Source organism: Schistocerca piceifrons, chromosome 4 (genome assembly GCF_021461385.2).
Source record: "Schistocerca piceifrons isolate TAMUIC-IGC-003096 chromosome 4, iqSchPice1.1, whole genome shotgun sequence".
Lineage (NCBI taxonomy): Eukaryota > Metazoa > Arthropoda > Insecta > Orthoptera > Acrididae > Schistocerca > Schistocerca piceifrons.
The window spans coordinates 272,031,029-272,175,207 of record NC_060141.1 but is presented as its reverse complement, the minus strand read 5'-3'; the positions used below and the strand labels follow the sequence as shown (position 1 = coordinate 272,175,207).

At 40.2% G+C, this 144,179-nt stretch overlaps 1 protein-coding gene and 1 non-coding gene across 3 annotated transcripts; one reads left to right on the top strand and one right to left on the bottom strand.

The window, feature by feature from the left end:
• Window positions 1–40,341: 40,341 nt before the first annotated feature.
• On the top strand, window positions 40,342–40,416 carry Trnap-cgg. Its single transcript has one exon. It is a non-coding gene; the product is annotated as a tRNA-Pro (tRNA).
• Window positions 40,417–42,187: 1,771 nt separating this feature from the next.
• Window positions 42,188–122,805, bottom strand: LOC124794757 (trans-Golgi network integral membrane protein TGN38-like). Of its 2 annotated transcripts, none has more exons than XM_047258374.1 (4): window positions 122,219–122,805; window positions 100,680–101,825; window positions 95,290–95,423; window positions 42,188–42,971 (listed from the first exon to the last, which is right to left on the bottom strand). In XM_047258374.1, exons 1-4 carry the CDS (start codon window positions 122,661–122,663, stop codon window positions 42,831–42,833), a joined length of 1,866 nt encoding a protein of 621 aa, XP_047114330.1. In that variant the 5' UTR covers window positions 122,664–122,805; the 3' UTR covers window positions 42,188–42,830. The 2 variants fall into 2 exon arrangements, with proteins under 2 accessions (XP_047114330.1, XP_047114331.1); XM_047258375.1 differs by having other exon boundaries at window positions 100,767–101,825; window positions 122,219–122,804.
• Window positions 122,806–144,179: the final 21,374 nt, after the last annotated feature.

The following is a 144,179-nucleotide window of genomic DNA, read 5'->3' as shown; positions in this document are numbered from 1 at the left end:
TCAGTCGCCGGCGGCGCCTGTGACCAAGACCGCACTGCGGCCGGTCCTGCTGGAAGTTCTCGCTGTAGTTAGTCAGCCATGGTGCCGACCGGACTCGGACCGAACCCCAGAGCTGAAGTTGACTTCTGGCGGCGAACGGATGACTCCTGCGAGTTGAAACAGACTTCCAGCATCGTCACCTACGAAGATTGAACATTCGGACACGGACCACGTCCGTCCTCAGATCCGAACTGCTTCCTAATGGCTTCTGTCCGTTGCTGCCTGCGCTCCACTATTTATATCCGGCAGGAGGACGTTTTTTACACAAGGTGGTAGCTTTTTGTTATTACTCCCACAGTATATTGCAGCGTAACTTAGCGTGCTGGCCTCACTTCCCTTACTCAGCACTCTCCAGGCTTCACTCGGCGCTCGGTCTGCGTGCGTCCTTGCGTCAGCCAGTTGGTAGACTGCAACTGTCAGCAAGGCTATCTGTGCCGCGCATACTTGGCAATGCCGCGATCGCCGGCTGCCTCTGTTTTGCCATTCTCCAATGCGTGAAGCAACGCTTACTACATGTGGCCGCAACACATGGGTTGACGAAGTGACAAGATGGTCAAATGTAGAATGGCGCGCTTGTAATCCACATTGTGCAGTGGTTAGTAAATTGTGAGACTCGAGCCACCATACTATCCATACATGAGTCATAGGCACCGTCACTTTGCAAATACAGCTGCTGAGAGAAATGGGGCGATAGCTAGAAGGAAGGTGTTTGTCCTTACCAGGCTTGGGTATGGGTATGACTAATGTGCATGATATAGGTCAACCTCACTGAACGACAGTTAGTGAGGTTCGAGCGCGCACAGAGGCTTTCAGACAATCGTTCTTCCCACGAACCATACGCGACTGGAACAGAAAAGGGAGGTAATGACAGTGGCACGTAAAGTGCCCTCCGCCACACACCGTTGTGTGGCTTGCGGAGTATAAATGTAGATGTAGACAGTTGACCAAAGAGGAAGAGTCTATCCTTCAAAAAGGAGGGAATTTCACTATCATCCCAAGTACTATATCTATATAGGACATAATTGCTAATACCGAAGCGGCCATTTGGTCCCTTCCTTATGAAAAATCACAGGAAATACAAACTGAAACAGCCAAGATACTGCACCGAGAAAACCGGCCAGCTTGCAACCTGAAAAAAGAAGAGGTTCAAGCTGTCAATAGTCTTAACGCCGACAAGAATATATTGGCACTGCCTGGCGATAAGAGAAATGCGACCTTGGTAATGAAGATTATGAGCAGAAGATCCGGGAACTATTGGATCAGACAAGGAACTGAAAACTAAGCACGGAACCAACGCATCGTATCGGATGGAATAAAATCGGTTAATCAATGCTTCTTTATTGCCAGTAGACATACAGAGGAACCTGCACAACACAGAAGCCTTACCACCTCAGCTGTATGGACTATGGAAGATACATAAGAACAATGTTCCAAGAAGGCCTATTGTTATCGCTCCTGGCTCACTGGCGTATAAACTGACAAAACACATTGCCCCTCTGCTCCAGCCGCTCGTGGGGAGGCCTGATTCAGAAAATTTCACTGAGAAGCTGAAGAAACTAAGACTTGCACCGAACAACATCCTGATCAACTTTCATGTTGTTTCTTTGATTACGAAAGTGCCATTCAGTGACACTCTGGAACACATCAGTCCCATTTTTCCGCAAGACGGCACCAAGTTCTTTCTTGTATAACTCGCACGAGCTATTTCACATGGAATGGCAACTTCTACAAACAGTTGGAAGGCGTCGCCATGGGTAGTCCTCTTACTACAGTTGCGGCCAACTTTTCCATGGAACATTTGGAATCACAGTCACTCGAATTGGTACCTTGTAACGTAAGGTGTGGTACAGATATGTCGAAGATACCTTCGTTGTGTGGAGCCACAGTGAGGACTAGCTCGGTAACTGCCTAAGGCACACGAACAGCCTCCATGCAAACATATAATTTACCATGCAAGTAGAAAAGGACAAACAACTACCATTTCTAGATGTGCTGGTCACAGTACACAGCGTGTATCAAAAACCGACACACACAGATCGATACCTACACAAACTATCAAATCACCACCCGAGCCAGAAAAGAGGATGATCGATACGCTCGTAACGTGAGCGAGACGAATATGTGAGCTGCAGCACCTCAGACGTGAAATGCAACACTTCGCAATTGTTCTGAGGAGCAACGGATACTCCACAGGTTATGTTAGAAGCATAACAGAGGCAAACACTTGGCGAAGAGACAAATCAGAAAAAGAAATATCACGTACGACCTATCTGACATACATTCCCAGATGACGGACAGTATCGGCCGTATATTGCGCAAACACAGCGTAAAGACTATTTACTAACCGACAAATAAGATCGAAGGATGTTTCAGATTGGCAAAGGAGAAAGGAACCTACTTGCAATGTAGGGAATATACCGCATACCATGCACATGAGGAAAAGTTTATGTTGGAACTGGCTGACTGGCTCTGAGCACTATGGGACTCAATCGCTGTGGTCATCAGTCCCCTAGAACTTAGAACTACTTAAACCTAACTAACCTAAGGACGTCACACACATCCATGCCCGAGGCAGGATTCGAACCTGCGAGCGTAGCGGTCGCGCGGCTCCAGACTGTAGCGCCTAGAACCGCTCGGCCATATGTTGGAACTACTGGACATTCAACCAACACCATGATCACAGGACATAGCTGACATTGCAGATGGGGGCAGGTGGAGAAATCGGCCGTGGCAGAGCACACGCTGTGTGAGGCCGACCACATAGTAAAATTCGCTGACACAGAAGTTCTGACTGTAGAGAAGAGCTCACACACCCGCTTGTTTAGAGAAGTTATAGAAATACACAAACAAGAGAATGGCTTCAACAAGAAAGAAGAAAGCCTCAAGGTAAACGGATCCAGGATTCCTGGGCTGCAGCTAACGACCTTGCAGCTAGCAAGATGAGAGCCGCACCGGAAATGACCGTAGAGAAACCCTTGGATGTTGGCGCGCCAGGTACATATAATATGCGATCACGAGCTTGGCTCCAGTCCACCACCAGCAACGGAGGGTGAAGCTTTGACAGTGCCAACCACTCGTGCTGGCGAAACGTCAGAAAAATCATCACACAAACATGGGCTGAAGAACCTGAGACAGAGCCAACAGGCAGTTTGTCGATAATTAAAATGATGTGACAAAAAATAGAAATAAAAATTACAGGTCAACCAATTAACTGAATAAAAATAATGATCAAAGTCATTTCGATAAAGATTAAAAAATCAGAGAAGCTGACAATACTTGAACTCAAAACCTTTTGCTTTTGAGACTCTTACTGTGCCCATTACGCTACACATCCAGTCTACACGTTAGAAGTTTTTAATGGTAATGAACTTCAATCAAAATTACGAATTTCTTTTACGCCGATTACTTGCAAATAAGGGCCTACCCGGGTGGGTGGCTGCTGGGTGTGACATCTGAGATCTTAACTACCATCACTGTATAGATGATTTCAAAAAGGCGATCCCATCACTAGAAAATTCTCCTTGTGAAAATTTTCAATTGAAAATTGTTTCATCTGCTTATCACAAGTTATCTATGTACTCTGCAGCTTAGAAACGGTGGTGCAGTGTGTAGGTCTCGTCTGCATGAGAGCACTGACGCGAGTGGCTGATTACGGAAGTGTGTGCGGCTGATATAGAACTAAGACACTGCCTCTAGATTTCAACACCGCAAATTCCTGTTTACTCCATCTCGCTAGTGCAGTCTGTCTGTAGAGTTCGCACATTGTGACGGATTAGTTGATAAGTTCATTAACAGATAGCGCTGCAGTAATCTCCATTTACAACAGTAGAACAATGTACTTCGTTTTCACATAAAATACTCTTTTTTTAATCTTAATTTGAGTGTTCACATTTAACTTATATGCTGTTTATAACTCGTCTCATCTAGAAAACGCAATAATGTAAAGAAAATAATGTACTTGTGCCCAAAATAAATCGAAGAAAGTAGCACATTTTTAAATGTGGTTTGTACATTACTTAGTATGTACACTGATAAGCCAAAACATTACGACCACTGCCCACCAAGATGTTGGATGCTACCTGGTTGTGTTGCGGGCACATGGCATGGTATCAAAAGTATGGAAGCGGAGTGGGAGATCAGCTCAGCGAAGATATGGGCTGCAAATTCGGAAATCCATTGAAATATGCGACTTTAACAAAGGGCAGATTATTATTACACAGCGCCTGTGAATGAGTATATCCAAAACGGTGAAGCTGGTCGAATGTTCATATGCTACTGTTGTGAGCATCTATGGAAAGAGGCAGAAGGGCAGTGAAACTACAACTGGTGCTAAATGTTGGATGGCCACACATCTTCACAGAACGTGGGGTTCGGAGGCTTGTTTGCTCAGTAACGTAGGACAGATGGCAATCTATGGCATCTCTATTGAATGAACACAATGCTGACGCGGTAATCTATGGCATATCTATTGAAAGAACATAATGCTGGTGCATGCATAAGAGTTTCACAGTACACTATTCAGCACATAGTGTTCAACATGGAGCTTCACAGCAGACTACCACTATGTGCTCACATGTTGACCCAATGACATCATCAATTATGACTGCAGTGCAAACGGGACCATCAGGATTCTACCATCGATCAATGGAAAAGTGTCAACTCTTTGGGTGAATTACATTTTTGCTACAATAGGACAATAGGTAGCTGGTTGTCTCCACAGATGCTGTCATGAAGGTGAACAACAGGTCCAAAAGTGCAGTGCATCACGGACATAGGCTGGTAGGAGCAGTAATATGCTTCAGAAGACATTCTCCTGCACTTACGTTGGATATGTGGTAGTTATCGAAGACATGCTACAGCTGTGAGCCACCTGCATCCCTTCATGGTTGATGTCTTGTCCGATGGCAATATCATCTTCCAGCAGTATAACTGTCAATTTCTCGGAGTCAGAACCATGTTGCAGTGGTTTGATGAGCTTTCTAGTAAACTCACATTGATTTCTCAGCGACCAAATTCATCTGACGTAAATTCTACAGAACCCATCTACATCGCTACTGGCTGCTTTCATCGCGCACGCAAATTTGCATCCCATTATTTACGAAAATTACATGAAGCATCTGTAGACATCTAATGCCACATACCTCCTACCAACAAACCTTCAGATCCCTAATATGCACAGTCAGTGATGTAGTTTGTTCCAAAGATGGACAAACAAGCTATTAAGCAGATAGTCATAATGTTTTGGCTCATCAGTGCAAGCACACTGCAAGCGGCTGCATTTGCTCCTGGTGTGCCTCAGGCCAGGTATGGACTGGCCACACAAGCCACTGAATTTCATCGACCACCATTCATCAAGTCGCTACTGCCTGAGCTCTGCCTCCTGAATTAAAGATAACACGTGACAGAGGCAAGTAGGGGAGCTATCATCAAAATGCTGGATTGTCATCACATCCTGGCAGTGGACGTGGACTTCGAGTTGGACTTCAAGAAAACCCCAGAGGGATAAGAGGTGATGAGAAATAGAGGGAGAGGGAGAGAAAGCTGAAAATCCCTGTGCGGCTTCCTTTATGGGTCTGAAGGTTTTGCTGAAATTTATTAATGTATATTTTTTCTATATAAATGGAGCCAGTGCTCAAGAAGTTTAATAATGCAAGCAATTCTAATTTGTTTAAAAAAATTAGTGAGCTACAAGCAAATGTTCCATTCAACATTAACCAACTGTGAATACTTGAATATTAGATATGAAGAAAAAAATTGTATGGGGCTTAATAACTATTAGATATGAAGAAAAAAATTATATGGACATTAACAACGAGTTAAAGGTTATTTTTCCTGATGGATATTTGAAGTTAGTAACTGATTGGCATTTTCAGTTTTTTGAAGATGGAAAGGTTAAATTGAGATACAATGACATGAAGAAATTTAATAATAATTATTATTATTATAATGGATTTTATGATCTGGAATCCATGCTATGAATTCCATTAAAATTTTTACCTTACTTACTTTATTTCAAGAGAAAAATATTTTATATTTCATCCATTATGGAAATGCATGGGGGATGAACATTACCCTTGAAATTATTAAAAATATAAAGAAATCAGAAAAATTTTAAATATAAAATAAAAAATAATATGATAAAGCATTCCTTCAGATGGCATTCCTTTACTTTTCCCCATTTACCTCCATTTCCCTCAATTTCATTCTGCTTCCCTGAAAATCTTTAAAAATCATGAAAAAAATAGCTTACAGAAGGTTAAATATGTAAGCTCTGGGTAATTTTTCCAGAAAAATCGCGGAAAAAAATCATGAAATTTTGAGGAAATCCAAGAAATTTTATGATTTTCTGGTGATCTGGGAAAAGTGGGCCAGAACCTACATATTTTTCTACAGAAACACTAAATAGGGTGCAACAACACCTATCAGGTGTTTGGCAAAGCAGTTATGATACTGAAACAAATTGATTAAGCCAATACAGCAAAACTGTGGACTCCCAAGGAGCGATACCAATTTGGCCATTATAAATGACAGTGTACAGCAAAGCCACTCCTCAACAACATAAATACTCCACCGCACTAGCCTAGAGGCAAACAGTCAGTAGGATCAATGGTAACATCTTGTGTGAGGATGTTCCAGTACTGTGCGTTCTCTTGCTGCCTGATAAATGACCACTAATCTGTAATCATAAATGACTACAAACCAGCATCCAATATTGAAGCCACCACTGATGGGTTGTCGATGAGTCTGCCAACACCATTCCAGTTCTGGGCACAACTGTTCTAAAACTTCTACATCGTTCAGGTCAGATGGCCTACAGAATAAGTGGACCAGGACCAACTTCCAGCATGACATCACATCATCCCATACCAAGGTCCATCTGATGGTATAACATGGGCAGAGGCCTGAGAATTACTCTCAGAATGGTATGTGAGCTAGACACACATGTGCCAGAGTCACTTCATCTGCAGCACGTCAGCCCTTGGGAAGTGCCAATGGGTGGACAACCTGCCACACCCCAAGTCACTGCCATGCACTCTGGGCTGATGAAGCGAGTTTTGGCAGCCGCAAGTCTGCTTCTGCAGTCAGGAGATCCCACTCCAGGTTATGAAGCCCCAGCCACCACAGAAGACACAGCTACAAGAGGTATTCTGAAGAATGAAAAAAGTAACATTTAATCTTGTTTTGTTTCATCTGATAATGTTACACAGGTTCCTCGGTCTTAATCCTAAAGAAACAGTAGGAGTTACCAGCTCAGAAGTCGGTGAGCCCTACAAATAGGATTCAGAGGTGCTCGAACTCAGCACAGATTTCTACTAGAAAGCAAGCAATATTGTTCAAGCCTAAGGAAGTTGTTCCAAGCCCACATGCCAACATCTGCAACTACAAGCCCACACGCCAACATCTGCAACTATCACATAGGATGAGTTGGAAAGAAACAAAGTACTTGCTCTCAGGAAAATTGCATTTTATTGTGATGTGCTCAATAGGACTTAAAGACTGGAAAGTTACTTTTAGTAAGCCTAGTGAGTCAGTTGTTTTATCTCAGTTTAAGGGTAATAGTTGGCAAGAGTACCTTGGTATGACATTCAAAATTTGTAGTTTAATTTGCCATAGTGCACCTTGTGATACATTTATAACTGTGACATTTGCTACATGTAGAAGGCATGGGCATACAGCAGATGATTACTCATATTGTCACTGAACAATTGTGATACATAAGAATTACATGTAACAACCTTGGTCACAACTGTAGTTATTGAGTTAGTGTTTGGAAGTGATACTAGTTTGTTCATGAAAAGAGTTTAAGTAAATTGTACAATCATGGTGCAGACATGAGCAGCTAGTACTAGTAATATGATAACCGCCTTTACAGATCAAGTTTCTCAATTGGTAGAGGACAGTGAACAGCAGAAAGTTCACAATAAAGTTACATCAGCAGTTATGTGCTTTATTGGCAGGAGAGCAGTTACAATAGGGTGTGGCTGAAATTAGAAGTGTAGTAAAAGTTCCTTCCTCATCTGTAGATCCTGCAGTCATGAATCTTATAATCCCCTTCTCTGGAAAAACATCAGAGAATGTTGCTGTATTTACACACAGTTTACTAACCACTGCTGAGTTAAGTAACTGGTCAAATGAAACATGCTCGCAGGTGGCCAAGTTATGTATTAAGGGGGGTAGGATGTCAAACGGGCCGACTTGGCGCAGGCGAAGCACCACAGAACATTTTATTTTCTACTGTCTATACTTTTACAAATAAATTCATAAAACTTTGTCAGCATGACCAGGAAGGATTCCAGATTCACACTCATAGCAGTGGAAGTGCAAAAACATAACAAAATAATTTTTGATTAATGGAAAATCTCATATAAGATGTGAAACAAATACTAACAAAGAGATAGAGGGGCTGGCCAGTACTTACCTCAGCTCAGTACAGCCGATAGATACACATAAAACAGAACTGAAAATTTTAGCTTTCGGAACTTTGTTCCTTCATCAGGGAGGAGAGAGGGGAAAAAAGGGAAGAAGGGAAAGTGGATTCAGTTACTCACAACCCAGGTTATGAAGCAACAGGGAAAGGTAAACAGGGAGGGTAGCAAGGATGGAGGCATGCCATCCTTGCTACCCTCCCTGTTTACCTTTCCCTGTTGCTTCATAACCTGGGTTGTGAGTAACTGAATCCACTTTCCCTTCTTCCCTTTTTTCCCCTCTCTCCTCCCTGATGAAGGAACAAAGTTCCGAAAGCTAAAATTTTCAGTTCTGTTTTATGTGTATCTATCGGCTGTACTGAGCTGAGGTAAGTACTGGCCAGCCCCTCTATCTCTTTGTTAGTATTTGTTTCACAAAATAATTTTTGTTTAGATATGAAATTTCATCATTTTTTCACTTACTGTTGGCTGCATTTGTTGCTGTAGGTACACTTTTCTTCACAAGTAAGAGAGATTCTTTGATGAATTTTGCACAGCATACAAACCATACTTACAGCTGTACGAAACTCTAGAATTTTCCAAATCTATTAAAAACTCTGGTAAAAATTGAGATAATTAACTACAAAATTTGATTTTTTTTTCTGAACATAAAGTTTAAAATGTAACTGCTCATTCATTTTTTCATAAATTAAATAGATTCTGTAGTTTCAGACACCTGTAAGTATGGTTTGTATGCTGTGCAAAATTCATTGAACAGTCTCTCTTACTTATGAAGAATAGTGTACCTATAGCAACAAATGCAGCCAATAGTAAGTGAAAAAATGATGAAATTTCACATGTAAAAAAATGATTTTGTTATGTTTTTGAACTTCTGCTGTTACGAGTGTGAATCCTGAATCCTTCCTGGTCATGCTGACAAAGTTTTATGAATTTACTTGTAAAAGTATAGACAGTGGAAATTAAAATGTCCTGTGGTGCCTCTCCTGCTCCAAGTCGGCCCGATTGACGTCCTACCCCCCTAATGGGTGGCGTTAAAATCTACACTCCTGGAAATGGAAAAAAGAACACATTGACACCGGTGTGTCAGACCCACCATACTTGCTCCGGACACTGCGAAAGGGCTGTACAAGCAATGATCACACGCACGGCACAGCGGACACACCAGGAACCGCGGTGTTGGCCGTCGAATGGCGCTAGCTGCGCAGCATTTGTGCACCGCCGCCGTCAGTGTCAGCCAGTTTGCCGTGGCATACGGAGCTCCATCGCAGTCTTTAACACTGGTAGCATGCCGCGACAGCGTGGACGTGAACCGTATGTGCAGTTGACGGACTTTGAGCGAGGGCGTATAGTGGGCATGCGGGAGGCCGGGTGGACGTACCGCTGAATTGATCAACACGTGGGGCGTGAGGTCTCCACAGTACATCGATGTTGTCGCCAGTGGTCGGCGGAAGGTGCACGTGCCCGTCGACCTGGGACCGGACCGCAGCGACGCACGGATGCACGCCAAGACCGTAGGATCCTACGCAGTGCCGTAGGGGACCGCACCGCCACTTCCCAGCAAATTAGGGACACTATTGCTCCTGGGGTATCGGCGAGGACCATTCGCAACCGTCTCTATGAAGCTGGGCTACGGTCCCGCACACCGTTAGGCCATCTTCCGCTCACGCCCCAACATCGTGCAGCCCGCCTCCAGTGGTGTTGCGACAGGCGTGAATGGAGGGACGAATGGAGACGTGTCGTCTTCAGCGATGAGAGTCGCTTCTGCCTTGGTGCCAATGATGGTCGTATGCGTGTTTGGCACCGTGCAGGTGAGCGCCACAATCAGGACTGCATACGACCGAGGCACACAGGGCCAACACCTGGCATCATGGTGTGGGGAGCGATCTCCTACACTGGCCGTACACCACTGGTGATCGTCGAGGGGACACTGAATAGTGCACGGTACATCCAAACCATCATCGAACCCATCGTTCTACCATTCCTAGACCGGCAAGGGAACTTGCTGTTCCAACAGGACAATGCACGTCCGCATGTATCCCGTGCCACCCAACATGCTCTAGAAGGTGTAAGTCAACTACCCTGCCCAGCAAGATCTCCGGATCTGTCCCCCATTGAGCATGTTTGGGACTGGATGAAGCATCGTCTCACGCGGTCTGCACGTCCAGCACGAACGCTGGTCCAACTGAGGCGCCAGGTGGAAATGGCATGGCAAGCCGTTCCACAGGACTACATCCAGCATCTCTACGATCGTCTCCATGGGAGAATAGCAGCCTGCATTGCTGCGAAAGGTGGATATACACTGTACTAGTGCCGACATTGTGCATGCTCTGTTGCCTGTGTCTATGTGCCTGTGGTTCTGTCAGTGTGATCATGTGATGTATCTGACCCCAGGAATGTGTCAATAAAGTTTCCCCTTCCTGGGACAATGAATTCACGGTGTTCTTATTTCAATTTCCAAGAGTGTATATACGTATTATGAAGTTCTTAATGAGGCATTGTAGAATTAGCAGAGGGTTTACAGCCAAGGTATAGAAAACAGAACAATGTGTGGCTCTTTAGGGCAAAAATCAATAGTTTGATGCAGAAAACGAATGAAACAGCTGAGTCATTTTCCTATAGGGTAAGAAAAGTGAATGCACAGACTGACAAGCTGACACCAAACCAGATGCAGATAGGATCATACTTAAAGGAGCAGGAAATGGGACATTGGATGTTATACTGAAAAGGATTCCCCCAGATTTTTCACAGTGTGTGCAAATGGAAAACTCTAAGGATTTAGCTGCAGCATTTAGATTTGCAATACACTTGCAGGAAATAAATAGTGCAACAAACATGCACAATGAATGAAATATTTTTATGTCTGGCATCAAAGATTACTTTTATGGTCAGTAGGGCCATTTGGAGGCACAATGTCACTAACACAATTCTACAATTTCTAGTTCTTTGGGCAATAGGCCAGGATTGTGAATTCAAAAAGTAGGGCAAATACAATGGGAAGAGAAAACTATTAAATGGCCACAGGAATGTTCCTTCCAAAGGAAACCATTTCCAATAAATCTCAGAACAGTAAAAACATATGCCAAGTTGGATTTTTGTTTCATAGCTTGGGTGAATAAAAAAAAATATAAATTTCTATTTGATACTGGGGCACATTATCAGTTGTGAGTCTGGACCTAGTGGACAAGAGAAGACTGAAGACTGAGATACAGATTCAGTAGGGACAACAAAGGTCAAGTTTAAGATAGGAAACATGCGAATAAATGGAAGTGTTGTCAATTGTGGGACAGGAATTTTCTGCAATATTTGGATTAGACTTTCTGGTTAGGCTCTGTGCTAAAATCAGCCTATGGCAACAAACACTAAACTCAATGGGAATTTTCTTCCAATGAGTACAGCAGTTGCAAATGTTTCTATGCCATGTGGTACACCCATTGCTAAGACAGTGCCAACTAGTGTGCACAAGTGCATTAAAAATTGTTTCACACAATAGAGTACTGGCAGGTACAGAAAAGCTAATTTGGGTTACAGTAGATTTCAACATACCACAGCAGACTTTATGTTTAACAGAACCACTGCCGAGTAATGACATTTTTGATAATAGCATTGTTTTATATGAAGTAGTACAGCACATGCTAGGAATATAGATAACCAGTTTATGGTGGCAGTAAGCCTAGAAAATTTTGAAATGGACAAAGTGAGTCTTCTGAAAGGGTTAGTGATAGCTACACTAGAAACACATGATGAAGAAGACATTGACAGTTTAATGACAGAGCATAATGCCAAACAAACTTTCAGCACTCCTATGTTGCATTGTAAAGTTAGTCATTCAAAGGGTAACAACTGGTCAATCATGGAATCACTGCTAATGCAGTACAAAGATTTATTTAATTCAGAAGGTAAACTGCCAACCACACTCATAACACAATATTAGATTTCAATGAGCAATCACACACCAGTGTACCATTAAGCAACATAGGTCACTGAACCACCGCCAACCACTCATAGGCTGGTTTGTGGATCAGCACCTTGAAGAAGGCATTATGGTCAACAACAGTGGAATTTGGTCAGCAAGTGTAGTAATTGTACCAAAAAAGTCACATAATGGAATGAGAAAACATCAATTCAGTTGTGATTGGAGATATTTAAATAAACATAAAGTAACCAATGCATATACATTTCATAATATAACTGAAACTTTAGGTAACCTAGAGCAGAGCAAATTCTTTTTCACAAGATATTTAAAGTGTGATTATCATAAATCTGAAGTATGCCTGGAAGATAAGTGTAAGACAGCATTTACAGCACTGTCTGATCACTAACAATATCACAGTATGCCTTTTGGTTTAAAGACTGCACCTCCAACATTCCAGAGCTTGTTAGATGGAGTCCTTTGGGGTCTGAAACTGAAAAATAACATGGTCTATTTGGATGACATCATAGTTTTTGCTAAAGATTTAGATGGATGTGTAAAGCATATACGTGAAGTATTTGATTGGTTAAGTACAGCTCGTATTGAGCTGAGCACTGACAAAATCATTTTGCAATATTATTAGCCAAGATGAAGTGAGGGCAAATTCTTGTCTCACTTCAGCCATACATGATTTTTCAGTTCCACAAACAGTAACACAGTTACAATCATTTATTTAGCCAGCAAATTACTACCAAAAATTCATCATATAGTTTGTACAAATTGCACAACCACTGACTAGATTTCTAAAAGAAAAAAAAGGGGGGGGGGTTACATTTGACTAGACATCAGACTATCAAATAGCATTTCAAAATTTAAAGGAAATATTAATATCAGATCCTGAATTCGTTTTACTTGATTTTATCGAAGAATTTATAGTGCCATCTGACACAAGCCATGCTGCTTTAGATGCCATTTTTAGTCATAATGTAGCTGGAAAGGAGTATCCAGTGGCATATGCATCTCATCAGCTAAATAAGGCTGAGCACTACTATTTGACAACAAACAAACAGATGATAGCTTTAATACACAGTATTTCACATTTCCAGTGTTACCAAGTCCAGTTAAATTAGGATTTTTTGAGGGAAATACTAGTGATAAGCTGAATTTTAGCATATGTCTTCCTTGCACCTTCGTAAACAACATACTAAAAGTCCCCGTCAATCAGCATGGAGTTTTGCCTGCCATATTGGCAAAGTGGGAAAAAATAATCTTTTCACATTTTTATAGAAAATGGCTCTATTTATGAGCAAAATAGATCATTAAAAATTAAATAACCTAAAATTATCTACAAATAAGGTACTGTGTACTGTTTTCATAGGATTAATGGTTCAGCTTCAAAACTACATTTGTTAATCTGTGCTGACCGTATAATGGCAGGAATTTCATTCCTGATTACGAGTGTCAGTGTAAGTGCTGTAAAAAGAGCATGAAATGACACATAATAAAGGTTTAATAGCAGTTAGTGATCAAGTGTTAACTGTTCATATATTTTGTAGCATTACATCATAGTGCTATGACTCATAAAATTGGCTGGGAATTTCCTATGACTCATAATCATAACTTTCTTGATCATCAGGATCCTGGTCTGTTTGTATAGTGTATTAACATATTTCCTCCACCCCATTCCTCAGAGGAAATTTGCAACAACCTGATGGTGCACTATTTAAGAGTGTTGTATAGCAGTCTACTCTGTTGAGGGATGAGATGAAAGATTCATTTTATTCCCAGTCACTAAGATTTTGAAGCAGTGGTAAAGCAACCTATTCAGATAAGTTTCATTGACAGATTCCCCATACAGAGCCATAAACCATTGAAAGATGGACTCAAAAATGGCGTGATGTGATGCACTGGTATCCTTAACCAATGACACTGCAGTTACCAAGTATTTGCTACCTTTAATTTCTCCAAAGTTGTTCCCCCCATTTTGTGAATGTTGATGATGTGGTGTCCCATCCACCGAAGGCCTGGAGCAACAACCTATGTTCCTGGAAGTTCTCATTTCCTTGCGATTCTGTAATGAGTATAATGTTTGTGCCTTGTTTATCTTTTCTAGTTTAAAAAAGTTAATGTCTTTCTGAGGAGTTGGCGCAACAATAAAAACTAATAAATCTACATCCTCTCCTACCAGAACAACATCAACTTGATCAACTGGGTTATAGTTTGTGATATCAACTTCTGTCTAAACTATTAACGTACTGGCATTGTTGTCTTCTAGTCTCACCTTGCCGTTCATGTTTTTCAGATGGCAGGGTTATGACCTACGTTTTGTTTGTATCATTTCCTAAGAACTTATTCTGACTGATCAGAATTGACATAGTTTCAGTGACAACCAGTTCAAATGAGCACTTCATAGGAGCTCTCCTTTACTGTTCTGCTATCGTTGTACTACTAGTACTCTCAGAATAACCACCAAAGACAACATCTAACGTTTTGATGACTTAAAGAGTGAGTGTGGGTCTGGGTTATACTGATTTATTTCCCCAAACCACATTCCACTTCTTTACGAGATGACTTACTTGGGGTTAGCAGCCACTCTTCTTTACTGGATAGCCAGCTGTTCTAAACTCTCTTGGCTTCTTCACCATTGAATAACGCTAGGTACAGGAACTTTAAAGCCTCTTTCTACTACTGAAATAAGTAGCCATACAAACTTTATGTTTCGTCAATCAACGATGTATTTGACTTTCCAGCACAATAAAAATTCTCACTTTAAACATAATATGTGACTTCAGTAAGTAAGTCTCTCAAACTGTCGTATGTTAGAAACAAATTGACTGACATTCAAAAGAAAGTCTGCTTAGACACCATGACTTTCAGAAAAGGAGATTGAAAAAACGTCTTTCCTCTAACAAGGATGAGTCAAGAGTCTATATGAGTACTTTTTCAACTGTTCTTGTTTCACATAACAATAGTCAGTGACACAATAAGCACAAAGCTGAATATAGATTCCATGGTACTTCCATACACACTCACTAACACATCTATGGATTGCCCAAAAGGTACTTGTTGGTGCCGTTCGATCGCCGTGTCTACTTTCTTCCCGTGACTGATTTTAAATCTGCACACACGATCATGTGACGTGCAGTAGGTAGGATTTTACCATCCCACACTCATATCTAGACTATTGTGTGTTCGAGATGCTAGAAGGCTGAGTGGTTCTATAATTTACACAGAAATTCTCGAATTACTACATATCCCCCCCCCCCTTTCAGACTTAACACACGATATTTTATACACAATCATTATTCACATAATATCACTCATAATAATATTTCATATCTTAAAAGTATACATTTCTTATGTATGTTTATATACATATCTTTCCTTTGAGTAACAATTCTCTGTCCTTTCTTGCACAATCTTTCATTTATTTTTTCTCTATTCTCTTCTTATTTCACTTTGTTATTAAGACATCAGCATTTATTCGTTGTTTTAGTCAGCTATACTAATATTTAGTAATCGTGAGGATTCTTTTTCTTTTCTTTAATTTTTTTTTTTCAATCATAAACTTCAAGTGTTTAGGACACATAAGTAATATTTTTTATCTATTCTCATCTTTTGTACTATCTTTTTTCTAGTGTGTACTATTTTCATTATTTGTAGGTGAAGGAACTCTGGACGAAGTGAAAGTGTTCTTTTGACACTCATTTACTTCCACAAAACATAATAATGCTAGTCGTTCATAGAATTTACACTTTCCAGAATAATTCCTATAAAATTTGTGATTTTTGTCACGATACTGTCCCCTTCTCCTAGGATCAGCACCTATTCCTTGCTTGTAGGTTGACCTTATGAGAGCACTTCCTCTTTCCATTCTGGCAGGTATGCCCCTTACAAAAGACCTCTATTTTTTAGGCCACAGATCGTCCCATCTCCATGTAGGTACATCTGTCCTTTATACTTAGTGAATGCCAGGTACACCCCCCTTATCCTTTCTGAGTAGGCCTCACTGTTCATTACCCTAATATGCATTTCTATGTATATTATGAGTAATTAAGTATCTTCTGGTAAAGCTATAAATCTATTTTAAACTTCTAATTCATTCTTTAATATATCATTCACCCCCTAGAGTCCTCCTCTACTTATCAACTTCTATACTTTCAATAGATATTACGTCTATATATACTACTTATGTCCCACTATCCTTCAATTCGCAGAGTTTTTATTGCACTGACGTTGCTTAATGATCAACCTGACTAATTCTACTCCTACTTTCGCTGTCTTTCTTTGCTCATGCCTCTCTCTTATTTATCCATTACTTATTACTACTTTATAGTTATTCATTATGTATGTTCGATGAAGAACCATCATAACTCCCTATATATGTGGGCATAATTCCCAGTGTACACACCTTTTCCCCTACAACACCAGGAGGTTCTCATATCATGACAGGGTTTGTCTTATGTAATTTAATGTTTGCGTAGAAGTGTATATTTGTGTATATGTGGATCTGTGTTCGTGTAGCCTGATTCTTCGACCTTCTTATCTAAAGATAAGGTGTAGGTTATAAGTAACCACAGAAATAAGGAAGAACTTCAGCGATAGAAGTTTATGAATATGGAAAGAGGGAAAACATAGACAGGTCCTCAAGATGGGAAGTAAGAAAGGTAAAAATAGATGTGGTTGCTAGGATCGAAGAAGAGAAAGAAGATAGCCCCAAAGACAGGAAACCCTTCCAACCCCCGTTCCCCAGGATCCCTACCTCTCAGGCACTTGAGTGAGATGCCGGTGGAGGATTGGTGTTATATCATCTCCTACAGAATGGACTTGTCCCACCTTTACGCTTTGAGGTCTACGAAGGAAATCCAAGGAACCATATGGAATGGAAAATGAAGAAGAATCAGGCACAATTGTTTGTGAGGATTGTTTGAAAGGTGTGATGTTTGTTTTGTGTTAGTCTTCATTTATCTGTTCCTGTAAATCAAGCTTTTAGCTACAATACCCACCCCTTTCAAAGTTTATAGAAACCCCCCATCTAAATCACATCTCATAAAAGGTATAAAATACTCTACACAAAATAGAAAAGCTATACATTTTGGTATAACAATTGTTCAGTTAGTCACAACATATTATATTTTCCATGAACATAATAGTCTATTCAGTTTATTTCGTCTAGACATCACTTACTTTTGTGATTCTCTTAAGTTGTTCTCTATTTCATGGTCATATTCAGGATTTTTTTTAAGCACTGTAAATGTAAATGTCGTATGACTAGGGCCTCCTGTCAGGTAGACTGTTCGCCGGGTGCAAGTTTTTCAATTTGATGCCACTTCAGTGACTTGCGCGTCGATGGGGATGAAATTATGATGATTAGGACAACACAACACCCAGTTCCTGAGCGGAGAAAATCTCTGTCCCAGTTGGGAATTGAACCCGGGCCCTTAGAATTGACATTCTGTCGTGCTGACCACTCAGCTACCGGGGATGGACATTTTAAGCAATAAGATTATAGGATAATTTTAGATTTTAAAGGAATTTGGTGCAGGAAAACTATTTTGAAAGAAACACTGAAAACAACTCGGTATCCGACGGTCGTCACTCTGCCCATTAACGTCCCTGGGGAATATACAATTTTACATCTTTTACATTGTATTTCCCCTTTTCTAATCCAGTTGTGGGATCTACTAAAAATAACATCTTAGGATGGACCACCGTTTGTACCTGGTATGGTCCCTCATATTTTTGAAAAAACGTACGAGTCTCTTTCTTCAGAGTTGAGCTGGGAAGAGGTTGTTTTATAAGAACCAGGTCATCGACTTCGTACTGAGATTCCACAGTCTTCTCATTATGCTTACTTACTCTTTGTTGTGCCTTTTCAATCAAATTTTTAGAAATTATTTCCTGATTTACTTCGTAATTGACACTAGGTTGTTCAGGCCAATAAAATACTTAATTATACGTCCTCGTACAAAAGGTTTGCCTATAACATCTAAAGGTGTCAACCCAGTCGATAAATGGGATAATTCATTTAGGATAAGTTCGAAGTCCTTAATTTTCGTTGCCCACGAAGTATGTTTTTCATGGCAGTACATATGACATAATTTCCCAATTTCCTTCATTACCCATTCACACAGATTTGATGATGGGTTATAATTGGATATTAACACTTGTCAAATACTTTCCCACAATAGGAATTCTCTAAATTCGTTGCTCACAAATTGTGGTCTGTTATCTGCAAGAAACCGTTTTGTTTTACCTACTTCTAGAAAGTATTGTTGTAAACTATGCATAAGTGTCTTCATATTTGCTCTCTTAATAGGATATAGTTTAATATCTTGTGACCAGCACTCTATGATAACCAAGATATATGATACTCCTCCCTTTCCTTGTGGAATTGTTCCAAAGAAATCTGCTGCTGTAAGGTCATGTAATGACTTAGGGATAATAGGATAAATTCTGTATTTCATGTGAGTAATATTATCTTTTACTTACTGGCAAGTTTTACAGGTTCTAATCAAAGATGCTTTTTTATGTCATAGTTTATTGAAATAATAAAATTTTTTCACATGAGATATGCATTTTTTTGATTCTGAAGTGTCCGTACTCTCTGTGAACGTACCACACAAGTTCGTCTTCCATTAGTTTCGGAATACATACATGCCAATGCTGTGATCTTACAGTGTCTCTCCAAAACAAGTTATGATCTACAGTTTTCCATTTTCCCAGTTGATTAGGAGGTAACAAGTTATGAATACACATAGAAAATATTTCTGTGAAATAAGGATCATGATGGTATATTCTGTCATTCTTTGAACCATCTCTTTTACCTTGATGTTCGGATATTCTGCTGAAATAAAATGGCAAAAATAACGCTGGGCCCTTCCGCAAATTTCAAGTCTTCCATTCCTATAGGTAGCTTCGATAATGCATCAGGTACTATATTTTCGGAACCTTTTAGGTATCATATCTTGATATCGTACTCCTGTAGGAAAAGCATCCAGCACATCAATCTACTGTGTAGTAATCGACTACTCATCAGAAAGGATAAAGCTTGATGGTCCGTATAAATATGGATTTCTGATCCCCATACTAGTGTTTGAAACTTTTGAATACTCTGCATAATCGCCAATAGTTCTTTTTTGGTAGCTGTGTAATTTTGTTCGTGCTTATTTAGGCTAAGGCTAGCAAAAGCTATGGTTCTGTATTTTATATTACTCGGATCCCACGCTCCTTGGAAAAGTTCAGCAGCAATACTGTAATCATATGCATCTGTCAAGATTTTAAACAGTTCGCCCATAACTGGATGATGTAATATGGGTCCCTCAACAAGTGCTCTTTTAACATTTTCAAATGCATCATTTGCACCTTGAGCCAAAGTCCACGGAACTCCCTTTTTTAATAAACATAAAATTCTCGGGTCGTTTAAATCCTGCTCTCGTACATACCGTTGATAGTATCCGGCCATACCTATGAATCCTTTTAATAGTCTTACATTTCTGGGGTGCAGACATTCTTTAATAGCTTTTATGTGATCAGGGTCTGGTCTAATTCCCTCTACCCCTACAATATGCCCTAAGAACTTAAGTTCTTGGCGCTCAAAAAATGATTTTGATAGCTTCACTGTAATACCTATCTCTTTAAATTTTTTCAGAGTCTTGCGCAAAGTTAGACAATGTTCCTCCCAAGTAGCTGATATTATTAGAATATATTATCAAATCCTTCAATAAGTCTCTCCCTAGTGCTTCATCTAACGCATGTGTAAATACAGATACAGACACGCTAAGTCCAAATGGCAATACATTGAAATGACATGATTTTCTGTCAAACAAAAAAGCTGTATACTTTTTGGATACTGGGTGTAATTTTATCTGCCAATATCCCACAGTCAAATCCATCATGCTAAAGAATCTTGCCTTTTCAAATATGGATAACAATTCATCGATATGAATCGGCCAGTCCCTTTCCGTCTCTATATGTCGATCTACATCTACATCTACATCCATACTCAGCAAGCCAACTGATGGTGTGTTGCGGAGGGTACCCTGAGTACCTCGATCAAAGAGCATCTAAGACTCATCACACCCCACCTGCAGCTTTCTTCACCACTACTAGAGGATTATTCATTACACTGGAACTTCGTTCTATAATATTATTAACAATCATTTTGTTAATCTCATCCCGAACTGCTTCCTTCAAACTCACTGGTATTGGATACAGTCTGCAAAAGAATGGAGTTTCATCTTTGATTCTGAACTTACAAATATAGTCGCTGTTATTACATGGACAATCGGAAAATACCACTTCATACTCCATTAAAATGTTATATAAATCTCGCCTTTGTTGATCGGTTAATATTAGGGATTCATTAACTTTGTCTTGCATATCAGTTTGATGTGTTTCTTGATCAACGTTATCGATTTTTGGTGATAATTGTGCTGTAGCTGTTAATCACAGACACCAGCGCTCTATTGTTTGTTGGGTAGCATTCATCTCATGCTAGGTGAGGAGAATTCTACGTCAGAGTGACGTAACACTACGTCATCATGACGTAAATAAACCTAAATCAACTTCATGTGTACGTATATCGATCTTTGGAGTTGTACCACAAAGGTTGCACCAATAACTTGAAAGCTAAATGTAAATACATACGTAGAAACGAAGTTTCAGCAGTTGTGTGGTATGTTCAGCACACTTGAATTAGTTAGTAAGCTGGAATCCTAACAATTTTGGATCTTATTGTGTGTTTCTTGAACATAATGAATGTCTGAACGAAAGAACCATAACGAAAGTAAAAAAAGAAACGCTTGCAGTCATTTTTTTTAATCCGATTAATCATCCATAAATCATGTGGACAGAAACATGAAATAATTAATTATTAAGCTGTAATCCAAAGAATTTGAGATGTTATTAGGTATTTCATGAACACAACGAAAGTCAAAAAAGGCTTGTAATCATTTTTAAAAAATCCCATGAATCATGCATGATTCTGTTGACAGAAATGTGAAATAATTAATTATTAAGATTTCTAATCCCAAGAATGTGGGATGTTATTGTGTGTTTCATGAACATAATGAATGCTGGTATGTGAACGAAGGAACCATAACCACAACGACAGTAAAAAAAGCGAGTAGTAATTTTTTTAATGAATGGTTCCTTCATTCACGCATTCACTACAACAAGAAACACACAGTAACATCCAAAATTGTTGAGATTACAGCTTAATAAGTAATTCAACTGGGGTGAGCATACCAAACAACTGCTGTCACTTCGTTTGTACATGTCTATTTATACATCTACATCTACATCTACATCTACACTGATACTCCGCAAGCCACCCAACGGTGTGTGGCGGAGGGCACTTTACGTGCCACTGTCATTACCTCCCTTTCCTGTTCCAGTCGCGTATGGTTCGCGGGAAGAACGACTGTCTGAAAGCCTCCGTGCGCGCTCTAATCTCTCTAATTTTACATTCGTGATCTCCTCGGGAGGTATAAGTAGGGGGAAGCAATATATTCGATACCTCATCCAGAAACGCACCCTCTCGAAACCTGGCGAGCAAGCTACACCGCGATGCAGAGAGCCTCTCTTGCAGAGTCTGCCACTTGAGTTTATTAAACATCTCCGTAACGCTATCACGGTTACCAAATAACCCTGTGACGAAGCGTGCCGCTCTTCTTTGGATCTTCTCTATCTCCTCCGTCAGACCGATCTGGTACGGATCCCACACTGATGAGCAATACTCAAGTATAGGTCGAACGAGCGTTTTGTAAGCCACCTCCTTTGTTGATGGACTACATTTTCTAAGCACTCTCCCAATGAATCTCAACCTGGTACCCGCCTTACCAACAATTAATTTTATATGATCATTCCACTTCAAATCGTTCCGCACGCATACTTCCAGATATTTTACAGAAGGAACTGCTACCAGTGTTTGTTCCGCTATCATATAATCATACAATAAAGGATCCTTCTTTCTATGTATTCGCAATACATTACATTTGTCTATGTTAAGGGTCAGTTGCCACTCCCTGCACCAAGTGCCTATCCGCTGCAGATCTTCCTGCATTTCGCTACAATTTTCTAATGCTGCAACTTCTCTGTATACTACAGCATCATCCGCGAAAAGCCGCATGGAAATTTATATTTAGATTTCACGTTATCAGTGCAACCTCTATGGTACAACTGCAAACATTGATACACGTACTCAATATCAGAGAAGGAAAGCTGCTACTCACAATATAGTGGAGTTGCTGAGTCGCGATAGGCACAACAAAAAGATTCACACAATTATAGCTTTCGGCCATTAAGGCCTTCGTCAGCAGTAGATACACATACACACACACACACACTCACACAAATGCAACTTGCACAAACATCTGCAGTCTCAGAGAGCAGAAACCACACTGTGAGCAGCAGCACCAGTGCATGATGGGGGTGGTGACTGGGTGGGGGTAAGGAGGAGGCTGGCGGGGGGAGGGGGGGGATAGTATGGTGGGAGTGATGAACAGTGAAGCAGTGAAGTGTTGCAGTTTAGATCGAGGGCAGGAGAGAAGGTGCGGAGGGGGAGGTAGCGGAAAGGTGAGTAATAAAAAGAAATTAAAAGACTGGGTGTGGCAGTGAAATGACAGCTGTGTAGTGCTGGAATGCTAACAGGGAGGGGGGCTGGATGGGTGAGGACAGTGACTAACGAAGGTTGAGGCCAGGAGGGTTACGGGAACATAGGATGTATTGCAGGGAAAGTTCCCACCTGCGCAATTCAGAAAAGCTGGTGTTGGTGGCAAGGATCCACATGGCACAGGCTGTGAAGCAGTCACTGAGATGAGGGATATCATGTTTGGCAGCGTGTTCAGCAACAGAGTGGTGCACTTGTTTTTTGGCCACAGTTTGACGGTGGCCATTCATGCGGACAGACAACTTGTTGGTTGTCATGCCTATATAGTATGCAGCACAGTGGTTGCAGCTTAGCTTGTAAATCACATGACTGGTTTCACAGGTAACTCTGCCTTTGATGGGATAGGTGATGTTAGTGACCAGACTGGAGTAGGTAGTGGTAGGAGGATGTATGTGACAGGTCTTGCATCTAGGTCTATTACTCCTTCCACTCGGCTCCAAACCAGAGGATCGTGATCAGTTCTGGGAACGACTACAAATAGTTAGCTCAGATTCCTCCCTGCGAGCGAGGCTTTCCGCCTTCACCAACTCCACTAACCACCTGTATGAACTGAGGATGACCTCTGAACCCAGGCAGCAGGAGTCATTGGTGCTGACATGAGCAACAATTTGCAGTCGGGTACACCCAGTGCTCTCTATCACCGCCGGCAGGGCCTCCTCCACATCTCAGATGAGACCACCCGGCAAGCAGACAGAGTGAACACTGGCCTTCTTCCCCGACCTTTCCACTATTTCCCTAAGGGGCTCCATCACCCGTCTAACATTGGAGCTCCCAATCACTAATAAACCCCTCCCGCCATGTTCATGCTGGGACCTTGCTGAAGGAGTGGCCACATGTCCACTGACAGGCAGAGCAGGCGATGCCACACGGCCAGCCTCCACACTGACCCTCCACCTCTTGCCCTGCGAACGCCGCTGAACCCGCCACTCCCCATGGGGAGAGGGTGGCCCAACCACACCCGGTACCCACAAAGATGTCTCGACAGCAGGGACCGGGGGCGAAGCATGTAACACCTGGGGTGTACCATGCGACACACCAGACTCCCCACTGCCGTTACACTCCGAGGCAGCAGCCTGAAGATGGCTGACCGCGGCCATCAACATGTTCAGCTGTTCGCGAACAGTGGCCAGCTCCTCCTGCATCCATACACAGCAGTCACACATCCTATCCATCCTAAGAAATCAATTTACTGTAGAGAAATCAACTTTTAACTAGACTGCTAATTCACTAAAGGCAGCTGATAGCTGACTAAACTATGGCTACTAGACACTTATTGTTGAAAACAATGAAAATAAGCGCTACCTGTCTCTGGACTGTATTCAAAACAAACACTAGCACTACTGGCACTACAGCTGACTAAAGGGACTCTCTCTGACTGTATTCAAAACAAACACAAAATCTATGGAACACTATTACTAGCACTCAAAAATTAAAGCTTCCTTAAAGCAAAAACACACGGAAGAAGAAGTAACGTAGCTAGCTGCACAGCAGATGTGAAGCAGATGGCAGTTACAACGACACTGATTTATGATAATAATTGCCTAATCCAATAAACGACTGTAAGTGTTTAGTAGTTTGTGGTGTCAGAAAATCATGTACAGTGGAAGTAAGTTGAGGATCTGTCCTCACTCTGTCTTGATGATAATATGCACAAAATAACTTACTTGTGTGTGATCAAATCGTGCATTTCTCCATACTAAGTTTACACTGGGCTGCCCTTCATCTACATGTTTAACTTGATATTCTGTAGTTCTCAAATGTACAATTGTATCACCAAGACATACCATACAGATTCTTGTTTTTAATCCACGGAGTACCCAATCTAATAGGTGCTGAAATGCAGTCAAATCATTTTTCAATCCAAATGGCAATCTTCAATATTAGTAATGACCTGAAAGAACTGTGAACACTGTTTTGGGTCTACTGTTGGGAAACACTTCCAGCTCTTGATAACTACTTCTAAGATCAATTGTTGAAAAATAAAGAATTTACATGTTTTTAAGTTATCTAATTATTTGCCATGACCAGGATCAGATACGTTTCTGTTGTGGCTCATGTGTTCAAGTAATGGTAGTCACAACAAAATCGATATTTTCAAGTACCATCGACTGACTTTTTAGGTACAATAACATTGCTGACTACAGACTATACTTGATAAACCCTCATCTACTATCAGCTGTAAGTGTTTTGCTATTCTGTATGATTTCCTACAGGCTGTTGTGATAGGAGTTGTTGGTAGCAGACTACCTGAACTGAATAAATCTGAATATCCTAAAAACAAAATTTCCATTGCTTCCCATTCACTGCCTTTCAAGTGACGAATCTTCGCACATTGCACAGATGCATGGATAGTTAGTTTCATGCTTCAGTCACCTAGCGATCCATCGATATCCTCAACCTTGAGTATCTCTAAACTAGCTATAATTAATCCTTTCAGGAGATTCACTTCATGTCTTTCAAAGCTATCACAGCTTACCAGAATCATCAGTCCCCATTAACATTGGTTATGCACAAAACACCCGTCTGCATATAAAACCATGGATTTCATATAATGCTTCATTGTTGTGTAATGGCTGAGCCACACATAATCTCTCCTGTGGCACATCAAAACTTTTTTTAAAAGAGCCATGGAGTATGATCTGCATAAGAAACTGACAGGCCATATACACCAATAAATGAACTAAAAAGCATTTCAGCATTGGTGACAATCTTCCTCGTCAGGTTTTATTACAAATGAGGACAATGATGTGTTTGAAGACTTAAGGTCTGTTAGGTCTACAGTCAGGTGACAAAGGACACTGGCTATCTCCTAATATTGTTTCGGACTTTCTTTTGCCCAGAGTAGTGCCTCAACTCAATGTGCAGAAACACTGAGCTATGCTGCCTCTATAGCCACCCATAATTGTGAAACTGTTGCCGATGCAGGATTTTGTGCACAAACTGACCTCTTGATTAAGTCCCACAGATGTGCAATTGGATTCATGTTATGTGGTCTGGGTGGCCAAACCATTTGCTTAAATTGTCCAGAATGCTCTTCAAACCAATAGAGAACAGTTGTGTCCTGGTGACATGGCTCATTGTCATTCATAAAAATTCCATCATTGTTTGGGAACATGACATCCACGAATGGCTGGAAATGGTCTCCAAGTAGCCGAACAGCCAGAGGACCCTGTCAATTCCATGTTAACACATCCCACACCATTGTAGAGTCACCACCAGCTTGGATAGTGCCTTGTTGACAACATGCGTCTATGGCATCCTGGGGTTTGTGCCACACTTGAACCCTATCATCAGCTCATACAAACTAAATCTAGACTCATCTGACCAGGCCATGGTTTGCCTGAGAGGCAGTGGATGAGAAAGGGTTGTGAATATTTTTGTATGAAACACCGAGGGCAGGCCTCTCATTTCCTTTTGCAAGTGAATATTGCTTCAATTTTCTATTTTTATGTTCATTAATAATTTTTGAGATAAATGTGTATTGATTCTGCAGTATTTTAAAATTGAAGAAATTTTTCTAAAGCACCCTTGAGGTTTACTAAATTAATTTTTAGCTTCTCCACTTAACGTGATTATTTCATCTGCAACTGCTTTTATTCCTGGAATTTTTTAAAATAAGGATTGGGAGGTGTCTTAAATATAGATTTTATATTAGGCTTCTAATTTCTAAAAATTTTTGAGGGGAGGGGGCAGGGGGTGCACTAAGCCAGACCAGGCCTCTTCGTCCTCCATATCTGTCCTGTGATTATTGACAGCCTCTTCTCAAGGTTGCATAAAGTAACAAAATTGTATCAAAGAGATAGTGTGAAAACATACCATGTCTGTACGTATGACGCTTCTGATATGGATCTGAATAACTAGCAATGTGAAACCAACTATTCCCTTATATTGTCAGCTATTTCAAAACCTATATGAACAAGAGAGAGAGAGAAAACAAACACATTATATATTGCAAATTACTACAATTACAAAAATAGCAATAATATACTAAAAACATACCATGCTTAATGAGATTTCAGTCAATTATAAAACGTATATACAGCATTATTATACTAGGTAACTTATCAATGCTAAGCGCTGTGTGTGTGTGTGTGTGTGTGTGTGTGTGTGTGTGGCCGAGCGGTTCTAGGCGCTACAGTCTGGAACCATGTGACCGCTATGGTCGCAGGTTCGAATCCTGTCTCGGGCGTGGATGTGTGTGATGTCCTTAGGTTAGTTAGGTTTAAGTAGTTCTAAGTTCTAGGGGACTTATGACCTCAGAAGTTAAGTCCCATAGTGCTCAGAGCCATTTGAACCATTTGTGTGTGTGTGTCCAGTAGATCTGATTTTCCTGTCACCTATTTGTAACTGTAGCAAGACTAAATGCTGTATATACTTGTGAAAGCGAAGCCAACAGTTGCTGGTAGGTGATGTGCAAGCATACACAGTTGCCTCACATGGTAAACAGTGTGAATCATCTGAAACTTAACGCCAACAATTCTGCAGAAATGGAAAGTGTTACTAATGTGCAATTTTCGCAGAATGGATTGGTAGTCAGGGGCTCATATTGTTAGCCTATAAACAGACTGTCTTAATACTTAGAAAGTGCACTTTTTGTGCAAACATACACTTTTTTAAACGGAACAATGCTTATTGACATTAGCAGACTACCGTTTTTACTCGAATCGAAGCCGCACTCGAATCTAAGCCGCACCTGAAAAATGATACTCGAAATAAATGAAAAAAAAAATTCCCAAATCTAAGCCGCACCTAAAATTTGAGACTCGAAATTCAAGGGGAGATAAAAGTTGTAGACCACACCTCCAAATCGAAATAATGTTGGTCCATCATAACAAGTGACACAAAATAGGTCGAACGGATGAAGATACAGCTACAGTAGTTTGGTTCGAGTCATAAGCTTAACTGTTAAGTTTTACCAAGTTGCCATTGCTATCTATATGTCAGGCGCTCCGTCCGTATTTATATGGGTACCCTTCCTTTTTCACGTCCTTCGTCTAGTTTGAATCAATTGCTTATTTTGCTTTGATCTGATAAGTGATGTTCTCTTTGTTATAGCTGTTTGCATCATCCACTATTGTACTGTGTCATGCATTGTTTGTTGCATTCCGATGATGAGTCTTTACGACCTGTCGCCGCTCGCGGCATGGCTTGCTTTAGTGTGCGGTACCACCGCTTACAATTCAAAAAAAAAAAGGAGAATAATTGTCTCATAAGCGAAACAATGACAAGAGACGGTTATTTGTAGTTACTTACACTGCTGCTTTCTTTGATACTGATCAACAGGAACCAAATAATAAACTAAGTATGATAGAAGATGTTCTGAACGAGAGTTTAGCGAAAATTTTTCTCCGTTTGAAAATCTTTGCAGACGCCTCTTTAGTACATTAAATTCTGCACAGAAATTATTCATCTTAGATTTAAAAATCTAGTCAGTTGCCATGCTTCGTTTCTGACTGTATCACTATTCATCATAAGAATAATACGAATATAAACAGGACATGATATGTATATTCTTCCGCGTTTGCTGTTGTCTCACTCTAGTTTCGTAGTTTATTAGGGAGACAGGATTTAAATGAGATAGCAGCAAACACGAAATAATACAAGGCATAACATTTACATTATTCTACCTTTTCTTTTAATTTATTCACTGACGCAGAGGTTTTGGCGCCAGTATTTATCTTTGTGCCTGCAAAATATGCCTGTGTAGCGCTACATATATTCGACGGCAGAGGTTAGTTGTGGCGGCACCTACCTACATTTTACAGAACTTCCACTTTCTTTGCACTCGATTCTAAGCCGCAGGCAGTTTTTTGGATTACAAAAACCGGGAAAAAAGTGCGGCTTAGATTTGATTTGATTTATTATTGGTCCTGTAGATCATACAATTTGTACAGCAAAGCACATCATGATATAGGACAAGTCAATTTGAAAAATTATGTTAAGATGGTATATGACGAGAGATGACTGTAGTGGCACATAACTCACATAGCAGAATACATATAGGATATATAGACAAAATATAAAAAAAGGTGGTGTGTGATGAGAGATGACAGTGATGCATACTGCACATAGCAGAATACATATAAGACATACAGACAGAATATGAGTAACAAACAATAATTAAATTATCTTACTAAGTAGAAATATCTACAAGTGAATATACAGCTTATTACAAGTAATTAAAATATTGTGGTACATAGTTCACATTGCAGAATACATATATGAGATACAGACAGAATATAGATAAGATACAATAACTAAATTATCTTACTAAGAAGAAACAACTACAACTGAATAAACAGCTTATTGCAAGTAATTAAAATTTTGTTTCAAGAAATTCATGTACGGAATAGAAACAGTGATTTAGTGGCAATTTCTTTAATTTAATTCTCATTGTTTTTGGGTTTTTGCTTGTTTTTATGTCTGTTGAGAGGTGGTTGTATATTTTAATGCCCATACATTTAACCCCTTTCCCATATAATTTTGTGTTGTGGGTTATAATTTATAACTGTGTTTTGTTTCTGGTGTCGTGTGTGGCGGTCTGCATTTCTGTTGAGGGCGTCCAAGTGCTGTACTGCAAAACAAGCTAGTTCCAATATATAGAGGCATGGCAGTGACAGGATTTTTAGCTGTTGAAATAGTGGTTTACAGTGTTCTGTTCTTTTCTTACATTTCATTATTCTTACTACTTGTTTTTGTAACTTGAAAATTGTAAGAGAATCAGAGCTCTTTCCCCAGAACATTGGGCCATAGCTCAAGACAGACTCAAACAGGGCATGGTACACCAGCTTCAAGGTATCTACTCAGGCAGTGTCTTTTAATGATCGTAATAGATAGCAGGTTTTACTAAGCTTTTGTGACAATGCCTCAATATGTGGTTTCCAATTTAGTGTGTTGCTGATGGTAAGTCCAAGAAATTTGGTGTCCTGCCTATTCGTAATGTCATCTTTGCCAATAGCTATAACTGCATTGAAGGGGGGTAGATTTTGTCTAGTATGGAAGTTCATACTTACAGTTTTTTTGAGTATTTATGAGTAATCTATTTGCTTCAAACCACGACTAAATGACAAGTAGTTTCGTTAACTGCATCTTGCAATGTGTCACCTCTACTGGTTATCAGGATATTTGTGTCATCCGCATTCAGAAAGGCGCTGGCATTTGGTATGTGTTCTGGGACATCATTTATGAACAATATGAAAAGAACAGCGCCAAGGACAGATCCCTGAGGGACGCCATTTGTTGTATGTAGTATATCTGACCTGCAGTGCCTGAATGTCTCTGATTTTCGTATTTCTACATATTGCTTTCTTTGACTAAAGTAGCTATGGAACCAATTGTGGGCTACACCTCTAATCCCATACTTATGGAGTTTCATAAGCAGCAGTTTGTGGTCAACCATGTCATAGGCCTTGGACTGATCAAGAAATATACCAACAGCAGGTTGTTTACGGTCAACGAAACTTGAGCACTTTCTAGAAATGCATTTTCTGAAATCTGTATTGGGAAGATGCGATTATGTTGTTAGAATTTAAACATATTTCTAATCTAATTAACATACATTATTCAAATATTTTTGAGAAGGCAGATAGTATAGCAATTGGCCTATAGTTTGTCATGTCCGTTTTCTCTCCCTTCTTGTAGAGAGGTAAAATTTTAGCAAGTTTTAGCTGGTTTGGAAATGTTCCCTCTAGAAATGAGGTATTTATGATATTTGACAGGGGTCCACTGATGTAATTTGAACACTTATGAAGTAAGAAGCAGGGTATCAGATCATGCTGAATAAATCTTTTTGACTCTTTTTTTGTTTTAAATAATATCTTCAATTTCATACGGTGTTGTAGGAGATAGGAAAAAGGAGTTCAGAGGAGTATTATTTTTGAGACAAGAGTGTGCAGTGCTTGGAGAGTTAGTCTGGAGATTTGTGGGAGGAGAGTGAACAGTATTTGAAGAGTTGGTTAGTAGATTTGTGGAAATTTCTGAAAAATAGCTGTTGAATCTATTGACAATTTTATGTGCATTTTCAGTCTTTTGTCCTTCTATATTTAGTGTGATTTTATCCTCTATCCTTAACTTTCTACCAGTCTGTTCATTTAGTATACCCCAGATGGTCTTACATTTGTTGGAAGAGCACCTAATTGTTTTATCATTATGAGCTTTTTCAGCCCATTTGATAATTCTCCTGTATGTGTTTTTGTAATTTTTATAGTATACCTTGAACACTTTGGATTTGCCACTGTCCAGTTTGCCAAGTCTGTGCAGCAGCCTCATCTTTTCTGATGAAGTTTTAATACCTTTTGTGACCCAAGCACTCTGTTTTTTGTAAGTGATAGTCTTTGTTTTCTCTGGGAAATGGCAATTAAAGTAATATTCAAATATCTGCAGAAAATTCTCATATTTTTCATTTGTTGTTGAGGAAGGAAATACACCTTGCCAGTCCTCTTTCTCTAAGTACAAAGTTGTTTATTTTGCTATTACTATAACTTCTACATTTAATAACTGTTTCTCCTGTTGGGAGTACATTGAGTGGTGGATTAAAATATATTGTTAGTGCACTGTGATCTGAAAAACCAACATCTATAATTTTTACAGTGCAATCAGTGTTAGTAGCAACCTGATCAAAGACAGCTGTTTAATCTCGTAGGACATATAACTTTCATATTTAAGTTGAATGACATCATTAAATTTACTAATTGGGACTTTCGAGCAGATTCTTCAAGGAAATCAATATTGAGATCACCACATATTATTATATTTTTTGAGTTGCTGTGACAAGCTATTTCTAGCAATAGTGCGAAGTTTCTGAGAAAGACTGAAATGTTACCACTAGCTGACCTATATACACACATTATATACATATTTAGGTCGGCAAGTACTACCCCAGCTATTTCAATGTCTTTGCCTAAGGAATACACTTCACAGGGATGGAAAGGTTCACAGCTAATGATATTTGTTATGTATATATAAGTTCCACCACCTTCGTAATTTTTCCTAGAGTAGTGGTGAACTAATCTGAAGTTTTGAATATACTGATAAGGTAATTCTGATTCTTTTAGCCAGTGTTCACTAATACACAGTATGTGCATGTCTGACAAAACATTAGTATCACTTATAAGAATTTCAAGTTCACTTACTTTATTTCTCAGTCCTTGTACATTGTGACAGTATATGTTAAGGTTGTCACATTATTCTATGTGAGGAAGATTTATGTCTGCTGTGTCCTCTTGCGAAAGATGTGACTTGACCATAAAAAATCTTCGTTATTAGCTGACACTTTTTGTTTTTCTTGAAGATCTTCTCAGAGATCTTGAGATCTTGCTGCTTGAAGCTGTACTCCCAGAAGAAACACGACTCTCCAATGACGAATATGATGCAGTGGGAGTATGTTGTGATCTCGTAGACTTTCCTTGTTGAGCTGTTGTTTGAATAGTGGTATCCAAATTTTGATTGTGTAATAATTCACCGCTAGTTTCTTGTGATTTTGTAGGTGAAGTTTTCCTATCTCTTTCTTCATTAATTGCAAGGGAATTTTTTGATGCAGCTGTTTCTTTTTGTTCCAACAGTACACTTTCATTAGGCATGGGTGCTTTTAGTGCGATTGGTGGTGTGGTGTTTCCATATATTTTGGACGTCTCTGTTAACGATGCGTTAGCAAGTACATGTTTTCCTCGGCGGTTTCTGTGCATTCCATGGCAAGTAAAGAAGCTTCTTTCTTCGGAGCTAATGTCTAAGAACTTGACATGTTTGAATGCTTTACAGATTTTCCGAAACTTTCTGTTTGTGAAATGTAAATACGGTAAATTAGAGTGTCAGTGGTGTCTGTTGCAGGATTCTAGTGCGTCATTTATTTATGAGGTATTGTATTTTGAAAAGTTTCTACATTGACCCTTGTCTGTGCCACTCAGCCTGTGTAGTTGCTAGGTACGATGATGTTATGTTTGCTTACAGTGTGCTCATGTATTTCTTGAGTGCATTGCGACTTGCTAGTCAGTCAGTGTACAACAGTCCAAACAGTAGGTCATAAGTGGATGATGGGATTACCAATGCAGAAAGAGCTGACATGCTCATAGTGTATGGAGAATGCAAGAAGCATGCAATTTGTTCTTGTATGGTGTAAGTGGCACACATCCCAACAGACATCAATCATCTTGACAGTTATTTACCAACCTCTTCAATCAATTATTTTCAAGTGGTAGTGTAACACCTAGACACTGCAACAGAAGGAAACAAGTGACTGATGTTGCGGTTGAAAAGTACTACAGCATGTCTTCATGAATTGTTTCTAAATTGTTGGATTAGATGCAGAGGGCCTGATCCTTGGCCAACCCATTCCTCGGATTTGATGCCTGTAGACTTTTTTCCGTGAGGAAAGATCCTAAGGTCATACCAACTACACTTGCTAATATACAGTTATGTATTACTGCAACCTGCTCAGATATCTCCACTGGAATGCTAACACATGTGCAGCTGTCACTGGATAACAGATTGGAAGTACGTATTACGTTGCCGGTGGTCAATTTGAAGACAATGTGCGATGGTGAATTGTCTCGTTACTGGCGTAACTAGTGTATGCTCCTGTGTTGCCGTTTAGTGTGTGCTTTTTTTTTTCTTTTGATCAGTCTTCTGGCTGGTTTGATGTGCCCTGCCACGAATTTCTCTCCTGTGCCAACCTCATCGTCTCAAAGTAACACTTGCAACCCATGTCTTCAATTATTTGCTGGATGTCGTCCAATCTGTCTTCCTCTACAGTTTTTGCCCTCTAAAAGCTCCCTCTAGTACCATGGAAGTCATCCCCTGATGTCTTGACAGATGTCCTGTCCTGTCATTGTGTCCCTTCTCCTTGTCAGTGCTTTCCACATATTCCTTCCCTCTTGGATTCTGCACAGGACCTCCTCATTCCTTACCTTACCAGTCCACGTAATTTTCACCATTCGTCTGTAGCACCAAATCTCTAATGCTTCGATTCTCTTCTGTTCTGCTTTTCCCTCAGTCCATATTTCACTACCACACAATACTGTGCTCCGATCGTACATTCTTCCTAAAATTAAGGCCTTTGTTTGATACTAGTAGACTTCTCTTGACCAGGAATGCCTTTTTTGCCACTGCTAGTCTGGTTTTGATGTCTTCCTCGCTTTGTCCATCATTGGTTATTTTGCTGCCTAGGTAGTATAATTCCCGAACTTTATCTACTTAGTGACCATCAATCCTGACGATAAGTTTCTCACTGCTCTCATTTGTGCTACTTTTCATTACTTTCATCTATCTTCGATTTACTCTCCGTTGATATTCTGTACTCCCATTCAGCATATAATGTAATTCTTCTTCACTTTCACCCAGGATAGCAATGTCATCAATTAATTGTCTCATTGATGTCCTTTCACCTTGAATTTTAATCCCACTCCTGAACCTCTCTTATTTACATCATTGCCTCATCGATGTACAGATTGAACAGTAGGGGTGAAAGACTACATCCCTGTCTTATATTCTTTTTAATCCGAACACTTCATTCTTGGCTGTACCCTCTTATTATTATTATTCCCTCTTGGCTCTTGTACATATTGTATATTACCTATCTCTCCCTGCAGGTTACCCCTTCTTTTCTTAGAATTTTGATTACATTGTTGAACTCTTTTTCCAGGTCAACAGATTCTATGAACAAGTCTCAATTTTTCTTTAGTCTTGCTTCCATTATTAACTGCAATGTCAGCATTGCCACTCTAGTGTCTTTACCATTCCTAAAGCCAAACTGATCATCGTCAAACACATCCTCAATGTTCTTTTCCATTCTCCTGTATATTATTCTTGTCAGCAACTTGGATGCATGAACTGTTAAGATGATTATGTGATAATTCTCACACTTTTCAGCTTTAGTAGTCTTTGGAACTGTGTGCATGATACTTTTCCAAAAGTCAGATGGTATATTGCCAGACTCCTACATTCTACACACCAATGTGAATAGTCGTTTTTGTTGCCACTTCCCCCCATTCTTTTAGGAATTCTGATGGAATGTTAGCTATCCCCTTTGCCTTATTTGATCTTAAGTCCTCCAAAGCTCTTTAAAATTCTGATTCTAATATTGGATATTCTCTCTTCTAAATCGAGTCCTGTTTCTTCTTCTATTACATCAGTCAAATCGTCCACCTCATAGAGGCCTTAAATGTACTCTTTCCACCTATCTACTCTCTCCTCTACATTTAACAGAGGAATTCCCATTGCACTCTTCACATTACCATCCTTGCTTTTAATTTCACTGAAGATTGTTTCGATTTTCCTATGCTCTTAGTCAGTCCTTCCGACAATCATTTCTTTTTTGATTTCTTCACATTTTTCTTGCGCCTACTTCATATTAATTTCCCTGTAATTCCTATTTATTTCATTCCGCAGTGGCTTGTATTTCTGCATTCCTGAACTTTCTATAACATTCGTGTTCTTCCTTCTTTCATCAGTCAATGAAAGTATTTCTTCTGTTACACATGGTTCCTTCGCACTTACCTTCTTTGTACCTATGTTTTTCTTTCCCTTTTTAAAGATGTCAATTCCTCTTCAACTGTTTTGCCTCCTGAGCTATTCCTTATTGCCGTATCTTTAGCCTTCGGAACTTCAAATGTGTCTTGTCATTCCTTAGTACTTCCATACCCCATTTGTTTGTGTACTGATTCTTCCTGACTTGTCTCTTGAACTTCAGCCTGCTATTCATCACTACTACATTATGATCCACATCTGTATCTCTCCTGGGTGCACCTTACATATCAGTAGCTGATTTCGGAATCTCCATCTGACAATGATGTAATACAACTGAAATCTTCCCATGTGACCCAGCCTTTTCACGTACACCTCCTCCTTTCGTAATTCTCGAACAGAGTATTTGCTATTACTAGCTGAAATTTATGACAGAGCTCTGCTAGTCTTTCTCCTCTCTCATTCCTTGTCCCAATCTGGTATTCTCCTGTAACCATTTCTTCTACTCCTTCCCCTGCAACTGCATGACTACTAAATTTTCATCTCCCTTTACGTACTTTATTACCCTTTCAGTATCCTCACATACTTTCTCTATCTCTTGATCTTCAGCTTTTGACTTCGGTATACCTGAACTATTGTCGTCTATTCTGGTAAGTACAACCTTGTCACTGAACTGTTCACAGTAACACACTCTCTGCCCTACCTTCCTATTCATAATGAATCCTACTCCCGTTACACCATTTGCTGCTGTTGTTGATATTACCCTATACTCCTCTGACCAGAAATCCTTGTCTTCTTTCCATTTCACTTCACTGACCCCTACTATATCTATATTGAGCCTTTGCATTTCCCTTCTCAGATTTTCTAGCTTCCCTACCACATTCAAGCTTCTGACGTTCCACGCCCTGACTCGTACAACGTTATCCTTTTGTTGGTTATTCAATCTTTTTCTCATGGTCACCTCCCCCTTGGCAGTCCCATCCCAGAGATCTGAATGGGGGACTATTCTGGAATCTTTTGCCAAAGGAGATCACCAAGACACTTTTTCAATTACAGGCCACATGTCCTGTGGGTACACATTACGTGTCTTTAATGCAGTGGTCCCCATTGCCTTCTGCATCCTCATACTGTTAATCTTGCTGATTTTTCCGCCTTTCGGGGCAGTTTCCCATTCAAAGGACAAGAGAGTGCCCTGAACCTCTGTCCGCTCCTCTGGCCTCTTTGACAAGGCCGTTGGCAGACAGAGAGTGGCTCCTTATGCCGAAAGTCTTCGGCCGCCAATGTTGATTGTTAATCAAAATTTAAGCGGGGGTGACTTTTGAACCCAGGACCAAGGATGTTTTGATTACTAGAAGTGTCAATGTGGGAACTTTTAAAAATACTATTACCTTTAAACGATTTGCACTACAATCCTGCAACAAATGCCACTGGCATTCTAGTTTGTTAATGTCAAGAGCCATTGATCCATTTATAAAAGTTTGCGATTGCACAAAAAATACGTTTTCGAAGTATTATTACAACTTGTTGATTGGCTAACAATACAAGCCACTGACCATCAATCTACTCTGTGAAAACCACACAACAATAGCACTTTCCATTTCCACAATATTTGCTCTGTAAATAGGAATAATAATAGTAAATCAAACAATGGGAAATCCAGGATGGAATGTAACAATCCAGAGAAGGGAAGTTGCTATTCACCATATAGAGGAGATGCTGAGTCGCGATAGGCACAATAAAAAGATTCACAGAATCATAGCTTTCGGCCATTAAGGCCTTTGTCAGCAGCGCACACACACACACACACACACACACACACACACACACACACACACACACACGTACATACATCTGCAGTCTCAGAGAGCTGAAACTACACTACTACTGCTGACAAAGGCCTTAATGGCTGAAAGCTATGCTTGTGTGAATCTTTTTATCGTGCCTATCGCGACTCAGCATCTCCGCTATATTGTTACAATAATAACAGTAATACAGATTAAAATATATATAATAAAATGCAGACACAAAGAAAATATAGGAAAAGTATACACACAAAGGTTGACATTACAAAACAATGCCATAAAGATCAGGAGAGTACAGTTTAATAGAGCAGCTACAAAAAAGAGCACACTTTGTTGTGATATAACCTTTTTTAGAAAATCACAATAGAAGGCCATTTATTATACATACCAGTATTTAACATTAAATAAATATGTCTCTCACATACATTTACTGACAGTAATTGAAGTGCTTCATCAGAAATACAATTCCCATCAACCCTTAGAATAGAAAATTCGTCAGAGGCTGAAATGTTTGTTCTGTTAGAGACACTGAAAATTGCACTACAGTTCTAGCTGGCTACGAGAGCCTTATTTGTTATTTTGTTGAAGTGCACTGAAGGTAATGTGCCTCATTGTGCTGATTTACCCAAGAAAACTTGATTTCATTCCAGGTCCAAACAGCCTCACAGGAGGATGTTCCACGTAAGGGGTTATACTGAGTCTGATCATTCAATGAAGAATCTGGAGCTCTCTTTCTACAACTGTACATCTCCTACTTTTCCACTAAATATAATTTCATTCCTTTACATGCACTGTGTAGCACAAGCATTCCCTGTATAATACCTCGCACTGTGTGTTCCTCCTTAATAACATGTGCACCGAAGGCCATCTTATTTTGGGTGTATGTGTCTTCTTTCATGCAGACATTGAACGAAGTACAAATTTTGTCAATATAATAGTAGTGAGAGCCATTAGAATTTATCCTATGTACTACTGAATTACTAAAATTGTCCTGTTTTGTGACTACTGCTGTCTTTACATATCTATTTTTTTCCCAAGTGAACGAAGTAAGAACTTTTGTATTTTTGTATTCTAACATGATAGAATCCAAGGTTTTCATGTGTTTTGAAAAAATTCTGAGAAATTGGTGAAATAATGTTGTGAATACCAATTTTTGGAGCTGTACCATGATAAATTCCAACAACTGTGATCAAGCAAATTTTTGCGATTCTTTCTTGCATGGCCTACGTGCCAAGCCAGCCTGTCCTACAGGACAAAAGCAGTTCTTTCTAGTAAAAGCTGCTGACAGAGTACATTTTCATCTGTCTGCTGAATGCACTAACATTTCATGTCACCAGGTAGTGAAGAGGGTGGTGAGAGACAAGTGTTATGTGGCTGCTACAAGATGCGTCATGGGGAGCACAGGACAGTGAAGTTGTTCTCTTCGTTTCTAACTTTCAGACTGAGCAGACAACTTCATGCCATCTGCATCTGTGTCTGTTCTCTCCGACTGCCCACTGGCCAATTCAAATATGAACCACCTTTCTCTCACCTTCCTAGTCTTGTTATTTTCTTTACTCTCACACTGGCAGACACCCTCACATTCTGGCCTGAATGAGCTCTCATGCACCCTGTACAGGTGGAATATAGTCAGAAGTTAATTTTATTTCTTCTTCGTATATCCATAATTAAAACGGACAACTTTGAATGTCAGCTAGTATAATATATGTTAAAAAATGACTTAATTCCTCCAGTTGTATTACGGTGCTGGTTTTATTGGCAACTAGTTTCGATGTTGTTACATCATCATCTTCAGGCCCATACTTGTTGACAGTAACCATATGTGTCCAACACATACTACTACTACTGGCGAAGAGTTCTCGGGCCATCCGGCTGGAAGCCTGAGAACTCTTCGCCAGCTGTATACGCCGGGAAAGCATACATTCACACATACTACTACTGTTAGACAGTAGTACTAATACTACTACTGTTAGACATATACGGTTACTATCAACAAGTATGGGCCTGAAGATGATGACGTAACAACATTGAAACTAGTTGCCAATAAAACCAACACCTTAATACAGCTGGGGAATTACGTCATTTTTTAACATAATTTTATTTCTCTCTTTCAGTTCAAACCCTCTCTACCAACCTTAACACAGGCAACATCCACAGAGGTGTGATCTGAACACAACTTTACATATGCCCTAGCCGCACAGATGAAGAGACTGAAACAATGTACAATGAAATAAATAAATTATTCAGATCATTGGAGACAAACATGTAAATGGAGCCTGGAAGACGAAAAGCTACATAATATAATTTTGCACAGAGCACAATTTAGCCATTCCTTATACAAGGTGGGGCAATAAAAGTGGCCCAGAGAACAGAGTTCCAGGGTACAAAGAAACAAAGTAGAAAAAGGAAATACAGTACTAACCTGACAATACCAGATGTTGAAAGTGACCACCATTCATCTCGTCACACTTTTGGCTCCTAGTCAGCATGTTGCTGAAGGCAGATTGAACTTGGACAGCTGGAATTGCTGCAATGTCATCTGAAATCATCAGTCTTGAAGACTGTGAGGTTTGTTGCTATACACCTTCGACTCCAGGGCTCCCACACAAAGTAATCGTACACTGATGGATCAAGTGATATGGGTGGCCAGTTAGGGCCATGACCAGGCTGACCTCTGCTAACAGCTCTGTCAGTTTGGAGATCATGTAAATGTGCTATAAGTTTCGGCTGGCTGTATGGGTAGTTGCTCCATCCTGTTGGAAGCAACTGTGTGTCTTTTCCTCCTCAGTTAATGCTGCCACTCATCCAGGCCACTTTTATTTGCCGCCGACGGAGAAATGAATGCAATACAGTGGAAAGCAAAAGGGGGGGGGGGGGAGTATATGAAAAGCTGGTAGGTATGATACTAGAATGAGATTTTCACTCTGCAGCGGAGTGTGCGCTGATATGAAACTTCCTGGCAGATTAAAACTGAGATTGGAAGGTAGGAGACGAGGTACTGGCAGAAGTAAAGCTGTGAGTACCGGGCGTGAGTCGTGCTTCGGTAGCTCAGTTGGTAGAGCACTTGCCCGCGGAAGGCAAAGGTCCCGAGTTCGAGTCTCGGCCGGGCACACAGTTTTAATCTGCCAGGAAGTTTCAGGTATGATACTGTATAAATAATTTTACACCACCCTGAAAGAAACCCGACACCTGTAATATGATACTGTACAAATAATTTGACAGCACACTGAAAGAAACACAACATCTGTAATAGACACCCCTTCAGAATTATTGAGATACTTGGGAGAACGTAACATGACAAAACTATTCCACCTAGTATGCAAGATGTGAGATGCAAGAAATATCCTTAGACTTCATGAAGCATGTGCTGACATGTGTGAATAATACTGTACTACCAGTTTAATAAGTCATAGATGCATGATACTGATTGTTTACTGAATAATTTTTAAACAAACAGATAAATACATGGAGTCACTACTAAAAATAAGAATAAACTATGTGAAGATTGAGTTACTCTGTTTCATTATTCTGGAACATATGTTCTAAACAGCATGCCAGGCACTGTTCAGTTACTGATTAAGTTCAGTTCATAAGGAGCCTGAAACATTAATTGGTTGCCAACTCCTCCTACTCCAATGACTGTTTTTATATAAAACCAACTGCACAGCTCAACACAGTAATGTGACTGCCATAAATACATATTGTGAACTGTTTACCACTGCACAATGTGTGGTTGCAATAGCCTAAGAATGAGCTTACACACATCCATGTGTAAACATTTAAGTACATATGAGAAATATAAAGGACCATTTCATCTGGGATCCGTGGAAGAAACATTAAGACATCCCCCCCTCTCTCTTTCCCATAAATATGTATTACATATCCTTGCTTCATCACAGGTTCTACACTGTTGAGGAGCTATGAATCTATGAAATGAAGAGTATATTTATATTTCAACTGCTCTTTTGACTATTGGAAAAGAGAGGCAATAGGCCAAATGATCTTATTCTTGTTGATGTAATGGGCCACAATTTTGCTTTAACAGGCAGATTACAACCTTGTGGCAAATACTTTTTTTCAATGAAGAAAAACTGATTTCATCTGTTATTAGCACATTCAACAAACCAACTGATGTTTTACTAGGCTATGACAATTAGGAACAGTGTATTTCCTTTAATACCATAGAGAAAATTATGAAATTTCATTTTCAGTTTAGCCACTCATGCTGTAGGGCCCAATGAGAGATGTTCAGCTTTTCACCTGTTGAAGTTAAGTATTCACAAATGTCACATTCAGAATGGAAAGATACAACTGATGATTAAACAGTACAAGACTTCAACGAGAAGTGCATTGCCTATTTCATCGGTGAACAAAAGACTGTATAAAATAATTTTGATTTATTTGTGATAGAGCAAATTCAAAAACTTCTAACTGGTCCTAATAACAGTTGCAGTAAAGCCTTTTGGAATGCAAAAATACTGATGATGGATATGGAGGGAGATGAAGAGTACTGGAAATGGAGTATGTCAACAAGGAAGACAGAAGAATGAAGAAAGAAAGTAACAGAGCTTGTTATTACTTTACGAACAAAATAAATGCACAGAAAAGAACCAGATTCCATATTTCTTTTTCTTGTTGTGTATATTTTGATTTTTTAATCTGTACTAATGAAAACTACTGCAGATCACCGTAATGCATGTAATCAGCCACAGTGGACAGTTTTCCAGTTTTTGTATTTCTTCAACTGACACACAAAGCAAGAAGTTACAATGAACATGTTTATGACTGGTGCAAAATATAGTTATTTGTCTGTTCAGGAAGTTTAAATAGGAATACCCCACATTTTTAAACAAAAAACTATGTTTCACAATGATCCACTCTATAGTTTTTACAGATCTATGTTCAGTATTTACTATACAAAACCAACTTGAGTCTTTGTTGCAATTGTCATTACACTGACTCTACTTAAAAAACCAAGTTTCATGCTATTAAAGTAGACTGTGGCAATAAGAGTAAAAATAACAAATTTAGTGAAAATACTTGAGATATATCTTTACTTAGTGTCAAATGCTCTTCTTGTCTCTACAGAAAATACACTGACACACACACACACACACACACACACACACACACACACACACTCTGATGATACAATATAATAAACATTCAGTTATTCAAATTTATTTGTTTAGCCTTGAGAGGGTGACATACACAATTTGCAACAAAATTCCATGTTTCAGTAGCTGTCAAAATATCTCTTGCCGCACTCCACCACCTTTATTACTTGGCCAGTTAAAAAACTTTCATGTAGAAAACAGTTGACACACACACACACACACACACACACACACACACACACACACACTGCTCAAGTCCAACAATGCCTTTAAGGATCACTTGAATATTTCCTTTTAGGATTCTAGAAGTTCCTCTTATTCATAAGATCACAGAAATGCACTGTCATCTTCGGTTGCTTGCCTGTTCTTTCACAGCAACATAATTACAAATAAAATGGGCAGGAACATTCAATATATAACTTGTGTGACTGAGGCACTCTTTGACGATGAGATAGCTTCTTCCAAGTTGCTGTCCAGTTTTCGATATCCTGACGTATTAGGTCGTCTCCTGCCACGCCTGGAGCGTCCTTCCAGTGCAAGAGCCAATATCTGCAACAATGGGCACATTGCACACAGCCTTCCTTTGTACCATTATACAACATATAAAAATATCTACCTTTTAAAATACTGTTTACCATACTGTGTGAAAATGCTTCAGAAAAAGTGGTAGCACTCATTTTAGGGCACTGACAGAGTTTTACTATGGCACTAAGCTACTTGCTTGATGGAGCCCATTTATGAAAGGTAAAGACATTGTAGAGACAGTTCTGGCGTTACACTTGATAATGGAAGCAAGGCTTAGGACAAATGAAGACATAATCACATTATCTGTCGATCTAGAAAAAGGATTTGACAGTGTAAAATGGTGCAGAATGTTCAAAATTACAAGAAAATATGTATAACTTATGTGGAATGACAAGATGTACAAGCACCAAGAGGGAACAATAAAAATGGAAGACCAAGGATAAAGTACTTGGATAAAAAAATGGTATAAGGAAGGGGTTTAATCTTCCACCTTACGTTCTATCTATACACTGAAGAAGCAATGACAGAAATAAATGAGAGGTTCAAGAGTGGGATTACACTTCAAGGTGAAAGACTACCAATGATAAGATTTGCTGATGACATTGTTATCCTCAGTGGAAGTGAAGCAGAATCACACGATCTGCTGAATTGAATGAACAGTCTGAGTACAGAATATGGGTTGAGATTAAACTGGAAAAGGATGAAAGTAATGAGAAGCAGCAGAAATGAGATTAGGGGTTACTCTAACATCAATCTAATCACAAAGTAGAAAAAGTTGAGATATTCTGGACCTTTGGAATCAAAATAACATACAATCAAGAAAGAAAAGCCAACTAGTACAGGCAAAGAGGGCATCCCTTGCCAAAAGAAGTTTACTAGTGTCGAACACTGGTCTCAACATGACAAGGAAATTTCTGAGACTGTACATCTGGAACACAGCTCTGTATGGTAGTGGATCATGGATTGTGTAGTGAAAGACTGGAACAGAAAAACTGGAACAGAAAGGAAACAAAGCACTTCAGATGTTGCACTACAGAAGATGTTGAAAATGGGTGTACTGAGAAGCAAGCATTCCAGGTTAAAGTGAACCTAATGTGCGATTTTTGAAAACTGACTTTCGTAATAACAAATGCTACTTATAAATAACTTAAATACTGAAAACAATCAATTTTTGACAAAATAATTTAACTGGATAGATAAAAAATCTACTCACCAAGTGGCAGCAGAGCACACACATAAAATATAGTTGTAATTAGGCAAGCTTTCGGGGTTCCTTCTTCAGGCAGAAGGGTTGAAGCAGAGCACACACATAAAATATAGTTGTAACTAGGCAAGCTTTCGGGGTTCCTTCTTCAGGCAGAAGGGTTGAAGGGGAAGGAAGAAGGGTGAAGGAAAAGGACTGGAGAGGTCAAGGAAAAGGGGTAGAATTTGGAAGAGTCACCCAGAACCTCAGCTCAGGGGAGACTTACTGGATGGGATGAGAAGGAAAGACTTATTATTTGGGATTGCATCAGATGAGATTTGAAAACCTGAGAGTTTAAAGGTGGAAGACAGGGTAATATGCACGGCATAGATTGCTGTTTTAACAACATGCAGGAGTTAATCAGAGTTGTCTTACCTGTCTATTCTCCACCGACCTGCTCCCACTTCTGTTACATACAATTAGCTTTACACTCTTATTAACTCATGCTTTATGTTCAAGCAGTAATCTTTGCCTTGCATATTACCCTGCCTTCCACCCTTAAGCTCTCAGGTTTTCAAATCTCACCCAATGTAGTCCCCAACAATCAGTCTTTTTTTCTCATTACATGTGATAAGTCTCCCCTGACCAGCAGTTTTGGGCAACTCTCTCAAAATCTAGCCCTTTTCCTAGACCTCTCCAGTCTTTTTCCCTTCACCACTCTTCCATCCCCTTCAACCCTTCTGCCTGAAGAAGGAGCCACTGGCTCCGAAAGCTTCCCTAATTACACCCATCTTTTACGTATGTGCTCTACTGCCTTTTGGTGAATACATGTTTTTATCTATCCAATTAAATTATAGCTTAAACACTGGATTTCTTCCAAATAAGATTTGTTTTTCAAAATATGTAGTATTTTTATTTCTAGAAAATTTCTTTTTGGTCAGGCTTCAACAAAATACATAACAGTAAATTTGCCATAGTAATGTTGTCTGGCCCATACTCAAATTAACTGTAACAATACTTATTTTACTGCAACAGGAAATTGGATAAGATTATTGAGAACATTATTACATTTACTGTGAATGTAAGGAAATGAATGATTTTATGATAATTTTAATCTTTTATAAGTATGATGTGAAAATAACATCTGTTTTAAAAAATGAGAAAAGTTTCTGTAAATTCCTAACTTAAAATGGCAGGATATTGTATTTTTATGAAAGTTAGACTAAATGTGTGGTATTTAAGAACCTACACCACAATTCTAATAAATATTTAATAATTATCTGATAATTTGCTGTAATGGGTGTTGCATATTTTTTGTACTGGGTACTAAATGATTTTGTACTGAGAATTACATAGCACCTATATGGGCTTCCGGGTTTCCAGATGAAATATTACATAACCTAAAAAAAAATTACACTGAATTACATGAAAATAATAATTTAAATAGTTTAAATTTTAATTCGAATTTTAATAATTGAAGGAGTCTCCAATAGTAACTGTTAAGTCTTGCCAGGAAAAGTTGAAATCTGACTCAGTGAAGTGGACGCAACATTTAGAAAAACAAAAAGAATGTAACAAAGCTAGGAGACTGAAAGTGAAGGAAAAAGTGGATAAAAACAAATATCTTGAAGAAGAGAATACAAGTAAGATTTGAGAAAGAGTAAGATTGCATAGGGAGAAAAAGAAAGGTGTAGTTGCAACTACAGATGCTTCTGACTCACCTACTGAGACTTAGCAATGTGCTCAGTCTTTTGGAAGAGCAGTAAATAAAGCAAAAACGTATTTGCCAATCAGTCCCCATAAGAAGATAACTGCTCTTAAACAACTGGCAGGTGACATTATTGGACCTGCGATCCCTTCAGCCCCTAAGAAAATCAGGTGATCATCAACTCTAACAAATGAAGTCAAATTAGAGATTCAAGAGTTGTTCTGCAGTGACAAAATTAATTGGCTGGCACCTGGCTGACAGGATGTCAAGTCTGACAAAAATCTTTTATCTGGGGAAGATCCCACATACTGAAGAGATATATGGTCATGTATATGAGGGGAAGCATATGAAGAATTTAAAGCTTCTCATCCAGAAGTAATCACTGGCATGTCAGCATCCTTTTCTTTAGGTCCTCAACATGTTATTTCAGTGATAAAACTCCTCATAGTGTTTATGTTTGCATACACCACAGCACTTTCATAGAGGCTCTTTCAAAACACATATTAGGCTTCCCAAAGACCCTTAAACAACTAATATTAGCTTTAACATCCAATTTAGATGATGACAAATGTATGATAGGGGTCTGGAATGTTCCAATATTAACCTCCACATTCAAAAATTAATTAAGTCCACTGCCATAAAATATATATATATATATATATATATATATATATATATATATATCAGCTGGCAACAATGGGATGTTGACGTTGGTGAGTGCCATAAAGCGAATAACACTGATGGAACATATGAATTAGTGAGATATTAACTTGTGGAAAAAAAAACACACATTTTGAAACTGAGTATGTGAAGAAAGCCCAAGCTGCATATTTTGATAGACAGAGGGAAGACTTACTTGAAAAAATAAAAAAGAGCAGTATTTCAGGTTGACTTTACAGAAAATTATTCAATGATATCACAACACAAAATTTGGTCTGCTCATTGGAATAATAATCAAATTTCCATTTTCACTTCAGTGGAATATTTCTAGCTTACATTAAGAATCATGTGAAGGACATCGAAAGTTTACATAATGACAAAGAGAAAGTTCTTCAAAAAGAGTTGGCATTTACGGAAAGATGGGATCATGTGTATCCCATACCACAAATACAGGGGTAACATGACTTCAGGCTGTATAACCAGAATCATTGTTGATATCTAAAGCATTTCAGTCAGAAGTAAAGACAGTTGGTATTTGTTCCGTAAAGACAGTTAGTATTTGTTCTCTGGAAGTTGAGCAACGAAGTGCTAGTACAAGGCTTTACTACAAGCAGGTCTACTACATTGTGAAGAAGAGTTGAGCAAAGTATAGGAGGAGGATGTGAATGCAGGACTGTTTTAGTTCAAGTTGCTGCTGAAAGTAGCAAACAGAAAATATTTACAGAATCTAAAACAATTTGTTGGTGTATGCCAAAGTGCTGTGGATAAAGAAAGTGATGCGAAAAAATGTTTGTGCAATCTTGTGAAAGTAGTAAAATTATTTAAATGAAAAGAAAGTGATGTTTCTCATGTAAAATTAACAAATATAATGGCTAAATTACTTATGACACATATTACAATGGAAGGAGGGAGAGTTTTTATGAAGGTGGCAAAAATATTGATGTTACAGAAAAATATGTTTAATATAAATGTATTGCACTCAGACCCTTGAAAAAGGTAACTTTGATTCTTCTAGACCATTGAATTAATAATGTTAATATTAAAAAATTGACAGAGTTTAGAATGTAAATAAGTCTACAATTCATAATAATGTAGTAGTATGCGATACTCATTATAACCTGCGTAACACCTGATACATCATACATATATATATATATATATATATATATATATATATATATATATATATATATATATATATATATATATATATATATATATATATATATATATATATATATATATATATATATATTTGATGATTATTGAAATTACTTACTCTGCAATAGTGGGAAAAAATCTTTTTGTTCTTTACTTGTACCTCAGAATTTTGTCAAGATTGAAGTTCAAATCTCTCAGAATTTTTAGTCTTTACCCAGTTTTAGAAATCCATTTGAAGTAACACCCGTTACACTACTCTCTCACAAATCCTAAACTTATGCACTTTCCTCAACAAAAATCAATCTACTTGCTCATGCAATTCCTATCAATCATCTTATTTTAAATGTGAAAATTTTCATCTTTTATTGCTTGCAAATGTAACACCTGTTACAATGGAATGCCCGTAAAATAAGGAATGTGGAGGTTCTTTACAGAAATACTGAGTGGAGGAACTTATGGAGAACACTGCCAATAAGATGGAGCATGAGGATAGGGTATAAGTGAAGACATCAGAGAACAACTTCCACAATACTATGGGGAGCTGTAGAGTGGAAAAATTGTAGTGGAAGACCGGATTTGAATGATTTGAATATGTCCAATGACTAATTGAGGACACAATGTGCAAGTACAACTCTTGAGATGAAGAATTTGATACAGGAGAAGAATTAGTTGTGGACTGCATCCAACCAGTCAGAATACTGAGTTTTATATGTATGAAAAATGTGTTTCAAATATCTAAGACAAATATATATAGTTGGCTCATATAGCCAGTACACTGAAACAGATAAGCTACTACACACTGGCTCACCCATATTGCATCTGCTTTCAATCCCACACATAACCGTTTTCACTTGAAACCAAGCATTGGTTTGCAGAGCTCACTTCACGAATAAGGAGACAATTTATATAATAATGTTACTGTATCGCCTCTGAAGTAATTTTGGACATCAGTGAATTATCTTGTCACATCCTTTAGAGGTTGCATAGCCTTTATGTATCAAGGCAATAAGATCTAGCTTGTGACACTTTAAAAACCACAGATTATGTGTAACACAGGCCTTTACCTTATGTAGACATAAGACTACATTACAATACTTTGGAAACAATGCCTATCTGAAGTTAACTTAACAATGGAAGTGTTCTTCACATATCATCCAGCCACACTGTACATGTACTACTTTTGTTCCATTAATTCTGCAGACATACTGCTCCTATAACCACTACAGACTGTACCCAGCTTCTAATACTACACAACAATTCATCACATTCTAGACTGAAAATTAATAAAAATAGTAGGAAAAGTCTCAGCAGTATAAAGTTTGTATGTTATTTTGTTTTTGAGGTCTTCTCAAATGGATGGGTCAGGGCATGTAAGATACAAGATGGTACCCACTGAGGAGAAAGTGTTAGTGCAGTTATGATATGTTAACTTTTTGTGCATCTTTACCCGAAAATTAAGACGGCATGGATATCACAAACCAACACCAGTCGCTAAGATAAAAAAATAATATGGGCAGTTTCTGGACAACAGTCTGTTTATAAATGCATGGAGGACAGTGTATTTACAATGAACAGGTAGCTGACGACTAAAAAATTCTGAATCCACATTCTATCCGCATGCCCTACAGGAAATTCCACTGCCTACAACTACCATGAATGTTCATCTCAAAGACCTGTCGGAGATGTATGCACGCAACATGAAAATCCTCCAGAAACTGCTGCCAATAGATCAGTCACAGGGATGTAATTCTAAGTATCAAATCTCAAAGCACATTGTTTCGGAAAAAAGAGCAACACTGTTCTTAACATTAAATAACATTTGATGGACAAAACTTTTAAACTAGCAGCTCATAACATTCATTTGATATTCAGGAACACCTGTGAGATCAACCCCACAATAATGTCTGCTGTAGACTGATGTGCAAATGATCAATGAGTCATTTTTCATCTTGAAGCAGACTATCAGAACTTTAGTTTGCCTGGACAGGCTGAATTAATTTTCATTTTCACAGCTTACATGCCCAAAGCAAACAATATACTTTCAGTTAGTTGCTGCCCCTCTCTCATCACGAGAAATGTAGGGTACTCTTGATGAAACTTTCATGGGACAGTAGATCGATACTGGTGAAACAATACCATGGTGCACATGTTCTGGAGATTGCACACTTAGGTTCCTTGTGGCAATATGTCAGTGCACACTTCACAGCAGAGTAACTTTTATACGCAATTTAATGAGCTCAAAAATTTAAAAGTGCTATGTTTGTTGTTGATGTTACATAAGCAGTTTGCACGTCCATTACTTTATTAGTTTGGAATCTGAGGCATAAGAAGCGAGAGATCCTGTATCATACCACAATACAGCACTTTTACTGGAACTAAAAGTCTGCATGTTACCCTAAACCAAATTCAAATCTTTAACAATTGCCACATTTTCAAGAATGTCACCATTTTGAGGCAACTAAGGCATTTTAGTGTAACAATCTAAGCCTAAGAACTCTTCTTATGCAAAAACAAGATGTATCTAAAGCAGGGCTTAACAACTAGCTGGTTTTGAGCGCGAGTACTCGCGTCTGCTCAGGCACGTGCTCGCGAGCAGGTGCAAGGTCGGGAAGTAGGGTGGGAGGGAAGGGAGGGGAAATGCGCGCACACGTTTGAATAGGGCCGCAGCGTGCCTATTGAATTCGCTCCAACCGTGTAACGTTTTAAGTACTACGATCAGCTGTAACAGTCACTATGCTGTTTAAGAATCATGTCAAGTCACCGTTGTGTAACCCTAACCATGCTTTCGCACTTCAACCCCCATTGGGAGGAACCGTATCTGTTTACAGAAAAAGATGGTGTTGCAAAATGTTTAGTATGTCACAAAACGCTGAATTCTTTTAGGAAATTTAATTTGCAGCAACATTGTATGTCGTACCACGCGAAAGACTACGGAAGTGGAAAATGTGATGGACCAGATCGTGCACAGGAAGCTATTAAACTTAAAAGGAAGCTATCCGAAGAAGATCTGGACGACGAAGAAAAATCAACTGAGGCAGCTCTCAGTTACAAAATTGCTTTGCTTTTAGCAAAATCCCTGCGCCCCTTCACTGATGGCGATTTAATAAAAGAATGTTTGGTAGTTGCAGCGGAACATTTGTGCCCATTTTAATTTGAACAGTTTCAGATTGTGACATTATCTAACATGACCATTATGCGTCGCATACAGGACATGGCAGACGATGTCCAGAGCCAAGTTGGAAATATCTGTAAAGATTTTATGGCGTATTCTCTAGCTCTGGACGAAGGTGTTGATATCACTAGAACAGTGCAGCTTGCCATATTTATTAGAGGTGTTAATAGAGATCTTCAGGTGAGGGAGGAGCTCCTCGATGTAGTAGCCATGAAGAACACTACAACCGGAGGTGATATTTTAAGTAGGGTGTTGAAAGTGTTGAAAATATAGGATTGTCGTGAAATTCTTTAGTTTCAGTGTCTACAGACGGTGCACCAGCGATGACAGGGAAAAAAAAATCAGGTTTCGTTGCGCTGTTGAAGGAGAAAATGCAAAAACTGACCGTGCCGAATGAAATAAGGGGAGTTCACTGTGTGATCCACCAGGAAAACTTATGTGCAAAGAGTATCACTCTAAAAAATGTGATGTGTGTTGTTGTTCGTACAACCAATTATATAAAGAAGTATGGGCTACAACAGGCAATTTAAAAGCTTTCTTCAGTATGTAGAAAGCCAGTATGGTAGCCTGCCTTATTACAGCGAGGTCCGCTGGCTTAGTAGTGGCGAATTATTAAATCGATTTTTTTGCCTACTACATGAGATAAATATGTTCATGGAAATAAATAACATGTGTGTTCCTGAATTGAAAGAGCCTTCATGGAAATGTGATCTCGCATTCTTAGCAGATTTAGCTAGCCATCTGAATGCTTTGAACATTTCACTACAAGGTAAAGATCTGCTAATTACTCATTTCATAGATCGAATACGAGCTTTTAAAATGAAATTGATACTTTGGGTGAGTCAGCTGTAAACAGGAAATCTAGCTCATTTTCCTAAATTATCATCCATGCAAGATGTTCCCAAAGACTGCGAACGTTATTCACATAGTTTAGTTGCCCTTAAGGAAGAATTTGATCAACGCTTTCAAGATCTGACAGCACTAGACGGTGATTTTGATCTGTTCTTCTCTCCATATTCAGCGAATATTGAAGAGATTCGTCCTGAGCTGCAACTAGAAATTATTGACCTGCAGTGTGACAGAATACAGAGACAAATTTCAGAACAAGAAAAACATTTTGGAATTCTACAGACACTTCCCTCAGGATAGATTTCCTCGTTTGCACAAACAGGCGGCTACTATAATATCAATGTTCGGTTCCACGTATGTTTGTGAACAACTGTTCTCTGCAATGAAATGTAACAAGACGCACCTGAGACACGCATTGTCTGATCGAAATTTAAACTGCACGCTGCGCCTACAATGCACAAGAACAATTACTCCGAACATAGACACAATTGTAAAGGGCAAAAAGTACAAGATAACCGAGAATCCCACACTTCAGTGATACCTTTTATTGTGTAAGAGTTCAAAAATTAATACGAATGTAGAGGCATACACTAAGCTAATAAAATTATGTGGCACGTATACATTCTCCTTTATTTGTTTCATTTGTCGCAGTAATAATTCGTGAGTGATATCCCTGCAGGTGGCCGCGGATTTACATCGACTGGCGGCAGCTGTTGTGTGCCCCACGTGACTCTCCCCACTCTCCGCTCTGGTCCGGTAGTGGGGGTAGCGTGCTCGCACTGCTCCGTGCTCGCGCCTTGCTGCTCACAGCTTGCTCCGCGAGCACGTATGTTGTGAAGCCCTGACCTGAAGGAACCACCTCCAAGTTTCATAATGGTTAACACACACTATATTATCATTGTTACCTGAGACACAACTGTGATGACAAACTACTTGAGCTGTCTCGTCAGGATACTTTTACACGATGGTACGTGTACCCTACTGAGAGTATTCTTTCACAAAATTCCACATGTATGTACATGTATTTAACTGAACCAGATTTAACCATGGTACTGAAACACACTTGAGACCCAATGTTGAATGTATGCAAACATTGATTAATGCTAAAAAATACTGTGACCCTAGCATTGAATCTTAAGGTGGAGAATTTGCATATCGTCATTAAAAGATATGAAATGTGATAATAAAAACAAGCTTTGAATGAACTCCTTAGTTTATTACGACAGACAGCTTTAAAATGGAAATGGAAAGTTGAGAGTGCAGCCTGTGGATGGTCTGTGTGTTCAGCACCAAACCATGTGATGCAGATACATCTTAGTAAGTAACTGACTGCTCCTTTCTTCCTGCCAAGAAAACTTTACCCATTCTGCATCATATCTACTTGTGTTTGAAAGGCAAGCAACTCAACTGCAATACATGTGAGTTCCACACTATTGAGAGTCAATATGTTTGGTATGAAGGCAGATTTCTAACTGCGCACTTTCTCAACATAAACATTAGACAATATTATTGTTAATTTTTTGGCCCCTCACTTCCCTGCAATATATTGACACACTTTTTTTTTGTGCCAGAGAGATGGATCCCATAAGGGAGCCTCATTACCAGTAGATGCTGAAGGAGATATCTTCTCTGGCCAAATGCAGAAAGTGGTTCCCAAAAAGGTACTATGAAAACCACGGGAAAGGACGGTGGTGGGAGATCCGATTTGGGGAAGGTTTGTGTGTGTGTGTGTGTGTGTGTGTGTGTGTGTGTGTGTGTGTGTGTGTGTGTGGGGGGGGGGGGGGGGGGGCAACAATGGTCATGATGTTAACATAATTGATCAATTTCTTCCATATCTCAGTATACGACAGAGGTCAATAGATTTTAATTCCTGGATCTTCTGTTCTTTCTTCATAACTGAGCAAACTAGTGAATGTAAAGGGTAATGTTCTGCACAACTGACACACAAAGATGGATGATATTCACATGGACTGTCTTTGTGAAGTGATTACATACAGTTGCCATATTTTGGGTCCAATGTGCAGTGGGATAACATATGCCAAAAGTGTAAACATCTGGAGCACTTCACAGGCAGTGGGACATGTTTCACATCACAACTGTACACCATGACCTTAACCTTCTCCAAGTGGACATTCTCCTCAAACTCTAATATAAAGGCACATGTATCAGTGTGATTATGCTTGGTCCCTTTTAGTACACGTCTCATAAAATATACTCCTCACCGCTGGAAATTGGTCAGGGGTTCCTTATCTGTTTGGTGCATAAAATCTTTGTGGAAGATGATTCCTTGGACCATGTTCAAAGCCTTGTGTGGTGCAATGGTCAATGTATGCCATCATCTAGGTGATAAAATGCCTGAAGAGCTGTCCACTGGACAGTAGAGGAATTAATTGCATTTTCATCAGTGACTCAACTTTCTCAAATCTCTCTTCTTTTTTTTTTTTTTTTGGGGGGGGGGGGGGGGGGGGAGGTTTCATAGCAATAAAATTATGCCCATCAGTCTAAAGTACAGACCAGGTACTGGGTGAAGTATTTTGCTCCCAGACATCTGGTTTGACCCTCTTCCCACTGCATAACCGGGGAAGGAAATGCTCTAGGCCGTGATGGCACTGCAAAATGGCTTGATAGTAAGCGACTGCCTTTGACAGTGTATCGAAAAACAGTTTTGCCGCACTTTAGCAATGGTGCTTGTTTACTTTTAGCCAACAGCGAAGATGAACTTGCTGAGCTACTAACAAGAATAAAGGACATTAGTGTAGCATATGGATTAGACATCAACCTCAGCAAGTCTAAATTCGAGAAGAACAGATCCAGCTCACAGGTCGATTAAATGAACTGGAAGTGGTGCATTCCTTCTTCTACCTTGGGTCAACCATCTGCAACACGGGAAGTTGTGAAGATGAGATAAGAAGACTGATCACGCTAGGGCAAGTGGCTATGAAGCAGCTCACCAAGATCTGGCAGAGCAGAGCAATAACAAATAGCACAAAGATCTGGCTAGTTGAAACACTCGTGTTTTCTGTCTTCTTTTGTTGTTGCAAAACATGGACACTCAAGGCTAGAGATAAACAGCACATTGATGCATTTGAGCTTTGGTGCTGACGTAGGATGCTACGCATAAAATGGACCGAAAGAAGAACAAATGTGTCCATTATTGAACTCCTCTATAGCTCGAGACACGTTTCTTTTCAAGTCACTGAAAAAATGCTCCAGTTCTTTGGCCATATTATGAGAAGAGATGGAGCAAATCTAGAGAAAATAATCTTGCAAGGAAAGATTGAGGGCATGAGACCAAGAGGAAGAGGAGTGAGCAGCTGGATGGATCAAATCACGATGATCTCCTGTCTACCTCTTCAGCAGGCACTAAGAGAAGCTGGCAAGCGTCTGGGATGGAGACGCTTGGTTCATCGGGTCACGACACTCAGCAATGAGCACAACAACTTATTATTATTGTTTCCTTCACTTTCTCAGACGTTAAGTCCGGTTAAAAATGGAGTGACGCGGATCTTGATCAAGCGTCACTTCCTTTTAACTGTACGATATGTGTTATATTGCATTTAGGAACTTTCGGGTAATTGAACATGTATCAATAATTACGGATTTCTGTAGTTGTATATATATGTTTGGATGTAGCTGTATTGCATTGATGTACTGGTGGATATTGTGTGGTATGACTCCTGTAGTTGATAGTATAATTGGTATGATGTCAACTTTATCCTGATGCCACATGTCTTTGACTTCCTCAGCCAGTTGGATGTATTTTTCAATTTTTTCTCCTGTTTTCTTTTGTATATTTGTTGTATTGGGTATGGATATTTCGATTAGTTGTGTTAATTTCTTCTTTTTATTGGTGAGTATGATGTCAGGTTTGTTATGTGGTGTTGTTTTATCTGTTATAATGGTTCTGTTCCAGTATAATTTGTATTCATCATTCTCCAGTACATTTTGTGGTGCATACTTGTATGTGGGAACGTGTTGATTTATAAGTTCATGTTGTAAGGCAAGCTGTTGATGTATTATTTTTGCTACATTGTCATGTCTTCTGGGGTATTCTGTATTTTCTAGTATTGTACATCCGCTTGTGATGTGATCTACTGTTTCTATTTGTTGTTTACAAAGTCTGCATTTATCCGTTGTGGTATTGGGATCTTTAATAATATGCTTGCTGTAATACCTGGTGTTTATTGTTTGATCCTGTATTGCAATCATGAATCCTTCTGTCTCACTGTTTATATTGCCTTTTCTTAGCCATGTGTTGGATGCGTCTTGATCGATGTGTGGCTGTGTTAGATGATACGGGTGCTTGCCATGAAGTGTTTTCTTTTTCCAATTTACTTTCTTCGTATCTGTTGATGTTATGTGATCTAAAGGGTTGTAGAAGTGGTTATGAAATTGCAGTGGTGTAGCCGATGTATTTATATGAGTGATTGCCTTGTGTATTTTGCTAGTTTCTGCTCGTTCTAGAAAGAATTTTCTTAAATTGTCTACCTGTCCATAATGTAGGTTTTTTATGTTGATAAATCCCCTTCCTCCTTCCTTTCTGCTTAATGTGAATCTTTCTGTTGCTGAATGTATGTGATGTATTCTATATTTGTGGCATTGTGATCGTGTAAGTGTATTGAGTGCTTCTAGGTCTGTGTTACTCCATTTCACTACTCCAAATGAGTAGGTCAATATTGGTATGGCATAAGTATTTATAGCTTTTGTCTTGTTTCTTGCTGTCAATTCTGTTTTCAGTATTTTTGTTAGTCTTTGTCTATATTTTTCTTTTAGTTCTTCTTTAATATTTGTATTATCTATTCCTATTTTTTGTCTGTATCCTAGATATTTATAGGCATCCGTTTTTTCCATCGCTTCTATGCAGTCGCTGTGGTTATCCAATATGTAATCTTCTTGTTTAGTGTGTTTTCCCTTGACTATGCTATTTTTCTTACATTTGTCTGTTCCAAAAGCCATAGTTATATCATTGCTGAATCCTTCTGTTATCTTTAGTAATTGGTTGAGTTGTTGATTTGTTGCTGCCAGTAGTTTTAGATCATCCATGTATAGCAAATGTGTGATTTTGTGTGGGTATGTTCCAGTAATATTGTATCCATAATTTGTATTATTTAGCATGTTGGATAGTGGGTCCAGAGCAAGGCAGAACCAGAAAGGACTTAATGAGTCTCCTTGGTATATTCCACGCTTAATCTGTATCGGCTGTGATGTGATATTATTTGAATTTGTTTGGATATTAAGTGTGGTTTTCCAATTTTTCATTACTATGTTTAGGAACTGTATCAATTTAGGATCTACTTTGTATATTTCCAATATTTGTAGTAACCATGAGTGGGGTACACTATGAAAAGCTTTTTGGTAATCAATGTATGCGTAGTGTAGCGACCTTTGTTTAGTTTTAGCTTGATATGTCACCTCTGCATCTATTATCAGTTGCTCTTTACATCCTCGTGCTCCTTTGCAACAGCCTTTTTGTTCTTCATTTATAATTTTGTTCTGTGTTGTATGTGTCATTAATTTCTGTTTAATGACTGAAGTTAATATTTTGTATATTGTTGGTAGGCATGTTATGGGGCGATATTTAGCTGGGTTCGCTGTGTCTGCTTGATCTTTAGGTTTCAGATATGTTATTCCGTGTGTAAGTGTATCAGGGAATGTGTATGGGTCTGCAATGTAACTGTTAAATAATTTATATATAAAAACAAAGATGAGGTGACTTACCGAACAAAAGCGCTGGCAGGTCGATAGACACACAAACAAACACAAACATACACACAAAATTCAAGCTTTCGCGACAAACTGTTGCCTCATCAGGAAAGAGGGAAGGAGAGGGGAAGACGAAAGGAAGTGGGTTTTAAGGGAGAGGGTAAGGAGTCATTCCAATCCCGGGAGCGGAAAGACTTACCTTAGGGGGAAAAAAGGACAGGTATACACTCGCACACACGCACATATCCATCCACACATACAGACACAAGCAGACATAATGTCTGCTTGTGTCTGTATGTGTGGATGGATATGTGCGTGTGTGCGAGTGTATACCTGTCCTTTTTTCCCCCTAAGGTAAGTCTTTCCGCTCCCGGGATTGGAATGACTCCTTACCCTCTCCCTTAAAACCCACTTCCTTTCGTCTTCCCCTCTCCTTCCCTCTTTCCTGATGAGGCAACAGTTTGTTGCGAAAGCTTGAATTTTGTGAGTATGTTTGCGTTTGTTTGTGTGTCTATCGACCTGCCAGCGCTTTTGTTCGGTAAGTCACCTCATCTTTGTTTTTATATATAATTTTTCCCACGTGGAATGTTTCCTTCCATTATGTTAAATAATTTAGTTAGATGTGAATGTGTTGAGGTGAACTTCTTTAACCAGAAATTTGCTATTTTATCATTTCCAGGGGCTTTCCAATTGTGAGTAGAATTAATTGCTTGGGTGACTTCATGTTGCAAAATTATCACTTCAGGCATTTGTGGTATCATCTTGTATGTGTCTGTTTCTGCTTGTATCCATCGTGCATGCCTGTTATGTTGTACCGGGTTTGACCATATGTTGCTCCAGAAGTGTTCCATGTCTGTTATGTTTGGTGGATTGTTTATTTTAATGTGTGTGTTATCTATTGTCTGGTAAACTTTCTTTTGGTTTGTGTTGAATGTTTGGTTTTGTTTCCTTCTATTTTCACTTTTTTTGTATCTTCTGAGTCGTTTGGCTAATGCTTGTAATTTCTGCTTCTTTTCGTCTAATTGCTCTGTCGCTTCTTGTTGTGAGATTTTACCTAACCTTTTTCGTTTTTTTTCCGAGATTTCATTTCTTATAAATTGTGTTAGCTGTCCGATGTCTTTTCTCAGTTTTTCTATTTTGATCTGTAGCCTGTGTTGCCATGCTGGTTTTGTGGGTTTCTTCTGTGTGTTGGTTGGTTCTGATCTCTGCCTAGTGTGTATATTTAGTGTAGTGAGTGCTCCTATATAAACCAGTAGTTGTAACTCTTCCATAGTTGCGTTTTCATTTATTTTGTTGTGTATGATTGTGTTGATAGTTTTTATTGTTGTTTCGACTTGTGGGTTATTTGGTGGTCTATGCAAGAATGGTCTAATGTCTGCATTTGTGTCTTTGTATTCTATATATGTTAGCTGAAATTTTTCTTCTATATCTAACATCTGTGTCACTTCGTGTTCTATTTGTGCTTGTTCTGGTGGCTGTCTTAAGATTTCGTTTTCCTCTGATTGTTTAACTGGTGCGTGTTGTTCTTTGTTTGTTTGCTCTGGGATGTTTGAGTCCATTATTGTATTTTCTTCTTCTTCTGATTGCACATTATTTTGTTCCAGTATTTGTTGTACTTGTTGTTTGATGTTTTCTAATTCTGACTGGGGTATCCTGTTATTTTTTATTATTACACGGATCTGATCAGCTAGTCGTTGTTCTGTTAAAAATTTTAATTCTGGGTATCTGGTAATAAATGTTGTGTATACTTGTGATCTGTATCCAGTTGTGTTGGTTCCTAGGTTTCTTGCTTGGTAATAACAGAACATGAGGTGTCGATTAACTTCATCTGACCATCTCATCCTCTGTCTTTGTTTTCCTTCTAGGGTGGTTGCAGGAAACATATCCTGCAAAACACCTCTATTTGGATTTAAATCATTTTCCAGTTGGCTAGCAGTGTCGTTACCATTGTGGGCGGGCATAGGGTTCAAGCGTCTTCCCCGACCATGACGGCACTTGACCGAGGCTTCTTTAGTTCTGTCCTGAACCAACTAATCACACTAAAAGGGGGAGTTAGCCCTATTAGTGGTTTGTTCTTTTCGTCGCCTTTTACGACTGGCAGAACATACTGGAGGCCTATTCTTTTCCCGGGCCTCCACGGGGATTATTATTGTTATTATTATTATTATTATTTCCTTCACTTTCCTAGACGTTAAGTCCGGTTAAAAATGGAGTGACGCGGACCTTGATCAAGCGTCACTTCCTTTTAACTGTACGGTATGTGTTATATTGCATTTAGGAACTTTCGGGTAATTGAACATGTATCAATAATTACGGATTTCTGTAGTTGTATATATATGTTTGGATGTAGCTGTATTGCATTGATGTACTGGTGGATATTGTGTGGTATGACTCCTGTAGTTGATAGTATAATTGGTATGATGTCAACTTTATCCTGATGCCACATGTCTTTGACTTCCTCAGCCAGTTGGATGTACTTTTCAATTTTTTCTCCTGTTTTCTTTTGTATATTTGTTGTATTGGGTATGGATATTTCGATTAGTTGTGTTAATTTCTTCTTTTTATTGGTGAGTATGATGTCAGGTTTGTTATGTGGTGTTGTTTTATCTGTTATAATGGTTCTGTTCCAGTATAATTTGTATTCATCATTCTCCAGTACATTTTGTGGTGTATACTTGTATGTAGGAACGTGTTGTTTTAAAAGTTTATGTTGTAAGGCAAGCGTCACTTCCTTTTAACTGTATTATTATTATTATTATTATTATTATTATTATTATTATTATTATTATTATTATTAGCAATGGTATATCCTACTTCATTATTTTTTTCTTGATTTTTGTGTATTTTTATCTTTTTTACAGGTTAGCACATAATTTAGTCTACTGGTAACATTCTGATGTATATATTTAGCACCTCCTATGCATGAGCTCCAGCTACTTAACAGATTAAGGGAGGGGGAAAAAAATCAAGCAGTTGGATAAATATACAATGAACATTAAAAATATGATATTTTGCTTCCAAAAACACCATTAATAATTCTTAAAAAACTGAAGCTTCTTGCTGAAGATATTGTTGGAGAGCACCAGGGAGCTTTACAAGCTGGAGGATAACTGTGGATCAAACTCTCACCACAAGACAAACCTAGGAGAAGTGCTGGGAATTGAGCCATCAGTTACAGGTGAGATTTGTAGAGTTTTCAAAGGCTTACGATTGTGTACATACATTGAGTATGGACATCACCTTGAGGGAGCTTAGCAACCCAAGAAGTTTATTAATATGGTGAGGGTGTGAAGACAAAAGCCTAAGTGAGATACAGGGGGGATCTATTGAAGGAATCCATCATCAGAACAGGTGTGGGACAAAGTGGTGCCATTTTACGGTTGCTTCTTAATTTGATTGTGCAGAATGTAATTCGGGAAATGGAAAGTGAAGGCAAAGGGGTGAAGTTAAATGAAGGAATGCAGTTACTGAAATACATAGATGACTTTGCAGCCACAGAAGAATCAGAAAAAGAAATGGCAGAAACTGTAGGATAATCAGTAACAAATGCCAGTAACACTGGCCTGAGGATTAACTTGGAGAAGACTGAAATGGTAGAGGTATCAAGGAAAGTCCCTAATAGTGTCACATTCCAGGTTGGAATATGAATAACAGCCAGAGTGGAGAAAAGTTTAAATACTTGCGCAACTAGTTCAACAGGCATAATAACCTAAATATAGAAAGTAATTAATGTATTGTCAATAGATGAAAACCTTATTTTAATCTGAAGCAGATAACGACATAAAAAATATGAAAGTTAAGACCAAATTTAATGCCTATAATGCAGAGATAGTACCAACGTTCGTATGTGGGACAGAAGCCTTGCATATCACAAAAAAGATGAGAGAACTTGTAGAGCTTTGAATAGAAAATCACGAGAAAGATCTTTGGATCAATATGTGAAGAGAACACCTGGAGACTTGGCAAGAACCAGGAACTGTAGTACCATATGAAAAAGCTGATCATCATACAGTAAATGCGGAGAATAAGCCGGACGGGGCACATTGCCAGGAGGCCGGACATTTGCCGGGCCAAGGCCACACTTATGGTAAAATCTGATGACATTTGTTGAAGACCTAGGAAGTGATGGTAGGATGACCTGCAGAGGTGCCTTCGGCAACTGTGTGTCTATGAAAACTGTATCTAAAGTGCACAACATCAGCATTTATTTGAATGCAGGTGCACGAACTTCAGGGACCAAGGCCAGTGTTATGTATATATCTAACATTTAACTATGCATCAGGGTAACTGCACACCAAGATTTCATGTACTACATCATGTGTGAAACCCATCAAAAGTTATTTTGTCATACATCTAAGACACAAAATGGGTGCTCTGCACAATATGACAAGCAGGGTGAAGTCAAGACAGTATGTACACTGCTCTACTAATGTACACTGCTGTACTAAAGTTTGGAACACTATCATAAAATGTAGTCTATAATGCTACAGGTCTTACTGACCTAGGAACTTCATGCATTATCCTGTTAAAGCAAATATAGTGGACGGTATTTACTATTGGCATGCTTTGTGGCTGTTTCCCAGTCATGTAAACATACCAATGCTGCAGTGGCACACCATGAGCAGTCCAGCATCAACAGCAGCTTCATTCAGTTTGTGTTCAGTACTGCACTAACATGCCATGTAGTGGCACACAACACTTTGATAGTGTCAGGTTATACGTAGCATGATATTGTTGATCACTTACATGTCACTCAATGTGGTGTGGAGAAAGTACAGAGAGATGGGAAATGTGAACGATAGACCTCACTGTGGTTGTCCTCGTATGGCAACACCAATGCATGATTGTTTCCTGAAACTGTTGGCTTGCAGGTGCCCCACATCAATTGCCAGAAACATTGGAAATGACTTCTCCCAGGCAACAGGCATTCATATCTTAGACCGAACTGTAAGTAGAAGATTGCATCATGGTGGTCTTCATCCCACAAGACCAATGAGAAGTTTTGCACTGAACCAATGGAACCAAAACAATCGAAGGATCTGGACTCTTGCACATCAACACCAGATCATTGCAGAATGAGTAATGTCTGAGTCCAGGATTGATTTGCGACCAGACACTAGACGTGTTAGAGTTTGGAGAAGTGCTACATGACATGAGGAACACTGATATGTTCAGGAAGTCCATCCTTTACAACTGGAAGGGTAATGTTCTAGTTGACAATAATGATGGTACAGCAGACCCCTAATTCCAACCTATGGCAATTTGACTGGTCCCCGATATCTCCAAGAGGTCCTACAAATGATTGCAAGACTATACAGATGTGAAATCAGTGACAGCTTCGTCCTAGTCGATGACAATGCAAGACTATATCGTACTCTAGCAGCGTCTAAGTATCTTCAAAGATGCAGCAACCAAATGCATTGGCCAACAAAATCCTCAGACACGAATGCAACTAAGCATGCATGGTATGCATTGCAGGTGCCCACTGCACAGTGTTTGAAGCCACCGTGCCCACTGCACAGTGTTTGAAGCCACCTGACTATCTTCAGGGCCTCACTGAAGCTGCCATTGAGGAGGAGGACCTCATACCCCAAGATAATCTTGATGGTCTCATCCAGACCATGCCTCGCAGAATGGAAGAACTCCTCTGTGCTCGGGAGAACATCATCACTACTGAAGACTGATAATCATCATCATGAGATAGAGATTTTCACTGTTTTTGCTGTTAAGATGTACACTTAGAAGAAAGCCTACTTTGTTTAGTAATTATTTTTGGTAACTAACCAAATTCGTTTTTGTGTTCAGAGGGAATTGTTGACTTGGTTAATACGGTATTGTACAAACCTCAATGGCCGTGCTATAAGAAGTCGGTTGTGAACTCTATGACATTCCAAACTGTAATTGAGGTTTGTATTACAAGAACAATAATTACATCAACAAGGCAATATTTAGGGAATTCAACACACTACAGGTAGTGAATTCTTTCTCGCAAACACGAGACGAGCACCTGTCTATCATGTTATCTATCCAAGGCCACAACATTAATCTTGAGCAGATACAAAAGCAATAGTGAACTGTCAATTTAGACACTTTTAGCATATTACCTTGCCTGCACGTACACACACCTGATGACAAAAATTAGCTTCAAGTTAAATACTTGTTCACAATCTGAAGACATGTTTACAACCATGCAACTCGTGCCTAGTCCTCGTGTGCCTGGGCTTGTCCCAAATGCATGTAGATGCATGCATGTTGGTGCATGCCTCTTTTTCAATGGTGCATATGAGTGATTTCATTCACATCCAGAGGGAGCCACGCACACTACTCCAGTAATCCAGCTGCAGCTGCAGGCTAAATGCACCTGTCTGGCAGGCCAGTAGGCAGTGTGTTTTAATTAGGGCCTGCCACTTGTGCTAACAATGTGTAACGAGCAAGCATAAATGTGTCCTCTAAGGGTAGACCAAGAACTACCTAATGTTACTTACTCTGAGGAGCAGAAAATTTGCTAGATTATTAATATTTACAATGAACAGGTTAAGAATATGCAGTCACATTTATTTCATTTATCTTGCTAAATATATAATCATTGATATGAATATAATAGGGAAACATCCCACGCGGGAAAAATATATTTAAAAACAAAGATGATGTGACTTACCACACGAAAGCGCTGGCAGGTCGATAGAAACACAAACAGACATATACATACACACAAAATTCTAGCTTTCGCAACCAATGGTTGCTTCGTCAGGAAAGAGGGAAGGAGAGGGAAAGACGAAAGGATGTGGGTTTTAAGGGAGAGGGTAAGGAGTCATTCCAATCCCGGGAGCGGACAGACTTACCTTAGGGGGGAAAAAAAGGACAGGTATACACTCGCACGCACACACATATCCATCCGCACATACACAGACACAAGCAGACATTTGTAAAGGCAAAGAGTTTTACAAATGTCTGCTTGTGTCTGTGTGTGAATTCGTCCCTGAGTTTATTTTTCAAACGAGAAGCAAAACCTTGGTGACGTCCGATCATTTGTGGGTCACCGTCTGCCGCTACAGAATGGAGCTTATCCCACAGCAAATTCATATCGTCCACTGATTCACAAACAGCTTCAAAAATGTCACATCCTGTTGCAGTGTAATTGAGTGGTACCACATCCAAGAGTTCTTCAATTACTTGAGGCACTGCAGTCTGGAACCAAGGGACCGCTACGGTCGCAGGTTCGAATCCTGCCTCGGGCATGGATGTGTGTGATGTCCTTAGGTTAGTTAGGTTTAATTAGTTCTAAGTTCTAGGCGACTGATGACCTCCGAAGTTACGTCGCATAGTGCTCAGAGCCATTTGAACCAAGCCATTTTTTCAGTTACTTGTAGCTCCATGTCGACACCACGCACAAAGACTGGAAGCTGAGCACAGTCCGATATGTCGGTGCTTTTGTCAAGCCGTAGCGAAAATGAAACAAAGCTCTCCTCCTTTTTCCTGACCTGTCTCTCTAAATCCGCTGCCATGTCCAGGACTCGACGAGATATTGTTTGCTTCGACAGGCAAACCCCTTCAATTGCCTGCATCTTCATTGGAAACAAACATTCTGCAACTGCTACCATGCACGATTTTACGAGTGTTCCCACCGAAAACGGCTTGCGACTAGTCGCAATGATGTGAGCAACCCCGTAGCTTGCTCAAATAGCAGATCCAATAGTGTTTTCTCCGCTCTCATTCACCTGAAAATTATAAACGCATTACAGAACACGAACTATGTTGCATGTTTTGATACCCTCCGTATTACGAAACCATTTTTAAACTTACGTCTCCTGGTATGTCGTTCTTAGGCCTGGCTACCAGTTCTCTGCGTGCAACGCCTTCTACCTGATCGTAGTGCGCTGCGTGAAGACGCGTATAATGTCGTTGTATATGGTACCTCTTCGCAGAATTAAATACTTTATGACATACAAGACACTGCGGACGACCATCCCTCTCAATGAACAGAAAAGTATCCTCCAATAGAGGTACAGGGCTCCCACGGCTAGTCATAGCTGTCATTGAACACGGATTATTGCGTCAGTTGCGGCTGCATGCAGCCAGGGGGCAGTGAGTTCACTTTCCCCCTCCACGCGGGCTCCGAGCTGCCGCAGTGAGCGCTCCAGTTCCATGGAGCTCGGTTGGAACAGCCTGATCTACAACATACAGAGACTGGCTGGCAGCTAGAGAAGAAATACCAGATATCAGATTTCACGTTTCTGATGTTGTTGTTGTGGTCTTCAGTCCTGAGACTGGTTTGATGCAGCTCTCCATGCTACTCTATCCTGTGCAAGCTTCTTCATCTCCCAGTACCTACGGCAACCTACATCCTTCTGAATCTGTTTAGTGTATTCATCTCTTCGTCTCCCTCTACGATTTTTACCCTCCACGCTGCCCTCAAATGCTAAACTGGTGATCCCTTGCCTCAGAACATGTCCTACCAAGCGATCCCTTCCTCTAGTCAAGTTGTGCCACAAACTCCTCTTCTCCCCAATCCTATTCAGTACCACCTCATTAGTTATGTGATCTACCCATCTAATCTTCACATTTCGAAAGCTTCTATTCTCTTCTTGTCCAAACTAGTGGTCGTCCATGTTTCACTTCCATACAGGGCTACGCTCCACACAAATACTTTCAGAAACGACTTCTTGACACTTAAATCAATACTCGATGTTAACAAATTTCTCTTCTTCATAAACGCTTTCCTTGCCATTGCCAGTCTACATTTTATATCCTCTCTACATCGACCATCATCAGTTATTTTGCTCCCCAAATAGCAAAACTCTTTTACTACTTTAAGTGTCTCATTTCCTATTCTAATTCCCTCAGCATCACCTGACTTAATTCGACTACATTCCATTATCCTCGTTTTGCTTTTGTTGATGTTCGCCTTATACCCTCCTTTCATGACACTGTCCATTCCGTTCAACTGCTCTTCCAAGTCCTTTGCTGTCTCTGACAGAATTACTGTCATCGGCGAACCTCAACATTTTTATTTCTTCTCCATGGATTTTAATACCTACTCCGAATTTTTCTTTTGTTTCCTTCACTGCTTGCTCAATATACAGATTGAATAACATCGGGGATAGGCTACAACCCTGTCTCACTCCCTTCCCAACCACTGCTTCCTTTTCATGCCCCTCGACTCTTGTATCTGCCATCTGGTTTCTGTACAAATTGTAAATAGTCTTTTGCTCCCTGTATTTTACCCCTGCCACCTTCAGAATTTGAAAGAGGGTATTCCAGTCAACATTGTCAAAAGCTTTCTCTAAGTCTACAAATGCTAGAAATGTAGGTTTGCCTTTCCTTAATCTAGCTTCTAAGATAAGTCGTAGGGTCAGTATTGCCTCACGTGTTCCAATATTTCTACGGAATCCAAACTGATCTTCCCCGAGGTCAGCTTCTACCAGTTTTTCCATTCGCCTGTAAAGAATACGCGTTAGTATTTTGCATCTGTGACTTATTAAACTGATTGTTCGGTATTTTTCACATCTGTCAGCACCTGCTTTCTTTGGGATCGGAATTATTATATTCTTCTTGTAGTCTGAGGGTATTTCGCCTTTCTCATACATCTTGCTCACCAGATGGTAGAGTTTTGTCAGGACTGGCTCTCCCAAGGCCGTCAGTAGTTCTAATGGAATGTTGTCTACTCCAGGGGCCTTGTTTCAACTCAGGTCTTTCAGTGTTCTGTCAAACTCTTCACACAGTATCGTATCTCCCATTTCATCTTCATCTACATCCTCTTCCATTTCCATAATATTGTCCTCAAGTACTCCATTTGCAAATTGTGAAGTACTTTATGCGTGTGTATTTCTGCTAGAAATTTTAGTGTTTTTTTATAACTCTCGCTGATGCAAGCTGTTTATGAATCAAAATGACTTGTGAAGAGACCAGAATGTCTTTAACAGAATCTCTCTTTTTAAACACGTGATCATCTGAGGCACATACAAAGGCTTTTTATTTTGCTCTTATTGCAGTGGTTTATTCCAGGTTGTTTTTATTTGTGAGGAACTGTAGACAGTTATTCACCTTCACTATGTCTTTATGCTCCATGGAATTAGCCGTGTCTTTATAATCCACGGAATTAACCAGCCAAAAAAACTAAATGCAAGATAATAAAGGATGTCCATCATTAAAGTTCCAGTTTCAAAATGCTGTAAAAAGAGAACCACTGCCAGGATGACATGAATTTGAATGGCATATTATTGACACAGGAAAACCATCAAGGTTGGGGGGGGGGGGGGGGGCATGACTAACAGATGGTGCTGTAAGCATCAGAATATGCACACTAACAGATGGGCAGCATATGGCTGTTCTTTAGCTTGCGTCTTAGATGCCCAACATGACTGTCTCTATGAAGGATCACATGCTGCTGGTAAAGGTCTTTTACAAGAACGGTGACTGTGTGCCAGTAGCTCTGCAGAAGTTCAGGACACTCAAGGGTATGAAAGAAGGCACTCGTATTGTGTCTGCTAAGGGTCAGGAGAAAATGATTAAAAAATTTGAAAAGACAGGTACTTTTAAAATGCAATGTGCCAGAGGGAGGAAAGCAGTTGATTCGATATCTGTTGAAGATGCGGTCACAGCACTGCCAGAGGGGTTGAGCGGTGGTATCCAAACATGCAGTGCAAGGGGAATTGCCCAAATGTTCAACATGTCTGCGAGCACAGTGCACAAAATCCTATGGAACATCCTGGATTCCTATCCGTACAAAATCACCCATGTTCAGAAGTTGCTTCCTGCTGACCTACCTGCAAGACAAACATTTGCTCTAGAATTCCTGTTCACATGGAAGTGGACATTGAATAGTCATGGAATATTCTGGACTGACAAAGCCCATTTCCATTTCCAACTGCAGAATATGAGAAACAGAAAAAATACATGCACGCTAACTGGTACCACTTCATTCTGCAAAGGTGACACTGCAGTGCAGGTTGATGGCATTTTTACTGTAAGGCCGTATTTTTTCGAGTATAGTAGCCCAGTGGGTCCTGTTACCTGTACCATTACTGGTAAATTTTATGGGAGTCTATTGCACGCCAACAACATTCCAACCATTTGACAGCATGGATTTGTGGGTAGGATTATTTTTATACAAGATGGCACATCTCAGCACATTGTACAGTCAGTGAAGTGGCTGCTGTGGAGGCATTTCGGAAATGTTAGAATCATCTTATCCGACCATTATTTCCCTTCATCCTACAATCCAGATCACCTGATCTTAATCCATGTGACTTCTGGTTGTGGGGTTATCTGAAAGATGCTGTGTTCGGTGTTCCAATTACGAATGCAGCTGAAGTGAAGGCATGCATCATGCAGAAAATTCTGAATGTGACCTCCGATACAATCCAATCTGTTGTGAAACATGCTGTTTATCGATTACAACTTGTGGCAGGACACGATGGACAGCATATGCAAAATCTTGCACCAGCATCACAACAATTAGGAACTGACAGAATTTTGCTTTTTTATGTGGCCTTTGGCTTCAGGACAATACAAAACGATTTTACCCACCTGATGTGGTACACAGCATTGTCATGATGGATGTGCTTACTTAACTAATGGTGCCACAACTGTTGACTACCAAACCTGTGCAGTCACGCACACTGAACAGCATGGATGGTGTAACGCACAAATCAAATCATAGCCGTTGTATTGTGAATCATTTGTCAATTGTAGCTGACCCCATTTACAGTAAGACACTTACAGCGCCACCTATTGGTAAAATTTCTGTTTCTCATCAACATCCACCCAACAAAATGCTTTTAAAATTTGATGTCATTCTGAGCAGTGATTCTCTTTTTACAGTGTTTTGAAACTGGAACTTTCATTATGGGCAACCTGTACTGTTTAAATGCTTGCATAAAAAAAAAAAAAAAAAAAAAAAAAAAAAAAAAAAAAAAAAAAAAAAAAAAAAAAAATCTTTTAATCATGAGACACAGTGAAACAAGCACCAAATAGAGATAATTGTGGAAGGGCTCATGAATGTTGCATGCGTCTCTCCGTCTGGGATATGGAGACACTTTCACACGGTAGCCTGTGCACATGATTCGGAAGCATGCATGACTTTGCACTAGTGCATGCATCTCCTTGCCCCTTTGTGCAATGGCCACATGCAAACAGTGCACATGGAGAGTTGCACAGCTGGAAAAGCACCTTCAGAGATATAAAAAGTGGCCAGTCATTAACTACAGTAAGAGTAGTTAATTAGCTCCAAGTCAAAATATGTCAGAAAATATGCACAGATATCAAACAAATTCAGAGATGCACTGCTAAGACCATAACAGATAAGTATAGCTCATATGAAAGTATAAGGGAGATGTATGGGGAGCTTAAAATCCTTTAGCTTTAGACAGAATCCTGTTTGGTGAATTTAAGGTGCTGGTTTTTAGAGAAGACCATGCAGCAGTTCTGCAGCCACCGTTATATATAACATTAATTCTGAAAGTAGAGACTGTGTTTTTCCTACAGAAATTTTTATGTTATATAATTAAATGAAACTTTTCTATGCAGTCACCGTTCATATCATTTTAGCTGCTTTTCTGTGTACTCAGTTGCCACAAAGTCGTTGAAACACAGACTGAGGGCTTCTTAAAGACCACCATCACTTCCCAGTAGGAGCTAAGCCTGGACTGCATGGCAGATGTTGAAACATTTCCCACTGAGACTGATAAACCAATTCCTGTGTCACTCGCATTGCATGTGGACATGCATCTTGAAGGAGGATGACTCTACTGGTTAACATTACTCATCACTTGTTTATAAGGGTGCGGCGAAGTGATTTAAGTATCTGATAGTAGGCTGCTGCATTTATGGTCTCAACCTTAAGCATGTAGGCGATAAGCAGGACAACCTTATGATCTCAAAACACTTTAGCCAAAATCTTTCTGGTGCTCAAAATTTGTTTTCCTTTGCCTGTTTTTGTTGAGGAGTGTGAATAATGCCATTCCATTGACTAGAGCTTTATTTCTGTTGTGAAGTATGTCAGACAAGTCCAATAACTGGTGACAATATAATTAAAAAATCCATTGCCATACTTTTCATAGTGACTGAAAAATGTCAATGTAGCTGCCATTTGTTTAGTTTTGTGTTCATTTGACAAAATTTGAGGAACCCACACATTTTTATAGCCCATATATGCACTAACAATCTCGTACAACACACTTCTTGAAATGTCTGGAAAGGATGAGTGCATTCCACTAAATGTGAAACATCTATGTTCTTTGATTTTTGTTTCAATCCTTCCTTTGACTCCGTCAGTCACCATTGAGGGCCAGCCTGAGCAGCCTTCATTGTGAACATTCTTCTATCCACCATTCAACGTTACACACGACTTCTGAACTGAAGCTTTGTTCATCACATTACTGTAAACCAAAGTTATCTGTCTAAAATCTTTGATAGTTAAGATTTTTTGTGAAGTTAAAGCAGATACCACTGCGCACCTCAAACTTGGCAGGGTTGTCAATTTGTCACACATTTTAAAGTTCCACAGCTAAGCAGTAAGCAATCATATTGGATCATAGCTGCTACCAAACTGAAGGAGATGAGTACCAAGATGTTTGGCAGTGATGATGGGAGGATGTGGTCACATGTCAAAACAAAACATTCTTTACTTTCTGAATGACCCTCATGTATATATATCTCTCAAGAGGTTTATAAGAATAAGCTAAGTCTTCTGAACGATTTGGTACGACCTGCCAGGATTTTCTCTCTTGTGCCTTCCCTTTCATCTCACTTTTGCACAGTAACTTCATACATTCCAATATCTGCGTTCCATTTATTGTCTGCCCTTTATGGTTCTCTTCAGTACTATGAATGTTATTCCCTGAAATGTTGTCACATGTCCTATCATTTTCCCTTTTTCTTCCTGTTAGCATTTACCAAGCATTCCTTGTCAATTCTACAGCAAACTATCTCACCTCTTATTTCACAAACGCAGCTAATTTCAAGCACCTTTCTTCAACACAATATCTCCAATTATTTGAAGATTCACTGTAATGCAGTGCTAGTTTGTTTCTATCCTCATTTTAGCCATAATGGGTTTTTTGCTCAGCTATATATACAAAAGTTTTTCACCTCTCTAACGCAATAAGACAGAAAATTACTAATATTGGCAGGAAGTACACACTGCCAAGCTCTTGTACAGTGGCCTGCAGAGAGAGGGGGAGGGGGAGGGGGAGGGGGAGAGAAACCAATAAGGTTGTTTTCAAAAAGTATTTCCCTCATGCCAATTTTGAAAGTAATTCTTCAAGTTTCTTTTTTACGATTTTCGGTGTGCAATGGTACCCACACAATTTCACAAAGCATACAGTCATACAGCAGTCTAGAGCAATGGACACTGGTGGGAGAAACTGTAATAACATGGCATTTTTTCAACCATTTTGACAACTTTTGTTTTAAATTTATTACAATTTCTGTGTCATTAGTTACAATTTAAAATTGAAGTAACTGCTTTTTTTTTGTTTTTTAAGCTTCAAAATAAGCAGGGTGTTCTACCAACGTATCAGGACTCTCACAGTTGGGGAAAAGTTTGAGAATCTCTGGTCTGGTGACTGACGGAGTCAAAGCAAGGACTGAAACAAAAATCCAAGAACATAGACGTTTCACATTTAGTGGAATGCACTCATCCTTTCCAGACATTTCAGAAGTGTGTTGTACGAGATTGTTAGCGCATACATGGGCTATAAAAACGTTCACATGATGCACAAAAAATTAAAACTGAAGCCTTGATAGGAATTTAAACATACTCATAAATATTACATTCACCTTGAATGAAGTTTTTAAAGCACATAATCTAACGTACTTCAGGAGATTTCAAGTGTGTGATAAACTGAGTCTAAAATAAACAAATAACCCATTTCTTAACCAGAAGATCTATTTTTAACAGACAATCTCAAGATGTAGCCATTACAAAAGGAGATTCTACACTTGCTTCATCAAAACCATGGGGATATACATAAGCAAATCAACTGGCTTCTCTACATCTACACCCATACTCCGCAAGCCACCTGACGGTGTGCGGTGGAGGGTACTTTGAGTACCTCTATCGGTTCTCCCTTCTATTCCAGTCTCTTATCATTCGTGGAAAGAAAGATTGTTGGGATGCCTCTGTGTGGGCTCTAATCTCTCTGATTTTATCCTCATGGTCTCTTCGCGAGATATACGTAGGAGGGAGCAATATAATGCTTGACTCCTTGGTGAGGGTATGTTCTCGAAACTTCGACAAAGCCCATACCGAGCTACTGAGCATCTGTCTTGCAGGGTCTTCCACTGGAGTTTATCTATCATCTCCGTAACGCTTTCGCAATTACTAAATGATCCTATAACAAAGCGCGCTGCTCTCCATTGGCTCTTCTCTATCTCTTCTATCAACCCTGTCTGGTACATATCCCACACTGGTGAGCAGTATTCAAGTAGTGGGCGAACAAGTGTACTGTAACCTACTTCCTTTGTTTTAGGATTGCATTTCCTTAGGATTCTTCCAATGAATCTCAGTCTGGCATCTGCTTTACTGACGATCAACTTTATACGACTATTCGATTTTAAATCACTCCTAATGCCTACTCCCAGATAATTTATGGAATTAACTGCTTCCAGTTGCTGACCTGCTATATTGTAGCTAAATGATAAAGGATCATTCTTTCTATGAATTCGCAGCACATTATACTCGTCTACATTGAGATTCAATTGCCATGCGTCAATTCGTTGCAGATCCTCCTGCATTTCAATACAATTTTCCATTGCTACAACCTCTCGATATACTACAGTATCATCCGCAAAAAGCCTCAGTGAACTTCCGATGTTATCCACAAGGTCATTTATGTATATTGTGAATAGCAACGGTCCTACGACACTCCCCTGCAGCACACCTGAAGTCACTCTTACTTCGGAAGACTTCTCTCCATTGAGAATGACATGCTGCATTCTGTTATCCAGGAACTCTTCAATCCAATCACACATTTGGTCTGATAGTCCATATGCTCTTACATTGTTCATTAAATGACTGTGGAGGACTGTATCGAACACATTGTGGAAGTCAAGAAACACAGCATCTACTTGGGAACCCGTGTCTATGGCCCTCTGAGTCTCGTGGATGAATATCGCGAGCTGGGTTTCAAACCATCATCTTTTTTGAAGCCCATGATGATTCCTACAGAGTAGAATTCTAATCTCCAGAAAAGTCATTATACTCTAACATAATATGTGTTCCAAAATTCTACAACTGATCGACGTTAGAGATATAGGTCTGTAGTTCTGCACATCTGTTCCACGTCCCTTCTTGAAAAGGGGATGACCAGTGCCCTACACTCTTCCAGAGACCTGCAGTACACCGCTGCAAGAAGGGGGGAAAGTTCCTCTGTGTAAAATCAAACTGGTATCCGATCAGGTCCAGCGGCCTTTCCTCTTTTGAGCGATTTTAATTGTTTTTCTACCCCTCTGTCATCTATTTTGATATCTACCATTTTGTCATCTGTGCGACAATCTAGAGAAGGAACTACAGTGCAGTCTTCCTCTGTGAAACAGCTTTGGAGAAAGACATTTAGTATTACGGCCTTTAGTCTGTCATCCTCTGTTTCAGTACCATTTTGGTCACAGAGTGTCTGGACATTTTGTTTTGATCCACCTTCCGCTTTGACATAAGACCAAAATTTCTCAGGATTTTCTGCCAAGTCACTACATAGAACTTTACTTTCGAATTCATTGAACGCCTCTCGCATAGCCCTCCTCACACTACATTTCGCTTCGCCTAATTTTTGTTTGTCTGCAAGGCTTTGGCTATGTTTATGTTTGCTTTGAAGTTCCCTTTGTTTCTGCAGCAGTTTTCTAACTCGGTTGTTGTAACATGGTGGCTCTTTCCATCTCTTACGATCTTACTTGGCACATACTCATCTAAAGCATATTGCACGATGGTTTTGAACTTTGTCCACTGATCCTCAACACTATCTGTACTTGAGACAAATCTTGTCTGTTGAGCCATCAAGTACTCTGAAATCTGCTAGTTGTCACTTTTACTAAGCAGAAAAATCTTCCTACCTTTTTTAATATTTCTATTTACGGCTGAAACCATTGATGCAGTAACCGCTTTATGATCGCTGATTCCCTGTTCTGCATTAACTGTTTCAAATAGTTCGGGTCTGTTTGTCACCAGAAGGTCTAATATGTTATCGCCAGGAGTCGGTTCTCTGTTTAACTGCTCAAGGCAGTTTTCAGATAATGCACAATTTCACTGGATATTTTGTCGCTGCGACCCGTTATAAATGTTTGAGTCTCCCAGTCTATATCCGGCAAATTAAAATCTCTACCCGGAATTATAACATGGTCGGGAAATCTACTCTAAATATTTCCCAAATTTTCCTTCAGGTGCTCTGCCACAACAGCTGCTGAGCCAGGGGGCCTATAGAGACATCCAATTACCATGTTTGAGCCTGCTTTAACCATGACCTTCACCAAAATTATTTCACATTTCGGATCTCTGTCAATTTCCTTCGATACTATTGCACTTTTTATCGCTATAAACACACTTCCCCCTCACTGTCCAGCCTGTCTCCGCGGTATACATTCCAATCTGAGTTTAGAATTTCATTACTGTTTACATCTGGTTTCAGTCAACTTTCTGTTCCTAGTACTATGTGGGCATTGTGACCGTTTATTAATGAGAGTAGTTCTGGGATCTTTCTATAGACGCTCCTGCAGTCTACTATTACCACATTAAGATCGTTATTCCCTGTTGCGTTTTGCCTACTACCACCTTGTCGCGTCTCAGGAGGCGTCTTGTCAGGGCTAGGGAGGAAATTCTCTAACCTAAAAAACCCACATGTGTACTCCACACGTACTCCGCTACCCTTGTAGCCGCTTCCTGCGTGTAGTGCATGCCTGACCTATTCAGGGGGACCCTACATTTCTCCACCTGATAGAAGAGGTCTAGAAATTTGCACCCCAGATCTCCGCAGAATCGTCTGAGCCTCTGGTGGAAGCCTTCCACTTGGCTCCAAACCAGGGGACCGCGATCGGTCCTGAGAACGATACTACAAACAGTTAGCTCAGATACCACCCTGCGAGCGAGGCTTTCCGCCTTCACCAACTCCGCCAACCGCCTGTATGAACTGAGGATGACCTCTGAACCCAGGAGTCATTGGTGCCGACATGAACAACATAGAAGTTGCTGGACAGGAGGGGAAATTGCTACAGAAATCATCACTCACCAGTGTTAAATGAGCTCCATGCATCAAGCTGCTCTATTCAAACTCCTGATTTGTACCTTGCAATTCTCTGAATGATATTCATTGGCTGCACTAGGCCATTTTTTGGCTCATGTATACTTATTTCAATTTGCCACACACAGTATAACTGTTGCTTACATTTGGAGATGAATGGTGAGAACTATAAACAAAACCTTCTCAGTCCAAGGCCTACAACTCCAAATGGTGGCAAAAAGTAACAGATCACAGATCAAAACCAATGATTTTTTGCATATTTTGCACAAAAATATTTCTTAACCCCTTGGTGCACATGTTCACTGCAGTGGGCAGCTGCTAATATTGCTTCTTTGGCATATTCAATCAGTCCTGAGGCTTCAATTGCAGGCAGTCCATTACAATGGACCCTTCCTACAGGTGCTGTGTCCTGTGTGCTCAAGACTGATTGAAATCACCAAAGAAGTGACAAATACCAGATGTCCGCTGCAGTGGACATGTGCACCACAGGATTAAGCATTTTCTTGTGACTCCTTTCCATCACAAATCAAATGACAGAAAATCCAGGATGGAATGTAACAATATCATGGAGAGGAAAGTTGCTACGCACCATAGAGCAGAGGTGCTGAGTCGACTCAGCATCTGCACTATATCCTGAGTAACAGCTTTCATTTTCATAGTATTGTTACAAATCAAATGAGAAGGACAAGAAAATAGAATAATTAAGAACCCTATGGAAAAGCAGTCCATACATCAAAAAAGCTCAAACAAACTTACTCTTCGAATAGCATATTGCCCCGGTGAATGGTAATAGCTGAACAGAATTATTTAAAAACTAATACAGTACTCATTCAGTTGATGGAAACAAATTTATATATCTAATCAACAGGGGAAAGAAATACAGTAGAAGAAGAATGGGTAGCTTTGAAAGATGAGATAGTGAAGGCAGAAGAGGATCAAGTAGGTAAAAAGAAGAGGGCTAGTAGAAATCTTTGTGTAACAGAAGAGATACTGAATTTAAATGATGAAAGGAGAAAATATAAAAATGCAGTAAATCAAGCAGATGGAAAGGAATACAAAGGTCTCAAAAATGAGATCGACAGGAAGTGCAAAATGGCTAAGCAGGGATGGCTAGAGGACAAATGTAAGGATGTAGAGGCATGTATCGCCAAGGGTAAGATAGATACTGCCTACAGGAAAATTAGAGAGACCTTTGGAGAAAAGGAACTACCTGTGAATATCAATAGCTCAGATGGAAAACCCGTCCTAAGCAAAGAAGGGAAAGCAGAAAGGTGGAAGGATAATGCAGAGGGTCTAAACACGGGCGATGTACTTGAGGGCTCTATTATGGAAATGGAAGAGGACATACAGGGCTATTACAAATGATTGAAGCGATTTCATAAATTCACTGTAGCTCCATTCATTGACATATGGTCACGACACACTACAGATATGTAGAAAAACTCATAAAGTTTTGTTCGGCTGAAGCCGCACTTCAAGTTTCTACCGCCAGAGCGCTCGAGAGCACAGTGAGATAAAATGGCAACAGGAGCCGAGAAAGCGTATGTCGTGTTTGAAATACACTCACATCAGTCAGTCATAACAGTGCAACGACACTTCAGGACGAAATTCAACAAAGATCCACCAACTGCCAACTCCATTTGGCGATGGTACGCGCAGTTTAAAGTTTCTGGATGCCTCTGTAAGAGGAAATCAACGGGTCGGCCTGCGGTGAGTGAAGAAACGGTTGAACGCGTGCGGGCAAGTTTCACGCGTAGCCCACGGAAGTCGACAAATAAAGCAAGCAGAGAGCTAAACATACCACAACCGACGGTTTGGAAAATCTTACGGAAAAGGCTAAAGCAGAAGCCTTACCGTTTACAACTGCTACAAGCCCTGACACACGATGACAAAGTCAAACACTTTGAATTTTTGGCGTGGTTGCTACAGCTCATGGAAGAGGATGCGTTCAGTGCGAAACTTGTTTTCAGTGATGAAGCAACATTTTTTCTTAATGGTGAAGTGAACAGACACAATGTGCGAATCTGGGCGGTAGAGAATCCTCACGCATTCGTGCAGCAAATTCGCAATTCACCAAAAGTTAACGTGTTTTGTGCAATCTCATGGTTTAAAGATTATGGCCCCTTTTTCTTCTGCGAAAAAAAAACGTTACAGGACACGTGTATCTGGACATGCTGGAAAATTGGCTCATGCCACAACTGGAGACCGACAGCACTGACATCATCTTTCAACAAGATGGTGCTCCACCGCACTTCCATCATGATGTTCGGCATTTCTTAAACAGGAGATTGGAAAACCGATGGATCGGTCGTGGTGGAGATCATGATCAGCAATTCATGTCATGGCCTCCACGCTCTCCCGACTTAACCCCATGCGATTTCTTTCTGTGGGGTTATGTGAAAGATTCAGTGTTTAAACCTCCTCTACCAAGAAACGTGCCAGAACTGCGAGCTCGCATTAACGATGCTTTCGAACTTATTGATGGGGACATGCTGCGCCGAGTGTGGGGGGAACTTGATTATCGGCTTGATGTCTGCCGAATCACTAAAGGGGCACATATCGAACATTTGTGAATGCCTAAAAAAACTTTTTGAGTTTTTGTATGTGTGTGCAAAGCATTGTGAAAATATCTCAAATAATAAAGTTATTTTAGAGCTGCGAAATCGCTTCAATCATTTGTAATAACCCTGTAGATAAAGATGAAATGGGAGATATGATACCGCGCGAAGAATTTGAAAAAGCACTGAGAATTGTAAGTCGAAACAAGGCCCCGAGACTAGACAACATTCCATTAGAACTGCTGATGGCCTTGGGAGAGCCAGTCCTGACAAAACTTTTCCATCTGTTGATGTAAGAGACAGGTAAAATACTCGCAGACTTCAAGAAGAATATAATAATTCTAGTCCCAAAGAAAGCAGGTGTTGACAGATGTGAAAATTACAGAACTATCAGTTGCAAAATTACTAACACAATTTCTTTATAGACGAATGGAAAAACTGGTAGAAGCCAACCTCGGGGTAGATCACTTTGGATTCAGCAGAAATGTTGGAACATGAGAGGCAATACTGACCCTACGACTATCTTGGAACACAGGTTCAGGAAAGGCGAACCTATGTTTCTAGCATTTGTAAACAAAGAGAAAGCTTTTGACAATGTTGACTGGATACTCTCTTTCAGATTCTGAAGGTGCAGGGGTAAAATACAGGGAGCGAAAGGCTATTTACAATTTGTACAGAAATCAGATGGCAGTTATAAAAGTCGAGGGGCATGAAAGGGAAGCAGTGGGTGAGAAGGGAGTGAGACAGGCTTGTAGCCTACCCCAGTGTTATTCAATCAGGAATTAAAATCCATGGAGAAGAAATAAAAACTATGAGGTTTGCCGACAACCTTGTAATACTGTCAAGAGGCAGCAAAGGACCTGGAAGAGCAGCTGAACAAAATGGACAGTGTCTTTGAAAGAGGATATAAGATGAACATCAACAAAAGTGAAACGTGGATAACGGAATGTAGCTGACTTAAATCAGGCGACACTGAGGGTATTAGATTAGGAAATGAGACACTTAAAGTAGTAAATGAGTTTTGTTATTTGGGCAGCAAAATGACTGATGATCGTTAGAGTAGAGAGGATATAAAATGTAGACTGGCTATGGAAAGGAAAGCGTTTCTGATGAAGAGTGTAGATTTAAGTGTCAGGAAGTCTTTTCTGAAAGTATTTGTATGGAGTGTAACTGTGTATGGAAGTGAAACATGGACAATAAACAGTTTAGACAAGAAGAGAATAGAAGCGTTCAAAACATGGTGCTACAGAAGAATGCTCAAGATTAGATGGGTAACTAGTGAGGGGGTACTGAATAGAATTGGGGAGAAGAGGAATTTGTGTCACAGCTTGACAAGAAGGAGGGACCAGTTGGTGGGACACGTTCTGAGGCATCAAGGGCTCACCAATTTGGTACTAGAGGGAAGCATGGAGGGTAAAAATCGTAGAGGGAGACCACAAGATGAATACACTAAGCAGATTCAGAAGGATGTAAGTTGCAGTAGTTATTCAGAGATGAAGAGGCTTGCACAGGATAGAGTAGCGGGGACAGGTGCATCAAACCAATCTCCGGACTGAAGACCACAACAACAACACGTGGGTTCTGGGGACAATCACAGAAGGTTTGCAGTTAATAACATTCAAGCAGCTCATACACTTTGAGAAAGTCACAAGAGAGTGAAACGAAGTATACCAGTGGTACAGTAATAACCACAGTTGCACAATAAGAGTACCACGAGAAACAATCATTTTCTTACAGTAGGTGTTACTCAGCTTATGAGTTCCAATAATGCCTCAAGAATCACTTGATAATGAGGAGCACCACACCAAGCCCACCCACGTAAGTTGGGAACTTCAACACTTCAATCTTCACACGACAAGAACTCTAACACTGTGGAAACACGACCTGTCCTTTGATACACAGATGATATATTTCCCGAATGAAATTTTCACTCTATACCACAGTGTGCTCAGATATCAAACTTCCTGGCAGGTTAAAACTGGGTGCCAGTCCAGAACTTGAACCTAAGACCTTTGCCTACCACAGGTAAGTGTTCTGCCAACTGAGCTACCCGAGTTTTATTTTTAAAGGGATCAAACTGCGTGGTCATCAGTCCCTTGTTCCATTGAACCAACTCCATGGGATAAAACAGAAAACAAACAGTACACACCACAGGAATTCAAGAGGGGGAAAAAAAAGCTGAACACACTGGAGGCAACAGAAGACAAGAAAAGCACAGACACACAAGAAACAGACAGAAGAGCTTAAAACAGTAGAGCAGATGTCCTGGTCTGGCTGATCATGGGGATAAAAAACGATGAGCCAACCAGGTTTGGGTAGACCAATCTCCAGAAGCGACTTACGAGTGGCCTGTTTGGTCAGCCTGTCAACGAGCTCATTTCCCGGAATTCTGACATGCCCCGGGGTCCATACAAAGACCACTGAATGACCAGACCATTTGAGAGCATAAACAGACTCCTCAATAGTTGCTACCAGAGGATGGCGTGGGTAGCACTGATCAATGGCCTGTAAACTACTCAACAAATCGCTGCAGACCAGGTAGGACACACCAGGGCAGGAATGAATATGGACAAGGGCACGAGAGATGGCCACCAGCTCGGCAGTGAAGACACTGCAGCCATCTGGCAAGAAGCACTGTTCGCTATGCGCCAAGTGAGCATAGGCAAAGCCTATGTGACTATCAACCTGCAAGCTGTCGATATAGATGACTTCAGAACCTCGGGACGCGTCAAGAATTGATAGGAAGTGACTGCGGAGTACCTCAGGAGGAACGGAGTCCTTATGGAAACACGATAGGCCCAGCCATAGTTTCGGTCGAGGCATACGCCACAGAAGTGAATGTTTATGGACCCGCATGGGCGCTGTAAAGGAAAGGACTCAAGTTCATTCAATATGGAACGGACACGTACAGCGATCTTTATCCCTGACTGAGGTCACCATTCCGGGAGATGAACCACTGTGTTCGGGAATAAAAGACAGTAATTCGGATGCCCGCGGCGCCTGATGTGCAATGGAGGGACTCTAGCCTCCACTAGTAGACTTTCCACAAGACTCGTTCGAAAAGTGCCCGTCGCTAGATGAACCCCGCAGTGGTGCACAGGATCAAGCAACTTCAATGTTGAGGGCACTGACGAGCCATACACGACACTCCCATAGTCAAGTTGTGACTGAACGAGGGCTTTGTAGAGCTGCAGCAACGTAGAGCGATCTACCCCTCAAGTGGTGTTGCTCAGGCAGCGGAGGACTTTGAGATGCCGCCAGGACTTTCGCTTAAGCTGACGAATGTGGGGGAACTTTCGCTTAAGCTGACGAATGTGGGGGAACCGTGTTATCCGGGTGTCGAAAACCAGTCCCAAAAAGCGATACGTTTTGACTACCCGTAGTGGATGGCCAACAAGAAAAAGTGCAGGGACAGGATGGACTGTCTGTCACCAACAGAAGTGCAAAACGCAGGTCTTGTCGGCAGAGGAGTGAAACCCATGGGCGAGAGCCCATGACTGCGCAGTCCGAATGGCTCTCTGTAGGCAGCGTTCAGCAACACCAATAGTTGAGGAACTGAAGTAAATGCAGAAATTGTCAGCATATAAGGAGGGAGACACTGACAGCCCGACAGCAGCTGCTAGGCCATTTATGGTGACTAAAAACAATGGAACACTGAATACAGAGCCCTGCGGGACCTCATTCTCTTGGATAAGGGAGGAGCTAAAAGAGCCCCCGACTTGAACACGGAAGGTATGGAGGGAGAGAAAATTCCGTATAGAAATGAGGAGTGAGCCACGGACGCCCCACTCATGCAGTGGGGCAAGGATGTGGCGTCACCAGATTGTGTCATAGGCTCTCCGTAAGTCAAAGAAGACGGTGAACAGATGCTGGCACCTGGAAAAAGCTGTTCAGATGACAGACTTGAGGCACACCAAATTATCTGTTGCCGAGTGGCCTCGGCAGATACCACCCTGGGATGGAGCCAGAAGGCCCCGAGACTCCGGGAGCCAACACAACCTCCGGCTCACCATTTGTTCGACTAATTTGCAGAGAACGTCGGTCAGGCTAATGGGGCGGTAGCTGTCCAACACTTCAGGGTTCTCCCCAGGTTTCAACACTGGGACAATGATGCTGTCCTGCCAGTGGGATAGGAACATTCCCTCACCCCAGATGCAATTGAAGATAGACAGAATCTGACGCAGTGAGGCCACTGACAGATGTTTAAGAAACTGGGAGTGAATTCGGTCAGGGCCAGGATCTGTGTCAGGGCAATGGGCAAGGGCACCTAGGAATTCCCACTCAGTAAAAGGAGCAATGTACAGCTCAAGGTGGCATGATGTAAAAGACAAATGCTGTTGTTCTGCCCGGTTGATAGTTTGCAGATGCAGAACTCCGAGCAAAATGCTCGGCAATTTCACCCGAGTTGGTGCACACTACCCCATTTACTGAAATCCCAGGCACCCCCAGCGGTGTCGGGTAACCATAAAGGCGGTGAATCAGAGTCCACATCTGCGAGACAGGGGTACGAGAACTAATGGAGGAAACGTAACTTTCCCAGCATTCTTGCTTCCGTCTTCGTATCAGGAGGGGGGCATGGGCACAGAGCCACTTAAAAAGAATGAGACACTCCAATGATGGATGCCGCTTATGTCATTGGAGGGCCTGCCTATGCTCTTTGATGTCCTCAGCGATGTCTGGCGACCACCAAGGCACAGTTTTACGCTGAGGGCACCCGGAAGAAAGAGGAACTGCGCATTCTGCAGCCGATAGGACCAACACAGTGATCCACACGACCACCACATTAATAGCGCCATGTGTGGGAGTGTCAACAGAGACAGCAGACGTGGAAGCCAGCCAATTGGCCCTATTAAGGGCCCATCGCGGCAGACATCCAGAAGTGTGACACTTGGCTAGTGACAGGAAGATCAGAAAGAGGTCACTGCCACAAAAGTCATCATGAACCCTCCAGTGGACAGATGGTGAAAGTCCTGGGCTGCAAAGCAATAGGTCAATGGACGAATAAGTGCCGTGAACCACCCTGGAGTGTGGGGGGTCTCCTGTATTTAAGAGGTAGAGGTCGAGCTGAGAGAGAAGATTCTCGACATCCCTACCCTGCCCAGTAATCAAGGTGCCATCCCACAAAAGGGGTTATGGGTGTTGAAGTCCCCCAAAAGCAGGAATAGTAGGGGGAGTTGGGAGATCAGAGCAGCCAATTCGTTAAGAGATACTTCACCATCCAAGGTCGTCCTTATCCTCACAGCAACAGCCTCTAAAGCTGTATGAAGAGGCACTGACTCAGAATATACAGAGGTAAGGACATACAGACATACGCCACCTGACGCTCTTTTACAGTCAGTCCACTTTTTATAAACACCCCGATCATGAAGGGCAGGGGTCTGCATTGCTGAGGACCAGGTGTCTTTGAGGGCAATACAGAGAGCAGGTGTTGAGCTTAAAATCTGTCTTAGTCCAGCCAAGTGGTGGAAAAAACCGCCACTGGCTAACTTCCACTTGGGCACTGTGAGGGGCCTAGGAGGGTAGAGCCCCAAGGGAACCCGTACATGGGAGAGGGGCTGAAGGAGGAGGGCACTCCTTCAGCTCAGATGTGGAGACCGGCGACCCCGCTGGTCAGGAGGGCACTGCTCCCGAAGATGGAGTTGCAGGATCAAGAGATAGGTGGAGCCCCCGCCCTTCAGGGGGCAGATGTGGTCTTGTGGCCCAAAGGGCCAGCCACAGGAGGCATCACTGAGGAATGTGAAACGTGTGCGGTTGCTACAGCGTATGAAGCTACCATGCAGACTGGGTTTAACCGCTTGAACTTTTTCTTAGCCTCTGTGTAGGTCATTCGGTCCAGTCTTGTATTCCATTATTTTTCTTTCCTTCTGGAAAACACTCCAGCAAGCAAGGGAAATGCAGCCCCCCACAGCTGACACAGATGGGAGGGGGAGTGCATGGAGCGTCAGGATGAGAAGGACGTCCACAATTTAGGCATATAAGGCTGGAATTACAGTTGGAAGACACATGACCAAACTTCCAGCACTTGAAGCACTGCATAGGGGGATGGATGTATGGCTGGACACTGCACTGGTACGCCATCACCATGACCTTTTCAGGTAAAGTGGCACTCTCGAAGGTTGAGATGAAGGCACTGGCGGCAATTTATTGTCCTTCGGACCCTTGCATATGCACCAGACGAAGTGAACACGTCGTCACTCCAGGTTGGCACGCAACTCGTCATCGGACTGCAGAAGGAGGTGTTTGTGAAAGAAAAGACCCTAGACCATGTTAAGACTCTTATGGGGCATTATGGAGACAGGAACATCACCCAAGTGGTCGCAAGTGAGGAGCAACCTTGACTGGGTAGAGGATGCTGTCTGTATTAGGACAGACCCAGAATGCATCTTGGACAAACCGTCCACCTCCCCAAACCTGTCTTCTAAATGGTCAACAAAGAACTAAGGCTTCATGTTGGCGAAAGATTCCCCATCAGATCATATGCAAACTAAAAATCGGGGCAAATATGGCTCGTGCCTTTCTTTAGCCTGACTTTCCTCCCACAGTGTGGCCAGGGAGGGGAATGAGTTCGGATCATATTTCCTGGCATTGAACTGATGCTTTCCACACATTGAGACTGCTGGTTGAGGACCAGCAACAGATGACAGACTCTGCTTCATTTCAGGTCATCTGCCCTGATGCTACCCACTCAGACCAGGGGCTCTCCCCACAGGCGTCACCCAGCCACAGAAAAGAACGACATGGCAGGATGGCCTTTGCCCCAGGTAGATGGGCATCTACCCCTCGGCATACGTGGGGAGTTAGCAGCTCAGGCATCAGCAGTGCGATCCCTGTGTAGTCAGGGGGCTACCACCAAGAGGGTACATGATGACCCCACCACAACGGGTGGCTACCTTGCTGGATTTTGGGTGCCGAATATCCATTTGTATCATGAGTGCGAAGATGGAAGCATACAATGGAGGGAAAGTATGCTACCCGAAACACACTGCGGCCAAAGTGGCCAGAAGCCTGGTGCAAGTCCCGACTCCATGACGATAGCGAGTGCGCCAGATCTTTTAGGGCTTGATGCATTTACGATGCACCATGTAAGGCGTCCTTCCCCAAATGGTATGCACTATAAGAAAATTTTTTAAAGTGGAGGTCAAACCCTTTAGGGGACCATCACATTAAGGCCAAAACGTTTGAGAATCCTTTTAGCCACCTCTTATGACAGGCAGGAATACCTCGGGCCTATTCTTACCCCCTGACCTGCAGGGGGGCCACAACAAGTCTCATAGCTTGACTTCCACCAATATTTCTTCTGAAACCAGGACCTTTCCCTGTCATCAGCAAGTGCTCTACCAGCTGCTCAGCTGTTACGTCAGTAGAACAACTGCCTGCAAAAGGCAAAGGTCCCAGGTTCTAGTTCCCACCCAACATACAGTTTTAATTTGCCAGGGAGTTCCAGATGATATGTTAAAATGTGTAATATCTAAAATAACTGCAGCTCCCTTGAAAATTCAACATTAAATCAGCTACTAAATTGGGACAGAACTTTGAAATCAGCCACATCTATCTCTAAAAGACAACCTTTTGCACAGACCTCACAAGGTCACACTGCTTGCAGGTGACTGTCAAATAGATCAAGAATTATGAGGCCGCCAAGGATAATGAATTATGAGCTTACCACACCAGTAGGAGTCACCTCTGAAGTGTAAGGCAGCATACCATACTCAGCACAGAGGTTGTGAATAGGAAGAGTCCAAAGGGACCATATGGCCAGCCACATTCCTGAATAGTTCACCATGTCAAACATTTTTAAGTAGATGGGTCTTGCAAATCCATACACCATCATCCATAACCATGTAACGACTATGTAAAACTGGAGCAGACTTCTCTCTTCCCTTGAACTATGTCACCAACGAATTTGAAAATACTTAATGCTATTAGAACAACAACTTCTCAGTATGTAAGATTAACCTTTTAAGTGGGCATGATGGATATATCCGTCCACGCTCTGCTATTGCACAGTGTGTTCAACGGATATATCCGTCCACTGTGTTCTGTGGCTAGTAGCTAGTGGGAATGACGAGTTATTGGCCTGCGTTGACACTGTTGTATTAGTTGAGCTTTGTCCACTAGATGGCAGCTCTTGTCACGCAACACAGCGTGTTCTAGGCTAGTTATAACATTGTCCACCCGAGCACACATCGAGAAAATGCATCCTGTGAAGCAGCTGCAAAATCGTGCCTTTTTCATCTGTGTATACCACAGCATTAGTGAGTGATCTTTTGCAATGGCGAAAAGAAGTCGTTTATCAGATTCGGAGATTGAGAAGATGCTTTTAGAAAGTGACAATAATTTCAGTGACAGTTCTGAAAGTTTTCCAGATACAGATATTGAGGCTAGTGAAAGTGACTTCGATTCAGAAACATCTGACGACGAGACACTACTGCAGCAGACGGTACCTAGTGAATTTGTGCGTGCTAATTCAGTTCGTATTCAATATTTGTTCAGTGGTAATAGTGGTACAGTTGTGCCTCTAAAACAAAACAATGAGATGAGTTGTTTTATGTGTTTTGGGGATGATGCTTCGTGCACAATGATAGCTGAACAGACGAACTTATATGCAGAACAGTTCATAGCTTCTCATCCCAATTTAGCAGCATGCTCCAGGGTTCACAGTTGGCAGAACACTACACGTGACAAGGTAAAAACACTTATTGGAATGCTTGTACTTCAAGGAATTCTTCACAAATCAGACCACAAAATGTACTTTTCAAAGAGGGAATCAGTTGACACACATTTCTTCAGGAAGGTGATGAGTAAAAAGCGGTTTCATCTTCTATTGAAATTCCTCCACTTTGCTGACAATACCTCATATGATCCACCAGGCACTATCAACAGAAAACTATTCAAAATTCACCCCATTATGGAGCATTTGCTGCGTAAATTCAGATCAATGTACATGCCAGAAAGGAACATCACCGTTGATGAATCGTTGATGCTCTGGAAAGGACGGCTTGGATGGAAGCAATATATTCCATCAAAGCGTAGCAGATTTGGCATCAAATTGTATGAACTCTGTGAAAGCAGTTCCGGGTACGTATGGGACTTTATTGTCTACACTGGAAAGGACACTAATTATGGTAGCCACTATCCAGACGAAAAAGTAACCTCTCGAATTGTTTTGGAGCTTGCACACGATCTACTCGGGAAAGGCCACTGTATTTATCTTGACAACTGGTACACCAGTACAGATTTGGTGGACAAACTAACCAGCAATAACACCGATGTTGTCGGCACAATGCAGCAAGACAGGAAGGGGTTCCCTGACTTCGTAAAAAAGGAAAAAATTGAAGAAAGGGGAGTATATAACAGGGTACAAAGGCAAGCAGATGGTAATGAAATGGAAAGACAAAAGAGACGTTGTTATGGTCAGCACCTTCCATGATGATACATTTGTAAATGTAAACTCGACGAAGGGAATCGTTCAAAAGCCACAAGTTGTCATTGACTACAACAAGTATATGGGGGGCATGGATAGGTGCGATTCTCAGTTACAAAGCTACCAGATGGCCAGAAGCAGGCTGAAAAAATACTATCAGAAGCTTTTCTGCCACTTGTTGGGCATTGCATGCTACAATGCATATAGTTGACCATATCTTCACCACATCAAGGGACATCAGTAGGACGCCCACCTCGAACACCAAAAGCAACACACCTTACAGCCAGGCATTTTCCCGACCTTCTGCCACCCACAACGAAGAAAAGACCAAAAGTTTCCTTGTGTGCAGCACCTTGTTTTAAAGTGTTTCACACTGAAAACGATATGTAATATTGTGAAAATACAGTTTTGTTAACTTCTGCAATATTTTTTATTCATTTCCACCCCATATCAATTTAAATTCAACAATTAAAATGCGAAGGAAAACGTGAGAACAGTGCACAGCACCACCGCGAACGGGCGCGCTGGCGTATATTACCCACTGTAGAAGAGGCGCACGTGCACAAACTACCCACTTAACAGGTTAAAATCGACTGTGAGACTGAGAAATCTCTTACGTTCTTCAAAGTTAAGAACAGTAGCTCTCATTCTCAGTTCAGGAAAGTTAAAAATGGAACACTAATGGTGCAAAGGACACAAACAGAATTCCCAGCTGGGTAAAATCTCTCTTTTCAGTCCATTCTGCCAGCCTACTAACTGGTAGACTATTTTTTGCTTATTGGCTGTAGGGGAACACAAAACAGAGAAGTCATTCAAAACTAGGCATGACTTTACAGGACTACTTACTTTCAACATTACACTATTTAATAACTACAGCAAAAACACTAAAACACTACCTCAAGGTGGTAACTGGAGAGGATTCTGCCACTTCAATATTTAAAATAACATGGAGAAAGGAAGGACTGTATAAAGACAGGAAGAGGACCTCAGAAGCCACATTCATTGAACTGTATGAGGGTACTGTATCTCTAAGTAGTAACATGGGCTTCCTTGGTGTCAAGAAATATACTTTTATGTAATGCCTGAGCAGGAAAGCCTGTCATACAGCCACTTTCAGAAGGGCCTGGTCATCAAAGGTGTAGTGATATCTCCTGAACCCACACTGGCAGTGACTAATGACCTGGTTGGATACCAAGATCCAGACAAGGCAACTTAACCATTTTTTCCCATTTATCTACTAAGAGCAACATAATGATTACCTGAGCCTGTATGGTCCTTCCTGGTCTTTAAGAACGGGGTTAAAATACACTTCTCTATGAGTTGGAAAATTGTCCTAATCAACAAATTCAGTTAAAAATAAGGATAAGTATGTCTTTGCATCTCCCTATGATGTTCCACAATATGCTGTAATGTATATATTCATGACTGGATAATGCCACAGACAGTGTACTATCCAGCTCACATATGTAGAAGGCACAGGTATTTGCTGCTTCACTGGTGGAGCTAAATTTCTAGTGGGCACTCTTAATGGCCACTATTTGGAGTAAAAAATGTGTATACTGACTGGCAATGGCAGCAATTTTAATGAAATTCTCAGCCATTGTCTGGATTATATTTTCCTGCGGGCCCATCTGGAGACATCCATTTATTGTGTTTATGCGTAAGTTCTAAGTGTTTTGAACTTTCCCCACTGCATGCAAATGTAGCATAATGGTGGAATGATCACAGTTAATCATGTTTGCCAGTTCTCGAGTACTCTGGCACAGATCACTGTGGATTAATGAATTTTAACCATCTTCATTGAAACACAAACGTCTTCCTGAACATGGAGAGTCACTAATGTCAAAAATATCCTCCTTAAAATGAGAAAGCCATTTTCTTGCTGTGCTCTATCCAGTGACATTATCCCCAGACATCGTGCAAACGTTTTGGCTGCCTCTGTTGTTGTCACCCCTCTCCTAAACTCAAACAGAAGAATATGTCATAAATGTTCTGACTTCTCTGTTTGGCACTCCATTTCTAGCATCCACAGCTCATCACTTGACACTCCATTATCTAGCATCCTCAGCGCCACTCACTATCTCCGAATGACAAAATGACAATATGTAAACCGAAATAGCAGCAGTGAACTACAAATAAAAATAGATAATTGATGAGTAACCCATAGCAACTGGAATACCAACATGCAAAACAAAAATGCTATGAACTTATGCACCAAACTAATAGCACTGAAATGGTGACTGGACACCTTTCCCCTTGACCTGAAATGGTGGTGGTTAGTGTTTAACGTCCCGTCGACAACGAGGTCATTAGAGACGGAGTGCAAGCTCGGGTTAGGGAAGGATTGGGAAGGAAATCGGCCGTGCCCTTTCAAAGGAACCATCTCGGCACTCGCCTGAAACGATTTAGGGAAATCACGGAAAACCTAATCAGGATGGCCGGAGGCGGGTGACCTGAAATCCTTTTGATGAAAACACACATCAGAGTGTACTTGCATGGACACAGTAACTGCTTGTAGTCTGGTGGTGAGGTGAAGATACTTTGAGTGGTAGGCACAGCTTAAAAATAGCTACTCTTCCTTCAACTTTCCTCCTACTAAAGTTTTCCTTCCCGTGGAGGCTGTAACCACCAAGTACAGGGACATCAATAACTTTAAAAATTGTGTGCAATGACACATACTCTCGTTGTTTTTTCCTGTGATAAATATCTTAGTTCCTCCACAGTAACAGCTCACAGTGCCCTGCTGGAGAATCCCAGCTGCACTAAAGCTGTGCCCAACCGAAGCAGGCAAAGTTTGCTGAGGTGCACATCGTTTGACATGGCAAGAGGCCACAAGTGACTTATCGAATACCATTGACACGGTAAATGTTACCACCTTTCAACAAAAAGATCATCCACCATACTTCAATGACAAGTTTTGACCAAACATCATTCACATCTTTCCGTTACATGTTTCACTGACGGTGGTCACACAAATGTGCATAGAATGAGATACTTCCCATCAGCCACAGGCCCACGTTATGCTGTTGGTCTCCTCCACTGTCTCATGATATCTCCATACTCACTTGCAGTCTGTGACAACTTTCTGCTGTAGTGCTTGTTAAAATGTGTGTGCTTTATTTATTTAAGATATGTGCATAGACAGTAGATCAAGAGGTCCAGCGCTGCCAAACATGAATTCAGCAGTCAGTTTTACTAATGACAAGATCGTTATTTAGTATCATTTGGAGGAATGCTAACATTGTGGTTAGCATTACAACAAACAAGAACAGGAATTTAGTCAAGCATAACCAAAAAACAAAGATAGCAGTCTACATGCAAAGGGCCTAATACAAAAGGAACTGAGGTTCCTTTTCATTAGCTATTATTGTTTTATCCTGAATGATTCAGTGATTCCGCAAAAGATATCAATTTCATGGACATGGCCAGCCAGGACCAGTCAGTTTTGTGTCATCTGTTTTCAGTAGTACTTTGGAGGAGCAGAACACTAAATAATGACATGCAGATGTATGTGCTATATCTGGTTCCTTAAAGTGATCTTACAAATTGGGAGTATAACTTCTTCCTTCACAGCAGGAACCACAAGAAGCTACATCGAAACTTATATGGCCACTACTTTACAACACCCCCCCATGAACCATGGACCTTGCCGTTGGTGGGGAGGCTTGCGTGCCTCAGCGATACAGATAGCCATACCGTAGGTGCAACCACAACGGAGGGGTATCTGTTGAGAGGCCAGACAAACGTGTGGTTCCTGAAGAGGGGCAGCAGCCTTTTCAGTAGTTGCAAGGGCAACAGTCTGGATGATTGACTGATCTGGCCTTGTAACAATAACCAAAACGGCCTTGCTGTGCTGGTACTGCGAACGGCTGAAAGCAAGGGGAAACTACAGCCGTAATTTTTCCCGAGGGCATGCAGCTTTACTGTATGATTACATGATGATGGCATCCTCTTGGGTAAAATATTCCGGAGGTAAAATAGTCCCCCATTCGGATCTCTGGGCGGGGACTACTCAAGAGGATGTCGTTATCAGGAGAAAGAAAACTGGCATTCTACGGATCGGAGCGTGGAATGTCAGATCCCTTAATCGGGCAGGTAGGTTAGAAAATTTAAAAAGGGAAATGGATAGGTTGAAGTTAGATATAGTGGGAATTAGTGAAGTTCGGTGGCAGGAGGAACAAGACTTCTGGTCAGGTGACTACAGGGTTATAAACACAAAATCAAATAGGGGTAATGCAGGAGTAGGTTTAATAATGAATAGGAAAATAGGAATGCGGGTAAGCTACTACAAACAGCATAGTGAACGCATTATTGTGGCCAAGATAGATACGAAGCCCACGCCTACTACAGTAGTACAAGTTTATATGCCAACTAGCTCTGCAGATGACGAAGAAATTGAAGAAATGTATGATGAAATAAAAGAAATTATTCATATTGTGAAGGGAGACGAAAATTTAATAGTCATGGGTGACTGGAATTCGAGTGTAGGAAAAGGGAGAGAAGGAAACATAGTAGGTGAATATGGATTGGGGGACAGAAATGAAAGAGGAAGCCGCCTGGTCGAATTTTGCACAGAGCACAACCTAATCATAACTAACACTTGGTTTAAGAATCATGAAAGAAGGTTGTATACATGGAAGAACCCTGGAGATACTAAAAGGTATCAGATAGATTATATAATGGTAAGACAGAGATTTAGGAACCAGGTTTTAAATTGTAAGACATTTCCAGGGGCAGATGTGGACTCTGACCACAATCTATTGGTTATGACCTGTAGATTAAAACTGAAGAAACTGCAAAAAGGTGGGAATTTAAGGAGATGGGACCTGGATAAACTAAAAGAACCAGAGGTTGTACAGAGATTCAGGGAGAGCATAAGGGAGCAATTGACAGGAATGGGGGAAATAAATACAGTAGAAGAAGAATGGGTAGCTTTGAGGGATGAAGTAGTGAAGGCAGCAGAGGATCAAGTAGGTAAAAAGACGAGGGCTAGTATAAATCCTTGGGTAACAGAAGAAATATTGAGTTTAATTGATGAAAGGAGAAAATATAAAAATGCAGTAAGTGAAACAGGCAAAAAGGAATACAAACGTCTCAAAAATGAGATCGACAGGAAGTGCAAAATGGCTAAGCAGGGATGGCTAGAGGACAAATGTAAGGGTGTAGAGGCCTATCTCACTAGGGGTAAGATAGATACCGCCTACAGGAAAATTAAAGAGACCTTTGGAGATAAGAGAACGACTTGTATGAATATCAAGAGCTCAGATGGAAACCCAGTTCTAAGCAAAGAAGGGAAAGCAGAAAGGTGGAAGGAGTATATAGAGGGTCTATACAAGGGCGATGTACTTGAGGACAATATTATGGAAATGGAAGAGGATGTAGATGAAGATGAAATGGGAGATATGATACTGCGTGAAGAGTTTGACAGAGCACTGAAAGACCTGAGTCGAAACAAGGCCCCCGGAGTAGACAATATTCCATTGGAACTACTGACGGCCATGGGAGAGCCAGTCCTGACAAAACTCTACCATCTGGTGAGCAAGATGTATGAAACAGGAGAAATACCCTCAGACTTCAAGAAGAATATAATAATTCCAATCCCAAAGAAAGCAGGTGTTGACAGATGTGAAAATTACCGAACTATCAGCTTAATAAGTCACAGCTGCAAAATACTAACACGAATTCTTTACAGACGAATGGAAAAACTAGTAGAAGCCAACCTCGGGGAAGATCAGTTTGGATTCCGTAGAAACACTGGAACACGTGAGGCAATCCTGACCTTACGACTTATCTTAGAAGAAAGATTAAGGAAAGGCAAACCTACGTTTCTAGCATTTGTAGACTTAGAGAAAGCTTTTGACAATGTTGACTGGAATACTCTCTTTCAAATTCTAAAGGTGGCAGGGGTAAAATACAGGGAGCAAAAGGCTATTTACAATTTGTACAGAAACCAGATGGCAGTTATAAGAGTCGAGGGACATGAAAGGGAAGCAGTGGTTGGGAAGGGAGTAAGACAGGGTTGTAGCCTCTCCCCGATGTTGTTCAATCTGTATATTGAGCAAGCAGTAAAGGAAACAAAAGAAAAATTCGGAGTAGGTATTAAAATTCATGGAGAAGAAATAAAAACTTTGAGGTTCGCCGATGACATTGTAATTCTGTCAGAGACAGCGAAGGACTTGCAAGAGCAGTTGAATGGAATGGACAGTGTCTTGAAAGGAGGATATAAGATGAACATCAACAAAAGCAAAACAAGGATAATGGAATGTAGTCTAATTAAGTCGGGTGATGCTGAGGGAATTAGATTAGGAAATGAGGCACTTAAAGTAGTAAAGGAGTTTTGCTATTTGGGGAGCAAAATAACTGATGATGGTCGAAGTAGAGAGGATATAAAATGTAGGCTGGCAATGGCAAGGAAAGCGTTTCTGAAGAAGAGAAATTTGTTAACATCCAATATTGATTTAAGTGTCAGAAAGTCATTTTTGAAAGTATTCGTATGGAGTGTAGCCATGTATGGAAGTGAAACATGGACGATAAATAGTTTGGACAAGAAGAGAATAGAAGCTTTCGAAATGTGGTGCTACAGAAGAATGCTGAAGATTAGATGGGTAGATCACATAACTAATGAGGAAGTATTGAATAGGATTGGGGAGAAGAGAAGTTTGTGGCACAACTTGACCAGAAGAAGGGATTGGTTGGTAGGACATGTTCTGAGGCATCAAGGGATCACCAATTTAGTATTGGAGGGCAGCGTGGAGGGTAAAAATCGTAGAGGGAGACCAAGAGATGAATACGCTAAGCAGATTCAGAAGGATGTAGGTTGCAGTAGGTACTGGGAGATGAAAAAGCTTGCACAGGATAGAGTAGCATGGAGAGCTGCATCAAACCAGTCTCAGGACTGAAGACCACAACAACAACAACTTTACAACAGCCAGTGACACTGTCCACTCCATTCCTGTACGAATTATATATGGCTGTCAAGAATAGACATAGCCAAACGGCTGACTATCACAGCAAATCATGAACCATTGCTCCCACTGATGCAGCTCCTCTTTTTTACTAAGTTCCTCTCACACTGTCATGCTCATGCTGCAGCTCATCATAATAAAATGAAACCTGTCAGAAAATGTGCATGAATAGTGCCATTTTTCAATAAAACTTTCTTGGTCCAGTACACAGTTTTAATCTACCGGAAAGTTTAATATCACAACAGTTTCTTCACAGAACTACAGAGTATCCAACTTAATTTCAGTACAGTTCATTTATGAGTATGAGGAAAAATTGACAAAGAAAATGTGCGAATAAGATGAGTAATGTGGTTGGGTGGAGTGGGTGGAAGAGAGGAGCAAAGGGAATGGGGAAGGGGCAGGAGAGGTGTAAAGAATGGTGATAGAAGGGCTGAGGAGAAGATGGGAGGAGGGGAGGGAGGAGGGGAGGCAAGAAGGAATGGAAAAGCAGCATTCCACTGTTGTTAAAGGTCATAAGAAATGGGCAACTGCACTAATGGTAAGAACTGACAACTTGTGACCAATAAAAGGAACCACAGCACTAATTTATGGAAACAAAATGTAGAAAGTCGTAATGTTTTAACCACTGATGACTTCATTTAACACATAGAGAGAAATTATATAAATCAGTTACAATGTCACTTGCAGCACTGTTCAAGCAACAAGCAGATGTTTCATACTAAAACTTACCTTCTGTTTATTGTGGAACAATAAGTACCCTATGATACAGAAAACCATTGTTGTCATGAAGTAAGCAAAGAAATGGGAATCATCATCGTATTTCCCACGAATTACTGCTGTTCCAGCACCCATATTATTTTTATCTGGAAAAAAAGGAGGAATTTATTTTTGAAATTGGTATTTACCTTTTTTAAGATTGCAGATAAAGCACAAAAGTCTGGTAAATGATCTTCAAACTTTAAGAAACTGCAACATTTTCTTCATTTGAATGCAATGGAATATTACCCTATTCTACAGATGTATTACTTAAAATATAAGAATATCTGACTAAACAGTAATAAATAATATGAATTAACCTGGGCTGCAAGATCATTTGGAAAATTTAGTTTCTTGTATTCTTTTAGTCGCAATTAAAACATAAAATGTCACTTCAGTCATCAACCGTATTACAGAAACCCAATGAAGAAATTTATATTTATGCTTTCAGTTTGGAAGATTATTTTGCTTCACACATTTGCCTACCCATTGTCTCCTTTGTCTTTTCACAAAGTGCAGCTACTTACAGTTATTGCCATGGTTTATTTACACAATGCTCTTTTTACCTAAGCTCTCACCTTCCAACTCCTAACTTCTTCAAACTTTTGCCAGGACACTGCCACTGCTGAAGCTTCCAGTCACAGCACACTATCACCTTCATATAAATTCACTCTCCTATATACTTTCAGTAAATGTACAGAGCCATCTAATTTAGCGCCATTAGAAGTACTTATATCTACAGAATGAACATTTTTTTAAAATCAGAGGCAATGTTAATCTACTCACTCTACTAACTAATGGAGCACAGGAAGATACCTTAAGTGTAAGTTAAAACCGGTATAGCCAATAAATAAAAATTGTGTGAGTATTGCCTGATACAGACTTTACAGTCTGATGGCATATGATCACCAAACTATTTATGTTGATCCCTAGATTTAGGCAGGTAGTTTTGTCAGCAACAAAAATGGATGTGCTGCTCATCAACCCACACTGTAGACAGTGTGGTAAGATAGTTTCTATTTCTGCTACCCTGTCAACTGGAATACTTAACAAAACACACAAAGAATTACAGATTACTAAATGAAAATTTTTACTGAAGACTTATGAGCTCCTGTGGCATCCAGCCAGAATATGAACTGGTCAAATTGATCTGAGATTCTGAGATTTTGGACTCGGGCCTGGACTGAGACTGCTGTGGGCGTAACTCTGTCAAGGCTTAGCACAATTCGAAAAAAAAAAAAAAAAAAAAAATATATATATATATATATATATATATATATATATATATATATATATATATATATATATATATATATATATATATATATATATTTGAGTTTAATGACCCTTGGATGATGAGGTCATTGGAGACAAAGTTCAAGTTTGCATTGGGAAAGAATGTGGAAGGAAGTCAGCTGCGCTCTTTCAAAGAATAGTCTCAGCATTAGCCTTACACTATTGAAGGGAATTACGGAAAACCTAAATTTGGTTCACTGGATGACGAATTGAACTGCTGCCCACCCAAGTCTGAGTCCAGTATCTTAATGAGTACACCAACTCACTTGGTGCTCAGCAAAAATCAGATGTTTGGTCAAGTTCTTCATACTAAGACAGGCTAGAGTGTCATTCGTAAGGTTGTTGCCACATGCAAGAGCTTGAAGGCATGTTAATCAAAAACCTAAACTGAACGCAGTAATTCTCGCCACACATTCTCACTATAGAGAAGTTTCATGGACACATACTGGTAACTATTTACTTAATGTCTGTTAATACCAACATTTTGGAGGGCAATGAAAGCCATCCTTTCAAGCCAGACATGAAAGGAGAATACACTACAAATCCAAACAATACTAACACTGCCATTCTTAATGTTGGGTTTAAAGTTGGTGGCTCTGTACGAAATTCCTCCTAATCACTGAGAGGGCCACAAAGAGGGGCAAGATGACATTTAAGGTGATGAATTTACCTGACACGCATGATCTCAGTCCTAAAATAGAAAATCCTTTAAGTTGGCTATGTGTGTAATGTACAGAAACTGCACTTGGTTGGATCTGTGACACCTTCGACACTAGTGTGCCATATGTAAAACAATGTAGTATAAGGTTGCACACTCCAGTTACTGAACATAAGCCACATGCACTACATATAGAAATGAACTAAACACGCTCAGATTAGCTATTAGAGATGAAAATGTGTGTATAAGAAATGTTGACAAAAGAAATAAGGTGACAGAGGAAATATGCGAATGATGATGTCATATGAAGGGATGGCGGTGCATCGACAGTAAGGAAATGAAAAGCTTGCAAACAGCATATAAGCACTGTGAGATCAATGAAGTGTTGTGTGGTGTCAGTTAACAAGAACACACCCAATTGTAAAACAATGATGGAAACTCCTGGATGGGATAATAATCAGCTATATGTAATTGTAAGTTATCTCACAAATCACGAGTCACAAACAAAGCATCACGGGCAACTACAATACAACATTTGAGTAGCCAACAGCTCGCCATTATGCGACCCTTATCTACCTTCACACATAGGAGTAATGCATCGAATATGCCATACGCTTTGACCATTAACTGTTCACCTGTAAGCCTCAGCACTGCTTCACCATCAGAATAATTCCTAAAACACATTACTGAAGTGCACTGGGAAGGGAGTACCCAAGGGACCCCTTCCTAGAGAGAGAAGCCGAAGAAGACTTACGCTTCTCTGGCTTAGAAATGGGGACTGATGTCACCAATGGTTTGGGGGGGTGGGGGGGGGGTTGCAGCTCCCAAGGTGGGTGGTGCGGGAGCAACAGGGAGGGAAGTGTGACCCGACCCCCCTCCACCACCACCAAGGGGGCAGGAGCCGTTTCACAGCTCTGAGAGCTGACTGCAATTGGTTCAACGGTTGGGGCTGCAACAGTAGTGACAGTAGTGGCGTAAGATGTTGTCATGCGCACGGGATGGAGAGCCTTTCAAATTTCCTTTTGGCCTCAGTGTGTAGGTCAGTTGGTCCAGGGTCTTTTATTCCATTATTTTCCTTTCCTTCTGTAGAACCTTGCAGTCCGGCAAGCAAGGGGTATGGTGCTCTCCACAGTTAACGCAGATGGGAGATGGGGCACATGGAGTATTGGGATGGGATGGATGACCACAATCTTGACATATGACACTGGAAGCACAGCGGGAAGACATATGGCCGAACTTCCAACACTTAAAGCACTGCATCGGGGGAGGGATATATGGCTTGACATCACAGTGGTAGACCATCACCTTCACATTCTCGGGTAATGTGTAACCCTTGAAGGCCAAGATGAAGGCACCGGTGGCAACCTGATTATCCCTCGGACCCCGGTGGACGCGCTGGACAAATTGGACTTCTCGTTGCTCTAAGTTGGCGCGCATCTCGTCATCGGACTGTAACACACGACCCCTGTGGAAGATAATGACCTGGACCATATTTAAGCTTTTATGGGGCGTGATAATAACAGAAACATCCCCCAGCTTCTTACAAGTGAGTAATGCCCGTGACTGGGCAAAGGATGCTGTTTTTATCAAGACTGACACATACCACATTTTTGACAAGCCCTCTGCCTCCCCAAACTTGTCCTCTAAATGCTCTACAAAGAACTGAGGCTTCATGGACACAAAGGATTCCCCATCAGCTCTGGTACATACTAACTACCAGGGCGAATAAGTTTCGCTGTCATTCTTAGCCTTTCGTTCCTCCCAAAGTGTGGCCAGGGAGAGGAACAATTAGGGGTCATACATATTTGCATTAAATTGAACCCTCGAACACTTAAGAGACTGCTGGCAGCTGGCCACCAGCAAGAGATGATGTACCATGCTTCATTGCGGGTCATCCGCTTGATGCCACCCACTCCGACCAAGGGCCCTCGCCACGGGCGCCACAGCAACGGCCACCTGGCAGGATGGCCATTGTCAGGAGTCCCAATGCCCCAGGGAGAGAGGCATCTACTCCTTGGCATACGTGGGAAGTTAATGGCACAGGCACCAGCAGAGCAATCCCTGTGTTGTGAACAACCAACAGGGTACATGGTGGCCCCACCACAACGGACTGGCTACCGTGCTGGATATCAAGCGCAAAGAAGTCCATGGTCATCGCCAGTGCAGATGGTGGAAACTGCACCCAAGAATGTATCCTCGCCCAAGAGATGGAGAATGAGCGGGGCTGTAATGCGATGATGAGAAAGTGGGCTAAAGATCTCAATGCACAATGGATACGATGCACCAAGGACAGTGCCCTTCCCCAATTGGCTCGCTCTTCGGAAAAATTTGGAAATATGGAGGTCAAACCCTACAGGTAACCATCACATAACGGCCGAAATGTGTGAGATTCCTTTTAGTCACCCCTTACGACAGGCAGGAATACCGCGGGCCTATTCTTACCCCCGAACCCGCAGGGGGGGCTCGAAGTAAACCGACTTCTGGCTCCACTGGCACAGAGGTTCACAATGCAGCTGAGACAATCGTCGCTCAGAACTCTCAAGATACACAAGATATGGCCCAGCAGACTTCTCAACACAGCTGTGATGTGCACACAGGCATGCTTAGTGAGCCACAGACACCAGCAGAAGCCAGCACATTCACACTATAATGATGGTGAGATTTACGGGCAGCACTGGCAGTATAAGTCATGATGAATTTAATGACAAAAGTAGCACAACTTTACTTATATTCCAAGAATAAATGCAATCACTGCTATTAAGCTGCTGATTTGGGTCAGTTAAAATTTAATATGTTTAGAGAATTGAATTTACTATTATGCTTCCCTTCCTGAACTTCACAAACCGCAAGTCACTTCAATTTCATCTTGTTCAGAGATTATTATTATTATTATTATTATTATTATTGCACCTGGAGCAACTTTTGCTGAATTACTTGACAATGTTTTTAATGAATTCAACTTGTGGCAATAACCTCAGGAATTTATTGTATCCTAGAATTTCATTTCATTTCATAGCTATTCATGCCTGTGTATCATTAAGGAAACTATTTGATTACTCCCACCCACAGTTCCATTGCTGTGGCAAAAATAAAAAAAAAGCATTTATTAGCTGTTGCATACACTTTAACTAGCATGGTTCAGCATGACGGAGATATCAAGACAGATAACCGACTAGCACCATTTCTCACTTTCTTTACTAACAAGGAGGTTATCACAAAATGATGCTTTAATGTGAATGCAGCTAATTAACTATGCTGTTATCTGGATGGGACACGTTCCCTTTGTTTTCACAAGGAAAATATTTTTATGAAACAGAACTGTGTATACTTTATATACTTTATCTACTTTTTTTATATACTTTATCTACAACAATATCATGCAAATTCTACAATGGAGAAAGAAACTTACCTACATCAAAGGCATCAGAATCAGGTGTACCATAATCTAAACCTGTTCCTCCACCACTAGGGTACCCTGTGTTGTCATTTGACTCACCATCTTCTGGATTGTGCGTGTCTTGTTCTTGTACACCAGCTCCTGTATTCTCTGTGAACTGCATTTCTTCGCTGACTGCCTTCTGTGTACCATCTCTGCCCGACTGTTGTGCAGTTTGAGAATTTTCATTTTTATATGCTTTTCCATTATTCTGACTGGTTGTTTGCTCATCAATATCGCTCTTTGGCACTATTTCAGTTACGCTACTAATTTGTATCTCTGCCTCGTCCTGTGGGGGACTTTCTGTTCCTTTATTCTCAGCTTGTGACTTTTTGCCATCAACAACACCTTTGTCTTCCTCGACATTTGGCACCTGGGAAATACTTTCCCCTTTCTGATGGCCTGTATCTACTTTCTTGGATGTTAATCTATTTTCAATGGTACTGATCATTTCTTGTAAGTTAGGCCCTGTTGCAGTAACCTGGTCATTTTTATCACCAGAACTCTCGGGCAATGCAACTGAAGAATGATCTGGTTTCTTTTCCCCAGATAGTGCGTCCGGCTTTCCCTGGTTTTCATTTTCAGTTACTAACTCACTAGTTTTAATTGAGCCCTCCTTCGAGTTTTCAGTTTTCTTCAATGCATCACTGACAATATACATGTTTGTAGTGGTAAGATTATTCCCCTCCTGTGTTCCACTTGAAGAAGGTTCATCCTTCGCTCTACCTGCAACTGGCATCTTTTGTCCACTAGGCACCTTTGGCTTCTCTTTAACTGAGTCAGGTCCTGTTATGTTTTCCTGTTGTGTCAGTCCAGCCCGTTTACCTACATCAACTGCTGGCGTCAAATTTATTCCCTGAGACGTTTGTTCCTGGTGGTTACTTTCTGTCATTTGTACTGGAGGTTCTTTAGATGCCTGTGCCTTTTCTTCATCAGTTACAACACCTTTACCACTGGCTTTCGGTTTCTGTTCATCAGGAATTCTATTGGGAACCTGTCCCATAACATTTCTTGACTGCTCAGAGACTCCATCATCACCGTTATCTGCTTTTTGACCAGCTAGTGTAGTTGAAGGAGTTTGAACACCACTTCCAATACGATTTCCTTTGGAATGAAGACCTGTAAAAATTAAAATAAATACAGATAATGATAAAAATTTAAAAAAATCATTGTAGAAGGTCTTCAAAAGCAAATTTCTATCTTCACCATAACACTGAACATGATGATGACAGCAAAAACACATCGTAAGTATAATTTATCACATCCACCAATAAGCAAAACATTAAAGTTACAACATTGCCCCCATCTCGGCATTCACAGGACATGGAAAAAGCACTTCCATAACCATAACTTTCAGCACCTCATCAAAACAAATAGGTCTGTCACCGCAATATTTTACAGAAAATCAAATTATCAATTAGATGATGACCATCTATAAATAAGCAGTACTCATCCAGAGATTATCTTGTTTGCACACCGATGTGAATAAAACAGTAGAGCCTAGAGGCTCTGTCTTCTACCTTGTGTACATATAACCAATTATGAGTCCTTTACACTATGTCAAGTTCATGCACAGGCTCTGTTAAGGCAAAAATATATGGTGTGAACAAACATAGATCTGTTCATGTAACAATTAAGCACTCAGCTGCAGTAATTTAGAGAAACACTAAGTACTTTATTAGGATGGATAGCCTCAGATTCTATGTCTAAACTTATCATTTATGACAACGAAAATAATCAATTATTGACAAAATGATTTAATTGGACAGATAAAAAATCCCTTCTGCTTGAAGGAGTTACTGGCTCTGAAAGCTTGCCAATTACAATAGTCTTTTATGTGTGTGTTCTGCCGCCACTTAATGAGTAGTTTTTTTTATCTATCCAATTAAATAACTTATCATTTACAAGTATTATTTCACCACTCCAAGATAATCTACGTCAGTATGAACGATACCATCAAACACCAGCAAAATACAACTGTGCTTATTAAAATAAATTTCTTTAATGTTTGCCCAACAAGGACTACACACACGTCTGTATTGCGCTTTGCATTCTTGCATCCTTTCCTTTCTAATCTTCCATCCTCCAAGCTACAAATTATGCGTTCTCCTCATATGTAAGATAAAAACTTCAATAAACTTCAATGTAAATGGAATAAACATGAAGCTCTGTTATCAAGGGCAGGGACTCAATTCAAATTTGACAAGAAACTTAATTTTGTAAGACTAAAAATCGTTTCTACAATAACAGGCCTTTTAGCTGAAAGCGGCGAGTTAGTGGTTAAAGTCTTAAATGTTGTCTTCAGGCAACTGTCAACAGTGGGTATACGTTTCAGGAACCTCATAACACTTGGTTCCATCAGAAAAATTTATTAATTTGCGACTGGTTTCGGTCAACAACCGTAATCTGGCACAAAAAATTGGCTAATGCAAGGAACACGTCAATCACGCTGAACCATAAAATCACTGCAGCATTCAAATTCATGAATAATAATAATAATAGTAATAATAATAATAATAATAATAATATTATAATAATACAGAATAACATTAACTTTCCCAATCAGCAACCTTTGTCATGCACACAACAGGAAACTGGACATGTTGTTCTATATTATTACTGAAGTTGAGAATTAATATAATTTTTATGGTTCAAAATGATTCGCAAGTGTCTTGCATTAGCCAATTTTTCATGCCAGATGATGGTTATTGACAGAAATGAGTAGCAAATTAAGAAATTTTTCTAATGCAACCAAGTGTTACGAGTTTCCTGTAAAATAATAACAGCAGGGCTATTCCATGTGACAGAATGGAACATTTGCATTACATTTTAACACATTTCAAATTCCAAAATAAAATTTCTATTTAAGCAATTTAACACACTCTCTGTGGCCATAAAATGGTATAGACAGAAATATAATTTTAATAAAGTCAAATTATTGAAATGTTCTTTAGTGCTGTGTAAATAAGTAAAAATTTGTGTGACAAAATGGGACTCTCACAGAATGTAAACATACTGTAGTAAGATACTGGCATAACAACTCCATGATACTACAGCCAACTGGATTCCAAATTTTTTATGCTTCATAAGTCAAGAGGCCATCTGCACTAAAAATCATCTATTCCCATCTGTTATTTCAATATTAAAATTATTTCTTCTGGCAACAGAATGGGTCAAACACTGTGACAGAATGGGAGTAGTACCACAGGATTTCAGATTAATCTGTTTTATTTTGAAAGTTTCCAAACGAACGAGTACACTTTTCTTTTTAGCTGAAAGTACACCAGCCTATGAAATATTGGTGTCCAAGCCACAGAATGAAAACCTATGTTGATGCTTAATATCAGGCGTATGAAGTCTGAAGAATGTTATACCTTTGTGACCATGCTATATTATCAGCTGGAAGTGTAAATTTAGAAAAAATAGATGGCTGCTCGCAACAAAGAAGGTGATGAGTCACAAGCAGGGGCAAATAAAGGAGACTGCTGAAATAGTTAACCTTTCCAACAAAGTCCTTCTTCAGAAATAGGAGGACTCATACATTTACACAAGCACAACTCGCACATACATGGCCACTGCCTCCAAGTGCTAGGATCCAACTCAGCAGTTGCTGAAACAACAGGGACAAAAAAATGATCAACTGAAAATAGCGCTAACATAATCTAGCACCAGAGATCAGATTTGCCATCTTATCTGTTAGAGAGACCACAAAAATCATAAGGTAATTAAAAAGTACAATTGGAGTCACGAATGATAGAAGTCAAATTTAATCTTCTTCTGCACAGCTACATCACACATTCTCTGACAGCCAATGAGTGTTCAGTAATGTTTTAATTGCTCTGTTGTGAATGCTGTAGCTTCTGCAAGCATTAAACATGACTTTAGTCTGTTGTTTAGCAAATTTCTGTTCCATTTGTTGCGAGATGTCATCACTGATGGCGGTGCTAAGTGACAAATCCTGCATAAGCAACCGAGAGACAAATTGCAGGATATGTGATTTCTTCAAGCGCATGCATGTACTGCAACTGTCACTTGGAATCAGCAGCCATGCAGTCCCCATTCGTGTCTTGATGTGCGCGAACCACCATCGTTCATGGATTGAACTATAGTAACTCTTCTGGCTATGATGGTATCTCAGCCAAAATAGAGAGCTCTTGTGCTTACTTGGTAGTACCATCACTGAGTTACCTCTACAACCGAAGTACGCATCGGTAACACAAATATACACATATGTGGAGGCAAAACAATAGATCTCTAATTGTAGACTGCTCCTTGTGTTCTAAAATTTTTTGAGATAGTTTTTTATGACAGAATGCTGAATCATTCTGAAAATAACTTCTAAAGAACAGCTTAGTTTGGGTTCCACAGAGCCTTCTCTACTGAGAATGCAATACATGATCTTAAAAACTCTATTCTCCTATAACCAGACACAAATGGTCACAGGGCCAACTGGCCTCAACACCTGGTGACAGTGACCGTGTGTGTGTGTGTGTGTGTGTGTGTGTGTGTGGTTTTTTTTTCCCCTCCCTAATTCAGAAAATTGACTTTATCTGTAAACATTTCAGCAGTCCCATTCATTGTGCTTGCAGTGACTCAATGCATGCTCTAAAAGTGGTGAGTAGCAATCTATTCCTTCAGTTTTGATGTTATTCCATCTTGGACTTTCCACTGTTTAGGTGTGAATTTGGTGGGTTAACTATAGCATTCTTTACCACTTCAACTCATAAGCAAACCTATGCTAAACTTCAGATTATGCTACATATCATTCTGTTTCCACCCCCAAAACTTCCAAATCTAATACAGGTGCAAAACAAGTATTGTCAATATCTCTTTCTGTTTACGTAGATATTGACCTCAAAAATAGCATCACCATTAAATTATGGGATGACGTTGGCATCCAGTATCTGTAGGTTCAGCTGATTCAATCTACTGTCTGCAACGTTCTTTCTTGAGACTGTTACCTCTTGTTCATCAATGTCTACTGTTAGAATTCTGCCTATGAAGAGTATAATTGACTTTTTGGCTGCAAATTATCAGCAACATTGGAACATACACACAAATTTTTCTTTTTCACACTCATCTAACTTCGTTATTTTAGTGTGTGCTCAGCAATCACTGTTGCTGTTTTTTCTGAAACAAAGTTAAAATCAAAAGAATTTCTGGTGTGGAGTACTCTTCATAAATTATCATGTAAAGTGATAGCACTTCCATACAGTGTGCAGAGTGTGTGTCAGGTACTGCATGGATATCATGAATAGCTCCATCAAATAAAGACTTGTGCTGCTGAACTTTATCTTTAGGACACAATGTCACCACAACTGATTTTCTCTCTTTTTAGCAATCTCAATCCCATGAAAGGACACTGCATTTGAAACCCGATATTTTCCACCAAAATCTGCCTATTATAACAACACCGATTTCACTGCCAGCTCCTTCAAAACCATCTTTTCAACGAACTTACTAGCATGCTATATTAGGCCAATACTATATAGAACGTCATCACTGTAACCATGCTGGGGCCAGTCATAACTGAAGAAATGTTAAGAAAAACTTCTTGTTGTTGTCATTGTCATTGTTGTTTAATTGGCCCAAAGACTGGTGTGATGCTGCTCTCCGTGGTAGATTGCCCCACGCAAGACTCTTCATCTCTGCGTAACTAATGCAGCCAACATCCATTTCAACTTGCTTCCTATGTTCACATCTTGTCTCCCTATACAGTTTTTACCCCTCTGCACACTTCTTTTCACTACCAAACAAACAATTTCTTGATGCTTCAGGATGTGTCCTATCAACTGACCTTTTCTTTTAATCAAGGTGCGATATAAATTTCAGTTCTTTCCAATTTCATTCAGTAGCTCCTCGTTTGTTATTCAATCTACCCATCTAATTTTCAGTATTCTTCTATAGAACTTTTCAAAAGTTTCTATTTTCTTCATGTCCATGTTTCACTCCCATACCAGGCTACATTCCTGACACATACTTTCATAAAATATTTCCTAACATTTAAATTGATATTACATGTCGACAAATTGCTCTTTCAGAATAGTTTTCTTGCTACTGTCAGTCTGCATTTTATATCTTCTCTAATTTGCCCAAGATAAGTTACTTCACTGCACAAATAGCAAATCTCATCTATCACTTTCAGTTTATTTCCTAATCTAACTCCCACAGCATCACCTGGTTTAGTTTATTTCCTAATCTAACTCACACAGCATCACCTGGTTTAATTTAATTTCATTGAATTACCTTTATTTTATTTTTGTTGATGTTCATCTTATAGTCCCTTTTCAGGAGACTATCCATTCCATTAAATCATTTTTTCAAATCCTTTGCCGTCTTTGGCAGATAACAATGTCAATGTCAAACTTTAAAAGCTTCTATTTTTTTCTCAATGAACTGCAATTACCTTTCCAAATTTTGCATTGGTTTCCTTTAATGCTTGTGGAATGCACAAACTGAGTAGCATTGTGGATAGGCTACAGCCCAGTTTCACTCCCTAATCAATTATGGCTTCCTTTTCATTTCCTCCGACTTTTTATAACTGCAGTCTGCTTTCTTTACAAACTGTAAATAACCTTTCGCTCCCTGGATTTTTAACCCTACTACCTTCACAGTTTTAAAGAGTGTAGTCCAGATAATATTGTCAAAGGCTTTCTCTAAATCTACAAATGCTATAAACCAAAGTTTGTCTTTCTTCAACCTACCTTTTACAATAAGTCGTAGGATCAGCATTGCCTTGCATGTTCCTACATTTTGCCAGAGCCTGAACTGATATTCCCAGAGGTGAGCTTTTACTAGTTTTTCCATTCCTCTGTGCATAATTTGTATTTAAAAACTGTTGGTTCGATAATATTCACATGTGTCAGCACCTGCCTTGTTTGGTGTTGCAGATTTTAAATTCTGAGGGTCTTTTGCCAGTCTCGTGTACTTTGCACACCAGGTGTAATAGTTTTCTCATAGCTGGCTCTCCCATCAATATTAATAGTACTGAGGGATTGCCATCTACTCCAAGAGCCTTTATCGACTTAGATAATTTAATTCCCATCTCACCTTTATTTACTTCCGGTAAGTTTATTTTTCCTGTAGATTCTCTCTTGTAGAGTCTATTCCCTCCTTGTTTCAGCTTTTCCTTCTTTGCTTAGTACTGGCCTGCCATTTGAGCTCTTCATATTCAAACAGTTACTTCTCATTTCTTCATGGATCTCTTTAATCTTCCTACAGGCAGTATCTACCTTTCCCTTAGTTATACATACTGTACAGCCTTACATCTGTGCTCTAATCATTCTTCCTTCACTATTTTACACTTTCTCTAATCTCATTTTTTAGACTTCTGTATTCCCTTTCGCCTACTTCATTTGCTGTATTTTTATATTTCCTACTTTCATCAGTTAAATTCAGCACCTCTTGTGTTATACAGGGAATATTGCTAGACCTTGCCTTTTTTACCTATGCAATCTGCTGCCTTACATGTATTAAGTTGACGAAAGTCATGGGACAGCAATATGCACATATATGGATGGCAGCAGTGTTGCGTACAATGATATAAAAGGTTCGTACATTAGTGGGCTGACATTTGTACTCAGGTGAAAAGGTTTCCAACATGATTGTAGGAGCACAATGGGAATTAACTGACACTGAATGCAGCATGGTAGTTGGAGCATTCAATTTCAGAGAGTTCAACACTCAGAGATACAAATTGTCAAGAGTGTGCCAAGAACACCAAATTGCCTCTCACTAAAGACAATGTAGTGGCCGACTGACTTCACTTAACAACTGAGAGCAGCACAGTTTGCTTAGATTTTTCAGTGCTAACAGACATGCAACATTGTGTGAAATAACCACAGAAGTCAATATACGACGTACAAAGGAAGTATTTGCTAGGACAGTGGCGTGAAAGTGAGTGTTAACGATTGTGGCAGCCGACGACCCAAGCAAGTGCCTTTGCTAACAGTACGACATTGCCTACAGCACCTCTTCTGGACTCGTGACAATATTGGTTGGACACTGACGACTGCAAAAAATTTTCCTGGTCAGATTAATCCCAATTTCAGTTGGTAAGAGCTGATGGTATGGTTCGAGTGTGGTACAGACCCACAAAGCCACAGATCCATGTTATCCACAAGGTACAGTGCAAGATGGTGATGACTCCATAATAGTGTGGGTTAAGGTTACATGGAATGGACTGGGTCCTCTGGTGCAACTGAACCTATCACTGACTGGAAATGGTTATGTTCAGCTATTTGGAGACCATTTGCAGCCATTCACATACTTTATGTTCTCAAACAACGACGGAATTTTTATGGATGTTGATGCTCCATGTCACCAGGCCACAATCGTTCGCGACTGGTTTGAAGAACATTCAGAACAATTTGAGCAAATGAGTTGGCCTCCCAGATCGCACATTTGTGATATGTAATCTATACGTCAGTTCATGCTCAAAATCCTGCAGTGGGCTCCCAATGACTTGTTGGGTGTCCAAGCAATGCCAAGTTGCTGCACTGTGCAGGGAAAAAGGAGGACTAACAGGATATTAGGATGTATCCCATGTCTTCTGTCTCCCCAGCATATTTCATCTCTCAGAACTACCCCTTCACCTTCTATTCTATTTCTTTTCCCTGGTCCAGTCCAATGTAGCCTGTTGCCCATTCTGAAACTCAACAAGCTTGGCTCTTTCAATTTATCCAGGTCCCATCTCCTCCATTTCCTATATTTTTGCATTTTCTTCAGTTTCAATATGCAGTTCATAACCAATAAATTCTGGTCAGAGTCCACATCTGCTCAGATGGGAATGTCATACAGTTTAAAATCTCGATTCAAAATCTCCATCTCACCATTATGTAATCAACCTGAAACCTTCCACAACCAATAAATATCTCGCATTGCTTGGACATAGTTTAATACTTTGATTTTCTCTCTCTTATAAAATTTTATTTACATTTATTAAAATAACTGCTTTAAGTTGATCAAAACTCAGGAATATTAATCAGTTAAAAGTGTCTTCAAACTAGTCTTTAAAGCTCCAACAATTTATAAAAAGAATTGGAAGGTTAACGTTCCAAATTGTTGATTATTTGCATATGATACAATTTTACCTAGTATTTATTTCTTGTAAAACATACAAGGTCTGTTAAAAAAATTCCAGAACACTCGTAATTTCACGCCAATGGTGTGTTGGAGCAAAATGCAGTTGGCCTCCTTGCACACACCTGTGTTTAATGTGTAACTGCCAGAAGTTTCATTGTTGCATGTCCATTAGTTATTGTGCAGTGCTCTGTAAGTAGAATGTTGAGTCACACGGTTTGCGAATTTCAAGTTGGCAGTTAGAGGAGCAACGAGTCTGCATTAAATTTTGTGTGCAACTGAAGAAAATCTTTACAGACACACAACAAAGTGATGGGTGCTTAAATTACACTTGGTATTACGAATGGTTCACATGGTTTAAAAATGGCTGGATGGAAATTAAAGATGACCATCGTTCAGGGTGGCCTTCGACATCTGCCAACAATGCTCATATCAGGAACGTCAACGAAATTATGCGTGCCAATCGAAGACTAGCTGTTCGAGAGAGTACAGAAGAATGTAACATTTCAGTTGGATCATGTTCGCGAAATCTGGATACAACACCTTGGAATGCACCATAAAGCTGGGAAGTTCGCCCCGCAGCTCATAAGTCAAGCGGAGGCAGATCTTCAACTCACAATCTGTGAAGCGCTTACGAATCACCCAAATGAGAATGAGATGTTCCTTAAGAGAATCATAACTGAAGATGAGACATGGCTCTACAGTTATAACATTGAGACCAAGGTTCAATCTTCACCATAGGTAGGTTGGTTGGTTTCAAAGGGGAGGGAAAGGGACGAAACTGCGAGGTCATTGGTCCCTTGTTCCCAGTAGAACAATTACCCAAGGGAAAGAAGAAAACAAAGAAGACTTACGGCACAATAACAGGAGAAAGGAAGAACCAGAAGAACAACAGAAGGACAACAATGGGCAAAACAGGACAAGAAAACCACAGAGAGACACAAGAAACAGGGAGAAGGGACTAAAAACAAGAAAGCAGATTAATGGCTGGCTGACCATGAGAATAAAAATGGAGAAGCCAGCCACTCTGCAACACATTAAAACCTCCACCCTAAAAGCCCTAGGGTGGAAGACACAGAGGGACAAAGGACATGCGCTAAAACTCAGATCAAATGATAAAACCCACCCTCACTAATAAAACGTAAATCTAAAGTTGCTGTTGAGGCACTGTCGCCAACACCAAAGGTAGGGTGCTGGGAAAGTTAAAAGTCCACCGCAGAGCGGCTAAAAGATAGCAATCCAGCAAGAGGTGAACGACCGTCATCTGGGAGCCACAGCGACACTGAGATGGGTCCTCACGATGGAGGAGGTAACCATGTGTGAGCCACATATGGCCAATGCAGAGCTGACAAAGGACAACTGATTCCCTGCGAAAAGCCTGCAGGGAAAACTTCCTCACATTCACTGTCTCCTTAATGACATGCAGTTTGTTGTGCATACTGTTATGCCACTCTGTCTCCCAAAGCCAAAAAACCTTGTGGCGAAAGACAGAACGCTGGTCAGTTTCAGCAATGCCCATCTCCAAGAGAGGTTTCCATGCAGCCTGTTTGGCCAGCCTGGGATTCCGGCGTGTTCTGGGGTCCACAGAAACACCACTGAATGACTGGACTGTTCCGGGGCAGAGATGGACTACTGGATGTTCACTACCAAAGGGTGGCGAGGGTAGCACTGGTCGAAAGCTTCTAAGCTGCTCAGGGAGTCACAGAAGAAATGACTACCCAGAATAGGAACGGATGTACTGAAGTGCACGAGATATGACTACAAGCTCTGCAGTGAATACACTGCAGCCAGCAGGCAAGGAATCCTGTTCAATATGGCCTCTGTGGACATAGGCAAAGGCAACATTACTATCAGCCACTGAGCCGGCAGTGTAAACAACATCAGAGCCCCGCAACATGTCAAGAATTGAGAGGAAGTGACAGTGGAGAGCAGCGGGGCTAACGGAGTCCTTAGGGCCATGCAAAAGGTCCAGATGAAGGTTCGGCCAAGGTGTACAGCATGGAGGTGTACATGAATGGAAACCAAGTAGACGTGGTAAAGGGAAGGACTCCAGTTCAGAGAGAAGAGATTGAAAGCGAACCACAATCGTGAGCCAAGAACTGCTGCAAGTGGGAAAAGGGGAAGGTAATTCGGATGCTCAGAACTACAAATGTGTGCAACATAACTGGCGAGCAGCTGTGCACATCAGATCTGCAATGGAGGGACTCTGGCCTCTACCAGGACACTGGTCACCAGACTCATTCTAAAAGCTCCCGTCACTAGTCAAATGCCACACTGGTGCACTGGGTCTAGTAAACACAATGCTGAGGGCACTGGCGAACTGTAAACCAGACTCCCATAGTCAAGGCGGGATTGAACAAGGGCTCTGTAGAGCTGCAGCAGCATATAGTGATCTGCGCCACAGTTGGTGTTGCTCAGTCAGTGGTGAGCATTGAGGTGCTGCCAGCACTAACACTTAGGCTGACAAAGATGAGGTATCCAAGTCAATCAGGCATCGAAAACCAGTCCTAAGAATCGACATGTCTCCACTACAGTGAGTGAATCGTCATTAAGATAAAGTTCAGGTTCTGGATGAACGGAATGGTGCTCTCCCGCCACTGCGATAGAAAGACGCCATTGCACCAGATCCAGTTGAACATGACGAGGAGATATCACTTGTAGTCAGATGAGAGGTGTTTAATCATCTGACTGTGGATCCGATCTGGCCCAGGAGCTATATCGGGGAAATGTGCAAGCGTACTGAGGAGCTCCCACTCTGTAAATGGGGCGTTATTGGGCTTACTGTGGCGTGTAGTGAATGAGAGGACTTTCCTTTCCATCCACTGTTTGAGGGTGTGAAAAGCTGGGGGGTAGTTCTCTGACACAGAGGCTCGAGCATGGTGCTCAGTGAAGTGCTCGGCAATCGCATTTGCATTGGTAGAGAGCACACAATCGATGTTAACACCAGGGCCACCTATTGGGGTCTGGTACCCAGAAAGACGTCTAAGCTTCGTCCAGACTTGGGAAGGTGACGTAGGGCACCCAAGGGTCGACACGTACTTCTCCCAACACTCGTGCTCCTGTCGCTTTATAAGCAGGCAAATGTGGTCACAGAGCCACTTAAAGGCTATTAGGTGCTCTAAGGATGGGTGCTGCTTATGTTGCTGTATAGCTCACTGATGCTCTGTAATTGCCTCAGCGACTTATGGCGACCACCAAGGGACTGTCTTATGCCGGGGGCACCCTAGAGAATGAGGGATCACGTTTTCTGCCGCAGAAATTACTGTTTTAGTGACCTGTTCAATCACAACATCAATGGTACCACTTGGGGGAGATTCAGCGGTGACAGCAGAGTTGAAGGCCACCCAGTCTGCCTTGTTTAAAGCCCGTCTTGGTAGGCATCATGGGCATGACGCCAGGGCAGTGACAGGAAGATGGGGAAACGGTCACAGGTCGTCATGTGCTCTCCAGTGGATGGATGGGAGAAGTCCTGGGCTTCAAATTGATAAATCAATGGCTGAATAACTACCATCAGCTACACTGAAATGTGTGCTGGCCCCAGTATTTAAGAAGCAGAGGTCAAGTAGGGACAGAAAATTTTCGACATCTCTGCCACGGCCAGTAAGCATGGTGCTACCCCACAAGGGCTTATGGGCATTAAAATCTCCCAAAAGTAGGAAAAGTTTAGGGAGTTCATCAATCAGTACAGCCAATGCATTTCGGGGAACCGCACCATCTTGAGGGTGATATATGTTGCAGGCAGTTGCTTCCTGTGTCGTCCGTATCCTGACAGCCACAGCTTCAAGAGTTTGAAGGGTCACAGGTTCACTACATAGCGAGTTCAGGACATAAACGCAAACTCCACCAGACACACTATTACATTTGCTATGGTTCTTGTAATATCCCCTGTAGCCTCGAAGGGCAGGGGTCCGCATTGCCAGGAACCAGGTTTCCTGGAGGGCAGTGCAGAAAGCAGGTGTAAAGCTTAACAGCTGCCGTAGCTCAGCCAGGTGGTGGAAAAAACCATCGCAATTCCTCAGGACGATGGTGCGACTGTGAGACTGGGAAAGCATGAAACACTCAATGAGGCAGTCTACGCCTCAGGGTCACCTGCTGCCACTGACTTATTTCCTGAACAGACCATATCCATAGTGTCTGAGGGTCTGGCAAGATCTAGGTCCTCAGAAGATAGCAGAATCTTCACCTACTCAGGTGCAGAGCTTGTAAACAGCAGTGGTGTGGGTGCCACCGCAATTCCTTGGGTCTTGGGGGTCTTCTTTCTGGATTTCTCTCGCTGATCCTTGGGTTATTCTGGCTGGGAGGGCTTCACTGATTCAGTCTCTGGGACAAGATGATTGTGAAGTCCTACAACCAGCTGCATTTGGGCACCCTCGAAGGCCAAGATGAAGGCACCGGTGGCAACCTGATTATCCCTTGGACCCCGATGGACACGCTGGACGAAATGAACTCCTCATCGTTCTAAGTTGGTGTGCAGCTCATCCTCAGACGGCAAAAGAAGGTACCTGTGGAATATAATACCCTGGACCATATTTAGGCTCTTATGAGGCGTGATAGTAACGGTAACATTCCTGAGCTTGTCACAAGCGAGTAATGCCCATGACTGGGCAGAGGATGCCGTTTTTATCAAGACTGACCCTGACCGCATTTTGGACAAGCCTTCCATCCCCCCAAACTTGTCCTCTACATAACCTACAAAAAAATGAGGCTTCATCAAGACAAAGAAGTCTCCATCAGCTCCCATACATATGAGGTACCAGGGCAAATAAGGTTCGCTGCCATCCTTAACCTGGCGTTCCACCCAAGGTGTGGCCAGGGAGGGGAACGATTCAGGATCATACTTCCTTGCATTATACTGAGACTTGGAATGCTTAGGACTGCTGGCATTTGATCACCAGCAAGTGATTGCATGGTACGCTTCATTGCGCCACCCACCTTGATGCCACCCACTCCAACCAGGGCCCTCCCGACAGGCGTCAACCAGCCGCAGCAAAGGCCACCTGGCAGGATCGCCATTGCCAGGAGTCCCATTGCCCCCGGGGCGACAGGCATCTACTCCTTGGCATACGTGGAGAGTTAATGGCACAGGCATCAGCAAAGCGATCCCTGTGTAGTCAGGGGCCTACAACCAACAGGGTACATGGTGGTCCCACTACAACGGACTGGCTACCTTGATGGATATGAGGTGCAAAGAATTTCATGGTCATAATCGGCGCAGAAAACGACAGTGCATTGTTTGTGGTGGAAAACCCACCCAGGAAGATGTCCTCGCTCAAGAGATGGACAAGATAAAAGAAAAATCTAAGACAGCACTACCCATAATCCAGCAAGAGGCATACCAAGACCGCTTCCTGAAGTGGAAACAGCACTGGTAGTGATGTATAAATTGTGGAAGAGAATATTTCAAAGGACGCCATGTACAGTAAATAAAAGGTAAGTGAAAAATTTTGTGGATAATGTTCCGGAATTTTTTGAACAGATCTCCTATTTGCATTAAAAACATCATTTGTACAATTTTTAGTAATGGAAACTAACATATGTTTTACTGTGATGAAATGGGACAGTAAAACATCCATTTTTTGATTCCTTTAAGAAGTATGTTTGTATTAGAGCAGAACAATTAAATTTCACATTTGTAATAGAGTTACTAAAGAATATGTGTTGTTGTTGTCTTCAATATGTTTATATTAGATTCAGTTTCTGTTCCATAGATCCAAAAAATGAGATGATTCTTGTGGGTGTGGAACAGGTCAGACAATATAAAACAATTGAATATAATACTTACTGCCCTGATCATTTGTCATGATATTGTCAAAACAGGTGAATACAATGTGGTTAACTGTAACAGCTAATATTTACAGAATTAACACACTGTCAGAATGAAACACTGTTATGCACTATTAATAAATTTATCATACACAAATACCTAATCTTGACTGTTGTGACCAAGTGCTGTAAAAACTGAAATCTAACAGATATTTTTGCTTAAGCTGGCTTAACAATCTCTGTTAAGATATTCATCTGTGGAGTACAAGTTGCCTATCAAAAAATCATTCAGACTTTGTTCAAACCATGCTTTATCTGAAACCAAGTTCTAATGATTGCTGGCAATTTACTGAAAATGTGTGTTCCTGAATATTGGACCCCTTTTTTGCCAAGGTAAGTGATTTTAGGTCTTTATGAACAGGGTCTCCCACTCAAACCTCCCTGATTTCAAGGACCCAGGAGAATAAAACCATAGTAGATACAACACTGAAAAATGCACCACATTGTAGAACATCTCAAAGAATTTATATTCCCGCATGAGAAGTGCCAAGTATCGTCGCCACAGTGCAGTATGGTTGCATGACGTGAAAATGGCGACTCCACAGCAGCGCGCACAAGCAGTAGTGTGGTTCGCAGACACAAAATCACTGATTACTGTGCAAAGAAATTATCGCTGTGTGTATGAATGTGATCCATCAGATGTGAAAACAATTAAGGAATGGTATACGATGTTTCTGGCAACAAGAAGTGTTCTGAAACATTCTGGCGGTGCACGTTACGGAGTTTCAGAACAGACAGTGGAGGACATCATTTATCAGAAGTCCACATAAGTCAATTCATCAGGCATCTAGGCAAATTGATGTACCTCACTCAACATTGCATCGTGTAGTTCACCAGTGTCTTCATATGTGCAAATTCTGCAACATCTGATGCTGTACGACAAACCACGCCGACAACAATTTGCTGCGGATATGCTGCAGCATATTGATATGGATGCCAGCTTCCTTAAAAGAGGTTTATTTTCAGATGAGGCAACCTTTCACCTATCAGGATGGGTTAATAGGCATAGCCTAATGTTCGGATTTGGGGTTCACAAAATCCGCATGTTGTCATTGAACATATTCGTGATAGCCCTAAACTAAACATCTGGTGCGGGTTAATGCACGACAGGATTGTTGGACCGTTCTTCTTTGCGGAACAAACAGTGAATGGGTCAGTGTATCTGGACATGTCGGAGCAGTTTGTGTACCCTCAGATACAAGACTTGCAACCCAACATCATTTTTCAACAAGATGGAGCTCCACCGCATTGGTCAACGGCTATTCGCAAGTTCCTGGATAGGAAATCTCCCAATCATTGGATCGGACATGGAGGACCTATTGTCTGGCCACACGTTCATCCAACATTACGCCGCTTGATTTCTTCATGTGGGGATACATGAAGGACCGCATGTATGCGACCAAAGTGGACAATATTCCTACGCTGTGACATCGTATCACTGATGAGATTGCAATAATAACAAAGGAAATGTTACAAAGAACTTGGCAAGAAACTGAATATAGACCAGATGTTCTTCAAGCTACAAATGGTCCACATGTAGAGGTGTAGTGAAGATAAATAAATTCTTTACGGTGCTCTACAATGTGGTGCATTTTTCATTGTTGTTTCTACTGTGGGTTTTTTTCCCCCTGGGTCTTTGAAATCAGGGAGGTTTGTCTGGGACACCCTGTAGATTGTTCTTATTCCTAGTATTGATAATCTGTATTGAGCTATTGGTTGGAAATAGAGACGTATTACTTGCAGCAAATTTCATTAAGGAGTAAATATACTGAGAAGCAGTGGTTAGAATACAAAGATCCTCGAACATGTTTCTACATTATGTTCTTGAATTTAAACCACAAATGGTTCTTATCACACACTTTCGCACCCAAAACTTTTGCTCGGTTTGATGAGTTGCCCCAGAATATGATCCCATCTGACCCAAAGACTGGTTTGATGGAGCTCTGCATGCTGCTCTACCCCATACAAGCCTCTGTATCTTCAAATAATTATTGCAATATATATATCCTTCTGAACTGCTCACTGTATTCATCTCTTTGTCTCCATCCACAATTTTTAACCCCACTTCCCTCAAATACAAACACAGTAATCACCTCAGAATGTGTCGTATCAGCGACCTCTTCTTCTAGTCCAGTTGTACCACAAATTTCTTCTCTCCACAATTCTATTCAGTACCTCCTCATTAGTTACATAACATACCCATCTAATCTTCATCATTCTTCTGTAGCACCATATTTAAAAGGTCTCTCTTCTCTTTTTGTCTAAACTGTTTATAGTTCATGTTTCACTCCATGTATGGTTACAGTCCTTACCAATACTTTCAAAAAGAACTTCCTACACTTAAATCTATATTTGATGGCAAATTTCCTTTCTTCCGAAACTCTGTTCCTGTCACTGCTAGTCATGTTTTATATCCTCTCTACTTCGGTAATGTCCTTTGTTGTCTGACAGAATTACAATTTCATCAGCAAATCTCAATGTTTTTATTTTCCCCCTCCTCCCTACTCCAAATTATTATTTTTTTCCCCTCCTTTACTGCTTGCTCAATGTATAGATTGTATAACAACAGGAATAGGCTACAGCCCTGTCTCAGTCCCTTCTCAACCAATAGTTCCCTTGCACGCCTCTCGAATTTCAGAACTGCCATCTGGCTTCTGTAGAAGCTGTAGATAGCTTTCCTGTCCCTAAATTTTACTCCTGCTACCTTCAGAATCTCGAAGAGAGTGGTCAACAGAAGCATCCGATCCCATGCATTTGCTTTGACCCGTGACGTAAGGGTGTTGTCGTGTGTGACATCATGGTGGCGCGGAGTTCGGTGGCGTGTTTGTAGATGTCGTCATGTTGTGCTCTCTGGTGGTATGTTCAGGGTTTTCGTTTGTGTGGTGTAGTGGGCTCAGTTTGCTTTTGCTCATTATCAAGAATTGCTCGAGTGTCAGCTGTGTTTGTAGTGGAATTCATTTCGGTGATTTATCGATTTTGTGTGAAGGTTAATTTGGTGTTGTTCGCTGTACGTTGTGTGGTAATTTTTGTAAAATTAATCGGTTGTTTTTGTTCAGGAATGGACATGACAGATAAAATTAACACTGCGCAGGTCAAAGGAAGTGTCCGGTTCCATATGATATTGTGTTTAGTGGTATATGGGGAGTTTTGTGATGTTGGTTTTTTTCGTCATTTTGTGTGGTTTTGTATGGGGGTGGGTGTCTAAATTTATTTATATGTAGTTTGCACCCACCCAACACACCCCATTTTCCGCACTTGTCCTGTTAGTGTCATTAGGCTATTTGTGGAAAGTGTGTGTGTTTGTTTTTCGATGTATTTTCGTCCTCATAATGTGTACGTAACGACTTTATATGTGCCATATTGGAATCGTGGTTTATGGTTGTTTCCGTCATAGTGTATTTGTGACGTCATGGGTTAAAGCAGACGGGCAGGATCGGAAACTTCCGTATTTCCCTAAATCTACAAATGCTATAAAAGTAGATTTGCCTTTCCTTAACTTATCTTCTACGGAACAGAGAATTTATTGTAACATAGGCCTATCGTAGAAAACTTGTCCTCTGAAATGGTTGTTCAAGAGCATGTTTTATTTATTAGCAGATACCAAGGGTAAAATTCACGGTTACAAAGGAATTGCAGTATTCTTGCGTGAATATTATATAATGTACGTAATTTTGGACTCTACAGCAAAAAATTTACTAGTAAACAGATTAGAAATCATATGAGTTTTGTTTCACTCTTTGTGTACTGGGCCAGCAGGATTTGTAACAACATTTTGAGTAAGACTTAAAAGGTAACTGACCCGTGGGTATGAACTAGCTGGTCCTGCTATCAGTTGTGGAGACCACTGTGGTTTTGGTAACTGAGAAAGAAGTGCTAAGAACACAGCATCAATATGGGTGCTACTACCGCCTTCCGACTCTTCTTGAACAAACGGAGAGAGAGCTGAGTTTCACATTACTGCTGTTTTCTCATCAATCACTTGAAACTTCAGATCAGCGTGTAATACGTAGTGTCAGTGTTCCATCTTCATTTTACCAAATCCAACAGCTGAAGATGGTTGTTGATACATCAGTCAGCTCATCAGTTTGTTCAAATACCACAGGGTTCTATGCCTATTAGTGCATGGAATATCTTTGCTATTCTCAGAATTGGAAGCCGACAGCCATTCAGTTTTGGGGAGACTTAAAATTCAACTTATGAAACAAACCACACTGTCACTTTGTTTTTTAGTCTTCACAAAACATTACCATCAGTGAAAGCCAAATTAACTATAAGGTGTAAACTTTGGATCAGTCAGAGATCACCCCCCCCCCCTTTATATATATATAAGTTTACACCTTGTAGTTAATTTGGCTTTCACTGATGTAATGTTTTGTGAAGACTAAAAAACAAAGTGACAGTGTGGTTTGTTTCATAAGTTGAATTTTAAGTCTCCCCAAAACTGAATGGCTGTCGGCTTCCAATTCTGAGAATAGCAAAGATATTCCATGCACTAATAGGCATAGAACCCTGTGGTATTTGAACAAACTGATGAGCTGACTGATGTATCAACAACCATCTTCAGCTGTTGGATTTGGTAAAATGAAGATGGAACACTGACACTACGTATTACACGCTGATCTGAAGTTTCAAGTGATTGATGAGAAAACAGCAGTAATGTGAAACTCAGCTCTCTCTCCGTTTGTTCAAGAAGAGTCGGAAGGCGGTAGTAGCACCCATATTGATGCTGTGTTCTATATTTTTTAGAATATGTTTAATTTAATACAAATCCACATTATTTACTAGACAATAAAGTAAAATTTAATGTAATGTAAGACAAGTTTTGTGATTACATTTATGATTTTCTAGGTTATTTTTAACAAACTCAAAAGAAATAAGCATTGAGATATGAAATCGTCTTCATCCATAGAACCACCCGAAGGAAGTGTTACAATAACTGTAGCCTAATGTTAACCACATATGGTTAAAAAATAACCTATTCAACACTTTTCGCTATAGAAAAGTAAAACTGCAAGCAAATTCAGAAAACCCACATCTGATAATGGACAAGTCACTGATGAGTATTTTGACACCCATCATGTTGGCTACACAAATTGTGAAAACTCAATGTTTAACTGTCTTTAATATAGAGAAAACAGTAAAATATATCCAGTTACACATCCGGAGTGATATTAGGGGGAACTCTAGCAAAATTAGTTGTAAAAAAAGTAGAGGGCAGGCACAGTGGTTAAAGAACTCTTCAGGAAATGTAAGGTACACAAAGCCCCACTTAAATTTTTTAGTAAGGCATATCTGGAAGGACGCATTCCCAAGTATGATTAATACTGAATATAGTCAAGATTCAAGGAAGACCTGTGCACTATGTCATGTGTGTTTAGCCGGTGCAACACTTTCATTGAGATTCCCATCCAAATCCACTGTTATTTTTGCATCCCCAAGATGCTTCTGGTTAAAATTATGTAAAAATAAGATTCCACAAAATGTCAAGCAAGGCACCACTTCTTATAATATCACAAAATGATCATGACTCAAATAAGCGAATTCTGGCCTAAATCTATGGTCATCAACAATTTCCTCATTGACACTATTTAAAAACAAAATATTAGTATGCTGGGGGGGGGGGGGGGGGCAGGCACACAGAAATGATAGTGGTACATGCCGTTCCCCATGCCATCACACCATAAGAAGGCTTCTGAAGTACAAATGTAAATCTATAATGATGCTTTCCAATCCTTCCGTAAAATTCAACCAAATAATTCACAGGACAGTCGAGTCTTTTCGGTTATATCTGTGAAAACCACTGTCTCTGTTTTATAATTAATGACTGAAATTTTCTGCTACTCCTCCATGCATTAGAATATTGCCCACATATCTATTAATAACAGCAGTATTGACATGTTAAAGATACCAGTACTTTAATGCAATTGGTGTATGGGCGCATCAATGATCTGAAATGTCAAATTTTATTTTTAGTAAGAGATCTACTTTAAACATGTCTGAACAAGTAAGTTGCCTGGGCAACTGAAGATGCAAATTATGCATTCTTATGCTATTATTTCACTAGAATTTCACACACCTGTCTTGAAACATGTAGGAACATTTTTATGCATTTATCCGATTGATTAGTTTTGTTGATTTACACTCTGCTATGGCTGATTCTTTGGTTCTCTTTTAAGAATGAGAGAATTTTTTTGCACTGTTGGCTGCACGACTGCAGCTTCCTAATTCTGTATCCTACTTATTAATTTTAGTAATTTCTTGGAACTTCTGGTTGTAATCGTCAGCATTTGTGTACTATGAGGCTCTAGTTACATTTAGTTCCTTCAACCAGTGCCCATAATAAAATAACATGTAACGAAAGTAGTTCGAATCATTCCACCCATAGGAACGTCCTAATTATCACAGGTTCCCTCCCTTCTGGTCCCCCATATGGTCGGTAACTTGTCATCCGGGAATTATTGTTAACTAACAAAGAAACAACAATACCAAATAGGGTCCTTACGTCAACATATATATTTTCTCTGAATTACGAGAACGAAAACAACATAACATTGTGGTGGTCTGTAGGATCATCCAGATACTATCAATTCTGTATGTATTGTACTTACCTAACGCTAATAAAATTCTGCAGATAGGATTAACATGCTCCATAATATCCAGACAAGCTCGTTCACATGTGTTCTTATCGCGAAATTGCTGATTGTATATTACTACACTATTATTCATATTTCCCAGCGGGGAATTCAACATCATTTCTTGAAAATGTTCACAAACATCTGTATCGGACTGCTTTTGGACTTCTTCAAAGACTTCACTTTCCGGTACCCCGCCAGGAAACTGCTGAGAAAACACTTTCAGACCGAAACATAATAGGGTGTCTTGCTCCAAAAAACTGTTTTTTGTTATGTCAGCATACACTTCCTGGCATTTTTTAAATATGTTCTCAACATTATTTAAACCATCAGGACGCTGACGGGGTTGGGGTATACCAAAAATACAAGTACACGCACAAAACATTAAAAGGTGTACGGAATACAAAAACAAAGTCTTCATTGCTGATACTAACTTCAAACGAGATACCAATACAAACTTCCCACTCTACCCTCACTTAGCTAAACACTGCAGACAGTACAGGACACCACTTATCACGCCAATAACAAATACAACTGTTCTTCAGTACGCCAACATTTGAAAACAAGTAGACATTACTTTCTTGAAATTACCCAGCAGCAATGACCTCGACAGAGATTGTGAACAACGGAAATTTATTTAGTAAATTTATTACCGTGCAGTTAATCGCAGAACAACATGTAATTTTATCTCTAGTGCTTTTAAAACGCTACTCCTGAAATTTTCAAGAACGTGAATTAAGACCAGTCTGGTCGATGGTGCCACACCTGCTTTCTGCACATGGTCGGTAACTAGTCATCAGGGAATCATTGTTTACTAACAAAGAAACAACAATACCAAATAGGGTCCTTACGTTAATAAACATTTTATGTGTAATTATGTAGTAAGCAAATCAATGGGGAAAACGTTAAAAGGTTGCTGCACTCTTCCTAGGACCCAGAACTGTAAAATCTGACTATGATTCACAACTTGAAACCAGCAATGGATGATAACATTTGCCGTAGCTACTTTTGTCAACATTTCAACCTTAGCAAGAGAAATCTTTTTGTGGTTTATTTCCACGCTACTTTTCATATACTTTCAGTCAAACAGGAATGAGCGTGATATGGAAGTGTCTTGATTATGATATGCCCTTACACCATAGGCAGTTCGCGGATCTGCTAGCGAGTGTCTTTTTTTCTACATGTTCTATTAACACCACTTCATTCATGCTATGTTCGAATTTCGCTCAAGGAACATTTCTCTCTATGAAAAAAAAAATCAGTTTTCTCTGCATTGTTGGAGTTTTATGCTGAGGTATGGCAACTTGTCCATTGCTCCTTGCTACTGTCGGATTCTAAGCAATATTATGAAGCAGAAAGTCAGAAAAATATTCCCATTTACTTTTACTATTGTTGAAATATAATGAATATTTCGATGCAGAAAAACAGAAAACCATTTCCTAAAACACAGTGTTCCGTTCCTCGCAATAGTGACCTTGCTTTTTGGAACAAAACAGCAACAAACAGTATGGAATTAAGTCACAAGCCAAGTCAGTTTGGATGACGGTTATCCTCCAACCCTTCCTCATCTGCCCTTTTGTTGTGTAATCCATCGAGCCTTTTGTCAATGCATGACATACATTTACACACTTTTGTCTAGCCACTGGCTTTCGACTACAGCTTCAGTTAATGTAACGAGCTGGGTTTAGGGAGTACAAACAAATTTAAGTCATTTTTATGTGGTTCGCAACATGAGAAAAGGCTGAACTTTATAGCAGATCACAACACTGTATTACCATTGAAACACTACATAAATGCTCTGAAATGAAATACGTTTATGAAAAGTATATCTTTTATGTAAATGTTCTCTGAGGGTGACAGCAGGAAATTCCATTGATACCGTCAGAAATTTTATTTCAGTGGGTAGACTGTCAAAGCCTTACAGCTGTATGTTTTACCACTTTCCGTACCTAAGTTAAATATTTATTAAAGGATGTCAATAATGCAGATCATTCTTCTTTATTGTACTTATGAGTACCACTGTTGCTCTCTAACTGAAGTGAACTTTTGAAAACGGAATACATAAGTGAATAAATGTACCGTGAGGCTATGGTTAATATTCCAAGCTGCTTAAAAAGAAACTGGTTTAATGTACATTTGTAAAACTCTCACATACTTCTAATTATTTGCTTTTTTTCGATGAATAATTTTTACCTATGTGAGGTGTTAATCCTGAAAATTATCACGTAAGACATCAGTGAATGAAAATATGCAAAATAACTTACAGACTTCCATATTCAGGAAGTTAGCTATTACTCTTATGGTAAAAATAGAAAACCCAAATCCTTTAGCAGATCTACACTGGTGTCCAAAATTAAAGCAACAAACCGTTATTTCTCTGTCCTGTGCCTAATTCACTACATAATCATACAAATTGTCAACCACATGTCAGTACGATCTTGTCCTGAATGGAAGATGGTATTCCGGTCAACGGAGAACCACGCCAATCATGACGTCATGGTACCTATGAAACGAGGGAGTGTTTGCTGGTAAGTCCCACATCCACAATCTCAGCGTACACAGTCGCAGACTGTGCAGGATGGCACAAAGAAGATGTCTACCAGACTCTCTGCAGTGGAGGGCCATAGAAAGAATGGAAGCAGGACAGTTGCAAATTATGTGGCCTGATGGCTTAGTGTGAATAGTTATGTTGTTTCTCGGATGAGGCGACAAATTATAGAGACCAAAACTGTATTCTGAAGACCAGGGCAGGGTCGACAATGTGTTACTTCAGATGAGAGGATCCTCATTTGGCCGTAAGGGCACAACTGTACCACCTCAGTACTGCACGGCAACTGACATGTGGGCTCGCAGCATCCGCTGGGCGTGTTGCATCGAGGCAAACAGTGTGCAAAAGGCTTCGGCAGAGTGGCCTTTATTGTCGGAGACCCACTACATGTCTACCTCTGACGCATCTTCACAGAAGGGAACGTCTAGAGTGGAGTTCTGAGCATGCCACCTGAGTGGTCAAACAGTGGGTCAATGTTGTTTTCAGAGATGAGCCCCGATTTAGTCTGGAGACTGATTCTCGAGGGATTTGCATCTGAAGGAAACGTCTAACATGATTTGGAGACCCAAACATTGTGGAAAGAGAGGATCCTTAATGGTGTGGGCAGGGATTATGTTTATCACTTGAGCCCTTCTTCATGAAATTGTATGGGTGAATCGGCAATGTTTACCTGCTATCAGGTATCATGACGAGATTTTGGGACCTCATTTGCGGCTGTTTCGATGTGCTGTGGGCCAAACTTCCTATACATGGATGTAACGCTCGGCCTTATAGAGCATGGGTGGTTGGTATTTTCTTGAAAACAGAAGATATTGCATTCATGGCATGTCCTGCTCACTCTCCTGTTTCAGTTCCATAGAGCATGTCTGGGATACACAAGGGAGATGTGTATCAGCATCCACCAGTCACTTTTCAAGAGTGCAGGCAGCTCCACAGAAAGAATGGGCGTTATTGCCTCAATGTGAGACTGATGACATCATTCACCGGATGCACCATCGTTGTCAGGCCTGTGTTGCTGCCAGAGGGAGTCACACCCCATATAGAGCACCTTAACCAGCTGTCAGAATGTATGCACAAATCTGTTCAGTTGGAAAAAACGAAGAAAGTTTTTTTGTCTGCCATTATGCATGTTGCAGTTGTTTATGTTCTGAATTCTTTGCAATGTTCCTACTTTAATATCACCTGTTTCTACAGTTCTGTGGCAAAATAAAAGGAACCTTGTAAAATTTCCGTTTGTTGCTTAAGTTTTGGACACCAGTGTATTATATGTTTCTCCTGTTTAAGCTTTCATCAATAACCACACCTAATAAATTCGTGTTCTGTTTATTGTTCCTTGTTGTTATACTAGGTTAAAAAGTCGTGGAACGTTCGTAAACTGTGATTCTTAAATATTTAAAGATAACCCAATCGTGAAAAACGAGTAATGACTTTCTCAAAACATTTTTTTTCTGTTGATGGTTCTTAACTCATGTTCACAACGTTGCTTTTATCTCCTGCAAACAAGATTAACTTAAAATGACACATCATTAACATAACACAAGAGTAGTAGTGTACCAGTGTTCGAATCCTGTGGGAATCCTATTATAGTTTCTCTCTATACAGATAATGGGGTGTCCCTCTTTGCATGACTTGAACAGCCTATGGAAAAACTATACACCACAGACAACCATAATCAAACCTGAGGAAGTGCACATGAAGCATTAAACTATCTGAGTTACAATTTACACACACATTATGGGCCCTCAAGGTACATTAAGGAGGTGTTACCTCTGGGGATTGTGACTACATCAGCTTCAACTTTATGGCAGAAATAATTGCATTACCCATGACCTATGAGGTAGGGTGCTATTTAGACTCGAAAAGGAATTGATAAACGCACTTGGCACATTACTGAGCAATTATTGAAGTCCAGGATTTACTATAATAAGAATCCACTCAGAAAATACGAAATAATTGATATAAGTAAAATGAAATTTATTAATAAAATATTATGAAAAATCAAACATTGCCATGACATTCCTAGAGACTACATGAGGCCTGATATTTACATCTTACTCAGTCTCATCTCAAATGAAACAGCTGAGCGAGGTACACATATCAGTCTGCACCATGCTGAAATCAGACCCTGATAGATAAAAAACTTTGCATCTGAAAATTTCCTGCCATCCTATGAAAAAAAGTGTGTCAACAACTAGGCATCAGCACATGTGGCAACATACACTGATGATGTCACCGGATAACATCATGGGTTTTCACCCATCCCCTGCTTCTCCCCTCTGACCTCTCACACCCCTTCCCTTTCCACTTCCCTCCCCTCCATCAGTCTGGGAATTGGTAGGAAAAGTTGTCTGTGCTGAGCTATTGGTGTGATGGGATCTCTTTATTTCATCAATTTTTTTCTTTGGGGGGGGGGGGGAAATGTGCAGTTGTTACCCCATTGGAAGAATTTTTTTGCAATGCCACACGAAATTAGCGGGCAGAACTCAGTCACTCATCAGCCTCATTGGTGTGCACGATGTGTTCAATTGACATGATGTTGGTGCCAGACAAAGAGGACTTTAATAACAACATTACCTGTGAGCATGCAGCTGAGGTCTGTGTCCATAGCTTCCTACATGAGGATTGGAAAGAAATGATAATGGAAGATTTTTAAAGCCACATTTGCGTGCTGAGCTTTTATTAGCGGAAAGCGTAATTACAAGTAATTAAATAAATAAATAATTTGAGCCATAGAGATAGACCAAGGCTGTATAAATATTGTATGCAGGCGCTGGAAACATTTTAAGATTTTTTATAATCAGATTATTGGCAGAATAAGAGGCACCTTTTGTTTTCTAGGTCTTGTCCAGATCGGACGTATTTTGGCACACCGCCATTGACACTACATTATTTTATTAATACATTCACGAGTTGCAACAAAATGGCACTCATAATTGCATAATGCAAGTCTCTATGTAAGTGTCGTAAATTAATTGTGCTTCATTTCAGAATATACTGTTATTACTAACTTATGTATGTTTTATTTTGTATCTTTAATTATTCTAAGATTGTTGGGTAACTTGGAACCGCAAAAGCTTCCGTACTTCTAAGCAAAAAGTCATCCAGCTCAATCCACCGTCGTCTTTGGGTGCTGTCTTGTTATGAAGTCCCATTTTAGTGAAAACACAGAGAGAAGAAACACAGTTAAAATACATGAACGGACCTTTAACCAAAAAAAAGCCATGCTCAAGCGCCGAGAGTTTATATGATATTTAATATTCATTACTATACTTCACCGAATTGTCTCGATACAGGAACAAACGAGCTAAAATTAAACTGACGATTTCGTGTCTGGACACATTGTTATATATACTATTCTGTCTTCCTTTTGTTACATGTTTATTGGTACTACAAACTGGATACGTGACCCTATTATTGGAGTACATTGAAGTAAGACCAATTGTATGTCGACACCTGAAATTATGCTGCAATTGTGGATACAAGGTAAGGCACCAGCAATCTTGTCCAAGTGGTTTGTATTATTGTAGCTTGCTTGGTAGATTTATCACAGTTTTCTGTCTCCATAGCAGTGATTTTTAAACTACATCACGGTATCCAAAATTATTTTCATTATTCATACAATGCAACAATACAGTTTTATCAGTTCACAATATGGTCGACGTTAGTTCTGTGCGACATAATATGGCTTGCAGCTATTAGTGTTCAAAATTCCATCATTACTTATGACAATTATTTTCTTGTTCAGACATTATAGCACAGCGAGGTTAATTTTTTACATTTATTCTGACTATGTACATGAGTCAACATTTTTCTTGTGTCATACATTACGTGTGGCATGGTATTGACAAGAAAATAATTAGCAAAGATGGAGAACCAGAGACTGCAAACACAGATGCAATCAGACTCTGAAATGCTATCAAATAATGAAAGTGACGTTAAGGTTGTTGACTATTCTGTTGACACAAACTTAGAAAATAGACTGTTTACCAGTAATATGCCTAAATCTAGTTCCAAACCTATTTTGGTGTCTGACACCATGTAGTAATAGTAATAGTATTAGTTGTAGTAGTAGTTTTATTCATCCATAGATGTCTTTTTACAAGGATATAGGACATGTCAAAATTATTTACAAGTTTAGGACCATTTAAAATAAACTAATTTGTATACAAATGCACTTACAGACTTCTAGTTAGGGACAATCATTAGACATACACCTGGTATACAATACTAATTTTACAAATAACTTATTACATAATGTAACGCCACACTGTTCACTGATATCTCACTGCCAGTCACTGCACACACTATACACACATTGTTTTGTAACACTTCACTCATTGTGCAGACACACACACACACACACACACACACACACACACACACACACACACACACACACACTAATGATCTCTGGGCCATTTTCTGTACCAATTTGCTATCCTGAAAAACTGAATCAGCATCTCTCTGTTATGAGTGAGTTGTTGAGCTCAGAAAGAGGAAGAGGTGTTAGTACTGTGCTATGCATAGCTTGGGGGTAAGTTTTTCTAGAAAAGGAAAAAAGAACGAAAGAAACATGGTGTGAAGATGTTATGCGGAATGTTGGATGTTTTATAATCATTATTATTATTTATTTGTGTAACCTTTTGAATCAAACCCCTACTCTGTTTTGTCTAAGTAATTCTTCAATGTATAAAACGTATTGCATAACAGGTACCTTTTAGCTGTCTTTTTAAATAAATGTATTTTTGCAAATTCTTTAATCTATTTTGGTAATATATTGTACAGTTTTATTCCTTGGTAGAAAATTCTGTTTTGAGTTTTATGTTTGTTTTTTCTTGGTAAATGTAAGTTGAGTCTAGCTCTTGTTCCATGGTCATGGACAGAGCTGTTTGTGTAGTAATTACCAATGTTATTTTTGATGTGTACAACTGACTGGTAAATGTATTCACACAGAGCAGTTAAAATCCCCAGTGTTTTGAACAGATCTTTACAATAAGCTCGACTACTATATTTGGTTATTGTTCTTATGGCTCTTTTATGGAGTTTGGAAATTGTGTTCATATTTTGTGCATTTGTTCCCCAAAAAAGAATGCCATAGCTAAGAACTGAGTGTACTTATGAATAGTATGCTACTAAAAGGCATTGCATGTTACACACTGATGATAGGACTCTTAAGCGCATAACATGCTGATGACATTCTGTTTGTAAGTACCTTTGTGTGTTCACACCACTTAAACTGGGAATCAATATTTATTCCTAGAAATTTTGCATTGGTACACAGTCTGTAGAGGTACCACCTACATTTAATTTGACATTGTCATTTTCACTCTTCAAACTGAAATTCATGGCATTAGTTTTATTTATGATCATTGTCACTTTATTGCTTATTGACCAATTCTAAACTTCCTTCATTTGCTTTCTCTGCAAGGAGTTCTCTTGTTTTCTCAGTGACTATAAAATACATGTACTATTGGTCCTAATATGCTACCTTGTGGAACGCCTATGTTAATGTATTTCGGTTCTGATAAGTGTTTTAATAAATGTTTAGATCTATTTGAAGTATGTGTTATCTCTACTCTTTGTACCCTATCTGCTAGGTATGATCAAAACCAGTCATTAGCTACCCCTCTTATTCCTGGTGCTTCTAACATATTTAATAGAATCTTGTGATCCAAAAATATGCCTGTGACACACTCATATTTGTCAAGAACATCAAATACAACTTTTGTAAATTCTACTGCAGCTGACTCCGTATTTTTGCCACTTCGGAAACCAATCTGTGATTCGCTTAAAATATTGTATTTATTCAGGTATTTCATTAATCTGTCTTTCATAACTGCTTCAATTAATTTTGAGAATGGTGACAGCAGGGAAATGGGCTTGTAATTTTCTATGTCTTTTGCATTACCTTTCTTAAGCAAAGGTACAACTCTTACCTGTTTTAGCTGCTCTGGAAAGGTCCCTGATGTGAAGGATTCATTTACTATATTTGTTAAGGGGCCTTATATAATCTCAATGCGTTGGTTCAGTACACACATTGGTATTTCATCTAAGCCTACTGACATTTTATTTCTTAGTTTTCGAACAGTTTTATTGACTTCATTCTCAGTGGTTGGAAGTAACATCATTGTATTTAGTGCAACATTATTTACAGGTGCTATATTTGTTTCGGGAAATTTTTGCTTTAACTTCTCTGTAATACTTGAAAAATGCTCGTTTATATAGTTTGCAAAGTCCTGTGGATCATTTATTACTTTATTCCCCTCCCTTAGCAGTATATTACTCTGTGTTTGTTTGTCTCTCTCCCTATCCTTTTTATAATGTCCCAGGCTACTTTGCTTTTATTTTCTGCGTTGTATATTATTTTGTCATTAAATGACAATTTTGCAGCAATCAGCACCTTCCTATAGATCTTTTTGTATCTATTAGTTGGTTAATTGCTTTTGTTACTTGCTTATTTGTAGTTATGCACTTGGTCTTATTGCTGATGTGGGATGTCGTGCCTAATTGTACTCTATTTCTTCAAAAAGAATTCCACGTTTATGGGTTCTGCATTGTGTTTATGTGGGATACATTACTGAAGACTTTGGAAGTCCCAAGAAAACAGACTTGTGAATTTAGATGTTGCTGGGTGCCGTATGTTAAAAAAATACAAATAAAATCTATTATTTCGACTCATTTGGTGACCTACAGCTTCCAGAAGAATTACAATACTTCATTTGCATAAGAGATGTGTTCTACAATTTTCAACACTATCACGACTTTGACACATACCTGTGTCGTCGTCTGTGCATCATGTTCCCCCTGACGTTAATGAAGAATGGTATATAAGGAGGTGCATTAAGCATCCATTTACCAGTTGAGGTACATACGCAACGTCATATACACTCTTATTTTAAAAGAATGATCATCAGTACTACATGCAAGTTACTTTGCACCAATTGTTTTGTACACTGGGGACTAGAGTGTCGTGCTGATTGGGCTGAAGACATACAACAGAATCCCAAATATCACAAAGGCTACCAATAAACTGCATCTGGAAATGAATGGTAAAAAAGAAATTCTAAAAACAGAACCCAGCGTATACAATACTGACCATCTGAAACAGTCAGTAAAAGTGATTGAGCTATAAGCAAACATCAATTCACTTAAATCGGAAATAAGAAAGACAAATGCAACGACTGACTTTAACCACAAAGGTTCTTTAGGACGACTACTGGGTTTCATAATGGGACAGGTTGTGAAGAATGATTCTACTAAATTTTATGTGTATGATCAGACTGTGTATATATTCCCCATTGGTAAAATCTGTGTTCATTGCAACATTGTAAGAAACTTCTATCTCAAAGATAGACTGAGTCACACAATTTCCAGATTCTTCCCCTCAGTTGGATCAGGATATAAGACTGTAGAGACTCCCACCAATGTTGTATACCTTCTAGTGACAATTCAGACACTGGACTATCTGGAGCAACGTATGGTGGACCAGAATAATAAACTTGTTGAGTTTCATGGTAAGGAAATCGTTGTACCACTACATCTAAGTCAGGATGGGCGTAAGGCATAAAACCAGTGCACAAAACTTACAGCAATTCACAGCAGAACCCCAATGTGATAACACATGCAAACTTCAAATTTCTTAAATCAGTAGATATGAAACCCTGCAATGGCATCACTCAATATAACTGTCTCAGTAGAATTTGATGAATGAATTATGAGGTGCGGCTAGAAAAAAACCGGACTGATGCTGGAAAAAACATTTATTTACAATTATTTACAATTTCATGTTATCTCCTTCAATGTACTCTCCTCCTCGGTCTCTACACCGCTCCATACGAATTTTCCACTGTTCATAGCAATGCTGCAGATCATTTTCGGTAAGTCCATACATTACTTCCGTCGCTCTTTCTTTTACTGCTTCAACAGTCTCAAATCTAGTTCCTTTCAAAGCTGACTTGACTTTAGCGAAAAGAAAAAAGTCACAGGGGGCCAAATCAGGTGAGTAGGGTGGATGATCTAAGATGGGAATGTTGTGTTTTGCCAAAAACGTCTTCACTGACAACGCACTGTGAGCTGGGGCATTGTCTTGGTGAAGGATCCATGACTTTTTTCTCCACAAATCGTTCCGTTTTCTCCGTACTCGCTCACGTAGGGTAGCCAGGACGCTAATGTAGTAATGCTGATTCACTGTTTGTCCCTCTGGTACCCAATCAATGTGCACAATCCCTTTGATGTCAAAAAAAAACAATCATCATTGCCTTGAATTTCGATTTTGACATTCGTGCTTTTTTTTATCGTGGAGAACCAGGAGTTTTCCAATGCATCGATTGGCGTTTAGTTTCGGGATCGTAAGTAAAAAACCACGATTCATCGCAAGTAATAACATTTTGTAAGAAGGTGGGATCACTTTCAATGTTTTCCAGGATGCCAGAACAAATCATTCTTCGGCGTTCCTTCTGTTCAATTGTGAGACACTTTGGAACCATTTTTGAACACACTTTGTTCATGTTGAAACTTTCATGAAGAATCTGCCTAACACTTTCCTTGTCAACTCCTGTTAACTCAGACACTGCTCTGATTGTTAAACGGCGATCTTGTCGAACAAGTTTACCGATTTTTTCAATGTTTGCATCAGTTTTTGCTGACAATGGTCTGCCAGTGCGAGTGTCATCACTGGTGTCTTCGCGGCCATCTTTAAATCGTTTAAACCACTCAAACACTTGTGTTCGCGATAAACAATCATCGTCGTACACTTGTTGTAACATTACAAACGTTTCACTTGCAGATTTTCCTAGTTTGAAACAAAATTTGATGTTAACACGCTGTTCTTTCTGTACACTCAACATTTTCCGACGCACAGACAAAACGTCAACTACTTAAAACAGACGCCACGGGCAGACTGAGTGCAGGAGGTATATGAAACTCGAGCAGTAGGCGGAGCGAGAGTCACGTGACAGGCCACGCGACTTTCAGCCTTATTGCATTCGTTTTATTGTTTCACCAGTACTAGTCCGGTTTTTTTCTAGCCACACCTCGTATATGCTAGGAATACTTCTCACAGAAGCCTTATGTTTCAGCCATATTTAACAAGCTCAATGAAATTAGGATTGTTTTCCAGTATGAAGACACTTAAACCCCCCGCCCTCCCCCGCACCACACACAAGAGATTCATATATCTGAATGGAATATTTAAAAGAAAGGATGGTGCTCCCACAGTGAAATCGAAGCTTACATGTAATGCTTCAGCACTCCTGTTTCAGGAGGCGCTGTATGAACTTAACAGCATTGAGACTGTCTGTTCCTGTAGTGTAGGCATAACATCAACTCTTAAAACATATGTCTATGCTTCAGCCTCGGATTTGAAAGGTTCAGAAATTGCAGGATGGTTCGTAGACGAGCCAGTGGGTAGAACAGTGGAAGAGTACAAACGATTTACTGCACGTGTACCTCTAAAACTGTTTGTGGGGTATTTTGAGGATATGCAGCGAATTATTATGAATGCTAAACATGAACTTATTCTGGTACGGCATGTGAGAGATAACCTCTGTTCGACTGAAGTAACCTAGATTCATCATATTTGCATTTCACACTGACAGAAGTGGGAATACAGCAAATGATCCCACAGCATTTGACATATACAAGGTAACTAAAGCCAGAATCTATTAGAATTCTGAATACTATCTATATGACAATTTATTGGTACAGTGGGATGAAAATGTGTACAGTCTAGCATTTGACATGTATTCAAGATTTCGCACTTCTTACTTTGAAGGTGCTGAAGACAAGGGATATCTACTCAGACTATGGAAATTCAAGAAGATGGCACCAGTCATCATAAGACTGCTCAAAACAGAACGACATAATTAAATCACGACCAGTAGATGTATGAACTTAATTTGAATCTTCAGCATATTTCCCAAAATGCACTGCAGCATATGCTCTAGTTCTACATGACCAGTGTTTTTGCAGCTAGCTGTATAAAAGAACAGGTGTTGTGTCATATCCAGAGCATTTCACAATGACATCTCAAAGTGTGAACATCATTGCAGACATTCAATGCATCTATGATGATGAGTGCAGATAGTTCATATTTAAAGATACTGCATTCATAGCGTTCGCAAAAGATGCCAGTGTAATAGAGACAATCTCAGCAACTATTTTATAGAGGAAGGCTCTCAGGATGTGATGTGTGCTAAAACATGGAGGAGTGCAATGTGTTTAACACGTTTCTTCCATGAAATTCGATGGGAAAATCCTGGTATAGTGGTAATTATTTGACCATCTGGATACTATCTTCTGTGTCAAAGGCAAGGAGAAGATCTCATGGATGCATGGAATCTACACGTATGCAGCTATTCAAAACCTGGAATTCTGTGGGTGCCCTGCACTCCATCAGCTCAAGAAGACATACGGATATAAACAAAATAGTGGTGTGTCTGCTTCCTGAAATGTAAAATTACTTTTAACTTGGACAAAAAATAAATGTATTTTTCTCACATTGTGTACTTTTAGCGATTTTACCTGCTCTCACTTTGATACGTGTATAGCTGTATAGTGTGCAGCTTTGTCCAGTTTGTCCAGGTACTGTCTGTAGTTTTCTTCACGCACATGTGATACAGTTTTAGATATGTTTGCTATATGTCTTTGGAACTGGATATGATGATGTGCCACCTGCTCTCATAACCCAAAATGTGTAGCAAAATGAATTCATTTATTCAATTCACTTAGACAAAAATGCATACAAATGGTAGATAGGTTTCGGTTCTTGATTTTTTAAAACATTTTGCATCTCTTTTAGTTCTAGATATGAAAGATGATAGATACAATTTGGTTCTTAAGAAGTTTTCATATAACATTCTTTTATCACTCCAGAAATACTTTTTTACAATTACTATTACTATGAACCATGGACCTTGCCGTTGGTGGGGAGGCTTGCGTGCCTCAACGATAGAGATAGCCGTACCGTAGGTGCAACCACAACAGAGGGGTATCTGTTGAGAGGCCAGACAAACGTGTGGTTCCTGAAGAGGGGCAGCAGCCTTTTCAGTAGTTGCAGGGGCAACAGTCTGGATGATTGTCTGATCTGGCCCTGTAACACTAACCAAAACGGCCTTGCTGTTTTGGTACTGCGAACGGCTGAAAGCAATGGGAAACTACAGCCGTAATTTTTCCCAAGGGCATGCAGCTTTCCTGTATGATTAAATGATGATGGCGCCCTCTTGGGTAAAATATTCCAGAGGTAAAATAGTCCCCCATTCTTATCTCCGGGCGGGGGCTACTCAAGAGGATGTCATTATCAGGAGAAAGAAAACTGGCGTTCTATGGATCGGAGCGTGGAATGTCAGATCCCTTAATCGGGCAGCTAGGTTAGAAAATTTAAAAAGGGAAATGGATAGGTTAAAGTTAGATATAGTAGGAATTAGTGAAGTTCGGTTGCAGGAGGAACAAGACTTTTGGTCAGGTGATTACAGGGTTATAAATACAAAATCAAATAGGGGTCATGCAGGAGTAGGTTTAATAAGGAATTACAAAATAGGAGTGTATAGTGTTTGAGACATAGATCATAAAATCTGCTGTGTTTATTTCAAATAAACTCAAGTGCAATTAATGATAGGTTCACTTGTGTGTGTACTGCTGTCAAAGTAATATTTCTGCATAGATAGATTTTTAGCAGTACACTATAGAAGTACTGTGAAAGGTTTACATTATGAAGTCAGTGCAAAAGGGTAGGTTATAGCTTCATTTGAAGTGATTGATAGGATTTCTTTAGGTTATTTCAATATTTTGTGTATTTTGTGTATTTATTGTGTGTGTGACATTTTGGGGAACTAGATTTCTTTGTATATTTGTGTCCAGATAGTGATAGCAGATTTCTGCAAACATGGTTAAGACACGCAAAAAAAAAACTAGCACAGAGCGAGAACATGTCTGGGTATGATACAGATGACAATGTACAGGAATTTCCAGTGACTAATCAATCCTAAATTTCATGCTCTCAAATTTTTAGATAGGAAGGTGAGCAGCATGAGGCCGATAATGTATCTGGCAATGCTGATGAACAGGCTCAGATGAGCAAAGAAGTTTACACATCTGCTAGGATAGGTAAAGGAGATGCAACAGCATCAAAAGCTGATGTTGTGCAACACCAGTACCAACAGCTGATTTCTTGATTGCACTTATTGCATCCTGGGACTTGATGCAGTTTGGGAAATGAAGGAGAGAATTGACCTCTCCCAGGCCACAAGCACTTTGTACTATCGTAACCGGAAAATTGACCTGGCACTGATTAGGACTCTGGACACATATATAAATTACTGCTGGAATATCTGAGTAATTTTCAATGATCCATATACATTGTGTACCATTGACTGTACCATTAATCAAAGCAATAATGAACAGGAATCCGATTGGGAGCTGGAAGCTGTCACTATTAAATAAAGAATCGAAGAAAAAGTAACCAAATCATCTTACTTAAGCCAGCCACAAGAAGCTGACTTAAGACAATTGTTAAATCGATTTGCGAAAGTATTTTCAGAAAAACCAGGCAATATTAAGGGATATGAATTCGACATGCAGGTGAAGCCCTATCAAACATTCTGTTTTGCTACCTACTCTATACTGTGGACTAAAAGGCCAACCATAGGAAAAGAGATGCTGCATTGGCAGATAGTCGAACCTTCAATGCCGCCGTATAGTAGTCCATTGTTAGCGGTTATGAAGGCAGACAGCAGTGTTCGATTAGTGTTGGACACATGGGACACTAATAACATAATAATACCCATTCGGATCAGGCCCGAAAATATAGAAGAACAAATATAGAAATTCCAAGGCGTCAAGTATTTGACAAGCCTGTATCTAAAAGTTCTTACTGGCAGGTTCCCTTGATGCAAGCTTCAAGGAAATATACCACGTTTATATTCGCTGGAAGAAGCTACCAGTTCCGAGTTTTACCGTTTGGGGTGAATGTTAGTGTGGGCATGTTCATTATGGCACTGGACACAGTATTAGGGCCCGACCTTTTAGAAAAGGTAATGGTATATGTGGAGGATATCCTTATAGCATCAGAAACCTGGTCTGAACATATGGAAATTTTTTACCGTGTGTTAACAAGACATGCAGCAGTAGGAGTTACTGCCAACTTTGCAAAATCTAAATTTGGTCTTGCGGAAATAAAATTTTTAGGACACATTATTGCTCCTGTGAGAATTTTACACACTCCCAATAAATTGAATGCAATAGAGGAGATACCATACCCTAATACCAAAAAGCAACTAAAGGTATTTCTAGGAATGGCCTTCTTTTTTAGGCGATTTCTACCAGCTCATTTAGTAAATAGTGAGGACTTATTAAGTCTACTCAGGAAAAATCGGCTTAGGATTTTTACTGATGAATGCAAGAGAGCATTTGATCAAATCAAGGAAGCACTAGTAAATGCAGAGATATTGCACCATCCTGACATGTCACAAGATTTTCATCTTGCAACGGACTCCTCTTTTTGTGGGTTGGGATGTTGTCTGTTTGAAGTGGATAACAAAGGCCAACAAACAAATTAAAATAATAGGATTTGCAAGCCATGTGCTAAATTCCTGTGAGCAGTCATATTCCACAACAGAACTTGAAGCACTTACAGTGATCTGGGTACTGAAGAAATTTCGTCATTACGTCTACAGAAAAGGGGCAATAATATTTTGCCATAACCAGGCTATTAGTTATGTGTTAAAGTGCCATTTACTGCACAAACGTCTGACCAGGTGGATTTTGGATTTGCAAGATTACAACTTCCAAATCAGTCACATAAAGCGAACAGACAATGTGGTTCCAGAATCATTGTCTATATTGCCTAGAGGATTACCCGAGTTTGCAGGCTTATTAGAATGGTCTATGCCCTATGGAGTTTAAAATCTTGTTGCTTAAGGATCTCACCAGACGTAACAAATATGTATGTATATGTTGCAAGATGGTTCTAATGGCTCTGACCACTGTGGGACTCAACTGCTGTGGTCATTAGTCCCCTAGAACTTAGAACTACTTAAACCTAACTAACCTAAGGACATCACACACACCCATGCCCGAGGCAGGATTCGAACCTGCGACCGTAGCAGCAGCGCGGCTCCGGACTGGAGCGCCTAGAACCGCACAGCCACCGCGGCCGGCTATATGTTGCAAGATCACAAATATGCAGCGTGCTGATCCGTTATGGTATGGGATAATTGGCTCACTAAATACCAATCCAAATGGAGAATTTAGCAAATTATATAAGATCCAAAATGACATTTTGTATCACAGAATGAAAGAAGCTTCGGAACACTGGTGTGTTTGCATACCGATACAGTCAGTTAACAATCGGATATGGTACACTCATGATTGCTGGGGACATTTCGATGGCAAGAAACGTGCCGATCTGTTAATTAGATGTTATTTTCCAACTTGCACCAGGTCAAAACACTGGCGAGGTTTTGCCTCATTTACCAAAAAACAAAACCATGTCCTCGTAGTACAAGGAATGAACTACACGCCGTAGTTCCGACAGCACCATCGCAGATTGTCACTGTTGATATAACCAGACCCTTGCTGATAGTAAGAGGTGGGGTAAAATATGTGGTAGCCGTGTTTGATATTTTCTCCAAACATCTGAAATTGTACCCCACAAGAACCTCCACTACAAAAACTATAGTCCGGAAAACTGTGTCAGACTGTATACCAGGCGTTGGGAAGCCAATGGCCACGCTGACAAACAATGCCAGCTATTTCAAAAGTCAGGACTAGAAACTGTTTCTACGGGAACACGCCGTTAAACACGTTTTAGTATCATTTTTTAATCCAAGCGCGAATCTCATTTAACACTGTTTTCGCGATTTAAACCGATTTGTCTGGAGATATGCAGAAAACCAACAAACGAAGTGGGTTGAGTTGGTGTCATATTTTGAGAGAATTCATAACAATGGGCCTCGTGAATCTACAGGGTGCACGCCCTGTGAAATCACGACGACATATGTACCTGACAATGAGTGGCTGAAACCTCTGTCACGTATTCCAAGCGTCATAACTAGAGAACAAAAGTTACAACAAGCCCTGCTTGCACTGCAGCATCATGCAGCAATTAGAAAGGCTAAATATGATAGGGGTTGAACAGACACTACACTTACAACAGAGGAGACTTGGTGCTGCCAAAGAACCATCCCAAGTCTTCGAATATTAAAAAGATTAACAAAAAGTGGCAACCCATATACTCAGGGCCACACAGAATCATGGATGTACCTCATGATGGGTATTACCTTCTGGCACAACCAGGGACAGGGAAAGTAAGAGGATTATATCCTCATAAGGATCTAAAGCCATTCATACCCATGGGTGCGCAAGCAGATGCTTGAATGAACAGAAAACTCATCTGGGTAATGTACAGAGATTAAGTATAAGGTGTAAATACAGCACTAGTTAAGATTAATTTCATGTATGTTAATTATGGGTGAATGCTTGTTATATATCGGTATATGTGGTAGTTTTTAAGTATGTGTCAGTAAGTTTCTTGTGAAAGAGGGTCAAGCATTTAAATGTGCGCATGTAAACAAAGTAATAGTAAATGAATCCGTTTAGTGGCGCCTTGCACACACTTGGAAAAAAGGCATTGTGCATGGTTGCTGGAAACACATACTAGCCATGGATGATTAACAGAATGTGTGAAATATAACGATTTATCCTTTAAGGAGTATAATAATCAATGGTATGAAGATGATTAATGTCTGCATAGATTCCAGCTTGGAAGTGGTTGCAGCCACATTTGGAGAAACAAGGCAACTGCAAGCGCAACAATAATAAAATAATTAAATGGTTGTAAACGCTATCTAGGCGCTCAGTCCGGAACCGCGCGACTGCTACAGTCGCAGGTTCGAGTCCTGCATCGGGCATGGATGTGTGTGATGTCCTTAGGTTAGTTAGGTTTAAGTAGTTCTAAGCTCCAGGGGACTGATGACCACAGATGTTAAGTCCCATAGTTCTCAGAGCCATTTGAACCATTTTTTTTGTAAATACCATACGTAAAAACGTTCTGAACTCATGGGTCCAGGAAGACCAGTTGGTCGAAACTTTAAATAAGAGGTGCTGGCTAGATCAGTCACTTTATGCAAAGTGAAAAGCCATATCCAGAAGTAACTCTGATTTACCTAATGTATGAAATATTACTATGTCATTTTAAAGCCATATTTCTTACATTGTCTAAGTAATACGTGCTAATATGTTCCAAATTATAAATGAAACTATCTGGACGCTTACATAGTGCAATACAGATAAGGTGAATCACTAATTGGAATGTAATTTGAAATGTGAACATTAGAGTGTGTGATAACGCAGTGAGTGTTGACTGTATTTAGCAGTGTATAACAGTTGTTCAAGTACAGTGAGTTAATGGAAATAAAATCAGCAGCATACATGGTGGTGCCTTCTGCAATGTATATAACTTATTATGCAAATAGTTCTGACATTCATAGTGTGAAGAAATGTTTATGTGGACAAGGTAAACTTCATATGAACGGAATATCCCAAGTGGACTGTGAAAAGGATGCTATGGGTAGTGCACAGCGAACTGCGGATCCCGGGGCCGACAAACGAAAGCTAGAAGCGACGTAATGCCAGCATAGCGACGTGAAGAGGTGTCACAGCAATGTACTCACATGGACGGTTGCCACAGTGACAGTGTGTAGTGCAGAGCACTGAACACTTAACAAAAAGCAATTATTAAGTTGAAATAGTGAAATGTGTGAGTTCGAGCCACAGACGTATTTAAGGAACTTGGTCTCATACATTCGTAGATTACATCAATGCAGACAAAAACAGTATACACGAATGACTGAGGAGTGCTTGAAAAATTAATAACATTTCTTTCAGCACCATTGATATGTGTATTTGTCCTGCTTTGCTGATGAACTGATGATCGGTCGAATATTTTCATGTTGTCCGCAAGGCGAGCGGCCGGCCGACGTTCCTGACTGCCCAGCTGATGCGTGGCGCCCGGCGACTGACCGTCAGCTGTCTGCTCGGACGTCACGGCGCCCGCCAACGAACTGTCGCTACTTGCAGCAGGCTGCCGTACACGCTTCTGTCATCGCGCAGCAACGATTCGCTGACATCTCAACCACAACACCATCATCGACGACTCTTACTTCGCTGAAACTTCGAAATGTATCTATTGTTTACGACGAAATAATAATTACTATGTACAATGTAAACTTGTAACAAATAAAATGTCCAAAGGACACGGAAATCTAAAAACTGACTTCATATGTAAAACCAAATGTATATCACAAATAATTTTGTAAACTATGCGATTGTGTGCCAAGACAGTTATGTATATTGCTTGCACTGACAAATGTTTCTTCATGAAGATGAACTTTTAATGTTTCAAATGAAATGTACTGTGTACGTAATATCAATTACTATCTATTTCTTGTTGTGATGTATATGTGCATGTTACACAAAATGTGTGCCAAGACAGTTACAACTAATGCAGGCACAGACAAATATTTTTTCGCAAAGATGAACCTTGTTATTCTAAGACAAATGTACTGTGTACGTAATTTCAATTACTATCTGTATCTTGTTGTGATGTATACGTTTCTTTGTTGATTAATTTAATTGCTATACTATCAGCATAAAAGTAACTAAGACTACAAGAAGCTTGGATGTCAACAATCCAAAGGCTCTGGATGGGGTTTTTGACCTGTGCTTCCTTATGTCTGTAATCCAAATGGGGGAGCATAAGCAAATTCGTATTGGGTCTGTAGGATTCCAGATTGTTCACATTCTTGATAAAAAGTAGCGTTAGACCTAGCAAATGTACTAACCTGTAATAATAAGGAGAGGTCGAAATATGTCTATAACACATGAGCTGTATATGACACATATAATTGTGACTTGAATCCAAATGTACACTTGACAGCAAAAAAAGTGGGTCACTGCCAAATACAACCAACATAACGTAGCTGTGTTGCAGGTCCTCTAAACACCAAGACCTCATGGGGTACAGTCATTTGACTACACACAATGGGTACCGCAAGAGACTACTAAGAGACCAAGGGTTTTTATGGCAGTCAGTCTAAGCGTCAACTAATATCGTCATACAAAACATATTAGAAAACACGTTCTTAGCGATGAGACACCCCATAACACTCATAAACAAACCTTAATTACAACAAGTGACATTCCAAAAGTTCTGGGAAAACGGATTATTTTACATATATCGTACAGTAATCCTTAGTCAAAATTAAATACTTGAGACAATATATGGAGTTACAAAGCTGTACGGCAATTGGAAAACAGTTTTTCGCTCTCTAAAATGTTTTCCATCCACATGCTGAAGGTCGCTCAACGGTTAGTGGCACTGGAAACTGGGTATTGGACGAACCAGTAGAAAAACGCGATTAACGGCAACAAGCACTCTAAGGAAATCTCAACATTAACAGCAAATCACCAGTAATATCGTTGTTCTCGTAACACATCAACAGCTATGTGTACACAAATTTGAACTTTAAATGACATAACCGACGTCGTCGTTCTGGACCTGGATTCAAACCCAGCACCTATAGCCATTGCAAACTAAGCTAAGCTTTGTTTGTGCCTTATTGAGACCAGATCACTAGGCATAAAGAGACGTGAAGTATAGACGTTTGCACCAGTATCAGTTATCAATTCAGATCCTGAAAATAAATGACGAAAATGTTTGTACTGAACTGGGAATCCTGTCATAACAGTTACCATCTTGGGAACTACCCCAAACGATGTTTAATATGGTGTCATTCACAAGGAACAAGGTATGCTCATGTTTAAAATTGAAATGCCATCATATAAAGCTTGTGACAGGGATGCAAACCCAGCACCTAATCGGATTGTTAACGAAGTACAGTCATGCTCAAAAGTATCCGAACGACCTGGATTGCATTTCGCCTGATTCCCATGCAACCCACATAACGCAGCTGTCTAGCAGGTCCTCTAATCGCTCCCTGATACAGTCGTTTGACTATTGAAAACGGTTCCAACAAGTCACCACTAGAAAACACTGCTCTGTATCGCAATAACTCAGGATGTAAAGTAATACCACGATACTAAAAATGTCGGGGAACACCTCATCACAGATTAGACTGTCCTTAAGGCTTGTAAGCCCGCATTTATTGCAATAACTGACATACCTGAAATGTTAGCACTCTCATTATTACGTCAGATAGGTAATGCATGTAGTAAGTTCGTCGTATTCATGATTTCCTCTTCAAAGTAACACAAAATGTCATTAAAAATCTACGTTATTCACGAGCAGCTAGTTGAGAATATGTATGATCTTCAAATGACACGACGAACCGACTCGTGCTGCATATGGATTCAAACCCACGTCATGCAAATTAA

Bases quoted from the DNA above. Each gene is read 5' to 3' on its own strand.
- LOC124794757 (XM_047258374.1), bottom strand. From the start codon at position 122,663: ATGAAGACTTTGTTTTTGTATTCCGTACACCTTTTAATGTTTTGTGCG. The intron at 101,826-122,218 runs GTAAGTACAATA...TAATTTTTACAG, and splicing joins CAGAATTTTATTAGCGTTAG to GTCTTCATTCCAAAGGAAAT. The intron at 42,972-95,289 runs GTAAGTTTTAGT...CCATTGTTGCAG, and splicing joins TGTTCCACAATAAACAGAAG to ATATTGGCTCTTGCACTGGA.